Here is a 102,530-nt window from a genome sequence, read left to right on the forward strand (position 1 = left end):
GTGTGCGTGTGTGTGTGTGTCACCAGCGCCCGGTTACAGGAACATGTTAGTGGACTGAACTGCAAATGAAATTTGGATTGAATCTCAAAAACTTCTGAGCCCCGTACTGCTGTTCACTGTAAAAAAAGGGCCCAACCAGTTCTGTACATCAAATTTACAGTTAGCTCTATTAATTTGGCCGAATACAGCAGAGCAAATTAGTGGAAAAATGACATGACGAAGACAGGCTGTCTTTTGCCATCGCAGTTTCAGAGACGTGAGAACAGGGGAAATGATTTTTCCGGCACTGCCGTCACTAGTTATGCCACAAAAACAGCTCATTGCGGGACATAATGAGTTCTCTAAAAGGAACACCCTGTGTCTATTGATCCGAAGCGCCGCAGAGGAAAATGTTGATTTGCGGAGCCGACAAGCTCGCCATCAGACACGTGTCCTCTCAGACCATCATATCGGAGAAGAACAGTGTGCTGTAGAGAAAGTGGACGTTAACCACCTGCTAATTATTGGACACACACTGATGTAGCAGAAATATTGATTGGGGTGGTTTGGGTAATATTTTCCATCTCTGGCTGTTTTCCAATTTTTACAATATGGGCAGTTTTTGCAGATGACAGGTGCCGGGGTGGCAAAATGAACACCGGATACTTTGCAAATATTCATGGACAATTGCAAGAGTATTAAAAGATATGCAGGAAAGTACACTGTGAAGTGAAAGGGCCCTGAACCTCAGATTCAGGGGGCATCTAAGGTCGGATTATTTGGATTTCTGTTTGTCGGATAACATTCAGTTGTACGTCCCTTTGGAAAGAGTTGAAATGAATAAAAGTAAACATCTATTAAACCAAAGGGATGTACACAGAATATAATGATCTCATATTTTTAATCATATTGTATTTACAAACAAATGATATGCAGAGATACGGTGCCACCTGAAAGTATGATTCCAGTAGGACTGGTCATTATTCTTGAATAAAATATTCAAATAAAACTTATCGAAATGTTAAATCTTAAACTTCGAAATATATACTTTATTATGATTTACACACCTGATTTGATTTTCCGACTTGGTTTAACCAATGCAACTTGGGGTTTACTTATTTTTACACCAGCACTACTTCCGTGTTTCTATTACACACAATTTCCTCTAAAGTGACATAGGGAATTGGCCATTACACACCTTGTACGTCTGAGGAGAAAGATCAATTCTCATTAAATGACCATTTCATGGTAAAACAAAGGGACCTGAGGGGGGTCACACACTTTCAAGCAGCACTGTACACCGGAAAGAAAAACTGCTTCATTATCCGAAGAGCTTCCGAAGGAACATCAAAATGACCTATGAACGGCCGAAGTAAGGGCACCACGTTATAAATTTACTGACAGCTATGAGAAAAAAGTTGAGTCAGGCAGCCAGGTTGGGCTAGAGCCAGCAGAGGTTGAGCGTCTCACCAGAAGCGGAAGTTTAAACCGGTATCCTGGCAACCGGAAACACAGCGAGAAAAATTTCCAAAGTCCCTATTGCGCTTGTTCCGGGTTCTGCACCTAAAAGAACCGGGTAAAGGAGATTAGTTGGTCGGTAACTTCAGTATGAAGAATGGACCTTGCGGGAAAAACAGATCCAGCCTCCAAAATGTCATCTTTCAGCTATATTCCACTCAGAAGGGATGATTCAAAGGAGCAGACCTACTTCAACAGTGCTCCCAAGGTAATGTCTCTAAAGTTCGGTCAGCTGGCCAAAGTTTGACCTGAACGCTGATCCTTTTGCGCTCAGATTTCGTAAACGCCGTTAAAATTGAGCAGTATTTCAATGTTAAGTTTACAAATGGTTTTATGTTACTCACAGACTAAGAAGCTCCTGACATACGATCAGTTGTTCCGGCAAGGCGACAGCTACGATGAGATGCTGCACAGAGACGACCGTGTTCACGCCAAAGGCAGAGGACTTGCCATCCACGAGGAGGTGAAGCGTGCGTTTGCCCTGCGGTGTCGATGCTCCGCAGGTCGGCCGTCCGGCCGTCACTCGCTTGACTCAATATTAATACCCTGTGCTCACATCCAGTGTCGTTTTCCCGCTGGAGCATCACGTTGTGCCTTCGAATAAAGTGAGCGCCTCTGCGGGGCGCAAGATATTTCAAAGCTCGCATTTAGACACAAGGCACGCAACTGATTCAAGCATGTTTCGTGAAGCAAGACAATCGCTAAAGTTCTGTGATGTGAACTTCCTACACGTTTGGCCTAAATAGTTTATTAGTTAGCGGGAAAAGATTTTTATTCCCACTGTTATTTTGATATCACATGTTAGAGGGATGCATTGCATTAGGGACAGTTATAATGTGCTCAACAATCCGAAGCACCACCAGCCATGACAACACGGGCTTAAAAAAAAGGAGAAAAAAATATTTGCTGTTTGCAGGTACACAATATTTATATAACAATTATTCAATTTAGCTGATGCTTTTCTGCAAAGTGGCTTATAATATTAAAGTATTTTTGCTGACTTACACAGCTGGGTAATTTTTTTACTGGGAAAACCGAGGATAAGTACCTTGCTCAAGGGTATTGCTGCTGGAGGTGGAGCTTCCAAGTCCAAGGGAAGAAGCTTCAACCACTACACCACCTACTGGCCCTAATATAGTATTCAGAATGAGACTAGAGGACATGAAAGTCAGAATGGTGCTACTGGAGAAAGAATTGTGTTCTTATCCCGTAAATGGACCTGTACAAATCGAAAGGAGGCTTTATGTCATATTTGGTCCCTTTTACCAAGGCAGGGAGAGGAACCATGAGCCTTGTGCAAGAGGAGAGTCATCAGTATGAGAACTGATCCATGTTTCATCACATGCTGCTCTCCCTGCCAGGCCCCAGACAATCCATCTCTTTAATGGCACACACTAAGGAACTACTCGCTTACTCTTTTATTCGTGCTTTGGCAGGGTCCAGCCTGGCACAAAACCTCTTCACTGTTCCAGTGTTGGAAACGGAGTCTGAGATGAGGATAGGGCAGCTGATAGTGTAGTGGTTAATGCTGTTGTCCTTGGACCTGAGGGTTGCTGTTTGAATCCCACCTCCTGCTGTAGTACCCTTGAGCAAGGTACTTGCTCTAATTGCTTGAGTTAAAAAATATCCAGCTGTGTAAATGAATTAACAGCTGTTGATGACTTAACATTGTAAGTTGCTTTGGAAAAAGCATTAAATGGACATCATTAATGAGAATCAATAAGGAGGCCCTAAAAAAATCTGTACCCCACCTCTAACTAACCTTTCTCCCTCTCAGGAATCATCGAGACCCGTAGCCGTCTTGTCTTCCTCGGAGTATGGGAGGCGTTTCCCCTCGCTGCTTTATAAGCCAGGCTGCCAGTTTGACCGCGTTGCGACCATTGGCACGGAGTTTTTCCGGAAAAACGGGGTCTCATGGTGCTTAGACGATGGCTATGGCTCCATTGTTCCTGTCTAATGTTCTATGAGTAGCAAAGACTCTAAAACATAAAGTGTAATACACTCACGCACACAGACACACACTTTTCCAGTTTCTTATGCGATATTGCAATGTATTGTTTTGTTTAACCTATTGTAAAGGGCAGCGGTTTTTTACATTATTATACAAGCAGTGGTTTAAACCAGAGGTGTCAAAGTGAAGGGCATCCAGATGTTCATTAATGCAAACTGCAAACTGTGCAACTGACTGCAAAATGCAAAACTATGTTAAAATAGTTATAATTTAAATATTATTCTAAATCATGTTTATGCCAAGTATTTTAGCGATTAAAAATATTGTTGAAATTAAATAGTTATTAAATAAGATTCAGAACTTTAATTAATTCCCTTCTCTTTAGCAGGGTTCACAAAAAAAAAATAAAATAATCCAAAAAATAGAAAAAAGAAGCAGAAGAAAAGTGCCCTTGAATTGGAACAAACTCGAATTTAGACGAAGAATGATTTCTTGATGTATTGTTCTCTGCTAATGTGTTTCGTTTGACATGATCTGAGTTGTGTGATTCATTCAAAGGTGAGCTCCGTCAAAACAAATGGGTTATTTAGAGATCACTTGGGATGAAATAAATATTCATTTATTTATAATTAATCATTTCTTTTTGTTCTGGCAACACTGTTGAACAAATTAGCATAACCCATGTGGTGTGTGCAAGCCTTTTGAAATGGGGGGAAAGGCAGAGTGAAACATCTACACCCTGTTTCCCAGGCAACCCTGACTGACTGTGTTTTAACCCTCCTCTGCAGTATATTGACATTTACTCATTCAACTGATGCTTTTCTCCAGAGCAGCTTACAGTCTTAAGTTACTTACAATTATTGATCCATTTATACAGCTGGGTGATTCTTCTGCAATTTAGGGTGAGCACCATGCTCAAGGGTACTACAGTTGGAGGGGGGGTTCAAACCTGCGACCTTTGGGTCCAAAGGCAGTAACTCTAACCACTACGAGCTGCCGGAGGTGCGGCCCACGATATGAGAAAGTGATTGAGGGAGAAACAAGAGTCCTGCTAGCGACTCGCATCCCATCCACTGTCCTGCACCCGTGACCAGTGTGCTTCCCACACCAAAAAAGAGAGTACCTTTGGCACTGACCTGACCCGTCCCATGGAGTCCAATTCCAAACACTAAAACTTTTGTCTCAAATTCATGTTTAGTATATAGTATGTTGTAATTTTGCTTCCATTCTTAGATTTCCATGCCAGAATACGTTATTATTCAAACGGAATGTAATATATTACTGCCATACAAGCCTGTCTGTTTTGAAATTTGGAGATTTGATTTAAGTATGTACTTATGTAGCTCTATGTGGAACACATGGCTGCTTTGTGATAAAGTTTTAATTAGTGAAATGTGAGGCAGGGTTTAGATTTGTTTCGTTTTACGGATTTTTTTTAAACTACCAGAATAAAAATAAAAAGCAATTAAGTAAATATCTACAAATCAACTGATTGATCACTCAGTCAATCCATCCATTCATCCATCCATCCATCTTTTGGATTCAGCAAAATATATCATTGCAAATGTTACAATGTGGCATAACTTTACATCTGCACACCTGAAATAACAGCAGTAATGTGTTTACAACCACAAAGTCGAAAACAAAAAGGCAAAACCCAGATACGTACAAACCTTTAATGAATATGTTTTACAAAACAATGGGTGTTAAAACACAAAAACACTTTTTTCTCTTTTTGCTTTTTTCTTACAAAACTCCTTCTAACATTCTTACGTAGCCTGGATGTGCACATTCCATATTATGAGATATAGATGCTGTACCAGTTAGTAAATCTAATCCAAAATACTGTGCATCTAAGGACATGGCAGAGCTATTTACAGATGCACTGTGGTCATGATGGTCCACCTTGCAGCAGTCCAATTTTTCAAGGCATTACATTCCCTTGTGAGAGTGACCTGGTCATTTCTGTGTGGATAAAGAAAGTTTTGAGCTCCCCTTTGCCCTTCACATTGATGATCCCTCTGCAGGTGCACGTGTAGCCCAGGGTCTGCAAGACGCGACTCGTCTCCTCCGTGACCTTCAAAGTGAGATCACATGGATGGTGAGGAGACGCCCAGGATGCACGACACAAAATATATTTAGAACGTTTGGAAATACTAAAAAAAAAAATTAAATTAAAAGGTATGTTTTGCAATATTACATGACATATTTACATTTCTTCATTTAGATGATGCTCTTACATTTATTCTTCTGGATAATTTTTACTTTACGAATTCAGGGTAAGAACTTTGCTCAAGGGTACAGCAACAGGAAGCTGGATTCAAGCCTGTGACCTCTGAATTCAAAGGGAGCCGCTCTAACAACTCTGCCACCTCCTGCGTCATATCGCTGTTAAAAACAGCTTTCCCTGTATTTGATACTCGTCTCATTGTAAAGGAAACCCTTGTAAATTATCTTTACGGAGATGTGGAGGCAGGGGTGCACATCTTATCCAGCTACAACAAATTTATTCATCTACTTATTTATTCTTTCTTCTATTTCTCTTACATTCTTGTGTCTTTGCCCTTGAAGGACAGAGCCGCTATGATGCACAACAAATTTCAGGGAAATCTGAAAATAAAGTCCAGCCATATTAATCGTATCATATCATACTGTAGGTGCATGGAAATGCTTCCCAACGTTTACAAACATTGATCCCGAAGGTCCAGAATCTGAGACAGTGACCTCCTACTGTATTTCTTGGGAGAAAGAAGAGACTGTGTGAACCTGGCAACACAGTATGTACATACCTGTCATGGAAGAGGGAGGAAGAGGGAGGAGAAGTGACTGCACTCACCCACACACATGCTGTCATTCGTACTAGCTAAGGTATAGACTACTTGTTATTATCTGTTTATTTAGTTTTCCACAGTATTTGTTGACATATTTTAATGTTATTTATTTATTTATTTAAGTGACTGACTGTGGGTGGCTACCCTGTGATGGACAGGAGTCTCATTCAGGGTATACACCTCCTAACCTTGTATATAGTGATTCTGGAATAGGCTCCAGACCACCGCCACCCTGACAAGGACAAGCGGTTAATAAAAGTAGCTTGTTTTTTAAATTAAGAGAGCAAATTTATTTATTTATTAATTTATTTATAAATGTATTATTTCCTTAACATTTTCCTCATAAATATTCTTGTTCATAAAATTATTCAATCATTGCTTTATCTGTACAAGTATATAAAGTAAAACACATTGAACTGAACACTTTTGCCGGGCTTTGCACTGGCTTTTTGTGTTGCCAGCTTCTCTAAAAGCTATTGTCAATAAAAAAAAAATCCACAGCCTCCTAATAAGATGTGTGGTCTATTAAAGGCAGTGGAAAAATGCTTAAAAAGCACCGGGCGCACATTTACTCAGCCCAACGTTCTCGTGGACGGAAGTGCACAGAGGACAGCCGCAGAAGGGTACACTGGTCACCTGTATTTTTCCAAGCACCCCTGTGCTGTCCATCCTGCTGGCAACATTCACCGTGTTTCCCCAGATGTCATACTGGGGCTTCTGGGCGCCTATCACCCCGGCAATCACAGGCCCATGGTTAATGCCTGGATGGAGAAACAGATGCACATTTTGGCTCACAGCAACGATGTCAGAAATGTCCAAGAGCTCTGACATGCCTAACCCACTATTACATGTCACAAAGTGCTAGCCGTAACTTCTGCCTCTTAGCCTACTTACCGGTGTCATCTCGATGGCGTTTTGAAAGTCTCTAATGTGACAGGCCACTGACAGGTGGTGCGAGTGCTCAACCCAGTCTAGGGCATCCTTCTGCACTGACTGAAACTTCACAAGGTGGGTCCAAACACTCACCTACTCGCAGTTTGAAATCGTTGAAGGAATGTTTGTTGATGACGTCCAACTTCCCCATGAGCGCAAAGGCAAACTCCACCATTGTGCCAATATGCATGTACTGCCGGTCATGCTCCTAAAAATGGACACCAAGAGCGGAAACGTACTAATTCCACCTGTTTGTTAGTGACTCAACATGTCATTATTTACTGTCCCAGTTACTGAATCATCACTACAGGATCATTTTCAGTATTTCCTGCAGTAGGCTTGTAATATTTCAATACTGAAGAACATGTTTTTTGTTCAAATATTGCAAATTCGTCAGATGACACAGATAGAAGAGCTTCTGGACTACCAAGGCTCTGCTTGCTTTTACTCAGAGTTGGATTTGGTTGAGGGCTAGTGAAATATTCCCATCCCAAATCCAGAGAGATCTCCGCTTTCTTGACCCCCGTTTGGCTTACACAAGTTTGACACCATCCCTTCCGGCCTTCATGGTGCCCCTGCTATGTTCCGATGGCTAGTAGACAAAATCCTCTGCAAACACAGAGCTTATGATGCTGCCTATCTGAAAGACATAATCATCTTCAGCAATGACTGGCAGAGGCACCTTGTACACCTTAGGGCCATGCCAAGGTCACTGAGGTGATCCGGACTTAAAGCAAATCCAACAAAACACGCAATCCGACAAAGCAATGTCTGCTATCTTGGCTTCCCCGTAGTCAGAGATCAAGGTTGACCGCTGACAAATAAGTGCATGTGAGTGTTGTTGGTGCGGTGCATTGTTGCACCTGCGCATTTGTGTGTCTGTGTGTGGGTGTATGCTAACCTTAATCCCCTGTGTAGCATTAGATTTAAGTTTTTTCTTCGACACCTGTGTGAACGTGTGACACCATGTGGGAATTCACCATCTGAGGCTACTTTTGACCCCATCTCATGACTGATCAATAGCACTGAGATCTAGTGGGTTTGTGTCTTGTTACCTGTGAATACTCTGGCCCAGGTGTAGCGTTAAGCCCAGTCGCTGCCATGTAGGTGCTGCCTATAGTCTTTATCTTCTCCACTCCGCTGAACTTCGGCTTAGACAACAGCTGTCAGAGGGTGAATTTTTGTGGAGATGCCATATGTTTCAACCATTGAGAAACTACAGCTGGGATTCTGGAAACTTCAATATGACATCTCTGTATCATAATTTAAGTGTTGCTGAAACATACTAAATTAAGTACATTTTCAAGATTTGCTTACTTTAAATCTTTTGGTAAACAAAATTATTTTTACCTCAGTACATGAAATCTCCTGAAATCCAAAAATAATTCACTTATAACACTTGATCAAATTCAGTAAGAGAAATTTTGATGTGTTTTTATGTTAGGTTTTGATTAGGTACTCATTTACAGCACCTCGGTGGTGTTTGGGGTTTCAGAAAAAGGTGCAGAGAAAAAGACGGCTACCTCATCAAAGTCCGCAATGATTTCATTGAGCAGTCGCAGACATTCCAAGCCTTCTTTGTTGACATCTGATTCCGTGTAGAACTCTTTGAAGTCTGGTATTGAGGCGAACATCACACATACGAGGTCATATGACTGGTGGTATAAATCCTATGAGAAGAAAAATCAAAACCTGTCACTGGATGGAAAACCAACAATAGTGGCACATTAATATGTACAGTACAATCACTTTCACTGTAAAAATGGTATGGGGTGTGTTTTAGCATGAAGAAGGTTTGGTATTTAACTATCAGTACCATGATGGTTACTCTGGGTAGCTCAGTGGGTAGCACTTGTGCCACAGCGCTCCTGTATGTGCAATTGGACATGGGTTTGAATCCAGCTCAGTCTGTGAGCTGTTTGCCTGTTCCGCCCATGTTTCTGTGGGTTTCATCCAGATGCTCTGATTTCCTCCTACGGTTGAAAGGCATGTGTTTCAGGTGAACCGATTAATCTGAATTTCCCTTAGTGTTTATGCAAATGAGGTGTTTCATTGCTCTGTTATATAGATGGCTGAATAATTGTAGGGAGGTCAGTGTTGTGCATACAGGTAGTCCTTGACTCATGATGGTGTTCTGTTAGAATGAAATCGACTTAATTGTATCTTGCAAATCCCCTTTTATTGTATATCAACCATAAGGATATTTCAACATTCAATGCATGAATGCAACAAGTTTCATACAATATTCATGCTAATACTAATATAGAATTATAATAATGTAAAGTATAGTATTATAGTTTGTGCTGCACTGCTATTTTCACTTTAATTGTTCTAATGTGTTATTTATTTATATATTCTGTAATTCTGTGTCAGCTGTTTGTTGTCTGTAAATACTGGAGGCATCTGGAACCACAGCAAATACTGGTTCTGATTCTGATTAAATGTTTAAATCCGCTGGCTTTTCCATTCTGTTTTCTGCACCACCAGAAAACTCATGTTTTAGTCAGTCATTGTAAAAAAAGTAACTTGAATGGAATGACAAGCAAAGTGTTCTGTAAATAAAACAATGTTTTTGTAAATTAGGCACGATTGCTGATAGACTCACTGACGGAGTCAAGAGGAAATAGGGAGCTTTGTAGCAGCATGGCTAGCCAGTCCTATCTTACAGTAGGCGAAGCGCTCCTCCTTGGGTGTTGCCACCAATACCATCAGGCCCGAAAGAGAGTATAATACGGTCGCTGGGACAACTGATGTGAATCCAGGTGTAAATAAGTTGTGTATGTTGTAAGTTCGCGATCACCTGTATAGCACTGTCCTCACATTGCATAAAGGGATCAGCTACTGTAAATACTACATTGTAACCACTCTATTTGCTTTGGGCAAAAGCATCTGCTAAATGAATAAACATATAGTGCACAATAAATAGACTGTCATATAAAGTGGGGGCACAGCGAGTAGTGCTGCTGCCTCACAGCACCTGGGTGGTGCAAGAGGACGTGGGTTCGATCCCCACTCAGCCTGTGTGGAGTTTGCATGTTCTCCCCGTGTCTGCATAGGTTTCCTCTGGGTGCTCTGGTTTCCTCCCACAGTCCAAAGACATGCTGTTCAGGTGACAGAGAGAGTGTGTGTGTTCCACTGATGTATGGATGAGTGACCCAATGTAAGTAGTGTATCTAGCAGTGTAAATCACCTTGGTGAATAATGTGTGTGGGCTGATAACACTACATAGAATGCATTGGAAGTTTCTTTGGAGAAAAGTGTCTGCTAAATAAATAAATGTAAAGTAGTGGCCAGACAGCTTGCAGGATATACATGTACACCCCCACGCGACTCCTGCAATTCACCTCATTCTTCCAATTGCGGGCCAGGAAGTGCTCGGCCACGTGGGCAGGCAGAACATTTTCAAGCAGCACACGGTTGAGGTTCTCCATGGTCTCGATCTCCTCGCATTCCTTCTTGAACTTATTCTTCCACAGGAAGTCTAACCTACAGTAATATTCATTCTGTTACAAGAGGACACAGAAGTAAAGAAAAACAGCAGACATCTGATCACCTTTGCTGTGTAAAAGAGCAGGACATAAAAAACAACCAGCATCCCCAGTTGACCCCAGCAATCTTGAATGACTTCTCTCTTCTTTTTCCCCCACACAGAATCCATCGACCTTGTTGATACTGACAACATACATATGTTCATACAGACTATGAGCAAAATTTGCAAGTTTTTTCAGCCCAGTGAAATTCACCCAGGAAAAAGAGCCCTGAAATAAAGGACTGATTGAAAAATCAACTGCTTCTATAAATTCTTTTATTCCCACAATCAGAATAACACAACAAAGATTTTGCTGAACTCAACACGATGGTGAGAGTTAAAGGACATGCAACAAAGACATTCTGACATGAATAATGAAAAGACCACATAATTCTTTCCCTCACTGACTTAAACTGTGTCGTCAGCAGTGCTTAATTTTGCAAATCTTATGGATTTTTGAACATTTGTAAAACATAGGCCAAAGTTAAATTTGCTTTGGTGTATTGTCAGTAAAATATATTTGCTTTGTCTGAAATAAAATAATATGCCTGGAGAGCAATATTTTCGGTCATCATTGATGAGTATTTAGGTCCTTTACATGACCCATTGACTATTACATTATATTTGGCTCATAACAGTAAATCTTGTATTAAACTGTCTCACGAATGACAGGACTGACAGTTATTTACATTCGTACACTGTAATTTTCATGCATTTTCATACATTTTTATTTATCTTATCTAGAATTGTGCTGCAGTCCTCTCAGTATTACCATAAAATTGTGGAATTACTGCTACAATGGGTTATAGCTCTTGCCTGAACTTTGCAGAACTGAGATATTTCTGTATGTAAGCAGGGATTTCTTGATATTTCTATATCCATTCAACTTAGAAATCCAGTTTTTACCGAAATGTTCCAAAACCATGAGCTCCATTAATAAATCATAGAGATTTGAAGGATAGAGCATAATTAGCAACTCCCCAAAGGCCAGGGGACACCAAGGCAGGGCCTCTCTAAGGAGATCCCACTCAAAACATCTGCTCATGAAAGAGAAATACTGATGATACCCCCTGGGGCTCTACAGTATGCTTCAAATTCATATCTCCTGGCCAGTGTTTAGTGCATTAACTTTTAAGAGACACCTGTGCTGTACCTCCTGCGCCTTCGTGCAGCTTCGGATCGTTTTTCGTGCATTTGTGAAGCTGCTTTCTCAAATTCTCGAAAATGGATGTGATATAAGTACAATAATAAAGAGTGCTGGCCAACATTGGCAATGTAATATAAGCGTGGACTGTGCTGCTGGAGAACATGTGTTATTCACATACAAATTCTGGGGAAAATCCAGGCAACACTGTCACTTTTATTAATATAACTCCGCTATGCCTACTTTTCATGGTCAGCATTTATAGGATCAGTAGATTGACTTTGCTGTTAGTCAGTTTTTGAATTTAAGAAACAACAGCTTGCAGATTCTGCCTAACATGGAGAGATTTGCAGGATTAGTTGTTGGAAGGGCAGCTCACCTGTCTGGCCAGCACGAGAAGGGTAACGAAGAAAATAAAAAGAGAGACTGATCCCATAGTCTTCAAGTCTTTTAAAACTCCTGGTCTGAAACATGAGCAAAAGCAACATGAGAAAATGTGTTAGAATGTGGAATCTCCATACATGAGTAAATATTCACGTTCTCAAAAGGGCTCATGTCTTAAACAGAGTATCAGGCGTAGAAGTGGTTAATGTGCATTAAAGAAGGTGTCCTGCTACTGTCCAGTTGAAGATATTTATTCTGACATGCATGTGTTCAGCTACAGAAATAGATAAAGTGCTGTTATACGGTTAGTCCAGCTCACATTTTCTTGAGTCCATAAAAAATATCATGGGCCTCTTCCCATGTATCTTGACAGTCATAATTTCTATACTACAGGCTTTTCATATGCTGGCCCTAGAAATGCTAACATCACAGTCTGCTGCAAAATACCAGGGCTTCTCCAAATAATTCCAGAGTCTGATGTTTTACCTGCAAATTCAAACCTTGCATCTTTGTAAAACAGGATAAAACACGACATGTTTCTGTCCTTTTTCCAAATTAATTGTTGACATTAAAGAGGGCATTTAACAAATGGGGTACAGGACATATTTTCTTACTAAAGCATTTGGGGCAATTATGATTTAGTCCTGCATCAGTTTTTATTTTTTAAACTTTATTTCTTTTTCAAACTATTTTAATTTGCAGCCAGCACAACCTGAGACTATATCCATAATTAATCTGTGCCTTGTATGGATACTTACTTTTGTCAACCACTTATCCTTACGAGGCTCGCTGTGGCCTGCACCCTATCTCAGAATCAGGCTAGGAGGGGTACACCTTGGACAAGCTGCCAGTTCATTGCAGGATACTAATAATACTTAACTTTTGTTGCCCTTTGAGAACATGTCACATATCTGATCAACAGGACCAATGTGAAAGAGAAATACATTTCATAATGTGTTATTAGAATACATTTGAATATTCGGAAAAAAAAAAAGATGGACGTATTCATAATATACACTGATCCCTCAAATAAAATGGTTGAATAAAGTGAAGAGTCACTATAATGGCCTATGTAAATACTTATTGCCTACATTTATTGCGGTTGATTGCCTATAAAGAGCAATAAACCTTTCATGCACTGAGTAGGTATGAGCCCAATAGTTGGATGAGTCCAAACAAGACTGAAATTTTGGAATCTCATTCAACTTGTGTTCTGGCTGATGAGGTCCTCAAGCACCCTAGTTCAGGCTGTGCTGTGTGTGGGTTATATTGATGGATGGATGGATGGATGGATGGATGGATGGATGGATGGATGGGTGATGGATGGTGATGGACGGGTGGATGGATGGATGGACAGATGTATGGACGGTGGATGGATGGATGGATGGATGGACGGATGGATGGATGTATGGACGGTGGATGGATGGATGGATGGATGGATGGATGGATGGATGTACGGACGATGGATGGATGGATGGATGGATGGATGGATGGATGGATGGATGGATGGCAAAAAATGGCTGAAACATGAGAATTCTGTTCATTTTTGAATCCCCAGTTGATTAGTTTGTACACAGATAAAGAGTACAATTAACACTTTGGTAATCTGAACTTTCAACTTTTGAGAAGAACGTAGAACTTTCCAGCGTGAACTTGCATGTACCTTGGAAGCAGCTAGAGGAGGAATAAACGCACAGCAGAGTGAGATTGCTTCAGTTTCCAGTCTACTTTGACCATCTGCAGCTGTGTTCCTGCCCGCCTGGCTGTGTCAGATTCAGGGTCTGAGCACATTTCATTCCCTGACTGCCCAGCAGATCTCATGATTCCATACAAGAGAGCCAGAGGAAACTGAAAGAGCCTCACATCTTTCCCTGTTGGCAGCTGACAACAAGCAGGTGACTGACAGGTTGGTGGGAAATGCTTATTCAACTTCCAGCTGAGACATTCTGGCTGACATTGAATCCCTTGCGGTCCTGTGAATACCAAAGTAATGGAAATTACAGCAAAAACTTCCAGTCCTTCTCTAGGCTACAGGAATGCAGAGATGCATCCTGGGGTACTGGAGTGACGCTGTGCGGAGACTGCCATCACACCACTAAGGAGGGAGAAGAAAGGACCTCAATGAAGTCTTGCAGGACACTGAGACCTTCTCTGAGAGAACGGCCAGCTCACCTTTCCAAAAGCTGGTCCTGGTAGAGGAAGGTGTTGTAGTCTTCCAGCATGGAGGCATGTGTGTGAAGGATAATGACATGATAGCCCACCACGGCAGCCAACATAATCACCATCTTCAGCTCATAGTTGACCCTCAGGAACACGGAGCAGGAGACCAAGCCCAGGATGCAGCTGTATATGAAATACTGATGGAGGGAATGCGGATTATTTGTGTACAGGTCTCTACACACGACAGAAAGATCAATGTACAGTATAAGTTAATAATATGGCACAGCCAACAACAACAACAACAATAATAATAAAAATAAGAATAATAATAATAAACATAATAATAATAATACCTTAATGGATATACAAAGTCATCTGGTAATCCAGATACATACTGATGTCTGAAAGATTTTTCTTATATATGAACTAAATGTGTACAGTATAGTTCAAGTATACACCGTATTCGCAAATTGGGGTAAACCAATGGCATAAGAATACCGAGAAAATATCACCCCACAGAAAGCATCACAGAAAGAACAGAAAGTTGTCAAATTTTACTTATATGGTATTTTGGCAGTCTGTGCTCAACAGAAACACATATTCCATAACAGCGTGAAACAATCTGTAGTCATCCCAAGAATGGAACGGCTTATTTTGAAAATACTAGAGTCTACGGAAAAATAGCAGTGGGGGAAACTGCCAAAATTTCAGCTGATTAAAGTGCATTAATGTGTTTGCTCTCTGAAGGTCACTTCTGCATCCTCTCCACGCTGCTTTCAAAGCATGTTTCTCCGATGGGGGTGCTATCAACTGTGTCTCACCTGTATCCTCCACATCAAACCCTTGTCACTCACTGCACACTGTGAGTAAAATTCTCATTTTACCAGTACATCTCTGATGATTTTTTTTGGTCATATCACGGTCAGTGTTATGTAGGGAAGCAGCATTACGGGGAATTATCATCATTTCATTTTAATGGAATGCAGTTGAAAGCAACACAAGAAAAGAAATTCTAAGAAAAGGACGTGTATGTTCTGTTCCTGGTATTGGGAGAAAGACTTGAAGCATAAATAAAATGTGGCATTTCGACACTTGCAATTGGATGATCAGATGTGGATGAAATTCTTACTTAGAGGTCATGATTATTATATAATATATATAATATATGTATGTATATATGCACACTTCTATATCCATATATACATAAATAAATGTATATGCACACATTATGTATGTGTGTGCATATACATTTATTTATGTATATATATTTATAAATGTATATAATTATGACTCATTTTAATATCTGTTGTGGTTACAAAGAGAAAGTATACTGTATTGTGTATTACAATTTTTTCTCTGGGTTGAACTTCTAAGACTGAATCAGTCGTTAATAAGCCAGAACTTCAGAAGTTCAGAACTATGTAGACTGATCACTCACACAACAGCTTGTGGAAACACACCCTTTTTACCATGCAACAGGCTTTTAAATTCAATACAGGAGCAATTTTTGCCCGTTATTGTGGTTATGTGGTCATTTTGCTTCCATAAATGTGCTTTGCATGACCATAGCAGACACTCTGTTCCAAACACACACACTCAATGCCATATACAGTTGTGGTCAAATTTATGGGCACCCAAGCGATTTTAACCACACCTGCTAAAAGAAAAGGTGTAAAACAAGAAAAGTACTCCTGCTTTCATTAGTTTCAGTGACAGTTTGAAACAAAAAAGGAATAAGGATAAATATTTGAAAGATCAACATTTTCATGTAGGAAAAAAGGTGGAGGAAAAATTAACATGCGCACCCAAGAATCAACGGGTAGTGGCACACCTTTACAGTTCATAACCGCTTCTAAATAATTTTTGTAAGAGTCACTTAGCAGCTGCATCTTTCCTCGGGGCTTTTGGATTTACGTGTTCGATCATTATCCCACTGGAGGACTGAGACACAGATTCAGAGCACTGTGTTGGACATGGTGCTCCAAAGTGCCTTGATAATCTTCAGCTCTAATGACGCCATGCACACAATGAACGCCCCCAGGACCAGAGGCAGCAACCCCACAGCATTATGGAACCTGCACCCTGTTTAATATTATATAGGGAGGCTGTTCTTGTCTTTGAAGACCCCATTTTGTCATCTGTGAACATATGGCTGATTTGCATTTACAAACAATTCTGATTAATTTTGTTTAATCTCCGAACATATTCCCAGAAACACTGAGGCTTGTTCAAGTACATTCAGTCTGACTTATTGTTACGAGAGCAGTCTGCCTACGGTGAAACATGGTGGAGGTACTGTATGTTACATAACAAAATGTTTGTGATGCATTGTGGAATACTGTGACCCAGCTGTAGCCATGCAGCTAATGAGAATAAATGAGTGAAAAAGTACGACGTTGAACGATAAGCTAGAAATAATAATTGTTGTAACAAATATATACCGTATATTGGTGTTGCCATTGTCATATAGGAAAATACTGTTCATTCTGTTTTTGTAATTAATTTCAGGTGGTCTATTTTTGACCAAGTACTGATTTAAGAAATTATTCAAGAAATAATGTTAATTCGAAGCCCTACAACAGGGTGATGGGAGTATTTCACAATAAATTTGTTTGAATCAATGGTGTTGAAAGTTTTATCTTCTGTTCATTTTTACCCATAAAACAAATAACACAGGACTTATTATTTTACCCTCATGAAATTCCTTAACCTTCCTTGCTCTGTGAATGATTATTTAACATAATGGCTCATTACCTAAATTGAATTCAAAATTAATTTATTGTGCTTTGACCCATGAAAATTAATTAAGAGAACTTAATTTAATTGACAGCACATGTACCAGTTTTTCAAAAATACCTGTAGCGTGTAGGATTGGATGGAACTTTATTAACTGCACACAGAGCAGCTCAACATGCCAAATAAGAAAAATGGTATGTATCCTGTAAATTACAGTTAGACCAATATCCCTACTTGTTCCAAAATATTCATATTCAAAGCTTATAAAAGGCAATGCTCCTAATCACATCCAGTTAATGACCGATATGTTGGGTACATAATAGGCAAAAACAGGGTTCTGTCTCTAAACACGGCCATGTGACAGTGGGTCCCAAGCATCTCCATGGAAACCTAAGCCCATCAGCATAAACTGTACTGCTTAACCTTAAATTAAATCAGCAAACTGATGAAACCTGATGGATTGAACTTCCATGGAAGAATGGAACAAATATGTGGAATGGGTTTGGAGGTCCATGTACAGGTTTGGCGACTGCTAACATAAGACCTTCTGTGATGGTTCTTTAGCGATATTACTTTGATTTTCATTTACTTAATTATTACCACCATTTTTAAAATTTTTTTATAGGCACTCCTATTCAACAATTAATAAAACTCAGTAGTTGTGTTTTCCAGAAAGGTAAATGACACTAAAAACACGGAATTAGATCAGGTGAGGTTGCTCACTTTCAGTTACGATTAGATGTCCTGCCGTTTTCCAAGAAGAATTGAAATCCAAAAAAAACAGACATCGCACAGCAGGCTGTGGGATGAGCCCTGCAGGTTTACTCTCGCGGGGGGTACTTAACCTAAATTGCTCCTATAAATTTTCCAGCTGTGAAGTTATAAGTTACTTTGCATAAAGGTGTCAACCAAGCAACAAAGTAATAGTTGCAAAATTCATGCATAGCGCTAGCATAGAGAGAGTATGGAAAGAAATATTCAATAAGCATGCTTTTGACTTTTCATGCGGCAACCAGTGCTGTCCAGTTACACGCATTTTACTTACGGGTAGGTAGAATTTGTTCGTCTCACTGACTTGCTGGGCTTGGTCCTGGCTGTAATTAACCGTTTCATTAGAGGTGTTGGACAAAGGGGTTGCTGATGTCCCGCTGTTTTCCAAGAAGAACTGAATTCAAAAAAAAAATAAAAAAACAGAAACCAGCACATCAGCACAAGAAAAAGGTAATATAACATGAAATGAAGCAATGTGATCTCTTATTTGGCCTCTATAATACCAGTGCATGTTATGGTTCCATTTTCATTATGCAGGACTGGGTTTCTCAAATTTCTCATGTTGCTTCGTATTACAGTTAATTCTGTAGCATATTGCTCTGTGAAAGCAAATCTTAGAAAAGAGCAATCTCTCAAACCTTAAAAATCCTCAAATCCAGCATCCAGGATGGACTTTAATATAGCACTGGAAGACATTCGGCGTATAAACTAGTATATCATTTTCCGCTGATAACTTTGATGAATCCGTAAGATTGCAGCCCTTGTTATCACTGTATTCTAGACAAAAACTGGTGCACGGCACTCTGGACTTTATCTTGTGTTCCACATGAGAGATCTTCAGGGTGAGGGAAGGAAACCTGCTGGGATTTAACCACACGATCTCTCCTACTTCGTAAAATCAAACTATAATCTTTCAGTGGACACAACTAACGTGTATTAGCAAAATCTCCTTCACCCCATGTTCTCCGATTACACTCTATACTGTTACACTGAATAAATGCTAACTCACTCAAGCTGAGGTTTCTTTGAAAACCTTGGGACATTTTATGAACTCCACTTTGCCTTTCCCAACAGAGTTGACTGTGACCTAAGAAATGCCATTTAACTTTGTTATCTTACTGCTCTGGCAATGAAGGTCCTGTCCAAATCGATCCTAAATTCAGACAAGAGAACGCAAGGAGGTCCTTTTAGGTACGTATTTATGCGCACATTTATGTCAACTCCACATAGCGTGGACCCATCTGACAGGCCTCCCAGGAAGGTCTCCTTCAGAAAATTACTTTTATTAGGATGTGCTCCCAATTGCCTCTATTTGTGTCTGTCGAATCCGTCACCGGTGGGGGTTTGGCGAATCAATAATGTGAGAACTAAATGTAACATTAACTAGACCTTGCTAAGTGCAGGCCTCCCCAGATCGGTGATTTAGTTCACCGACAACAATGTGAAATCATTTGATGCTTTGGCGCCCATCTCAGGTGAAATGGGGGCCAGCCAGATAAGTTCAAAGCTCTCTGGGGGGTGCTTAGCTGTGAGGATGGACAAGTCCATGGACCCAACATTTACCATGTTGAACACAGCCATCGTTAATATGAGTGCGGTCGTTGCTAGGGTGACCGCCAGCCGCGGCCAGGGCCGGTCAGCAATGATCCTAGATGAGGTCAGCATCCATAGCAGGGAGCTTGAAGCGGCTTTGCTGCATTGCTGAGGAGATAAGAGAAGGGAAGGTGATCGTTCAGCCATTTCTAATCCTAATAAGGTGCAGCATTGCTCAAATGAGAGGAAAAGCCCCATACAGAATTTTCCAAACCCAACCTGACAGGGTTAATCTAATTAGATCAGACGAACTGAATGTTAGGAATAAGTGACTGGCTTTGATATCCCCTTGGCTTTAGACGAACAAGCACTGTTTCCAAACTTTTTAGAGGATCATCTTTTTTTAGTTGCTCTAATGATCAAAATGCATGTCAATTCAATAGCGGAACGTCAAGGGGATGGAGAATGCAGCTGTTGATCCAGCAGGAGATTCCAGCACTGACCAGCTGAGAGCAGATGTTGGTTTGTGAAAGGTTAGGCTGGAATATAGATGCTCAGGATAGTTACTGCTGGTTTGTTGGTTCAGGTTCATTAGCTGGATGCCTTGTGTATTTCTGAACTAAGGTTTCATGTGCATACGTTTCATACGCATGATTTGGATAAAAGACCTGCAGAAGTTACCCTTAGAGCTGGGGTTCACGGAAACTGTTCACGTAGCTTTTGCACATCTCCTTGTTGGTGTTCTTTCAGCCAAACAACATTTTGGGAAGTGGCGACTTCGGGGGTGAAATTCTGAGCTTCCACTGAGGATTCTGAGTGCTTTATGGGTGAAGAAAAGTTCTAAAAGCCAACACTTTGGGTTGATTTCACTGTTGTTATGGAAGCATATTAGATGTTGAGGTCTGGGGATTTACACATTATGACAACTACAAGAACCAAAATGTCGTGATTATAACAATGCAGCAAGATACTATTCTACTAATAGAATTACTACTACTACCGATACTATACTTTCTAAACTGTTATGTGTTACTGTCGATATCGTATAAATGTGATTTTAAAAAAAAAATTTACCTCAGAATAATTGCTACAACTGCATATTAAAATGACATCTTCATCTTCCTCTGCTTTTATCCGGGGCCGGGTCGCGGGGGCAGCAGTCCGAGCAGAGTACTCCAGACTTCCCTCTCCCCGCACACCTCCTCCAGTTCCTCTGGGGGAACCCCAAGGCGTTCCCAGGCCAGCCGGGAGACATAGTCTCTCCAACGTGTCCTGGGTCTGCCCCGAGGCCTCCTCCCAGTGGGACAAGCCCGGAACACCTCCCCAGGGAGGCGTCCAGGAGGCATCCGGAACAGATGCCAGAGCCACCTCAACTGGCTCCTCTCGATGCGGAGGAGCAGCGGCTCTACTCCGAGCTCCTCCCGGGTGACTGAGCTCCTCACCCTATCCCTAAGGGTGCGCCCAGCCACTCTGCGGAGGAAACTCATTTCTGCCGCTTGTATCCGCGATCTCATTCTTTCGGTCATGATCCAAAGTTCATGACCATAGGTGAGGGTAGGAACGTAGATCGACCGGTAAATTGAGAGCTTCGCCTTACGACTCAGCTCCCTCTTCACCACAACAGACCGGTACAATGACCGCATTACTGCGGACGCTGCACCGATCCGCCTGTCAACCTGCCGCTCCATTTTTCCCTCACTCGTGAACAAGACCCAAGATACTTAAACTCCTCCACTTGAGGGAGCAACTCCCCCCTAACCCGGAGGGAGCAATCCACCTTTTTCCGACTGAGAACCATGGCCTCGGATTTGGAGGTGCTGATTCTTATCCCCACCGCTTCGCACTCGGCTGCAAACCTCCCCAGTGCACGCTGCAAGTCTTGACTTGATGAAGCCAACAGGACCACATCGTCCGCAAAAAGCAGAGACGAGATCTCGCGGCCACCAAAACAGACACCCTCCGTTCCCTGGCTGCGCCTAGAAATTCTGTCCATGAAGATAATGAACAGAATCGGTGACAAAGGGCAGCCCTGGCGGAGTCCAACATGCACCGGGAACAGGTCTGACTTACTGCCGGCAATGCGAACCAAGCTCCTACTCCGGTCATACAGGGAACGAACAGCCCGTAGCAACGAGCCCCGAACCCCATAATCCCGAAATACCCCCCACAGGATGCCACGAGGGACACGGTCGAATGCCTTCTCCAGGTCCACAAAACACATATGGACTGGTTGGGCAAACTCCCACGAACCCTCCAGCACCCTAGTGAGGGTATAGAGCTGGTCCAGTGTTCCACGGCCAGGGCGAAAACCGCATTGCTCCTCCTGAATCCGAGGTTCGACTATCGGTCGGATTCTCCTTTCCAGTACCCTGACATAGACTTTCCCAGGGAGGCTAAGGAGTGTGATCCCCCTGTAGTTGGAACACAATCTCCGGTCCCCCTTCTTAAAAAGAGGGACCACCACCCCGGTCTGCCAGTCCAGAGGCACCGTTCCCGAACTCCACGCGATGCTGCAGAGGCGTGTCAGCCAAGACAGCCCCACAACATCCAGAGACTTGAGAAACTCGGGGCGGATCTCATCCACCCCCGGAGCCTTGCCACCGAGGAGTTTTTTGACTACCTCAGCAACTTCAGCCAGGGTAATGGACGAGTCCCCCTCCGAGTCCCCAGCCTCAGCTTCCTCTACGGAAGGCGTGTCGGAGGGATTGAGGAGATCTTCAAAGTACTCCTTCCACCGCCCGAGAACATCCTCAGCTGAGGTCAGCAGCGCACCACTTCCACTGTAAACAGTGTTCGTGGAACACCGCTTCCCCCCTCTGAGTCGCCGGACGGTTTGCCAGAATCTCTTTGAGGCCGACCGAAAGTCTTCCTCCATGGCCTCACCGAACTCCTCCCAAGCCCGAGTTTTTGCCGCGGCGACTGCCAGAGCCGCGCTCCGTTTGGCCCGTCGGTACCTGTCAGCTGCTTCAGGAGTCCCATGAGCCAGCCAGGCCCAATAGAACTCCTTCTTCAGCTTGACGGCATCCCTTACTTCCGGTGTCCACCACCGTGTTCGGGGATTGCCGCCGCGATAGGCGCCGGAGACCTTATGGCCGCAGCTCCGAACCGCCGCACCGACAATGGAGGAGTGGAACATAGTCCATTCGGACTCAATGTCCCCCACCTCCCTCGGGACCTGGTTGAAGCTCTGTCGGAGGTGGGAGTTGAAGACCTCTCTGACAGGAGCCTCCGCCAAACGTTCCCAACAGACCCTCACTATGCGTTTGGGCCTGCCAGGTCTGTCCAGCTTTTTCCCCTGCCATCGAATCCAACTCACCACCAGGTGGTGATCAGTTGACAGCGCAGCCCCTCTCTTCACCCGAGTGTCCAAGACATATGGCCGAAGGTCAGAAGAAACGACTACAAAGTCGATCATCGACCTCCGACCTAGGGTGTCCTGGTGCCAAGTGCACTGATGGACACCCTTATGCATGAACATGGTGTTCGTTATGGATAAACCGCGACTAGCACAGAAATCCAATAACAACTCACCGCTCGGGTTCAGATCAGGGAGGCCGTTCCTCCCAATCACGCCCCTCCAGGTATCACTGTCGCTGCCCACGTGGGCGTTAAAGTCCCCCAGTAGAACGACAGAGTCCCCAGTGGGAGCGCTTTCCAGCACGCCCTCCAGGGACTCCAAGAAGGCCGGGTACTCTACACTGCCACTAGGCGCATAAGCACAAACGACAGTGAGAGACCGTTCCCTGACTCGAAGGCGTAGGGAGACGACCCTCTCATTCACCGGGGTAGACTCCAACACATGGCGGCTGAACTGGGGGGCTATTAATAAGCCCACACCAGCCCGCCGCCTCTCACCTTGGGCAACGCCAGAATAGTGGAGAGTCCACCCTCGATCGAGTAGAGTGGTTTCAGAACCCAAGCTGTGAGTGGAAGTGAGCCCGACTATATCTAGACGGTATCTCTCAACTTCCCGCACCAGCTCAGGCTCCTTCCCCGCCAGTGAGGTGACATTCCAAGTCCCAAAAACCAGAGTTGGCGCCCGAGGTTTGGGTCGGCCGGGCACTCGGCCCCGACCACCGCCCAAATCACAATGCACCGGCCCCTTACGGTTTCTCCGGCAGGTGGTGAGCCCACCGAAGAGCGGCTCCACGTCATGGCTTCGGGCTGAGCCCGGCCAGGCCCCGTGGGCATAGACCTGGCCACCAGGCGCTCGCATGCGAGCCCCCCCCCCCAGGCCTGGCTCCAGGGTGGGGCCCCAGTGACCCCATACCGGGCGGGGTAAACGGACGCCTTGATTTTTCCTTCATAAGGGGTTTTTGAACCGCGCTTTGTCTCGTCTGTCATCCAGGACCTATCTGCCATGGGAGACCCTACCAGGGGCATGTAGCCCCAGACAACATAGCTCCTGGACTCATTCAGGCACTCAAACCCCTCCACCACGATAAGGTGGCGGTTCACGGAGGAGCATATTAAAATGATAAAATACAATAATGCACAAACATGTAATATTACTAATTTAAAAAAAAAAAAAAAAAAAAAAAAAAAAAAAAAAAATGTAATTAATTATTTTTTAAATATGTCTAGTTATTCACAAATCAGCTTGGTTTTGCAAAAGAGACGTTATCTTCAAAGAAGAAAACGTTGAATATTGCAAATTATGCATATACATACGTAGGTGCATATGGATGCTCCACTTTAACTTTAATTTACATTTATCTATCCTGACATGTCGAGAGCAGCTGTTGTAGAATTATACAACACATTATAGTAATGAACAGTTATGTACATATTGTAAAATTATGCAAACATTATGCAGTAATGTGCTTTATATGTGGATTGTGACATAAGACCCAACCTTACCACCTTCTGTGATGGTTCTTTAGTGATATTACTTTGATTTTCATTTACTTAATTATTACCACCATTTTAAAAATTTTTTTATAGGCACTCCTACACATTTCTGAACCGCTTGTCCCATTCAGGGTCACGGGGAGCCAGAGCCTAACCCAGCAACACAGGGCGTAAGGCTGGAGGGGGAGGGGACACACCCAGGACGGGACGTCAGTCCATCGCAAGGCACCCTAAGCGGGAATCAAACCCCAGACCCATGGGAGAGCAGGACCCGGCCAAGCCTGCTGCGCCACCGCGCCCCCTGTTATGACATTAGTATTGGTTTAAAAACAACATCATAATTTATCGCTTAACCGCTTTCAAAGTTGGTTGCAAGCCCATGTCCTTAACCACTCCTAGGTTCTTGGTACCTTAAAGACTTGGAAATGTCACAAATCAGAAAAGAAAGAATAAATGCATAAAAAAATAAACGAAATCCCATTATCTGTTGAAATGAGGTGCTATTTATGATGATTCTGGGAACATTCTAGGGGCAAAATGATATGAATGCAAAGCTGAAGGTAACCCATTTTTATAAGAGGGATGCCAGCTTCAAAACTGCCTAGCTGGGAATAAACATGTGACTTTTGAAAGTCAACAAGGGCCAAAAACCTTTTGGTCCAAGTGTGAGTCTTTGCAATTTTTTTTTAAACAATGTGCAATGAATGAAATTGTAACCCTCTAAGGCTCCTCATTGTCTATTCAAAAAACACACAAGTTATTATTTCTTATATTTTTTACATCAATTAATATGGATTATTTAATAAGGGCTAAAAATGTCAACAGAAGTCATGCCTCCCTTGGCAGGATAATTTTTCAGCACAAATCCCATCATCCCTGCCATCATCTGGAGAGAACAGCGGCGGGGGTGGAATGCGAGCAAGAGCCTTATCCTCTTTGCACACACTTGATTGATTTTGTTTTGATTTCCTCACATTACTTAAGATTTGCACCTTAGAAATTTTAGGAAAGGTGGATGGGCTGAAAAATATTTAGTGCGACCAGGAGGCTGCCCTGCGTGTACTTGCGCACTAAAGATAAAGAGCATTTGCCAGGCTTACGAGGCAGTTATAACACAGGTCCCCACGCACACACACCTCATGACAACATGCTGGCTGATCAACAAGGTATTAATCTTTCAGGCTTTGTCACGGTAAGACAGTTATTCACTCATATACTCAATTGTGGATTCTTAGAGCTTTCACTGTAAGTTACAGAATTGCCAACATCCCACGAACCTAAAACTCAAATATGAACCTTCATGACGGAAAGCTGGATTTTGGTGTCTGCAGAGCCCGGGCACTTTCACTGCTAAATGTGCAAAAAGAAGGGTAAGTGCCAGTTGAATTACACCGGTTGATGTGATACACTTTAAACTATTCCAGGCCTAAACCATGTGACTAATGGAGAAGCTGAAGGAAAAAAAATCTTTCTTGGGAAATGCCTAGAAATTCTACAGTTATGGTTTTGAAATGTAATTTTGAAATGTTAGCTGCAGTGTCTGTCTCACAATTATTTTTCCCTAAAATTCTTCCCTCCTTTGTAAGCCCAAAAAATTTTGTAGGGCCTAGGCACTGTGCCTGCAATCCCTCATGAGAAATCTTGCCCTGGCATGCCTTACTTGAGAAAGAAATTGATTTTGATGAGGAAGACATTAAAAATTGGAACTTTATGAAACAGTCCCATCAGGGCCCTTAGCCAACACTTAGTCAAGTATGTGTCTCTCACCATGAGGTGTCCTGCAAAGCAGGTGAGCAGGATGAGGGAGAGCAAGAAGAAGGCCATTCCAAACGACGCCCCCAGAACCGGCGTCCTAAAGGAAATGAAAAACCCGTCAGTAGCAGCAATAGATTGTAATGCCGAAAATTGACTCCAAATCTCAAACAATGTCTGATACTTCCAGAGCACACTGAAGCTGCAATAAGCTTGTCCTTTGCAAGAAATATGAGTTATAAACAGAGATCCTGGCAAGCGCTGCATGCTGAAGCACTTTTTTGCTAAACTGCATAAAAAGTACAAATAAAAACAAGGGAGATGTTCAAATACAACTTAGCAAGGCACTCAATAAAAAAAAAATCAGCCTGTGATATTCATGTAAAAAAAAAAGATCTAAATTAATCTTATTTTTTCATTTTTAAAATAACTGAAATGTATATTGCATTAAAATATTCCACTCTAAGTTAACAGGCAACAAAAGCAGTTCTTGCTTCGAAATAGTATTTTGCATAATTTTGATATACAGTTCACTGTAAATGATTTTCATGAGTACATTGTCATCTTTGCTATTTTTTATTTTTTACTTTCTGGCTTGTCAATGATGGCTATTACAGAACGTATCCAGCCTGCACATCCCTGCATAATGTACGCAACACACAACGCCATGATGTCCTCATACTCACTTTGGCAGGACTAGTATCTGGACTATAAATATACAGAAGAATATCACACACGCACAGGTGACATAGTACTTGAAGGCTGGCAGCGTCATGGCTCTGTACTGTGGAAAGAGTGTAGTTTAGTCACTTCCCATAATATGAGGGCATTTCTAAAGCTCCATTATATCATACTATTCCAACTACCAGAACCATACTTTTATTTTGTCATGTACGACCCTTTTGACGCTTTGAGCCCAGTTTATGAAAAAACACTGATTATTTCCACACTGTCAGTTTGTATTATTTCTCCTCCATGATTTCTAGTATTGCCTACCTCCTTCTCAAGTGTCTTATTATGAAAGAACAATGATATTCGCTGTATATCTTCAGACTTGAGCCATTGTCTGAAAATGGGAAAAGCTCGGTCAAGTGTCTTATAAGCCATTAGGATGAGATTTATGTAGCATCTGGCAACACTTATGAAATAAATAACATATTATTACGGTGATTACCACATACCCAGTATTACAGAGTGCAATTGTAAAGGCTTAAAAACAGCATTACAATGGACCATTTGACAGAATGACAGTTTGCAGCTTGAGATGACAATAAAAAACAGATAATATTTCGTACTTCTGAGAGTTGATACCATCAATGGTTCTAATCATCCTCTCATTCAGCTCCTCTTCAAATCTCTTCTTCTGGGATTTTGTTCTGTGGAAAGCAACAGCGTTAAGATTGGAGATCGGGGGACCGCGAAAGCATCGGTAACGCCTCTGAATGAGGATCGTTGATATCGACTGTGCCGAGATTGATGGCCGAACTGTCTTTTGGTGGAGAACGGGACGACTCATTTTTCCTGAAGGGCTGTGTTCTACACGGAGCGCTACAAACCCTCCAACACCTGTTCCCCCCACAGATGTGAAAACAGCTCCCGGGTCTAGGCCTCAGTTTGCCATCAAAAATAGAAAGCAGACCCTGGGTTACATCCTCTGCCTGCATCTCCAAAGCATCGTGGGGGACGAGCTTATCCCCCCTCACCCAGCAAGGAATAGAAGACTACCAGATACAGCTCTGAGAATAAACAACTCCAAAACGTATGCGCTTCGACTGCAGCGAGTGGATGAATGGGTTGGGTATAGAGTGAATCCTTCATTTTTTAGATGGCCAGTTTTTATTTTTGTAAAAAAAGCCATATTAAAAGTCATATTTCCAAAAAGGCTAAACAAGCCAAGGAAAACTGATAACTATGAAGATTTCTTTTGCCTAAGCGAATCAAATATTACCATTTTTCTCATATTACCATAAAAATATTATTTACTGAAAATGCATTCTTTTAGCATAATGTCAATATCTGAATATATTTAGTCGCTTCACCCACCTTTCAGAACGACTCTGGAAATGATACTGTCCCATTGGCACATCCTTAGAAATGCGAAAAATATGAACACTTAGTACATATATACACTGATTTTTTTTTGAATTACATCTTTACCAGGTAATTATTGTCGCCCTGCTGCAGGTGGAGGTGACTCAAAGGAAGAAAGTATAAAAGTTCAGTATGTTTTACACACCATGGCATGACTCAGTATGCACATGTTCAGATGCTTTTACTAAGACCTCATTCTTAAACAATCTACTGTGGTATTCTCTTCTGCTCATACAATGCAATAATCTTACTAGAAGCAGTGCAGCACTCACGGATATGAGATTACAGAATCAGGACGTCACTGTTTCAGCTGTATATTTGGTCAAGCCGTGTAAATGCGCAAACTGTTAAAGAAAACCCGCCAGGTGCTGAGCGATAGCATCATCAACAGTGTAGATAATTCTTCTGTTTGTGTTGTGCTTTCTCATTTACAGTAACAGAGTTCAGAATGTTCCCTGCTGCGGATGGGACCGTCCAGCACGCAGAACCCCTTAGGAAATGACGTGCAGGTCACGCCGATGCCGTGCTATGAGAAAGCAGCTAGCCATGCTAGCTATGCTAACTGCGCTAAACAGCTACAGGCACGCTAGGGGATTCTCACAGTGGTTTTGATCTTGCCGTTTTCCGTCGTCATGCTGTCGCGGTGTTGCAGGTGAGCAAAAGGCTTGGCGGCCCCCCATGACTCCAGGTAGCGGGTCATCCTCACAGACGCCCTCATCTTGGGTCCATCCAGAGCGGGCCGTGGGCGGCAGTGGAGCTGCGGGCTGCGCTTCTCGGCCTACGGGTCAAAATACAATCAGCTCGCTCTGCGCTGGGGTCAAAATACGCTTTTCTTCTTTGAGCTTCTTGGTATTTACAGGCCCTGTATGGGAAAAAGATGTGGGTGTGTGTTCCCATCACTGAGCCCTCGTTGTGTTCCTCTCTCTGGATTCAACCACAGACTGTGAGGCATCGCATCACCTCATGAATAATTCCCGCTCTTCCATACCTGTGTATCTCGATCAAGCTAAGTATTTAACCTTTCTACTAATGTCTAGGGTAGTGTAAGTAGGTATCTCCTTCATGTTGTTGTACTACTGCCTTCTTTTTCACGTGTCTTTGGATGCGAGCACAGGGAGAACGTGCAAACTCTGCACATCCGAATCCGGATTCAAACCTACAGCCGAGCACATAGCTCCGCTCATACCTCAGCTGCGTAAATGGATAAATTCTTGCAGGTATCCTAACAATGTAATTTGCTTCAGAGAAAAGTGTCAGCTAAACAAATAAACGTCACCCTCAACGTACTCAAAGCTTCTACCACAAATTTATGTGAGAGAAATCTGATTGTGATGTTGGTTCTGCCATGCTCTAGTTCCCTTTCTCCCAAAGTCACGTGTGAGTAAAATGAACCATTTTAAACGTCCCTCCAGACTGACATTAGGATGCCGCATAGTTAAACGCTGGCGAGGGAAGGGCATGAAGAAAAGAAATTCTCACTTTCTGACTCTGCAAATTATTTCCTCAGTGTCTTGTACCCAAGGCAATAAAATAAGATGAGATGTATGTCGAAGTACAAGTCATACAATCGTAAAAGACATGGATGACATTATGGGAAACGTAATGTCAAAAGTATGCGGTTATTCGAGATTCGTACTGCAGTAGCACCCTGGTGGGGGGTCCTTACTTTGGGGTTGACGACGAGGTAGGTGACGACCCCGTGCTCCTTTAGGTAGGGGTCTCGGCTCTGACCGTCCCCGTCCTCCACTTTGTATGCTCCGTTCAGGTGCTCGAGCGTTACGGACGAGATGTGGACTCGCCTGCAGAGGGAGGAGGAGAGTTCCTCGTATTTGTTGGCCTGTACCTTTAGATTAACAATTAATATTGTGACCTTTGTCAACTTTTACCCACTACATTTAATGTGACTCCAAAGGGTCCTAAGTAAAGATGGCATACTGTTCCAGAACAGATTATTAATACTTTGTGTGCATGTTAACTTCTTGGGTAAATATGCTGAATTACTTATCTTATACATCTTGGCCATAAGAAATTAATATTTTATTATAAATTATTAGTTAATAATGAAAATTATTTTGTATAATTATTTCATTGTTTTACCATTATTATTTATCATTAGTCATTGGTTGAATTTCATCATGGTGGGACTTTCATGTCAACAGAAGGTTAAAATATTTCTTTCTGTGCAACGTGAAGGGAGAAATATTACCCAGGTACGCCGCCCGCCTCCATATGATTGGCTAATGTAACGTCATGTGACCAAACATCATATTGCCATTTCTGAAGGCCAATGACTCCGCACAGAACGTTGCCGGAATGCACTCCAACCCTCATATTGATGTCGACACCAGTGGCATCCCGAACTTTCCTGTGGAAATCAAACCAAACATGGATTTTGAATTTGCCTTTAAGGGTAGCAACACCTAACTTCTCATGACACGAACATTTCTACCAGTACGATATGCATGATGTGAAAATGAGAAGTAGAAATGTTACTAATATTTTGTTGCTTTGCAGACAATCATGCGTCAAAACATTATCATTTTTATTTATGAGACAGCTGCAACCTGAATGTTGTCAGCTCAAGTCCTGGAAAGGACTTTGCTGTTGTAGAGAATTACTCCAGTAAAATAATTATTACTGTAATATTGTAAAAATAATTATTAATAATGTAATACTGTAAAATAATTATTACTATTACTGGAGTAATAATAATTATTTAATAATTAATAAAAATAAAAAGATAAAAATAAAATAAGAAATAACTGTTTTACTGTAGTACATTCAGGTTGCAACTCCCTAATAAAAAAACATGTAAATAATATAAACATCCATTTATTAACTGTATCACTTTTGAAAATAAATTAATTAAAAAAAGAAAACTCGTAGCTTCCAGACAACCAATGTTACCAAGGTGTTAGGAACTCTGTCAGTCTTAACATTTGATTATCCATTATCAATAACTGCTTGTGCAGCAAAAATATGTGTATGCCGATGTTTCAGATCAAAATTTTATGCATGTGAAGACAGGATAATTTGTTAACTATCATTCCTCTTTACATTTGCTTTCTTATGGTAAATTAATCATACAGCGATATGCAAATCCTGCCTTGTGTCTATTCTGCTCTTCTGTGCTATTTTTATGCGCCATACATCTCACCCCAAATTTAAATATGTATATTGCAGCTTGCACACTTAGCAGATCCCACTTTCATTGTAAATTCAGCACCGAGAAAGACCCGTCTGCTGCCAAATTTCCCGCGATTGCTTTAGTCCAACACATCAGGCTTTGTTCGCCCTCAGAAGACGGAAACATTAATGGCACACTTGCTGCATCATAATCAGGCTATTATTAGAAATTTTCTTTCTGACTTGGTGGGAGTCTCACTTGGTTCAATTAAAATTATCACAAGTGCATTAGTTTCAATCAGTTACAGACACACAGTAAGACTGCAGTGATTGCTTTGACGTGTTACAGGGATAAAAAAAAAAAAAAAATTGCAGGCCGACGAGGCAAAATTTGGTGGAGCTGAATGACACGAGACCAAAAAAAAAGGTTTTCTGTCTTTCACCCACCAGTGCTTTGTGTCCAGACAGGCCTATGTGAAGAACAGAACTGTGCGCACACACACACACACGTTGTCTGAACCACTTGTCCCATTTGGGAGTCGCGGGGAGCTGGAGCCTAACCCGGCAACACAGGGCATAAGGCTGGAGGGGGAGGGGACACACCCAGGACAGGACGCCACTCCATCGCAAAGCACCCCAAGTGGGACTCAAACCCCAGACCCACCAGAGAGCAGGACCCGGTCCAACCCACTGTGCCGCCACCACGCTCCCCCTCACAATAGTTCAGCGCGTCGAAAAGAAAGAAAGGTGGAGAAGATGGGAACACGCCACTGCGGGACACAAGAGAGCATCTAAAGGCGACAGATCAGCAGACTCACCAATGTTTCACAAAGCTGCTTTTATCAAACCCCTGTTCGTGTTCACCTGAGGGCTGATCTGAGTTCTTCATTAATGATGCTTCACTGAGCCATCGATTGCATTAACCAGACTAATTCAGCCATGTTAAACCAACCACAGCACTTCAATTTGTGTCTATGTGAGAAAGTTGCTCATTGTGCTTCAGCTCAATGTTTGGACAAAATCAGTTATTTGATCTGAAACTGAAGCAAAGCTGAAGAAACCAATCTCTTATCTTACATTTTAGAAAGGCTAAGAACAATTACATAACTGTTTGATTAAAGTACATTAAAACATACACTAAGCCGCACATTTTTTATTGTACTTTTGGAAACGATTTGTGGGAAGTGCTGAGACAGTTTACTACAGCACCATGTAGCATTTATGTAAATATAAATACATATTCTGATTATTATTTCAGATACTCGTTTAAAAAAAGAAAAAATAACGCTGCAGGCCCAATGACCCCCTCAAACTGTGGGTCGGCCACCACGAAGAGTTGAGCGTGTGAATACACATGCGTGACCCCCCAGTGCTCATCTCCAAGCTGAGGCAGTGGACAGTGGGCACCCAGGATGGGTTCTGATCTTTGCACCCTTCCCTTTAGAAAGGTATCCTACTCTGGTTGCAATCAATAATTTTACATTTAGCAGATGCTTTTCTCCAAAGCGACTTCCAATAACTCTATGTAGTGTTATGAGCCCACACACCTTATTCACCGCGGTGACTTACACTGCTAGATGCACTACTTACACTGGGTCACTCATCCAGACATCAGTGGAACACACTCTCACCCTCTGTCACTCACACACTACAGGGGAACCTCAACAGCATGTTTTTGGAGTGTACAGGAAACCCACACAGACACAGGGCAAACATGCAAACTTCACACAGACTGAGCGGGGATCGAACCCACATTCTCTCGCACCAGCCAGGTGCTGTGAGACAGCAGCACTACTCACTATGCCACCCCGTAAATAAAAGTAAAAGTAATAAGTACCCTATAAATGTTTGTGCTTTGTTTATGCACTTTTTACTTTGCTATTCTGTAAGTGCTTAAATGAATTTGTCACAATTGCCTTCAGATAGTATTTATTTGAATGATGATATAACTTGCTTTGTATTCCGTGTTATGCTATTATGCATACACACTGCCTGAAACCACTTGTCCTCAGGCAAACCGGAGCCTAACCCAGCAACACAGGGCACAAGGCTGGAGAGGGAGGAAACACACCCTGGACTGGATGCCAGTCCACTGCAAGGCACCCCAAGTAGGACTCGAACCCCAGTCCCACTTAAGAGCAGGCCCCGGTCAGGCTCGCTGTGCCACTGCACCACCTCACCCCCCTGTGATATTATAATATAGGTGTATTAGAAATTTTAATGCTTGAAATTCACATTTCAAAATATTACTAAAACACATCCAGTAAGGGAGTGCAGTGGCACAGTGGGTGCCTTGCAATGGACTGGCGTCCCCTCCTGGGTGTGTCCCCTCCCCCTCCAGCCTTGTGTCCTGTGCTGCTGGGTTGGGCTCTAGTTTGCCACAACCCCCCCTGGGCCAAGTGATTTCAAATTGTGTGTGTGTGTGTACCCATTTGGTAATTTGGACAACAGGGACCATAAGGGTGAGGATGGACAGATATTAACTACAAAATATATTCTTGTGCTAAAATATACAAAACCTAATACCAACTTTGTGGGTAAACATCAAAACGCAAAGAGAAAACCAAGGCAGCGTCAACTTCCAGTAATTCCAAATATTCTTGCATATTGATAAAGAATCATCGGCTTGCAGGCTATAGCGATGGATTCTTTTCGGCTCGTAGAGTATATGTAGAAACGCTGTTTAAATCAGGCCGGGGAGTAAGAAAGAGAAGAGCTCTACTCTCGCAGCTCCTAATGAGACTAAAGAGAAAAGGCAGCTGCAGGTAATTTGCGTGTAATTTATCAGAAGCCTCGTCCACAGCTGAGAGCTTCATCATTGCCGTTCCACGCTGTGTTTACCCTCGAATCACAGCGGGGCAAAGACAACAGGACGAGGGCCTCGGAAAGCCCCGCCGACCTCGCCGCACGTCACCGGAGCTGAGGGGAAGAGCCGGAGGGACCGCGGCAGCTTTCGCTGATGTGTGTGGTTTTGGGTGTATTTGTGGCGCGTTGCTCCTAGTTTACTTTAAATAACATGCCTTCGAACACAAGTCAGACGCCCCCCCCAGGAAAAATGATCATAGCTGTAATGAGGGAGTTTGAAAGGAGCAGGAAAGTCTATGTGCTTCCCCAAGGCTAATGTCTTTTTTATAACAGAGCACAAACATTGAGAAGTAATTGACCTATAGAGATATATGTTAAAAGTCATGCCTAAAGACATATACTCTATATAAAAAAATTAAACCCTCAACCTAAGAAAACAACTGTGCGTAAGCAAATAAAATTAATATGGATCCTAGAAATGTCGGTGGCTTGTTTATACGCTGTTATATTGTATTGCGGCTTAAAGTAACCCGAAAATCCTTTTGTTTCGTAATCTGTTCATTATTTCTTCATATTCTTTAACAGTATTTCAGTACGGGCATATTGTGAAATTTTAATGTTGACAATTGCACGTTTAGAAATATAATTAAAATGGTGATTTGGAAAAAATCAGATTTCAAATGCTCTATAAAAGTGAGAATGGACAGTAATTGGTTACAAAAAATGTTCTTGTGCTAAATTAATAGAATGATACATAGCCAAATATACAGTATGGAGAATAAACTTGCACAAAGGTGTCGAATACAGATGCTTCAACAGTGAAAAATTCTATAAATCACCAAATTATAAATCAGCACTTTACTGTCATTATCATAAGAGATATTTTTATTTTTGCCTTTCCTATTTGTTTATTTCATAATATTGCCTTTCAGATGTTTAAAAATCAGAACACAAGTTCTACATTGTATCTTTGAAAGGCATGATGGAAAATAGAGTATACACACACACATCATCTGAAGCCGCTTGTCCCATACAGGGTCGCGGGGGAGCCGGATCCCAACCCGGCAACACAGGGTGAAAAGCTGGAGGGGGAGGGAACACATCCAGGACGGGACGCCAGTCCAACACAAGGCACTCCAAGCGGGACTTGAACCCACAACCCACCGGAGAGCAGGACCCGGTCCAACCCACCGTGCCCCCCGAAAATAGAGTATTTCAGTAGAAATTGTTTGTAAATACAAGTGTCACAAAAACGAACGTGAGTGCCCTACAGCTTGCAAGTGAACCATCATAATTTGTGAAACATTATCATAATTTGGAACCGCTCTGAGGATTGCGCAACAAGACATTATTTCTGTCAAAAGCAAACGTTTCCATGCAACAGCATCAGTTAAATCGGTGAAAATCAGTGAAATCAATAAAGAGTGACAGTGAAGCACAGCGGAAAGGAAGCGAAAGGAAGAGTTTCCCACTCGGCTGCGGCAGGTCATTGTTTCTTTCCTGGGTTCAACATGCCGTTTCAGCAAGATCTGCAGAGTTTGAAAAAGATGAGCGTGTTGATACACTCACTTGATCGCTTCGCACATGTCGAGTCCCATCTTCACACAGTTCTTGGCATGGTTGGGCAGAGACTCCGGGAGGCCCGACACGCAGTAGTAGCAGTCGCCAAGGATTTTAATCCGCATGCATTCGTTCTCCTAAAATAAACGAGGCCGTGACACACCAGAGAGCGAGAGACGGAGACCCCAGCAGTAAATCGCATATAAACGATGAAAATACGAATAAAACTGATATCACCCATAGGTCTGTATGTGGCCATCGCACGCAACAAGAGTATAGCCTCCGATATTACATCTAAAATGTGCCCCACCAGGCTGTCATTTACATTTGTTCATTGAGCTTTTCTCCAAAGTACCTTACAATGTTAAGATTACAATTATTTACCCATTTATACAGCAGGGTAATTTTACTGGAGCAACTGAGGGTAAGTACCTTGCTCAAGGGTACTACAGCCAGAGGTGAGGTTCAAACCTACGACCTTTGAGTCCAAAGGCACTTGCTCCGACCACTACACCACCAGCTGTCCCTATTGCTTTTTGTTAGATCTATTATTAAATATTGTGACCATTATTCTCACGTGGGTGTAGCGCAAGCGATGAGGAGAAATTGCGAAGAACAGTGGAAATCAGGCTGAGGAAGTGTGTGCTGTGTGAGGCGCGCACTGTGCATTCCAGGTGAAATGGAGGATGAACTAGTTACGAAAAAAACATCTGGCAAGCATCCATGTCTGGGATCCCCCCCCGGAGCTCCGTGTGAGATCAGTGTGTAAAAAACTGTGATATTTTGACAAGTTTAGCTGCAAACTTCCACAACATGACTATCACAGGCATCTGACTTTACCTAAGCTAATCCAGGGAGACCCCCCTCCAACTGAACCTTTACCCCCCCTTCATCACTTATGCAACAGTGAGGTTGTGGAGGTCTGGATTATAAGAACGAAATACAGCCAAGTTGTTATTGATCGGTAAGCTTGTGTCCTTGACACACGTAACGCCAATTCAGCATCACTGCTCAACCGGCTGTCACTGGGCAATAGAGGCAACAAAGGGTTCAATAATAAAAATAATAATAATCAGCATCATCATGAGCATCATCATGAGCATCATCATCATACATACGTACCGTGTAACCTATTGTGTGTTCAACCCTTTGTAGCTTGATCGAAATGCAGCGTGTTTGAACTGTACTCCCTCTCTTATTGACTCGCTTATATGGAATTGACCTGCGAGCCGTCAGCTGCGTCGGCCCATAAACAGTAAGGTCGTCGCGGAATTGCAAAGCCCAGATAGCGCGAGCTGCGTTGGCAACCGTGTGGACGGCTGCCCTGGGAAGCGGGATCGCCGCAGCGCCGCTCGGCCCCCCGACGGATGGAGGCGCGGGAGCCGAGGAGATACGTACCTTCGCGATCTGATCGAATTTGCCGAAGAGTTCGTTGAGCATGTAGACCAGCTCCCCAGGGGAGCAGTCGCTGGCCAAGCGTGTGAATCCCACAATGTCCGCATACAGAATACTGCGAAAGGCACAACACATATGTTACCTTCATTCGTTACACCTTGCGATGCGGTCTGAACCTATTAATAAACCAAAAAAAATCTTTAATGAAATGATTAAGAAACAGTTGTACTGTGGATAGGAGAGGTTTAATGGCTTTACTCATTCTTGATCTAAATCCAGCTGTAGCCCATCTAGAGAGGGAGGTAAGTGCTGCGTATACTGTATGTTCCAGACTTGCGCAACTGCTCCACACTATCATCTGCACATGGAGCTTCACATATGTCATCGTGCTGGAGAAGTCATCGGTGGGGCTGCAGTTTCCAGCACATGTTTACATACAGGACACTGAACACACAGCAGCACAAGTTATCGCTGTAGGACTTTTGAAGACATACGTTGGATATAAAGAATACAGTTATGACCCAACGGTCCATAAAATTTGCATTCGGATTTAGTTTTTTTTTTTAAATCGTTTCTGCAGTTTGTTTACGAAACAGTCTGATGGTCCCGTCTCCCACACACCTACGTATTTCCATGGATTTGTGGAGTGAGTCATTCCAAGTTGCGTAAGTGGCCTGTGCAAAGGTGCACCCTTGAGGGCAATTGTCATGACGCAGGTTGCGAGAAAAGAGAGTATTTAGCAACGTTCACTTGCCGCTTCGTATGTTTTCTATCTGACCCCGGAGTAACGGAAGAATATATTCCACAAACAAGAGAAGAAACATCCCGCTCATGCAATGTCTTTTCATTTCAGGTCCTCAAGGTGTTTGTAGTAAGTTAGGGAGGAACCCTGGCTCTTTAATTTGCCCATCAATACCTATGAGCTACAAGGAATCTGTAACCCTACAAGCAGTATTTGGAGGGAAAACGGCCTTTGCCTACCCTCGCTATTGATTAATCAGCTTGGATTGTTTTCCAACCATCTATTTCAACTGGCTCTGCTCCACCTGCTTCCTGTTTACAGTCACCCTAAATATGTCTCCCTCCTACTGTGGGCACTCCCGCATCCGCCCCCGTAAATAGGCATAATAGAGGGCGGCATGGTGGCACAGCGCCTGGGTGGTGCGAGAGGATGTGGGTTCGATCACTGCTCAGTCTGTGTGAGTTTGCATGTTCTCCCCGTGTCTGTGTGGGTTTTCTCTGGGTGCTCTGGTTTCCTCCCACGCTCCAAAGACATGCTGTTGAGGTTCCCCCACAGTGTGCGAGTGACAGAGAGAGTGTGTGTGTGTTCCACTGATGTATGGGTGAGTGACCCGTTGTAAGTAGTGTATCTAGCAGTGTAAGTCACCGTGGTAAATAAGGTGCGTGGGCTGATAACACTACATAGAGTTCATTGGAAGCCGCGTTGGACAAAAGTGTCTGCTACGTAAGTAAATGCAATGTAAATACGGGATGATGCTACTGCTCTGTCTCTCAAAAATTATGACAAAATTAGAGCTGTTCAGATGAAAACTCGGAGCAGTGGAAGACACGATCTCACTGGATATGGATTTGACGACATTGCCCTGTTAGGTGGTCAACACAGAGGTGTGTGTGTGCCTCTGGGGCCGACCACAACCACAAGGCTACAGGAACAGCGGCTGAAGCAAAGGTGAGGTCCAAAACGTGCTGTATTTAGCAACCTGTTAATTGAAATAAGTAAGGTTGGTAGAGTAAAGAGGATGGACCCCCTTGCGAGTCCTTGGATCAGCACCCCCTGCGAAGCGCATCGAACCAAGGGAAGCAGGGCAGGTGTATATTTCAGGTGTCACAGGATGCAGGATTGCCTGGCGTTCTCCACAGAGAAAAACCCTTCGGTGTCCGCAGAGTCATACTTTACTCAGCTGATTTGGAAAAAAGGCTTTTTATCATTTTGTTCCCCGCGACTAAAATTAAGTCGAGTCTAAACATTTCCGTCTCATGGATTATTCAACAGGAGCGCAGTCGAGCGGCGAACGCCTGTTCTGGCCGTATCTCCGGTGACCGATTAGCTTCCTCGTTCACCACCGAACACCATGAGGTTTACTGCCAATGCTTGAAGCTATAAAAATTTATATTGGGCGTTTGCATAGCGTTGAAGCACAACACCATGTATTATGGAGATGCCCTGTTTAAACCTTCGGCCACCGCAGCCCCTGTGCTCTAGAAAGGTCTCACTTGACAGATCCGCGGCAGGAGCAGGAGTGACTCTGGGAAATGAAAAATCTCCACGCAAGTTTAACGAAAAAGCTATTACTGCGGTCAGATTGCCCACAAAACTATAGAGCAGAACACGAGGGAAGAGGGCGAAGTGCACGCACCTGACGTTGGTGTGCCGCTGCACATACAGGTTGTGGAAGTTGTTGGTGTTCTCCGCCTGGCCGAAGTTGGGGCCCTGCAGCCGGTGGATGATCTCGGCCTTCATCACCCTCGCAATGTGGGCTGGAAGCAGCGACAGCAGGAGCCGCTCCTGTGAATCGGGGCAAAGGAGGATGTTGGATGCACTGTCACTAACTCCTTCATGTTGAGCCCTTTGCAAGGAGCTCCGGAGCTAACGGACACACACACATTGTCTGAACCGCTTGTCCCATACAGGGTTGCGGGGAGCTGGAGCCCAACCCGGCAACACAGGGCGCGAGGCTGGAGGGGGAGGGGACACACCCAGGACAGGACACCAGTCCTTTGCAGGGCACCCCAAGCGGGATTCGAACCTCAGAGCCCCCAGAGAGCAGGACCTGGTCCAACCCACCACGCCACCACCACGCCACCCTCTGATAGACATGCCAGACCAATTTTATAATAAGGCAAAGCCAGGGATTCGCTGAGGGGTGCTGAAAGTTGGCGGCCCCAGGTTTTGCAACTAAAATCGAAAAATACGTTGCAGTCATAGAAAAAGTAATAAAAATCCTTGCCTAATATTAATGAAGAAATAGGTTTATTAGTAAACTGAAGGGGCAGTGGTGCAGTGGCGCAGTGGGTCCTGCTCTCCGGTGGGTCTGGGGTTCAAGTCCCGCTTAGGGTGCCTTGCGATGGACTGACGTGTCGTCCTGGGTGTGTCCCCTCCCCCTCCAGCCTTATGCCCTGTGTTGCTGGGTTAGGCTCCGGCTCCCCGCGACCCTGAATGCGACAAGCGCTTCAGACGACGTGTGTCTCTCTTCGGTGCTAAATACTAAAGCAAGTCATAAAAGTATTTCCTAGAAGTATTTCATAAAAGTATTTAAATAGAGAGGGGGGTGCGGTGGCGCAGTGGGTTGGACTGCAGTCCTACTCTCCGGTGGGTCTGGGGTTCAAGTCCCGCTTGGGGTGCCTTGCGGCGGACTGGCGTCCCGTCCTGGGTGTGTCCCCTTCCCCCTCCGGCCTAACGCCCTGTGTTGCCGGGTTGGCTCCGGTTCCCCGTAACCCCGTCAGGGACAAGCGGTTCTGAAAATGTGTGTGTGTGTGTGTGTATTTAAATAGAAAAAAAAAACAAATAACTAAATAAATAAAGAAATAAATAAATAAAGAAATAAATAAATAATTCATTAATAATTTTGAAATGCAGTGACCAAACTATAATAGTGTGGAACTCATTACAGGGAAAAAGGTCTCATTTCAGGAAATTATTCATGCTCTTTCATTTCTGCCAAGCGGTGAGGCTTAAAGTAACACAAATTACTCTTTTTACTGAGTCACTGGTATTCTAATACTTTTGTAATTTCTGCATTTTTTGCCACAGTACCACTGCATGAAAATGCAGGAATAGTTCTGCTTTCCAAAAACAGTTTTCAGATACAGTGATAAAAGTGATATAACAGAACAACAGCCCTTCTACAAGTGTTTTGCCAAAAACTTAGTTTTTTCTAAAACCTTTTTTAACTCTATTTATGTATGTATTTCCTTCGTTGGTGAAGATACCAGCAGACCAAATACACACAGGAAAATTCACGTAGGAAATAGTCGTAAAAACACAAACACTTTCTTAAAAAACATAGCTACAGCAATACAATATGAAGACAGAAAGGCACTAAACCTGTTGATGTTTCTCAAACTCCAGTTTGATGGGGGATTTGATGCAATTGCAGGTGTCCTGATAGGTCTGTTTGAGCGCCAGCTCCATCAGGTGTTTGTGGTAAGCCCCAGCCATATTGCCGCAGATGAAGATGATCACATTGGCCAAAATCTGGAGAGAGAATAAATAATGCAAACGATGAGTATTTTTTTCCGAAATTCAAGTGAGACAACATAGCTGTGCAATGGCACGATGCTATTTTTCTAAGCAGCAATAAGATCATCCTAAAATAATCTTTGCTTTTAAGTTTTTAAATCTGAAATTAACACCTTCATGCCTTTAGTTTCCTAACTGACACTGAAAACAAATGTCATAAATGAAAATGACCAGTTTATTAAATTACTTTCAGATGAAATTTGACTTCTCTGTGTCTCTCCAATCTGTGCTTAATTTTGTTTCTGTAATAAATAAATAAATAAAACAAATAAATTTCAAAAAATCATGATCAGAATCAATAGGCTAATACTAGGAAGTCAAGACTGATCAAAATGCTGCTAGTTAATTAAAGTATTCCATTATGTTTTCAATACTCGAAGAAAATGCTATTCAGGAAAAACATTAATGTGAAGCAACAGCTTGGCTGAGAGAGAGTCTGGGGCTTTAAAAAAAATACTTCAAAGCGAAATGCATTAAAATTGGTAGTTTGGCATGAAATAACCGAAGGGCGGTGTGAGCGGAACACAAGCATCCATTGACCGCGGTGCTGATTTAGCCCAACTAACAAGCAGTGTGACACCGTTCACGGTGGCTTTTCCGCAAACCCACATTGTCACTGTTGTGTACTCAGCAGGGAAAGAGCAGTACTTCACATTTCATTAGAGTAATTAATGGGCCGCAGTGCTTCACGGTGTCTCGCGGTGTCACTCACGGCACCACAGTGCCTCGTACATCAGCCTTTTACGGTCGAGACCAAAAAATTGGCACCCTTGCCTTTTGCAAATACAGGTGGTGCTCAAGTTACAATATATGTAAATTACGACGACGCGCACTTACAGCCGTGATCCTGCTAACCTTATTCGTTTGTTTTTGAGTTGCTCCATCTGCGGTAAGCTAACATCATCTGGCCCCTTATTTCTTATTGTCTGGGTATCCAGCGGCGACTGTGCTTTGTTTACAAAAATTATCATTTGTGATTCCCTTCAAGTTTCTTTTTATTTAAAAAAGCTAGCAAGTGAAAAAGTAAGTGTTCCGGCGGTGCCGAAGAGAGAAATTGAAAGACAACAGATTTAGAAACAAGAGTCGAAAAAAATCATAATTAAATAATCATATTATTGTACTGTATTTATATTATTATTATTCTTTATTAGTATAATTTTAACATGAATAATTTATGAAATAAGAAAAAAAACACGATAAAACCCTGTTGTACAATACAGCATTCGTGCAGGCTAATTGTTTATATATTGTTATGGTTCAAATAATATAAGGGGATTTTCAAGCTACAGCAGGATCGTCAGAACTGAAGTCGAGGCCCAGCTCATAGTTTTCTATGAAAAATAACTTTAAATTGACTATTCAAGGGCATCGATGGCTAGAGGAAGTGCTTGACTGCAGTTATTCTGACTGAAGGCTGTGCTACCGGTTATTGAGTTTGGGTGTCATTATTTTGTCAGTGCCATTTCTTTATTTTTGGATTTTATCAGGATATATGAAGTTCTGATTCAAAGATTCTGGAATATCGATGGTGAAATAAAGAATTGTGGAGGCCAAATACTTCAATGAATTAGAACTAATGTTTTGAGAAAATTATTTTGCAAAAAGTGAGAGGGTGCCAATATTTTTGACCCTCATTCCTCCTCCGCCTTTCGTTTCATCAATGATCCAGGCCATATTTTCAGGTGATGTTGCTCTACGCAAAGCAACAACAAACACTGTGCTGTCAATTAAAAGCGGTGAGTCGACCTCGTGTTTGCTTTGCTTCCACTGAAGGTATCGTTTGATTTCAGAGACTCGGCAACGAAATGCAATAAAGGCAAAATTTCCCGGCGTTGTTTGTTTTTCCACCTGCTGATTCACCCGCTGCCAGGAAACTGCAGGCTGTACAAGATACTGTAAAAAGGGGAACGGGAGCTTCGGGCTTCCAGATGAAATGAAAAGGACAAGAACTGAAGTTCTTTTGCGCTACAGATGGTCTCAAAAATCTTTTTTTTTCTGAACGACAGAACACCAGCATGTTCAACCAAAGCCAGATGTCTTCATGGGTTCAAAGTTTCCCACACAGCCCAAAATCACTGCCATCATGTTCAAGTTCCAGTTCAAGTTTCAAGTTTATTGTCATAGATTCGAGTACCATGTACATGTATCATGAAAAATCTCCCTGAATGCTTCTCCACAGACTATGGATGGAAACAATAGAAATACTGCACAAACAAAACAATGACAATGAGTAATGCAACAGCAATAGGAATAAATAATGGTAACAGTAATAACAATAATACCAGTTGACAGCCGGAGAACTCGGAACGAGAGAGTGAGAATGAGAATGCTTCAAGTGGCAGTGTAATTTAACAATACGCTTGGGTGGAGCAGTCCAACTCTAGTTACTAAAGGTGGCACATTGGTGAGTGCTGGATACTCTTACAGCAGCGGGGTAAAAGCTGTTCCTGTACCTAGCCGTGCGGGTTCGAATGCACCTGAGTCGCTTTGCAGATGGTAGGGAAGAGAAAAGTGCCCCTGCGGGGTGACTATGGTCTCTCATGATTAAAATACAGACTTAATTACTAGTACAGTCTCAACAACTATTGGTTTATAGCAGGAAATCATAATTTTCGACTGAAAGAATGTCTCTGAAGCTTAAAGAAATAGTGGGACAATTTCCAAAAAACAATAAACTGTTGCCTAAATTAAACTTAAAACAATTTTAACTTTAAAAAGATAAGCGCTATATAATTTTTTGGCTGAGAAAAAAATTTAGTTGTCCTGAGAAGAACAGGGGCCATCCAGGGTGTACCCTGCCTCACTCCCTATGTTTCCAGGATAGCCTCTGGACCACCATAACCCTGGACTAAGACAAGAAGTTACTGATCATGAACAAATGAAAGTAACTCAATAAAAACCAATACAATAAATATTCATCTTATGAAAAGAACTGGAACCAGAAATCTGTTTGCAGCTCCATTTGTTTGTAAGTCCAACCAGCAAATCAGTCAATGAAAGCTAGATAAAACCGACCATAAATTATTTACAGGCTAGGTTCTGTAAAAACCTCAGGTAAAACTAAAATGAATTTAATCACTAATATTTACGTATTCCATTGTCATTGACCCCTTGTAACATGATGTTTCTATTTTTTAATTAACATGATTCAATTTAATTAACTAGTATTCAACATTCGTCAGCATATGACCGCTTTTTGGTTTGCTTTATCATTTATACTTTTAATGAAAGCATAATAATTAAGACGTATCTCACTTTATTTACTGGGTAGGTTCTGTAAAGGTCTTGGATAGAGCTATAATTAATTTAAAAAAATAGGCTATCTAGGCCTTTAACATTTTTATTTACTTTGAACTACATTAAAAGCAAAATTCAAAATGACTAAAAATAAACATATAGTGTTTTAAATTTAATGCTGACTGTTGCTTGATTTATCCTATATACACACACAGGATTTTTTTATCTTGTTATTTACATTTATTAATTTGCTTTTCTACAAAGCAACAAACATCTCAGAGAAAACACGAGTGCATTACATCAACAGAAGGATCGTTATAACGATCGTTATTGATTCCTGATTATTGATTGTGATCAGGACCATTATTCATCTACGATATTCAACAAAACAAGACGCGAGCTTTAAAAACTGTAGAAAAGAGTTATATTTGTGCGCTCCCACATTCCTATTCTGTCTTCATGCATTTTATTATCATCTTTTTCGGAAATGCAGGTGACATTTGTACCCGCAACATATTTTTGAAAACAGAGAAATGAAGAAAGTACAATTATAAATAGCAACTGAAGAAGTAGGTGTAAATTAGATGTGAAAGTGGTAGTAAGAGTCCCTGTTCCATTTTCCTGCAGAGGCAGCAGGTACAACAGGAGTTGGAGCTGCTGCTTTTGGATCTGACTTCCAGCTCCTGTTGTACGTACCCTTGAGCAAGGTACACACACACATCATCTGAAACCGCTTGTCCCATGCAGGGTCACTGGGACCCGGGGCCTAACCCAGCAACACAGGGCATAAGGCCAGAGGGGGAGGGGACACACCCAGGACAGGATGACAGTCCATCACAAGGCACCCCAAGCAGGACTCAAACCCCAGACCCACCGGAGAGCAGGACCCGGTCCAACCCACTGCGCCACCGTGTCCCCCTTGAGCAAGGTACTTGCACTGAATTAATACAGTAAAAATTACCCAGCTGAATAAATGGTTAAATAATTGCAAATAGTTTAGCACTGTCTGTTGCTTGGGGGAAAATTCACCAACTAAATGAATGAATGCAAATAAATACATAGAGAAATGTTTGTATCTCTGAAAACGTGTAACTCCGACGCTTGTAACATGAGCACTCAGTATGCAGATGTCTGAAAAGCCAGGTCTCTCATGCTTTGGACCTGAAAGAGATGACAAACACACTCAGCTCCTAGGTTGGCTCGGTTTTTTTCAGTTCCTCATAGAACCGTGAAGACCCCTGCTCTGCAGGCTTTGTGATAATGCTCCACAGCGGAACAGTCATTGTCCCAGGAGGACTTCAGAAGTTCACAACTTCAGCAGAGTTTGATTGCACTTTTAGCCCGAAAGCGCAAAAAGTTCCTGGAGAGGCACAAAGAGAGGGCAAAGAACATCGAGCTGCACGCCGGACCACTGGGACAGAGCACTGGGCTCGGCAGCAAAGGCCCTCAGCGATGCTAGGACCAGCACTGGCCTCTGTGTTCAAAGACACGCGTGTGAATACACAAGCCCTGCCTTTGTTCCCGTGCACAAGCCACCGGCTATATTTTATATGCATCCAGTTGCCAACAGAAATTACAAATGAAATGAGTCCCCTGCAGACAGCGCTATGTAAATGAAGGCCAGTTCCAACTGTATGGAAATGAAGTCAAATAATGTACTGTACATTTCAACTGCAGACTGCTAGACTCATTTATACAGCGTACATTCATTTTGGGTTCTAACAACTTCATATTTTGGCGTATGGACGTAAAGGTGTTAGACATTTGATGTTGGCGTCCAAATATAGAAACAGTCCCGAGTTACGAACGCTGACTTACGTACAACCCCTAGTTACGAACCGCCCCCTTACTGACCAGAAGTTAATATTTTTGTCAACCTTAAGTAACAATCAAATAGAAACTTCAATTAAACTGATTATATTCAAAATTCAAGTTACATAGAATGGTTTGTAATAACAAATTGTCACTACTTTGCGACCCGCATCAAAACATTGCGCGTGTACGGCGGCTTATCGGCTCGTGGGCGGGGCACGTGAGCCCAGGTAGGACATAGACTGTCCTTCTGTTCAGTCGGACCACGTTGCTGTTAACAGTGACTTGTGTGTTACTGTATTTGGCTTAATTTTTTTTGTAACGCTAACCCTCACTCGACACAACCGCCCCTTCTGCGTTCTCAAACCTACCTCGCTTTGCTTTTCCAAGTCCTGTCCCTCATCGTTCCCCAGTCCCGTTCCATGTCTCTTTGATAATTGCCACCCGCCTTGTCCCTCGACCACGATTTTGGAATCTCGCCTCCGTTCAGTTCGCCAATCGACCGACCGTTCGCCCGACCACAAGAACAAGTCTAGTCATTTTGATTCCGAATAAACGATCCTGCACTTGGGTCCAGTCTCCTCCGTGTCCTCTGTTTATCATGACAGTAGTAACATTTATTATTTTCTCTTTCTGTCTCTCTCTATTATAAATACTGTAGTTAGAATTATTATTATGATTATTATTATTATTATTATCATTATTGCTGTATTGTTAAATTAAATATGTTTCAGTGTATCCGGAAGTGTTTCTTTAATGTTTTCATGCATAGAAAGGTACACAATATACTATATACTAAGACAAACATTTGAAAAACTTCCGTTATATACCCACCGTAACTACAGTAACTGTTCCGACTTACATCGAAATCTGACTTAAACACAGACTGAAGACACGGAACTTGTTTGTAAACCGGGGACTGCCTGCACAGCATCAATGTTTTCATTCCACCATTATCCACCATTGTGCTGCCCCATTTCAAATTATATTATATTATATTATTATGTGCCTGAATCCAGCATTGTAGCATTTTCCTACTCTGAACCTTTCTCACTCAGCGCTGCTGAATCCTTCTCACTATGATCACTATGATCCACAGTAACTTTTCATAGCGACACATTTTCCAATTGCACAGCTGGATATTTCATTTAAGAAATTGAAGGCATGTGCCTTGTTGTAATGGCTATATACAGAGGAGCATTTTCTTTTGCGACTCTACTGTTCTCATAACAGAAAGATCGAGTCTAAGACCACATTAAGGATCGACTACATTAAAGGAATATCGAGGAGGGCAGCCTAATGTGTGCGCCCTTGTGAAAATAATGCAAAGGCTGTCAAAGAGATGACGCTCAAAGAGGGACACACTGGTCGCCGTGTTGTTTTAATAAGCACTGCAGATGTCCAAGTAGCATTGTGTGTGACTCAAGGATTTTTTTTTAAATTTCAAACATTAATAAGGTTTCCACCCTATTCCAGCAGGAGAACATGACAGTGAATAAATATCAGCATCCCTGATAATGGTGATGATAAAGCCAGGTGAGACAAAGGAAGACTGTAATTACATTTTGAAATGAACAGGAAGGCCAATCTGCTTCGGCAAAGGGATTCTGAGCTTCACAAAAAGCATGAACATACTTCTCTGGGAAAAGTAAATAGTTACACTGGGACCGCGGTATGAACCGGTTCCAGATAAAACAGGTCAGTAAACTTTTACAACCATAAAAAAAAGTGACAAAATGCAGTTGCCCCGGAAACATATCATCATTAGAGTAACTCAGGTGTATTCAGTCAGGGTGCAGAATGTTACTCTGCTATTTGGTTCAGATCAGGATAATACTGCAATGCTGGATTTGGGCACATATTAATTATAATATAATATAATATAATACCTTAAAGGAAGTATAAAGCATAGCCAGATGGATTTTCTGATTATTCACAAAAAACGTGTGTCCAAAAATGCAATACTTGAAGGATTATGAAAGATTTCCTGCATTTTATTAATTTTATGTCCCTATACTGGGAAACAGCTTTGGCGGAAAAATATACATTCTAAAATCAGTCTGAAGGCCATGATTCTGGTTCATCTGGGTGAAATTAGTGTATTTATTTCCATGAGAAAGCTGACAGATTGAAACAGGTTGAAAGGGATATTGGAAAGCTGTGTGTAATCACATAATTCTGCATAATTTCTTTTGAAATGAATTCTGAATTTATAACAAAAGTCAGATTTGAATAATTCAAGGGAACTGCTTTAGGTCTTGCAAAAGCAATATGACAATAATGTCTCTGACAATAGTTTTAAAGACTCAAATGTAGTCTGCCAATAATGCTAAAAAATGAGAAAAGTTGCCTGAGATGTATCTAAGAAACAAATACTCACTTACAGTGTTAATTTTAGGAGAGGTTATTAGAATACACAACATCATTTTCATGTTGCTACATGTATGTTTCTTTCCAACTGTAATCTAGTAATTTATTGAATTAATGACTGAATACTTATCAGGGTAATAAAAGGTTATGTTTGCAACTGATTCATTTACATAGATGTCCTGATGGGCTCTAAGGATTATTTAAACAGTAGTGAATTTAATTTAATGTAGTTAATTGGAAAAATCAACTAAAAAGCATCTAAATTATTAGCAATAATTTATCATTTAAGTAGCATCTTAATTACTACCAATAATTTTACATTTTTCTCATTTATGCCACAACATTGCTTAACATAAAAATAGAAGCTCCAGATGCATTAGGGCAATGAAATTAATAGTACATCATTTAGTATTTTAGAAGAAATGCAAATATTCATGGGAAAAATTATATGAAATAAATCCAAAAATCTAGTAAAAAAGTACAGTTTGTCTTAAAATCCTCTCCGAACATGTACATTCAGGCAGGTAGTACTGTTGGTATCTACTTGAATATTTAAGCAATCATTAACCATACTGTAGCTTTATTATAGGCCTGTCAACAAAGATTTTGTTATGTAATTGAACAGATCTGTCAATACATATATCGCATTTGCATGAAAAGTATATTATAGTTGTTCAATTCTTGTCCTACATTTCTGTGATTAAATTAACAAGAGACAAAAAAAAAAAACTTCCCGTCTAAATGGTTTAGTGATATAAATGACCTTGCCATTTTCATAACCTTTCCAAAGCTGTTTATGCCAACATTTTCACCTAATAAGTTTAGCTCAGCCTATGCATGTGAAGGGGCCATTACTAAAGCGTGTTATTAAAATGCGCCGTTGCCATTTCCCTCTCTTTAAAAAAGCTGTTGTGTGTACTTGGGAGGAATGGAGCAAACCGACATGTAATTGAAGGTATAGTAGTAACGGGTAACATAGAGTCTAGGGGACAGCATTTATACAATAACCAATATTCTGGCAGTTTAACTGACTGGCTGTCCTGGCTATTGTGTTGTATGGCTTTCAGAGCAATAGCCAGTGAGTAAATTAAACAATAACCAAGCTCTCTCTCTCTCTCTCGCTCGCTCTCTCACACACAATAAAAGAAGTGGTATGTATCTGTCTCTTCCTGTCATCTTCTGCTCAAAAAACTGCAAATGTTGATCAGTTAAATTGTAGCTGTAACCTTCCACAACAACATGGCACTGTGGTCAACATTTATAGGAAGTATTTAGTTGCGGTCATTGCAGCTAAAGGTGGCACAAGCAGTTATTGACTATGAGGGGGAAATTATTGCACATTTTATTATCTTCCACTCCAAAGAGATGACATGAGGACAATATTGGTATTGCTCTCTCTCTCAGACCCCATTTGAACGCTGCCAGAACTGAAAAAAAACATTTTATAACATTTAATGTCAGAAGCTGGAAAAATACTAGAAAGAAATTGGAAAGTGAGCAATTTTTTATTTTTTTTTTAATAGAATTGTGTCATGGTTTTCAGTTTATCGGTGAAAAGGGGCATAGCTAAGCATTTCCTTGATCCAAGACCTTGCTCAAGGGCACAAACATGATTTTTTCTTAATTGTACAGAATCTGAGTGCTGAACATTTGAATTTGAAATAGAATCAAGACAAACCACTCTGTGCTTTAACTGACCTTATTAATATCCTGACAATACAGTACTCATTACTAACTAATTGTGATGGGTATACATTCTGTCTTGACTTTATATAAACCCTTATACTTGTGTTGATGCAGTAATTACACATTTTGAATCTTTCAATTGGGACAGACAGTTTATTATCTATGTTGCTGCAAAAATCCTCTTATTTTGCATGGACGTGTGTGTTCAGGCACGCGTGTGTGCAGTCTGTGGTTTCCTCCAGTTGACAATCATGACATTTGAATATTGAGGACATGCCACCTAGCATTAGAGTGTCCATTCATCACACCGTTTCTATGTCTGCAACGTCCTCAGGCTCCTGGGAGATCTTCATTAGCCAACATGAGCCCAAACCCAGGCCTGGAGCACCCTGTTGATATGCTCAGGGGGGAAATGCTCTGCTGCAATGAGGTTCCTAGCAGCTCTGCCTGCCTGCGATACTGCAGCTCTCATCCGTCATTGGAAAAATGCCCTGCTTTTCCATTATGATCATAGATATGTCAAGTTTTTCTTCTTCAAATAAGCAAAAGACCCGTAAACACAGTCTGCTTTTCCTAAGTACGAGACTTTTTTTCTCGATGTATCAGGAGCGTTAAAGAACACAAAATGATTTTTTAAATGTCAATACTTACCCGTCCTAGGTGTGTCCCATCCCCCTCTGGCCTTACGCCCTGTGTTACCGGGTAGGCTCCGGTTCCCCGCGACCCCGTATGGAACAAGCGGTTCTGAAAATGTGTGTGTGTGTGTGTCAATACTTAATAAGGCCCATATAGCTCAGAAAATTCACTTTGAATGTTTTGAGTATCCGTTGAATAGTTTTTTTTTAATTTCACAGCAAAAAAGTATGTAGTGGAAATATAATTTATAATCACGGTGGACATGTGGTGTACTGAATGCCGTCTCTCAGCATCCAAATCATGTGGTTTTGGAACCCATTCTATTATGTAAGGTGTATCCAAACTGTGATCCAGTCCTGAAAGTGACGAAACATACAGACCGAGCTCTAGTCCCAGCAGTAGACTTGTCCAGACACAAACACTCACTCCATGTGCATCACGAAAACCCAAATATAAAAATGAATTTTTTTTTCTAATCTCAGAAAATCCAATCTAAATAAAATCTGACGTGCAGAGCAATGCGACTTCCAGCAGAGTACAGGCTGGGAGAGAAGGAACTCGCCTTCACCCTTCATATTCAAAAAGCCAAGGACAAAGGTAGCAGCAATACAGGATGCCCCACAAAGAAGCTCTGTGGGCCCCTGCTGCCCATCACCTTGCCAGCCTGCGCAGCTGGAGTAGCCAGCGCAGCTGGAGTAGCCAGCTGCGCAACGAAACTCTACCTTAGATATCATCCAAAGCTCGGGTTCCTTGCATGACTGGCTCAGACAGAATCTGACTCTATGGTTTCAGAGCCTGTGGCTCTTTACAAAAGCCCTGCTTAGTAAAGTTCCCAGCATGCAATGCACCAAGTTCCCTCTTCTGTTTATTTTTTTCATTTATTTTCAGGGGTTACTATTTCAGAGATTTGATGACAGTTGTTTTTCTGTAGCTTACAAACTCTTGCTCCAAGCCAATAACTGACCAGAAAAAAAAAATGTCTATCAGCAATTAAGACCACGTGTAAAACTTCGTAATGTCAGGCGATAAATACGTACAAATACAATAAATACGTACAAATCTGTAAATGATGTAGCCAAACTATTCAAATAACACAATTAATAAAACTAAAACTAGTCTGTTTGTTTTTTGAGTTTCCCGACATGGTCTGTTTGTGCTGTTCGTACATTTCGCTCCTGCATATTCTTTTGTGCAAATGAATAAAATAAAATTAAACAAATAAAAACTTGCATGGAAAACTTTCAAAATAGGTGCAGGATTTGGTAGACAATGCTCAGATCTCCATTGTGACCGAATTTAGGAACTAAAGAAACAAAGGGAGCGATCACTTCCGGCACTGCTACAAAATAAATTTTTTTTAGAAAGTTTGCGAGAACGGTCACTCGTTTCTTTTCCGGGCCCTAAAAGTGATCGCAAGGAGGCTTCAGCTTCCTGGACAAAAGATAATGGAAGCGAGTGTAAAAATTTATCTCCGCGGTTATAAAATAGCGGGAGGGGATTAAAACTTGCTAAACGAGTCACGTCTGGCACATTCAATATCGACCTGCAGCCAAAAAACATTAACCATGTCAAGCACGCCTTGTCTCAATCGATGGAGGCTGAGTCAAGGCGGGGCACAGGGGTATGACATCCCTGCTAAAGCATGAACCTTGTTTTTGGACTTCATTAATGATGCTCGGAACGAGTCTTTCCAGCCTCGAACCCAAGTGAAACAGTGACTTTGTGTCCTCTCTCATTTGCAGGTCATGTGGTTCCACATCTGGAGCCATCTTGCCATGAAGACCTCAACGGAGAGAAGTCCAGCTCCAGCGTTAGTGCTCTTTCCTTAATTACTGTCAGTGGACCATGTCAAGCGATCACTTTTGGTTTGTGGACTCTACCGTAGTCGTAATCCATGAGGCGCGGTGACATTTTTACGATTCGTGTCCCGAGGCGTTGCGGCTTCTTGGCCGCAGCTCCGAGGACAGCATGTATAATGAGTTATCGCGGTACAAATGTACCACTGTGAAGACAGGGCACACGATGCAGCCTGGATATTCATTCATAAATACGTACGGAAAAGTAGAAACAGTGTGTATTTATAGGCAGGCCTCACCACACGGGGGGTCTCCTCTCTGCCAAAGGTGTATCGGAGTAGAATACAAATAATAGTCGAGCCAGAGGGCCGACAGCTGAACAAACAAATAGATTTTTAATTGATCATTTTTTTAGTTATTTATATTTATTTTATTTTTAATTGAAAATGAAGTAAAACTTTGCTCGCATGCATTGTACAAAAGATGCCCATCTTAATGCTGAAATACTTTTACCTGCCATCATAAGCAGTAAAGGGGCCTCATCTGAGCTCTCGTGTGGCCTGTTTCACAGTACGACGTGACTTATACATTGTTTGCGATTTGTTTAATAACTGTTTAATTTTTTTTTTTGCACATTCACAGCTTATACCACAGTTTATCATTTCAGATATTTACACAAATACGTATTTAATTAAGTAAATATCTCACCCCCCTTCTGAGGTTTGAATTTGGAACCTCTGGTCAGAAGTGATGACGTAAACTGTAAAAATACTAGAAAGCCCCCGAGTTTACCATAACCCCCAGGAGGCAAGAGTAAATGTCCACTGACCTGCCATAGCAGAGGCTCCACCTCAGTGGTGCTGGAGGCCATGCAGGCGCTGAGCACAACAGTGTGCGAGGTGGATGTCAGCACACTGGCAATGATGGCATCTCTCATGGAGAAGGGCAGCATGGTGTACACCACAAAAATTATGAACAGGAAGAAAGAGACCTGCAAGAGAATCACAGAGGACAGGCACTGGAGTTTCTCCAGGAAGGGGAACGGTCCAGTCCAAAGAAGCGCTGGGCACCTCCAACCTACAGAGCACTAGGATATCGCAGGACACTTGGAAGAACATTACTTTGAAGTCTAGCTCTGACCCTAATGCTTAACCCAGATCTCTACTGCTAACCCTAACCCTAACCCTAAACCTAACCCTAACCTTAACCCCTAACCCTAATTGTAACACCTTCTGATTAACCCCTAACACTAATCTTGACTACCTAACACTATCTCTAACCCTAACCCTTAATCGATATCCCTAACCCTAACTCCAACCCTAACCCCTAACCCCAACCCCAACCCCAAATCCCTGCCCCAAGTCCTAACCCCCAGTCATCTCCTTACTCTAAACACAACACCTAAAGCTAACCCCCTAACACTAACCCCTACCCCAGTCCTTAACCCCTATCCCTAACAATAACCCTTAAGCCCTAACCCTTACCTAGAGAAGAGCTGATATAAAATGAGACCTGGTGAGAAAACAGTTTTGAGAACATCCGGATATCACAGAACAGCTGAGAAAGGTCCAACCCAGAGAAGACTGGGGTAAAACAGGACACAGATCCCCACGTGGGAAAAGACACCGTGTGGTGCTTCAGAGAGCAAAAATTGCGACATGTAGAGGAAAAATTGATAAAGGCGGGTTTAAGTGATAATTACATTTCTGTCTTTTCGAATGATGGGCTGAAAGACGTTCTGGGTCCGTGTCTTGACAGGCTGCCAAACAATATCAGTGGAATTCTGTGCAAAGTTCTGCCCTGCTCTTTCCCACTAATGGTGCCAAAGCAGGAAGGGAGGCTCATCTGGTGCCTCGACTCCCTAAAAGAGGCCAGTGTTCCCAAAGAAAACTGCTGGAAGGTGCAAATTACCCCTCTGCAGGTTATTTTCAGGAGATGGGGAGACGACAGAGGAGGGGCGGGTGGTGGACTGGGAAACACAGCAATGCTTGTTCAAAGAGAGGTTCTGAAGGAAAAGAGACGCACGGCGAGAAATCCCAAGCGGCCAGCACGGGTTTACTTTTACTGACCGTTTGCGCAGGAAATGCTCGTGTAATGACAGGCAGCGACAGGGCATTTCGAGACACGGTAATCAGTCATCGGGAAGCAGTTAGAAATTACTCCGTTTAATTACGAGTGTAATTTAATTTTCTGAGTGATTTCTACTTTCACAGCAAAACATTTTTGCAGTGGAGGTTTCAAGGGGAAACGCATGTCTTTCACTATGAGAGGTGCAGAACTGGCAGAATTTGGTCAGATTTTGTTCACTTTAATATACACAAAATTGGGATTTTGTCTCCTGGACATTGTGTATAAGGATGGACGTGGTTGTCCTTTACAGCAGATGTATTGATTAATTAATATTATTCCAGTTTTCAGTACTTTCAGCAACATTACAAGAGTGCAGAGCGCCGCTCTAAAAATTAAATAAAATAATATCCCCTATATGGCATTTCCATATATCCCATAATATCCCCTATACGGCATTTTCATACATCCCATAATATCCCCTATATGGCATTTCCATACATACTATAGGGTATTTCTAAGCACACACACACACACACACATTTTCAGAACCCCTTGTCCCGTACGGGGTCACGGGGAACCGGAGCCTACCCAGCAACACAGGGCGTAAGGCCTGAGGGGGAAGGGGACACACCCAGGACGGGACGCCAGTCTGTCGCAAGGTACCCCAAGCGGGACTCGAACCCCAGACCCACCGGACAGCAGGACTGCGGTCCAACCCACTACGCCACTGCACCACTGCACCCCCCTTCTATTTCTAAGCAACAATGGCTAATTTCTATGGGTTAATCTTGCATCAGCTGACCGCAACACTTAAAGCACAGCAAATTCTTAAATAAATTAAAAATGCCAACTGCTAAAAATGAGTGGCATCACAGGGCAATAATTAGAATTATATTTGGAACAGTACTGCAGAGAAAGAATGAAGAGACGAAATGACGCTTTCATTCAGTGCCTCCGACGACTGATGGGCCTGTAATGCAGTGCACAACACAGGACAGCAGGTGGTGCAGTGGCTAAGGACGTGCACTTGTGATGTCAACTTTTCAGGTTCTGAGACCTGGGATGGACCCTCCTAAGATCACTGAGCCAGGTACTACATACCAAATACTGCGGTAAACTACAACGTGTATTGCCTGTATCACTGAAACAGCAAACAGGTATATTATATCACATCACTGTCCACACATCACGCCGACAACAATCCAGATTGTAAACTGAAAAACATTGAAAAAAAAAAAAAAAGAAATGACATATCATCTGAAAGCTTCTAATTACAATCTGTCTTAAAGCCCCTGTCTTGAAAAGCAATGACCATGTAAGGGTCCAATTAAATTACCTCCTGTTTTTTCTTTTTATGCGAAATTCAACTCTGAATTAACTGAATTACGTTAAAGGAGAGAATGGATACTGAAGAGAGAGAGTGAATAAAAAATGCGAGTCGTGTGAGATGATGTATTTGGAGCACTAATGCAGTTATGAAACCGACAGCCTCCACAGTGCGGTATGACCAGTAAATAATGGTCTGAGTGGTTTTACCATAGCTCATTTCACCATGTTAATATCTACTCTGCAGTGTATCACAGCTGCCTAACAGCTGGAACCTGGGGACCTGAAGCGCAGCACTGAGAATCGGCCCCAACGTGTGGCCTCTGAAACGCGTGGGCACCGTGCAAGACGGGACCATCAGCGTCAGCCCACGCTGCCAACACCAGCTTTACCCTGGTAAGGGAAAAAGGGAGCAGTGTGCTTTTCTGACCCCGGTTCTCCTGGGTACTTTCAGCACATAAAAGAAATTCCCTGTCTTTCGTGTCTTTTTTAGCTCCACGGTTCTGTACCTCCAGCAACGACCCCAACCTCATTCTGTGGTCCACAGACAGTCGGTCATTTCAGTTGAGTTCAGTGCTTTGGTCATATTCAACATACGTATTTTTAGAGAAAATTGGGAGTTATTTGCAAAAAGTGAGAGGGTGCCTATATTTTTGGACATAACTGTGACAGGTGGGCGTGGTGGAGCAGTGGGTTGGACCGGGTCCTGCTCTCCGGTGGGTCTGGGGTCCGAGTCCCGCTTGGGGTGCCTTGCAATGGAGTGGCCTCCTGTCCTGGGTGTGTCCCCTCCCTCTCCAGCCTTACGCCCTGTGTTGCTGGGTTAGGCTCCAGCTCATCGCTGCCACACTCGGGACAAGCCGTTTCAGACTCTGTGTGTGTGTGTGTGTGTGTGTTCCTTTCAGTGGCGGCACTGATGTCCCCTCTCGCCTTGTTTCAACGCACAGAGCCAAATACTGACTGAATGGCCATTTGGGCCCCCGAGTCCCTCCACTTGCGTTCGCGGCACCAAGTCCCCCGGGGGGCAAATGTTCAAAGTCGCAGTGACATCTCGGTCGAAAACAAGCGTATCTGCAGAAAGTGAATGATTTCACAAAGAATATGCAAATGAAGAAAAGCCCATTTGAGACACAGGCTCAGGGAAGGGATGATGGAAACGTTCTGTCTCGGCCAAGAAGAATGTAAAGTGTTCTAATGGTTCCTGAACCGAGAAAATAACGTAGCTCTTTACAACACAGACAAAATGTGTACGAAATACTCCGATTCATTATGAATTTTGTCTTTTCCGATAAGAGCGCCTCTGACTGATTTTTCCCTGTTCTCTGCACTTGACATGTACAGTATGCAAGAATTAAACCACAGAACAACCTCTCACGAGCATGACAGACATGCAAATGTTTATGTATTGATCTTGTGATTAGAAATTCTTGAACTATGGATAAACCTTCACGCAGCAACTTGTGTGATCCTAACTTCATTTAATGTTCTGCGTAAGAATTGTAGATTAATGGATAAATCTTTACGCAGCTACTCATGTGATGTACACCGGTTCACATGGTGGAAGGTGACAAATTAACTGCATTTACAATCACGCGTCCGCTTCCAAGTGTCTCTTTCTGTTGATGTAATGTAATCAATGCATTTTAATCTGAGATGTACGTCGCTTTGGAGAAAAGTGGCTGTAAATTTAAATACTTAAATTTAGTCATTTAGCTGATGCTTTTCTCCAAAGGGACTTACAATGTTACAATTATTTACCTTTTATACAGAGGGGTAATTTTACTGGAGCAATTTAGGGTAAAGTACCTTGCTTAAGGGTACCACAGCTAGAGGTAAGACTTGAACCTGCAACCTTTGGGTGCAATGACAGCAGCACTAACCACTACCCTACCAGCCAATGCCTAAATAAAGAAATCTTCATATAATGTACAGTGTATATATATATATAACAGGGATATGCATGTTAAAAACATAGAGATATATGTGTGCATATATACACACACATATGAATGAAACAACACTTTGAATTCCAATTATTAAAGATTAACAGCAATATCAGTTTAATTGCTGAATTTTAATGGTTAACGGTAATTTCTCATTTTTTCTTTGATTTTATAATCGTGATACACGAGTTCGGTTTTCTGAGATACGCAGATCACGTTTCGAGCCAAGGAGAATCCTGGACACCTGCTGCGTAATCAGCGTTTCAGTACTGTGCGCTGTGAGTAGTCGCTGAGAAAAGGCCACCGCGGAAAGCGGAGGCCCGCCAAGGCCCACGGGGAGGTCCGAGCAGACGCCTGCCCCGGGCCTGTTGTCCTAGCTGAGAGATACCCCGAGTGCCCTTCAGAGGAGCGTAACGAACCTCATTCCGCTCTGCTGGGATGCATGTAGTAAACAGGAAGAGGTGGTGAGAACCTGTGGCTGACCCAGCGTACAGCCTGCAAGCGCATCCACCTTCCCTGTCTCCACGAATAGCAGCGTAAGAAATGGATAAGTGCCTGGCGACGTGACCGGCAACAACAGCACGAAATTGGCTTTTGACTCCTGCGTAACCCTGGAGACGTGCGGCACGAAAGCAAATCTCCCCGTGCGTTCCCAGTGTTCGAACCGCCGACTCGGAGCCCGCGGCGCGCTCCGACAAAACGTCACGTCTCATCGCATCGCGTCGCATCAGATCTGTGCCCCGGTAACAGTTTACAGCTGCAGAGATTTTCTGTCTTTCATGTGGCCTGATGCTTCCATCAATAACTTAACAACATTAAACAAAGAAACAAGTAAATATTATGCAAATAATGTAAATCATTTGGGGTAGGCAACAGGGTGGAACAATCTGCTTGCCTTGAAAAGGTCTGCATCAGTAATCCAGAAAACCATATTAATACATAACTTCACCCAACAAAATTTGGAAAACATTAAAGCAAATAACAATTAACTGTGATTGTTATATTTACTTTACCTCTCTCATTGTTATTATTATTATTATTGTTATTGTTGTTGTTGTTGTTGTTGTCAATAATAATAATAATAATAATAATAATAATAATAATAATAATAATAATAATAATATTCTTTTGTACATTTGAGACTGTGTTTTTCTTATTACAGCTGCATAGGAGCATGGCAGCTCTAAGAAAAAGGAAGGGCATTACAGTGCATTGCTAATCTGCAGTGAACACATGGTGCTGCTAGACCCTCCTAGGGCTGAGAGGACCCCATGGGAAAAGGAACAGAGGTGACCAGAACTGAAGAATGCTGAATAATGGATGACTGATGTACAGCAGCGGAGCGGCCGCAGTGGTGAGCGTTCGGGGAGAGACGCAGAAAAGGGCCGCTAACAATAGGTGGAGCAGGAGCCAAAGAACAGGTCTGTCACATGCTAAAATAAAAATAATAATAATAATAATAATACACACACACATTTTCAGAACCACTTGTCCCATACGGGGTCGAGGGGAGCCAGAGCCTATCCGGTAACACAGGGCGTAAGGCCGGAGGGGGAAGGGGACACACCCAGGACGGGACGCCAGTCCGCCGCAAGGCACCCCAAGCGGGACTTGAACCCCAGACCCACCGGAGAGCAGGACTGTGGTCCAACCCACTGCGCCACCGCACCCCCCGTAATAATAATAATAATAATAATAATAATAATAATAATAAAATTATTATTATTATTATTATTATTTGTAAATGAACAAGTGTTTGCAATTTGTGTTTCCTAAAGCTGAGAAATAAAATCGTACTCGTACTGTATGTCTGTAAATGCATGCCGAATCACATAAAATAACTGCCCCAGTGCTGCAGAATAATTTTGACTCCATTAATGTTTCACTGGTTTTGGCTCCAGTACAGGGAGTAAAGGAATCTAATTGTTTATTTAATTAATCATCTGTGAAAGAGGTTCCAGTGTTTCATAGCTCTGAAAGTGACAACCTCATCAAAGTTGCTGGCAAAATTATTTGGAAGAAATAATTGAATAACTGGACACAAAATGCACACAGAGATTTTTTTTTTGTTCTGCATATCATCATCAGGATGAAACATATTAATCTCAGCTTTTGATTAGGTCCTCAGATGGACTCACTTAATGACTCTTCTAAGATCCATGCCAGGGTCTGGGTTGAATACCTCACCATTTTTTTCTCGATTTTAAATCAGCACACTTTTTTTACAACAAACACGAGATGCAAACAAAACAAGTGAATGAAAGAGGTAGGAGCCCCTTGCTTTACGTGACAGGCTCACCTTACCTGGTCCCAAGGGCAGATGATGCCTCCAAAAAACATGAAGAGGTAACCCATGGCAACCAAGCAGCCCCAGATCACCAAGGAGAACACACGCAAGAGCTTCTTGAACACAGACTCGATGCAGACCAGGACAAAAATTGTGAGAAAAATGGCTAGAGCGGTGGGGACGGTGATCAAGAAGGCCACGTGGTCTTCTATGTCCTGTAGAGAGGAAAGAAGAAGGAGGTCACATGGACAACTCAGACCATTGCTCAGTGTGTGCAGGATGCAGTGTGCTGGGATGTTGGTGAGTTTCACACGCCCATCCAGAGAGAGAAAATTTCAATGACACATTGAAAGCATATGAAAGGGTGTCAGGAAGGTGTCTGGCTGGGTCCTCACACCCCCAGAATAGATGCAGGCATGTGAAAGCCTGAACATTCTTAGATATTCCTGCTCTAGACGAAGGTTTTCCCACCATTTGCTACTGTTCTTTGCAGCTACAATCCAAGCCCAGACTCTACGCTCTTTCTTGCACTTCAGAACTTACAGCAAGACCTGCCAAAGCGTCCTCCTGCATCCCGCAAGTTCGACACTCTCGTTACGGCCTGAAGGACTGTCAATGGATCTGATCCCTGATACCTACAAGGTCTGATCATTTGCTACACCCCAAGCGGACCCCTACTCTCCTCCACCTTTGGCCGCTTGGTGGTCCCACACCCAAGACGTCCAAGATCAAAAACCTGAAGGTTCTCAGTTCGGGGTCCGATGAGGAGGAATGATCTCCCTCTCTCACTCAGTACCCCTGAATCCCTCTCAGCTCCGAAGGCCTCAAAACACGTCTTTTTTCAACCCACTTCCCTCTGGATCTCCCATCTGCTAAGTACTCTACATTATCTGTAATATAAGGCTACTCATGTAATGCAGGGCTGGCAAAAATGGCAGTACTGGTCTTATCGGCTGAACTTTTAGAATCACGTGTCTGGATCCGTATCTGTATAGTTGATGTTTTACATGTTTGCGTTGCAGTGAATTGAGATGCAGATTATGGTGCTTACTAATTAGAAATGATACATGTAGTAGGACATTTGCAGCATCATGGAAAATCCTTGGGACTTTGGAACAGATGTGGTTTTTGAATGAATTTCTGAAGAAAAAAAACTGCACTTCCAACCATAGAAAACCGTAACATCTGAGATTTTTGCACAAATGGGAAAAATATTGATCAGTTTTGCGTTGCCCACATCTATTGCTACGAGTCTAAGCTCAGAAAAGGGCGTTATCGTGTGCTCGTCTACTGCTCAGAACTTGCGAGACCGAGAAAATCACTTGCTTGTAACGCTTTCCAAATTTCCAAGAGCTCTCGTCAACAAAAATATCAAAATAGACGCTCATTTGTTCCAATCTGGCTGCTTGACATCTGAAAATTACCGAACAGCAATGTTATGAAAACGTTTTGGGTTTCGAGCAGCAATGCGGCGTCTTTCTCGACGCTTGACGCTTAATGGTGCACATGAGCGTATGACTGTAAGGCCCAAACCATAAATCGATATTACCAACATAAATTACCTCTCATAACCTATGCAAAGCATACAGGGATTTTAGAAGGTGATTTGGGAGAAAGGGGAGCAGCTTGGGCTCTGCATAAACAACGCGGAACGTTGCCACATATTCATCCGCTGGCATGCCGCTCCCTGTACGGAAAACCGCGGAACGATTGTTAAATAATACTGAAAATATTAGACACGGAGGGCAGACGCATCTGGATGTGAGATGAACTAGTCCAATAAATGAGCTCCCTTTGAAGAAACGCTCTTTTACCGTATTCCGTATAAGACCGGTACGGGAATTCTTCCAGGGTGGCGGTTGGGTTCAATTTGCAATATCCACACTAGAAGCACTCGCACGGTTATTGGTGGATAAATAAATGAATACGTTCATGAATAATGCATGGAAATGTGCTGGCATGGCCGGCCGTGCTGTAGTAGCACAGTGCAGAGGAGAAGACGGATAAGAGCGTCTAATTAGATATCTGCATCGCTCTCTTTTGAGAGATGATCAGCATTTGCGCTCTAAGATTAGATTTTGCTGTTATGACATCACTGCCTGTGATGTCAGACAGATTGTGTTTATCCCTGTGGGCTCGAAAAGGATGCTGGGAAATCGGCTGGGATCGGTGCTACATGCGGTCCTGTTTCGGGGAAAGCGCTCTCCCTGATTGGCCCGAGCGTGGCCTGTTGGGGGTGCGCTCTGCAGGTGCGATGCACCTCCAAATGTTGCCTTGCCTGTCATTTCCCATTTTGCCCGCATCCTTTGTTGAGTTTCCACGTCAACGAGCACGTTCTCGACACAAGGCAAACGCACCGACCGGCTGAATGACACCCATTTCGAAATTTTTGCCAAATTTTCCCGCAAACAATCGATTCGGTTGCGAATATCGTCTCGATTCGCTTTTTCTCCTCGCTTGCTTTTTTAATCACGTGTGAAATTATTTTAAAACGGCCACCGCTCTGCCTTTGTTCCATTTGTTGGATGCAGGGAAACAGGACGTGCTGAAAGACCCGCTCGTAACTCATGCTAAAAAAAAGTGTTAACCTTCCACGGATGTGAGAGAAAGAGCTCAGCCTGAGTCAGCCTCCCGGTTGTGCTTGGTGAAGCCGCGGGTGGGGTTTGGGGGATGTGCCGAGCTGTAGAACGGCAAGGCGGACGTGCGCCGGCCTGATCCTTGATTAAACTCGCACATCGCGGCGGCAGCCTCCCACCACCCGAATCCACAAACCGAGATGCGAAGCTCTGTTTCGTACCATTTATTCTGTGACCTCCTCACAAAACTGTACGGTACGAACAGGACTCGAATGCGGGTATCCAAGGATTAGTCAAAAAGAGTCCGCAATTTTAAAATCCTGGTCGAAGGTAAACTATTGCGGCACTTTTTGACTTACCCTCATTTTTGTAGTAATACGTTTCATAATACTTATGCGTACTGCATATATTTAAGTGTAATCAAATGTATCAGTGTAAACATACATTCTCATATATATGCATATATATATATAAGAATGCATGTTTACATTGATACATAGACCTCAACGTGTATATATGTGTATATAAGTATATATGTGTATATTTATATATGTATACGAGGGGGTGCGGTGGCGCAGTGGGTTGAACCACAGTCCTGCTCTCCGGTGGGTCTGGGGTTCGAGTCCCGCTTGGGGTGCCTTGTGATGGACTGGCGTCCCGTCCTGGGTGTGTCCCCTCCCCCTCTGGCCTTACGCCCTGTGTTACCGGGTAGGCTCCGGTTCCCCGTGACCCTGTATGGGACAAGCGGTTCTGAAAATGTGTGTGTGTGTGTGTGTGTGTATATATGTATATACATACACACACAATCATATAATCTAAATCACAGGCACTTATGTGCAACACGATGCATTTTTTGCAGGCATTCCCTACGGGTGCATATTCTGCTTCTGCATCTTGCAACTTCGTATCTGAGTGCAGATCATATGCAGCTGCTTGTGCGATGAACGTCGGCGCATATGGTGAAGGAAACAAACGAACTGTTCTTAAGAATCACACGTGTGCAACTACGTCTCTCTTTCTCCTAATGTAATGCACACATCGCATTTTCCATGAGATGTACGCCGCTTTGCAGAAAAGCGTCTGCCGAACGAATGCACGTAAATGTAAACGCAGATCACACAGTGCGTATGTATCACATGTCTGTATATCTATGCGTGCGTACGTACAGTACATTTACAGCACATGTACCTCGGACACGCAGACACACTGGACGCCGCCGCTGTGTTCTGCAGCGAAGCGGCACGGCTCGGCGCGGACGTAGCAGGGAGGCAAGAGCTCATTAAAGAGTTTGCAGAATTACTTTTGAGAAAACAAATAGCCTGCAGAATCCCCCATTATTCCAGATTAGAAAGGAGGAGCGCTGCTGTCTCTTGGTTCTCTCTCCCAATAATCAAACAGGTTCTCGCCCTTCCAAGCACCCCCACCTTAATTACCACCTTAATTACTCCTCTGCGGGATTCTTTACGTACAAGTTACACGTCACCCTCGACTCACAGACCGCTCTCTAACGCGGGCCGCTCGTAAATACGTAATGGCAAGCTGGAGTTGAGCGGGGCGCTTGTCTTCAGGTGCGCGGCCAACCGGGAGCGCGGGTCGCGAGGCGCAGCTCTGTGAGCTAAATGCAGCCCGCCGTGGGGGGTCCGCTTACGGCGCTACGGAGGCCGGCCTGTCGCTGCTCCTCATCGCCGACGCTGCGCGGAACCAAATGTGCTTGGAGGGAATCGCTGTGCCATGTGTGGGTAAATAAGGGAAATGTGATTGACAGGTTGGGAAGGCAGCACCTGACTCCTGCCAAACAGCTCTGATTTAAATAATAAGTGTTGGGTCTTCGGCAGAACAGTTGTCCCTGTGGACGGTGGAACTCCGGTGTAAGAGCGCAGATCAGTGTCGGTAATGAAAGTACCAGTATGTCACAGATGGACTGTATAATGGCATAGTCTCCTTTCCATATATGTGTGTGTGTGTGTTCATACAGTAAGTAATATTTTAAACGATTGCTGGCACTGTGGCTGATGTCTCAAGAGGAAAAGAGCTTAGTTTAGGATTTATTACTGACAAGTTAATACTTTTCACAGACGTGATTTAGTCACTATTAATTTAGGTTATTTTCTTGACTTTCCAATATATTCACGTTTTTTAATCACTATTTTTTAATTGACTCAGCCCCCTAGATGCCTTTTAAATCAATACAACCCGAAGGTATTCATTTAGTCTGGTACTATTCTTTTTTTTCTGAAGGAAGACAGGAAAATTCTGAAAACCAGGGCAAAAAAATCAAAGGTTCAAGAGAAATAAGAACAATAACTCAACATCTAGTACGTTTAGAGGGATTTCATAAATATTTGTAACTTAACTAAATTTATGGCACAAGACACCCATTGTAAAACTTACTCAGTATAACTAGGTTTACATTTAAAATCTGAAGAAATTATTGGCACACTTTGGTGTGTGCTCCAGTTTCCAAATATATAAATACATATATTTAGAATGAAATAAAAATTTAAACTCTTTTCTTTAAGTTAGGCACTTTGTATGCAATCATTGCAATCAATTTTTTACTGCTTTGGTTAAATAAACAAGCCGGGATTAAAGTCCTGTTTCAGTTGTTTGCTGATCTCTGTTGCCAATAACAGCATCACATTGTAATTTGATTTCTGCATGAGTTCAGGTGATCCTTCTTTCCGTGATACATATGGACACATACAAAAGACACTAACCCCAGTCCTACCCCTACCTCTAAACCTAGACCCAACCCCAATCCGACCACTACTACCACACCTAGCCCCAACCCTAACCCTAACCCTATTGCTAATTTTAACCCTAAAGCTATCTCTAGCTGTCTTCAATCTGACTTCTACCTCTACCACCAACCCTAACCCTAACCCTACCCTACCCTTCCCTTCCCTTCACCCCAACCATAATCGTAACTCTAACCCTACCCTACCTTTCCCTTCCCTTCACCCCAACCACAACCCCAACCATAATCGTAACTCTAACCCTAACCTTACCCTACCCTTCTTTTCCCTTCACCTGAACTCCAACCACAACCCCAACTCTAACCCTATGCCCCAACCCTAACCCTAACCCTACCCTTCACCCCACCCACAACCCCAATCATAACCCTAACCCTCAGCCCTATCCCCAACCCCCAGCCCCCTGCTCTGTGCTCCCTGGATGAAGGGGATCTACCTCCACCACCTCTCCTGCAGAGAGAGAAATCCTTCCCTGCCCCTGCCAGTGCCCCCACCTTCGACTGGTGCCCTCGGCTGTGTTGCTCACCAGCCCCGAGGCGAAGAAGACGGCCAGCAGCGCCAGGCAGGCTCCCATGACGATGAGCAGCAGGAAGACGATGAGCGGGTGTTGTTGGCTCAGGCAGTAGTACGACTCGTACAACCAGTCAGGAGACTTGGCCTCAGTGGCTGTGCCTGCCTCCGGCCCCTCCAGCAGGTAGCGCCGTCGTCGCATGGCCTCCCGCCACACGGAGCCTGCCGCACGGCCCTCCTCCGCCCCGTGCGGCTCGGTCAGACGCGGCCCCTCGTGCGCGAACAGGACGGCTGGTGCTGCGGGGCGCAGCATCGCCCAGACAGCATGTTGGACTGGGACGGAGTGAGCAAGTCTGGGAAACGGAGAGCGAGTGTCGGCGGGAGGGAGAGGAGTGAAAGCTGAGAGCGAGTGAGTGGACGAGCAAGGGAGAGAGAGAGCGAGAGGATGAGGGAGAAAGTGACTGGGAGGCAAGCAGGGTGGCAGAGAGCAAGGGAGAGAGAGGCAGGAAGGGGGGGGGAAGTTTACTACAGCTGAACCAACACGCAACGCTTAGCAAAATATACTTGTTCAGGTGCTGCTGGTTCGAGCTGAATGGGAGCCTTTGTCACTGCTCATCTTGAGCAGCGAGGCCCAGACGAAGGGTGAGATCTCCATTCACTCAGCATGGCCTGGGATGCTGAGCGCTTGTGTGTGTGTGTATGTGCAGCTTGGGCTTCCCACAGAGTCGCCTGAACAAGGACCGATTCTGTGTCCTGAGATTATTTTCTTTCTCTAGCCCAGTTGCAGCCAATGCGACCAAGTCCAGCTTCTCCTCTGAGTTTTTTCCCTTGTTTGTTTCGCTGTCTTTCACACCGAAAAGAAAACAATCCCACTTCCAAGAAGCTGAAAAACTCAGCCCGAAACCACCTTTCCTGTTGCACTTCTGCACTTTTCCTGTGATTCAGAACAATCCAAATATAGCAGAATAGCCTCGGGCCCAAAGAATAGCCTCTGCCCCTGCACAACAGTCACAGAAGAGTCATAAACAGTCAAAAAAAGAAAAAAATAAAGACAAAAGAAAAAAAATATTTTAGAAACATATAAATTAGTAATAAATATGTAAGATAACCGCTGAACATAGATACAGAAACTAAAAAAGAATTTTCCTTGGAAATTTTAACGTTGAATACCTATATAAACCCTCTATAAGATCTGGATTCATTAAAAGGCACTTGCTATCCAGCATGAAACATGAACAAATTTTGGCAGGGTGTTGTAAAAATATTATCATGTACCTTGCATCTCTTTAATTTCAAAGCTGATTTGAAGAAATGATTAAAGAAAACATATTTTTCAAAATAGATATTGTGAGCAGCCTGTTAGATAAGCTACCAGCCCTAAAAAATCCGCGCAGCTTCATCACGACACAAAAAGCAGACGTGACATACATCTAATTCACTGAGAGACAAAACACACAATTTGTTTTTCTTTTTTTAAAAAAAATCTCAACGTAAAATAGATTAATCTTTCAACATTGGCTTGAGATAGTGCACTACTGATATGAGAAACTAATTTTAATTAAGATAAGGATCATATTAATATCCTCTGAGAGACAGGCAGCATTAATTATTTACCAGAACACATGAAGAACTGTGTCCGTCTTTTCTTGTACACAATACCAGACACTGTTTGAATTTTGCTTTTTACTAATGTGAAACTGAATTTTCTAAAGAAAGGATTTAAAAACGTATCTAAAAGCTCAAAAGTAACTTTGGCGATAGATGTAAAGTTCCCTTTTATATGGACAAAAAATTTTTCCATATCAGCGGAATTCATGCAGCCATTTGTGTTGAAATTATAACGCAGAAAATGATGTTCAGACACAAATGGAAACTTTCAAAGTACAAAATGAAAGGACACACCTGTTTAATAGTTGGAGGAGCTGCGTTATGAATGGAAGGATCTATGAATAGAATATGTGAAATAATGTGCCGGAATAAAGAAATTGTAAATGATTTGACTGAGGGGTATTTTTAAATTCCACATGTAAATTTAAAAAAAAAAAAAAAAAAAAAAAAAATCAAAGCCGCTGGTGTGTCATCCGAATTGGTTGGACTGCCTGAGAAGACAACCGCTTGTGTCCGGCCGGCACTCACTGCTGTGGAAAGGGATGTCATTCATGAACGACGGGACGTGGAGCGTGGCGAGTTCACGCATCTGTAACGACAAACGCGCCGATTAGCGCGTCACACCCGTTTCGAATGCCGCGACTTCCGTGCGCCTTCGCAGCGCCGTTCTGTTTGCGCAGATATTGTCTACTGTGTTGCCATGGAGACCCGGAGCGGTCGGACGTAGGCCTCACGTGAGCGCTATCCGGTGCTGAGAGCAAACATAGCGGCACAACATGCATCAATGTAACGCTCGTTTGCAGGCGGACGACCGTCCCAGTGACAACTTGTCCAATATTCATAGAAACAGCAAAAACTGTTCACACAAAAAATCAAATCATCAGTTATGCTAAGTGCACAGCCACTTGTTAAGGCTCTACATTTCTGCTGCGGGTGCCTCCAGAAATATTATACAAAAGTACTCCTTATAATTACAGTCATCCCAGCTGGGCGAAGGGAAGCGGAGTTTGCTCTGCATGAGTTCCTCCGCCTGAGGTGAGATCTTTCTCGCTTTCGTTCCGCTCAAGTCCCAGTAATGAGAACCTCAGAGACCCAGACCAAGTCTCCCTGGCTGGAGGCGCTCAGCATCATAATTGAGGCTGTTGACCTACTGGAGGGGAGACACAGGCAAATGGGCGCATGGATTGTGGAGGCGCAGCTCCTTGCTCTAACCCCTCACCGGGTCTCCGGTCGCATTGGGTCACGTCCCTTCTCGTATTTGGCCGCCCTTCCTTCACGCGCACCCGCGATGGTGTGTACTAGCCAATATAAGAAGAAAAGGGTGTGAAGGTGTGTAGTAAGAGGTCAGGCTGACCTGTGGATTCGACGCTTTTGTTTCGGGTGTGCAGGAGGTCCTCTTCTTACAACGGGATTCTGTTCTAATGACCTCATTGCAAATCAACTTCATCGTTAGTCAAAAATGATACCGTTTTATATGAACCGTACGGGAATATAAACTATTAACACACATTAATGCTATATTGCGTGATAGGGCTTTGTTATATTTTTTTTCACTAATTTCACACAGCATTAATATTAGAATAGTACTAATGTGGAATAATAAGAAACGTAATGTATAGTAATAACAACATGAAAATAAAGCACAGGTAATTATGAATACTGTATTTAATACTGTGAAGCGAACAATGTACCGTAAACTGTGAAATTAACAATAAACGCTTAATTTTTCCCTTGCTAGGTATTTTGAATAAAAAGTAGCAAGAAGCGTCAGAAACAAAAAGTTGAATAAACAAAACGCAATTGCTGCCGGACACCCAAACACCGATGGAGACCGAAAAAAATCACAGATGTGGAGCTGATGGTACCGTACAGCAGATGGAGGGCTTGTCCTTAGATGTTACGACCAAATATCAGGATGCAAAAATAATATAATTAGGTTGATGGGACGGCCGTCGTTAGTTCGGATCGTCACAAGTTGCGTATGTTGCAGCTCGATTATCAGTTCTATGGACTCGAGCTGCTTCAAACACATGTTGCTAATGAAATTACACCCGTGGTTTTACCTGGTCACTGACATTTATTTGCTTTTTACAAGTTGCGATATGGTTGTGCAGTGAAAAGAAAGAAATAGACGGCTGGACAAGACTGATGTATAAAATCTTTGAATACATATTATTTGGTGACTATATCAGTGAGGCTCCAGCCCTGCAGGCCTAACAGATGTAGTACGAGCTGGGGGTCTTCTGCCATTTTCAGCATGCACGACATCTGCTGTGAGAAGCAGCTTGATTTCGTTATCGACACGACTCTGAAGCAACCCAGCTCAATGCACGAAAAACCGACTGCGTGAAACCAACACGGCTTTCCGGAGACCTTTAAGTTAACGCGTGCCCCATTATTTTTCAGATTTCAAGTGATCCGGCCTGGAACCGCTCATAAATCCTCTGAAAATAAAGAGGGAGACTTTGAATCTCTCTGAGCAGATACTTTCAACGTGAAATATGATTTATCCTCATACTTCAGTTTTAGATGCGTTCCCAAGATCACCCAAGAGTATGCATCTTCTCCTCTGGGTATCCAAATAACCCTCTTCCATCAAGGGTCACCACTATACTGTCAAGACAGTCATCAAGAGCAGCGTATTTGGAGCACTTCCAGTTTAAAATCAGTGCAAAAAGATATAGAAACAGGCAACACGTACCAGTGATAATAGATACAGTGGTGGACAAAGAGAAACAAATTCCGAAAAAAGCCAGAAGCAGCAGAGGAAGAGGAAACAAAACTCCTAAGGCCACGACAGGAGAAAAACATCTCCAGGTGTCCAAGGCCAACTGGTTAGTCATACCACTAAGACATGTTAATGTTACACGACATGGGAAAAGTATTTTAGTCCTGGGGAAACGGTTCCGAGAGTGGTTGGTTAGTCATCCGGACACCCCCCACTTGGTCTGCAGGTCGTTGTCAGAGGGCCTCCTGTTCTCAGCCCGGCAAAGTTTGGCTTGGGAGCGGGGAAAAAAGATAAACATAAACAGCGAGTGCTTTTTATTCAGCAGTTCTTTATACACGAGATGGTTAGTCGTTGGGTCCTCTTTTAAACAAACGAACATTAAAAAAATGATGGAATGGTTTTTTTCGACATAAGGTTCATGCCGTGGGGGGTGTGGTGGCGCAGCGGGTTTGGCTGGGTCCCGCTCTCTGGTGGCTAGGGTTCAAGTCCCGCTTAGGGTGCCTTGTGATGGACTGGCGTCCTGTCCTGGGTGTGTCCTGTCCCCCTCCAGCCTTGTGCCCTGTGTTGCCAGGTTAGACTCCAGGTTGCTGTGACCACACTTGGGACAAGTAGCTTTAGGCTGTGTGTGTGTGTTCATGCAGGCTAATGCTGTTTGCACTGTAACTAAAAGAACATCTTATTACTATAAATGTTTATGTTGTATTGGCATTGTCACAATTACTATTAATACAGTAATACAGTATAGTAACAATATCGTACAGCACCGTTTGGTAACGTTCGCGGCCCCCGACCATCCAGCATACGATACCAGTAGTACTCCGGAAGTATTTGCACATATTGTCCAATGGATCAGTTACCCGAAATGATCTCGAGAGCGGTCATCAGACATACAGAACCCACCGTATATGGCTACCGCATATACTGATGTGATCAAGCAACCTTTCGGTCACCAGTCCTTGCTACTCACTGTTGCTTTTTGTACTCTGCAGCGGTTTGTCCCTGCACAAGGACATCTCAGGGTGTGCAGATAATAAAGGACAAAACAACATGACAACCTCAATTCAGCTGACCCATATCTGGTATTTGAATGCAGAAACTTCCTCTAAATGAATGCATTATGAATGAACGGGAGCATATTTTAATGAAACGTTGATCCCTTTTAAAAGTCACCGTAAAATTGGGAGATTACAGTTCGACAGAAAAGCATTTCTTGCTGATTTTATGGCTTTCATTTACTAAACGGAGGAATGGAGGGGTCCTAAAAGGAAATGGCAACTCTGATCCCAGAGAGGAAACAAATTGCTTTGTGTCGCACGGACTTATCGTTAATGCTGCAGAGTCACTGTCCATTTCTCAGGCGAGATTGAGAACGTCCCCTCTTGAGACTCCATCTCGTCCAGGATTCGCCCTTCAGCCCTCTCATATTGCGCGAGGTGAATGCGCCGCATTCGGATGCTTTGCGTTTATTGACTGTTGCCAACAACGATTAGTTCTTCCTCTTTTTCAAACCAAGTAATTATTTGCTCTTTCATATAAAAGCATAGATATACATGTTATACACACGCAACGTCATGTATCATGAGTCACGTCAGTCACTCTGTAGAAATAATGAGCTGCTTTTATAAGCTAGATGAAGAATTGATTGAGTGCATGCTCCTTCTACGGGTTAGTTGTCAATGAGGTGATTCCACTTGTCAATTTTCATTTTTCTGGAAAAGCGAGGAGAGCCAGCATCTTTGGTAAACCTCTCTCGGAAATGTCAGTCTATCGCGAAAGAGTAGTGAGAAGCAGTCGAAGGAGCAGGTCAAACTTCGGTTCATTCCATCCCTCAAACTGAGGAGCTGTCAAAGCTCCTGCGTCCCTGCTGATGGCTCCAGCGACTGGCCGTTACAGCAGCTCGGGGGTGCAATTCAAAGCGTCTGGCGAGAAGCTCACCGTGGGTCATCCGCATGTCGCGAGACATCCTATCCAGACCGTCAGTGGGCCCGGGAGGAATGAAAGACCTGCAAAGAATGAAAAAGTCGTCCTTTAAACTCCTTAGCCGGTGTGGTGTACTGTCCTTATTCGGTGTCCTATTTCCCCCCTAAATGGGGAAAAATATGTAAAGTGCCAATTCAACAACAGGTGCTACTGGCAGAATGAGGACATTGTTGATAAATGGCCTCATTTGTTCAAACTTTTTCTGTCGTCTTCACATTTTTTCGCGACGTCTTCTGAAGAAAAGGACTTCATCCAGGAACCGCCTATTTAAACGAACGAAGACCTAGATGTTGCCGGATGGCGTTCAGTATGAAGGTCCTCACAAATAAAGCTATGGCGAAGGGTTTTTCTAGCCATTCTTAATAGAGTCGGGATTACACGGGACCAGGAAACGGCACAATTTCCACAAAATGAAGCAACGAACAAGAAAATAACGTAAAAAAAATAGAAACAAGAATACGAAAGTCGCCTTCCGCAACGTATCGCTGTTTGGCCATATGTAACAAGAGCAACTATTTTTGACAAATGTTCGCAGTGGCTCATAATAAAAATGTATTTCTTTGGCTTCGTTTTCTATCCTCTTTGAAACAGACTTCAGTGGCTCCATGGCAACCGGTCAGCCCCATGCCAACCTTCGGTGTGGGAAAAACCGGGAAAGAAAAATCCTGTATTTGTCGCCTCCTTTCACGGTTATAACTCACTGTGTGACAGTTGACAAATTTGCAGTGCGGTGACAGCGAATGGAAATCTTAAATAATAATCACATCGGAATAGGACATGTATATGCTGGAATGAAAAGGCTCGCTTGTATTTTCAGGAGAGCATCCAATTATCTTGAGGAGGACATGTCTCGGGTTAGCGTTCAACGCATATTTCGCGATGTCGTCTAAGGGACGCGTGCGTGGAACGGCGAGCAAGATTTTTACAGCGCTGCTGCCACGCTGTGGCTCTGAGGCAACAGCACTCACGGAAGGACAGGGCCCCGCCGACGCTGTTCGGTCGCTCTCTTTCACTTAGTACAGCTGGTCCTTCACTTACGAAAGCGCAATTTACGAAAACAACCACAACCTTGTATCATTTTCGAGTCCCAAGGACGAGCGCTCCGTGTGCAGTACGATACCACCAGTACCGCATCTGTGATTTTCTGGGTCTTCGTCAGCGTTCGGGTGTCCAGCAGCGACTGTGTTTTGCTCACAAAGCTTTTCGCTTGTGATTTCATTCAAGTTGCTTTTCAGTTACAAAGGCTAACAAGCAAAAAAGTGAGTCTTCTTGGGGTACCAAAAAGAAAACGGTAGCACAGTGAGTAGCGGTGCTGTCTCGCAGCGCCTGGGTGGTGTGAGAGGATGTGGGTTTGATCCCCGCTCAGTCTGTGTGGAGTTTGCATGTTCTCCCCATGTCTGCGTGGGTTTCCTCTAATTGCTCTGGTTTCCTCCCACAGTCCAAAGACATGCTGTTCAGGTTCACCCATAGTGTGTGAGTGACAGAAAGTGTGTTCCACTGATGTATGCACGAGTGACCCATTGTAAGTAGGGTATCTAACAGTGTAAGTCACCGTGGTGAATAAGGTGTGGGCTGATAACACTACATAGAGTACATTGGAAGTTGCTTTGGAGAAAAGTGTCTGCTAAATAAATGTAAAAAGAGAACAGATCTACCAATGATATTGGAAAATAACAGTGTGGCATGAAAAAGTGATAAAGTACTATACGTTTCCAAAATTATTCAATATTAGCATTATTTTAACACGCATTGCTTTTATTTTGACATTAAATAAATCAGCCTACATCAATGATATACAAACGCACCAATAGTGGGAAAAATGATAAAGCGTATTATACTAAGAAACATTCATGAATGTTATTTGTTTACATATCCTTCTTTTTCAGGTAATACGGCGTAAGGGAGATTACAGTTTACTACAAAATCGGCTTACGACGGGGTACAAGGAACAATCCCATCGTAAGTTGAGAACCACCTGTATAATGCTTCTTGCTCTGTAAATTCGATTCTTATCTTGATCCACTGATCCATTTATCTTCTTAAATTGAGCGACACAGTAAAAAGTTTGACTGTGTCAAAGGAAAAAGGATATCCTCATTTTAGCGGAAACTTAATGTGTCATTGTGACCCAACACTCTAGCAAACTGAAGGCAAAGGAGAGGAAATAAACCAGCCTATAATGCATCATGCAAATGCACCATGTAATGCATTAGTGGTAATACTTGGCTACATTTGTTATTCAAAGCTATTCAAGTTAGAAATAGATTTAAAAAGACGTTCAAAACAAGTGGGATCAACGCAAAGTCCCGACATACATAAATATCCATCTTCTTTTTTGTCGAACCACAGTATTTTGCATAGCTGATGTGGTAAGACTTGGCTCAGGAAAATAACAAGCTCTCAGAATTGAGAAACCTGCAATAACAAAAATAATCATTACAATAATGACAAATGTGGATACTTTTTGACTAATTCTCATAGTAATAACAATGAGAGTAAATTGTTTTGTTCATTTACGCAAAACTCAATTCCGCATGACATGGGCAAGTGCATGTCGGCAATGGGGGGAAGAATGTGTCCCCGGGACAAATTTTCACGAAACACAACCACGGTACATTACTGTATTTCAGCTGTTGGTACTTGATTAAATTACACTTTGCAGCAAGAAGATTATTCCCAAAATTAAACTACTCATTTCAAAACGAAATACATATAAACCCATGCTGATTACTCCAGTAATTTTCTTTACAAATAAAATGTTTTGCGGAATACATTTCATTATCTTTAATCTTCAATAAAATTAATTCCAACAAAAGCACTGCCCTCAGCAGTGAGACATGGGCACCTGTACCATGTTATACAATTTGGCAGGGTAGTCAAACGAGAAATTTAACTTAAAAAAACACTTTATATGAAGGACATGCTTATAAACACATTCATAAAGTCAGCTTCGCACTTTTATGAGCAACACGTGAAGGAACAGCAGCACCAGCAGACGGCTGCGTAACACATTTCCTTTAGTGTGGATCATTTGTTTGCTGTAATAATGATTAAACTGCCTGTCATTTTTGACTAAATATGCGGCTGCCTCCTTCCGAGTCGTGTTTTTCCAAGGTGATAAATCATCCAAACTTAAATAAAGAGTTTAAACAGTGTTTTTGGGACAGGACTACCAGCCTAGTTGAGTCATCTTCAAAGATAAGGTCGTCATTCTCTTAATGTTGCTTCTTTTACTAGAGCAGAAGCTTCTCCCAACCTGACAGCTTGAGTTGTTATATTGAAAATTTTCCATTTACATTTTCCATCAGATCTTTGGTTAGTCTGCTGACAGACATATTACACAAACACCACTCTGCGCCTATAGATAAATGTATATTTTTAAATCGGCTTGACCTTGAAACTCAAACAGAAAAACAAGCACATGCACTTGCCTTCCATTCTCTGTTGTCAGTGTGCATTTGCATTTGCATTTTCCTAAAATACAACAGCGCTGACCATCGCAGTTGCCAACGCCGGCCCCAGTGTGGGAGAGGGGCAGCAGGATCACTGCAAGGAAGGAGCGTTGCATAAATAATCCAATGCAGACAAGCATCTTGGAGGGGGGGTTGAATTAAAGAGTGTATTTCGCAAGAACGTACTGAAGAGATGGACGACAAATAAATGAGATCTCTTCCCCACCACCAGCGACCATCACGACCACCACATCCGCCAGCAGCCTTCCCGAGAGAGCCGCCAACGGTCACCGTAGCAGACCATGCAAAGGGCATGGAGGTGCGGGTGCCCGGGGGGTGACTCCACTGGTAATGCAGAAGGCAGAGGTGTGTGCCTGAGGGGGCGGGGGGTGAAACAATAAATATGCAGACACGGATCGTTCAGAAGGAGCGGGAAGAGGATACAATGTTAGGGAGAGTTCATCTATTGATTAGTGTATTTATAACTCATCTGATAATAAATGGAACTGAAAATTGTTATTTTCACCACGAGGAGAGAGAAGCCAGTAACACTTTTTTTTTGAAGGAGGACACAAGTCTATTCATAAGCACTATATGACAGATATGTATATTAAAACAAGAAGTCCTGCTCTCCGGTGGGTCTGGGGTTCGAGTCCTGCTTGGGGTGCCTTGCGATGGACTGGCGTCCCGTCCTAGGTGTGTCCCCTCCCCCTCCGGCCTTGCGCCCTGTGTTGCTGGGTCAGGCTCCAGTTTGCTGTGACCCCCTTTGGGACAAGTGGTTTCAGACAAGGTGTGTGTAAGTCAAATTTACATAAGTGGAGGGATGTCTATATGGACATAAGGGACAGTACATGGCATTGGAGTGTAGTGGGTAACCCTGGTTTCTCACAGTTCCTGAGTGCCTGTTTGAGCTTAGCTCTGAACCCAGCTCAGGGTGAAAAGAATTTGTTATCTTTATGTTTTCAATCCAAAGACACATGTGGGAGAAGGCGATGATGAACTGCTTCTGTGCTCTCCGTTTTCACGATAACCACAAGCTGAACTTGATGTGACAGCACTTAGCCCTACCCAAGGAGCGGAAGGGTTGTGCACCCATAACCAAAGGGTTGCTGTTTTGAATCAGGCTCCTGATACCTCTGTAGCGCTCCACGAGGAATGCCCACCTGTACAACCAACTTAACCAGCCTTCATATCATAGCTCACCTCCCCATAACCAACTGGTTCTGTTTCATTTGTACTCTGTTGTCACAGATCAATTCTAAGCAAGTTTCTTAGAGATATGCATACATCTTTTGGGTTCACCTGTTGTCCTGATTCTACGCTTACTTCAAAATCAATTCATGAAATTCCTGCAACGACTGGATTTAAATAACGAATTTGAAAAACTTCCAAAAGTGCTTTATTTTCTGAGAAAAAACTTTTGCAAATTATAAAAATGATCCAGCGAGGCTAGAACAGACAGAGTGAAAGCTGAGGTCTGCTGTACTACCAAATTTGGAATTCTGCCGGAGCCCGTGGCACTGTGATTCCGGAATAGCCTATTCCTTAGTGTAGAGAGCTGCTTTCTGGTGGTGTTCCATATCCTCATGAAAAATGGAAGTGCGCACATCCTTACCTTACCTGCAGAACAGATATTCATGACATAAATCTGGTACTTACATCCCAAACTGTGAGTATACAAGCGATAAAAGCAAGGCTTTTTTGAGCACTTACACTCCTCCTGATGACTAGGTAGTTTTCCACAGAATACTGGCATTTCACGCTTCTGCGACTCTGAAAAAAAGAGCACAAAAAAGGTTTCTTCCTCCATTCTACCATCACTTCTGCTGCCCATGAATGATTTAGGTTGTCAGTAAAAAGTGACATGCCAAAAATTCCGAAGCATCAAGGAAAGGATGATAAAAGTGACAAATACATTTGTTTTCCTTTACAAGGATACTTTGGTAAAATGAAAAAGGTATGATGCCAGAAATTATTCTGAAAAATATAGTTAGTAACAATGTACTTAAGCACAAGTAACAGAGCAGATGTAACTCCTTCTGTCTCACTTCTGATAACTATATTGACTATTATTGCTAATATTTTTTTGTTGGGGGATACCTGGTCACCCTACCTATTTGTTACACCACAGTTGTATAGCTATTAATATTGTAATTATTACAATGATTCCATCTTTCAATTTAATTATCTTACCTTTTGCTCCATCTTGGCATTCTGTGATCTCAGCAAGTTCACCAAACTCATCCAGGGGTATTTCAATGAGCTTCACACATAGTACATATTTAAAAGACAAGTGATCAGTCAAAAAGGAAGGGACATTTAACCCGAAGATTCAAAATCTGCACTGCTGATTTTTGACAGGCTGTAAAACTGAAAAATGGTACACTTTCAAATTAAAAAAAAAATTTAGGAAAAAAAATTGGACAATTTTAAGATGTGACTAAAGACGCTTGACTCATTCACCTCAGCTGAATCATCAGCATATTCAATATTCAACATCTTCTTTCTGGAGGTGGACATGACCACCGACCCCTCAGGAAACTGCACCGTGCAGCTGTGCAGATGTGGAACGATACCTTTCTTCCTGCCTGGACAGCATGTGTCCACAGATTCTCTAAGAATACTTGCGTTCAAATTGCTGTTGTGATCAAGGATAAGCTGCTCGTATTCCATTTTCTTCTGAGGATCTGCAGAAGATGTTGAACTGCTTTGGCTTGTGGATGGTGCTCTTGGCTTAAACCATCAGACGACCTAGTGGCTTCCGATTCTGTGATCAAGGTCAGCAAAGTCGGTACACTGGGTTCCTCATGTTGCATTCCAAATGCAAATTTTTGAAAATACTAACATTTATCTAAACAACATTGTATACATTCATAACTATATATATTTACATTTAACTATATTACATAGTATACATATACACAACCATAGCACATAGCATTCACTGCATGTTGCTTTGGAGAAAAGTTTCTGCTAAATAAATAAATGTTAATATAACAATGAATAAGTTATTCTTTCTAAATAGCATTTTCCTCTCTTTAGGCATTCTGAACCTGGGGTCCGCAGATCAGTTTTAAGGGATTTGGAGCAGAATTTCTTTGAAAATAACAACAAGCAAATGAGAATTAAAGAAATGAGGGATTACAATTTATAACATGATTCTTTGTGATAGTAAAGTTTCAGTGAAATAAATTCAATTAAGATTCAGTTAAATACTATTAAACATTATCTATGCATCTATGGTTCTATGCATATCCATGGATTTTACATGCAAATTTTGCATGGAAAGCGAAAAAGGAGGGAAATGCTAAGAGGGCCAAGGCTGATACTTACCACACATCTAGATACCCACAAAGATCAACAGCACAAGTTTATGGACCGTGACGAATATTGGAGTCATCTGATAATGACTTTATAAAATAACAACAAAAGATTTGCACTAAAAATTTCAAGTCTGACACACACACACACACACATTTTCAGAACCGCTTGTCCCATACGGGGTCACGGGGAACCGGAGTCTACCCGGTAACACAGGGCGTAAGGCCGGAGGGGGAGGGGACACACCCAGGACGGGACGCCAGTCCGCCGCAAGGCACCCCAAGCGGGACTCGAACCCCAGACCCACTGGAGAGTAGGACCTGGTCCAACCCACCGCGCCCCCGCGCCCCCCTCAAGTCTGACATTCATTTAATAATCAAACTAATCCTCCTCAGCTACCAGTCTTGTCTTATTTTCTTCATTTATCTATTTCCTAGCATTTCGGTTTGTTGCGGAGCCAATGCAAGCTGTATTTCAAGGACCAGCTGACATCTGTGAAATGTGCTCAGACATTCAGTGTACAAGTGTAGTACTGCCTTAGTTCAATTTGCCTCCTCGGTGTTTACAGCTCCTATCTGATTTTACTGGTTGTAGGAGGATCAATAATAAGAAAACATACATTGCACATTTATGGGATTAATCGATCACGAAATAGCATTTAATAAGAGTTTGTGGAGCCAATATAATTTTATTTTAAGTCTTTTAGAATTAGGTTTACTTACCTACATACCTTGAAGTTAAGGAAAATATTTTGAATAATGTAAATATTAATAAGGTCATAAAAATGTTAAATAACCTTAAATATTATAACTATATTTAACTTTTATAGAACTAAAGATAGAAACTAATAGGGGCCAGAAGATGACCAACATGTTCACGTGAACAAAAGTAGTAAAAAATAAGCTGTATTGTATTTATTATAGCTTTATCAGAGGTTTTGCAGAACATAACCAGCAAATAAATTGAGGGACATGGATATTATTAATATTTTATTATTGTTATCAAAGTGACTTTGGATTTGTGAACAAATCAGGTTTACTGGCTTCTTCATTTCATCTCGTTAGTTTTGAAAACTGAAATAGAATAGAAGTGACACCCGATCTTATCATTTAAAGTGAGTATCATTATCAATGTTACAACAATGTTACTTAGTGGCTTAAATATTTAGTACCTACAGTATATTAAAGGCACAGAAAGCAACACACCTTGCTGGTAATCCGTGGTTGACCGAAACCGATGAAATTCTTGAATATATTGGCAGTAAATGATCTTGTTACAAGTTATAAATTGTCATTACTACATTTAAAAACATTAAAACGTATTGCATAGTAATTTGTATCTCTTGTTCAGAAGATAGATAGGTTCTTGTTAAGAAGACATCTGACCGTGTAAGGGACGTTGCAAAAAACATATGTTTATGGCTACCATAGCAACTAGTGAAAGTCCAGCAAGTAATGAAAACAATACTTAAGTAAAAGTACTGCTACTATAAGGAATACATAAACATAGCTCTTCAAATATAACCCCGATTGACCCTTTCCAGGCACATGTTGCATATTAGCATCATATGGTAATAATTTTTCCAACTGCGAGTATTAATTTGGCCCTGAGAGGGTTAAAAGTGAAAAATATAGATAGCTCGACACTACTCAGATACCAAGTTACTTAGATTCAGAGCCTGCTTTTCACATTGTCTGAACAACAAGCACCATCATCACCTTAAGTACACATTTTTAACTCTTGAAAACTATTTCTAATAAATAAAATCTGCCATTTTTGGCAGTAATGATAGCATATAAATGGTTCGTCTGATGAGCACACTGATCCTCGCGGGAAGACTTTCAGTGGTCTTGTCTGTACAGTCAGTCCAGCTGATACGTAAATTATCTAGGTGGCTCACGGTTTAGTATATTATTTGTATTACAAATTTTCAAGCTACTCTTTTGGGAAGAGAACAGCTTTTTACTGTTATTAACTATTTTCACCTACTTTCTAAAACAAAGAAAAGGAGAAAGTTGGCATTGTAGTGGCTAGAGCTGTTGCCTTTGGCTCCAGAAGTTGCAGGTTCAAGTCCCATCTCCATCTGTAGTTTCCTTAAGCAAGGTACTTACCCTGAATTACTCCAGTAAAGCCACCCAGCTGTATAAATGGGGACATAACTGTAGGTATCTTAACACTGTAAGTTGCTTCAGAGAAAAGTGTTAACAAATGTAAAGTGGAGGTCTGTTGTGGAGCAAAAGTGACTTGTGTCCTCTCATCCAGCCATTGGTTGATGCTGCACCTGACCAAGAAATACCACTGTGGAAATAGATTATTTGAAGACCCTTCACACTCTGTTTACAACAAGATGAGGAACTCTGCATGTGCCTATGTGAGTCAATCAACATTTGGCATTAAACTGAGATTTGCGGGGTGAACGTGTTTTTATTTCTAGTCATCTGAATTAAATTTTAACAGCTCAAGGCTACCAATGTTGAAAAGCCTTAAAAGCCATTCTCCTTCATTATTTTAGTTACATTTCAGACTTTGACAGAACTTAACCTGTGAACAAATTGTGGAATGTCTGTATGATTAAGTTTCATTCATTGTGTAGGTAGTAAAGTAAGCTGAAAGTAGCCAGAAGCTGATAAATATCGAACGTGTTTATGAGATTAACTGGTTGGCACTGAGTAGGAGTTTGTACAGGTGACAGATTTTTTTCCAGTACTTTTAAATGAGGTTTAATTTTAATGTAGTTTAAACTTCATGAGGGGCGCGCGGTGGTGCAGTGGCTTGGACCAGGTCCTGCTCTCGGGTGGGTCTGGGGTTCGAGTCCCGCTTGGGATGCCTTACAATGGGCTGGCGTCCTGTCCTGGGTGTGTCCCCTCCCCCTCCAGCCTTACGCCCTGTGTTGCTGGGTAGGTGCCGGTTCCCCGTGACCCCGTATGGGACAAGCGGTTCAGAAAGTGTGTGTGTGTGTGTGTGTGTGTGTGTAAACTTCATGAAAGTGAAAAAAAAATTAAAGGCATACACTCCCAGCACTCTATGCTTCCACTGCATTTCCCCCGGGATCAATAAACTGTGTGTGTGTCTATCTTCCTTCTTTGGATCTTGTAAGGAGGGGTCAACATAAGCAACCCTCATTAAATACCTGCTGAGGTTCCTGTTTTCAGCAGACCACTCAGCCCTTTGTTACACTTTGACTTCCACACATGTAATGGCACATAAAAGTTATGCTAGCCAGGGAACAGATTTTCATCAGACATGGTTTTTGTGGAATTATGGGTTATATAGCCTTGGATGAATGGACATTTCACACTGCAATACATGCCTGGATTAATGGCCTGTTTTTCTGGCCTGAGATGAATTATCACCAGGGTCCAAAGAAAATCTGCTTCTCTGATGGAAAAAAAGTAGGTAGGTAAATTAATAATGGCATACTTCTGGAAAACAAGAACAATCGCTCGGGCTTGTGACAGGAAAAAGAATGCTTTTTCATGCCGAACCCTAACGGACAAAGAGATGGCGCTGCCAGGTACCAAACCATAAAGCAGGTGAAGTGACACGGTCATACTCTGTAAACGTATGAATCGTGGGCAAGTTGATTCTAGCCAAATTTTAGAACTTCCTTGACACCAGCTTATTTTTTATACCAAAATAATTACTTAATAAAATTACTTAAGGGATGTAGAAGAAAGGTTTAGTCAAAAGCAGCACATTTTATTATGAGTGTCAGCCCTCTTACGTAGCAGAAAAACCTATGTGATGCACAGAGCTGTAGACGAGAAGCAGTATATTATGTTAAGATAGCTATTGCTCAGCTTTTCGCATTTTCCTATAAATAAAATGAACGTTAAGCTACCGTTTTAACGGCACGATGTTCAAAAAGGCAAATTTGACAAGAACTCCATATCGTAAGGGCTTGTAAATTCTTGATAAATTTGTTTATTGCCAGCTCACCCATTAATGACTCTAAGCACAGCATACAGAGCCTATGAACTTTTTAGACCCGACAATCGAGGGGAAACAACAAAAAAAGAAAAAATAAGAGGAAAAAAAGTTTAAACAAGTAAAACTTCAAATTGCACTCCATAAACATAATTCCAAAATTTCTAGGCATTTCCTAAAACAAAATGCTTCTTTCTTCAGCTTCCCTATCAATCAAGTTTTATGCTAGAAAGCTTAAAGTGTTTCGTATCAAATGACGTAACTCAAGTAGCCGATACCCCTCTTTTTGCACATTCCGGAGTGAAAGTACCCAGGGCTACGAACCCCAAAATCCAGCCCTATTGATGTCCATATTTTACTAAGAAAATTTTCCGACTTAAAAGCAATTCCTAACTGCATGATGATAATTTACTCATATAGCTACTGCCCAATAAGCAGCAAACTAACCTCAGAACAAGCCTGTTACTGGTGCCTTAGGAAAAATGTGTCTTTGTTTGCCATGCCCTCCCTTTATCTTTAACAGTATTATTGTCCGAGTAGGTTTGCGGTCCAGTCCCTGTGCGGATATTTTCTTTTCTGGACATCCTCCGGTACCACAGTAACGGCAGTAAACAGTGTACCCAGGGTCCGATTTTGAAATCAAGATAAACACTGAGCATTGTAGCAGTGGGAATATGCATTGTGTTCAGCCTGAGAGCATGGTCATGTTTGCTTTTATTAAAAATGACGACAAAACTCAATTCGGTCCCTGAACACCCCACCTGCCATTTCACATGAAATGTTAATGCATGGACAAATTCTTCACTATGGCTATCAACCAGGATCAGAAAATTAAAATCTGACTGCAGGTGACTTTTCTTAAACAGGGAATTTAACTGAGCCCATTGTAGGGCTGAGAGATGAAGCTGGAAAAATGCCTGGAGGAACATTGATAAAACTTGCTTTTTAATTACATGTGTGGCACAATGGCACAGCAAGTAGCACTGCTGTCTCACAGTGCCCGGCTAATGCGAGAGGACGTGGGTTTGATCCCTGCTCAGTCTGTGTGGAGTTTGCGTGTTCTCTGTATGTAAGTAGTGTATCTAGCAGTGTACGTCTTTGGGTGCTCTGGTTTCCTCCCACAGTCCAAAGACATGCTGTTCAGGTTCCCCCATAGTGTGTGAGTGACAGAGTGTGTTCCACTGATATATGGATGAGTAGCCCAGTGTAAGTCACCATGGTGAATAAGGTGTGTGGGCTGATGACACTACATCGAGTTCATTGGAAGTTGCTTTGGATAAAAGTGAGATAAATGTAATTATGAAACCATTTATTTTCAACTGCTAACAACTGAGCAGCACACCTCCAGCACATCACCGACTGATTCAGACAGAAGCCCATCTGTATCAGACCTTCACGTAGTCAGCCATGCAAACCCATCACCTTTATCAGTCTGTTCTCCCGTGCTGAAACGGGACAGAGACACAATCGGATCGGTACCCAAATTATTTTAAATCCATAGATAGTCAGCGCCACTAAATAGCCCCGTGTGTGTGAGGGGCTTACTTCCCCCGTCTCATGCGCTCTCTGAATGGTCTCATTGCCCTGCTGCTTTAAGGCTAATACAAAACATATGGATAGATGGATGGATGCAAAAAGCAGAAGTGTCCTCTAAGAAGGGGCTTTAATAAGGTGGACCTCCTAGGGGAAGCTTTCATCAGCAGTGACATGGCTCTTAATGCACATAGCAACCACCACATCATTTGCTTCCAATACTGTATATGTGATTCAGGCACTAATGGCTGCAAAACAACCTATGATCTGGAGCACAGGCTCAGCGGTGCCCATTAAAGCTCATCTGTCCAGACGAGTCTGTAGTACTTAGTACGGCTTGAGTAACACGAAAAGAATTCATAACGTACGTATTCTGTGCAAATTAAAATGACCACTGAATTAGAGAAGTTTCCTAAATTAGATTGGTTTTAGGGAGGCTGCAGCCAAAACACCCTAATCCTACAGCATCTGATGAAGGAGATGGAAATTACTCGGGGCAGCTGTGAAATTTAAAATGAATATTTAAAGAAAAAGTGCCAAGAATAAGTTTTATAAATCAAATTTTACAGAATACCTTTAAAATAGCATTAATTCTGAAGCTCAGACATATTTTGGGCAACAATTTTGTGGGTTCACATCATATACCCTGCTGTTTGCACTCCCCCTTATTGCATCTGCAGCCAACACTAGAAGTGCCAATAAAGAGCAACGCTCATGACCCTCGATCACAGCAAAGGCCAGCAATCTCTCTCTCTCTCACACACACACACACACACACACACACACCATAACCCTTACCGCAGTAATCCACAGTGAGCAGGTGTCCGATAAGCATTCGGTTACGACTTTGAGGTGAGGGATTACCTGAAACCATGGTTTACAGCTTTTTTTTTTTTTTTAAAAACATAAATCACATCCAAAGGAGTGAAAACATCACCTACCCTAGGCACACAACGCCTGTGTTACAAGGTATACAGTGAAATTCCTTCCTGCCAAAGGCAACAAGGAGTGGTGACAGCAACAGAAGCAGAGAACCACCCTGATCCAGAGAATGAAAGCCACACAGGAGAAAATCTTAAGACGTTTATTTAAAAAATAATAGAAAAACCTTCACATAAAAAATATTGATCAAAAAGGAAAGATACAGTACTTCCTTCCGACATCGCCGATTTCGACAAGCTCCGTTAGCGTAGTGACCGTTCTGCGTTTGACCTTTGACTAATACTTTGCGACCACTCTGCCTGCTGGATCCAAGATGGAAAGAGCCGAACCAGAAGCCTGTTGAGGCGTCAAAATGAGTTGCATGGTGACCGTTACCTAGTCGAACCCTGTTAGGAAGACCACAACACCACATTCACACCTTTTCCTTTATTCTTGCGAGAACAGGATTAAGACTGGGGGGGCTGAACCTCCTTACAACCACATCATCTTTTGCTTAATACACCTCTGAAAAGGTTACTGGTTCCAAGCGAACAAGTGGAAAAACATCGGATCCTGCAGGTTAGTTAAAGTTCACCCAACACAGGCCCGGGTTTGGGTCAAACCAGCGTTGACGACTGGCTCTGAAAAACAAACCCATACTGCACAAACAAGTCATAACAAGACCGCGCACGAACCTTCGAGGCTGTGTGTTAGGACGTGCCTTACGCTGGACAGGACAGCAGCGAGAGGATGACGAGTCTCACGCTGATCTTCGAAAACCTTGCAAAACACCCCATCCTGTCAGAAGGGTTCCTCCTTAACGGAGGTTTCCTGGATCTCCACGTCTAGATTAAAACGACGGCGTTCGGACTCATATGGCACTAGTCAGAAAATGCCAAGTTAGCTGCTGAGACGGTGTTGCTTTTAAAATTCAGGGTTATCATATATGCGTTATGTCAAAATGGTAAACAGTGGCTATCGAAAGAAACGGAAAAATCTCACTTGCATAGTAATACCTGTACGCACCTGTCTGTTTCGGAGTAACGTCGATACAGGTAGAGTGCCGTATTCCTGCTGCATAACAATGCAATACTGAAATGAAAGAACCATCAGGCAATGTATAAAATAACGGAAGTACTCTAATAAATTTGGATTTAAACATATTGCTCTTAACAGAACGAATGCATATAGTTCCACAGATTCCTGAATGGAATCAAAATAATTCCCTTTCTCCAAAGTGTGTTTAACCAGGTGTCTGTGGAGTAAAGCGGTGTTCGGTGTACCTTGAATTACCATGGGTTACTTAAATTGCACTGATTCAGAAATCTCTCAATTTGCTGAATCTCCCCTGTGACAACTCACACCCCCTCCCTCCACCCTTTTCAGCAACAGGAAAATGACATGAGACATTACTACTCTGAACTGAGGACCTCAGCGGCCAGGGAGGGAATCCCAAAGAACGGAGGGAAAAGAGGCAGAGGGAGCCACCCTGTACAGGAATCTGCTAGAAGACTTAAAACGAGCATATCCGAGAAGTCCAACCGAAAACACTAAGTGGACTTTCATCGCTTGCTCAAGCAGTTGACAAGTACAGTTTTGTGCATACTAGACAAACTGTTAGCAAAAAGGGTTAAAAACCAGTTACGCCTCAGTCGGGGCTTTGTGTAAAAGCAAGTTTGGAGACACCATGTACCGAGTCAACGGTTCTTTAGCGATTGCGCCACCCTCTGGGGAAAAGGCAGCACGTTTGTGTCCTGCAGACCCCAGGTGGGGTTTGGTTCTCCACAATTGCCCCTCCATTCTCCTGCGGCTCTAGAATATACGTTTCTCTCGACACCCAAAAACATAGCTTGCTTTAAAACACACTTGCAAAGAATGCAAGGACTTGTAAACTTTAAAGAAATGGGGGGGGGGGGGGGGGAGGGAGAAAAAAAAAAAGTTAAATATGTGGGGGAAAATGTATATATTGCACAAAGTGTTTTCCTTTTGTACAGTTGAGTATTTGAATTCAGTGACAGCTCTGGCCAAAAAAGGAAAAAAAAAAAAAAAGCCGCTGTCCAGTGCTTCTTAGTAATGGTTGGCTGACTACCTATAGAGGAGGAAGTGGGGACCCTAAGCAGTCACCGAAATCTCCCAGAACACTGGATTCAAACGTTCCAGCTTGATAAGCGTATTGGCAAGAGGCCAACACACATTTTTAAAATACCATCCAAACAAGAGCACTGAACGACAAATTTCCAGATTTTCCTGGACCACCAAACAAGGAGCATGCAAAAGATTCTGCTGCAGCAGAGCGCCACCTATGGGCCTCATCCTTAAAACGCTGGTCGTTTCTCGGTCGAGCGCTCTTCCTCTGGAGAGGATGGTGGGGGGATGAAAAAACAAAAAAAAACTGGGGGACTCGCTCAGCACAGCGACTATCTGCTGACGCTGACCGGTAAACTCTCCCGTGTGTGCTTCCTCCGACGCCAGGTACTTCTGTACTGCAAGTTACCACGATTGGCTGGCATGGGGGTGTGCGCCATGGAGGGGTTGTACATTCCCTTTATGGAGCACTTTGGCCCATTGTGAATCTGAAGAGGGAGAATCAGGAAATAAGAATGTAAAATCCATACAAATTGACAGCATCCAATGAATTGAAAAATACAGTAATTATAAAGTGTAGAATTATAAATATTGTAGTTAACTGTACAGTATTCTCTAATACCTGCTAGCCATTTCAAATAACTTAAGGATCAAATGGAAATTTGTTAATATGCATAAAAATATTAACATATGCAAATGCAATGTATTATATCACTTTCTAAAATGTTTTCCCTAATTTCACACATTACTCAAGTTACATGAACAATACTAAATATATGGTACGAAGACAAATTACAGGTAATTCATTAATACTGTTGATAGTGTACAAACTTGGACAAGGAATAATGAACACACTTCTCTACAAGCAATCCGACATAAAAAGCTACTTCAAGGGAATCGCGAAATAAAGTTTAGTAAACAAAACGCAGTCGCTGCTGGACACCGAAACACTGACCGAGACCCAAACACTAAGAACCAACAGCATCATACAGCAGATGGAGCATGGTGCAACCAACCAAATTACAGGACTCAAATAAAACCATAAGGCCAATGGGACAGCCATTGCAAGTCGGGCGCTCACAAGTCGTATATGTCGTAACTCAAGAACCAAATCGGTACTACGGGATCTTCTGGCGGCAGAAACATGAACAAGCTGCAGTTTTCTCTTCTGTCCTGAACTTGCACATACCTTTGCTTGCAGGTGTGGGTTGGACAGAGGGCTGGTAGATGAAGGGGGCATTGCAGGAGGTGGTATCTGTATGAACGGTGGTGGCCCATCCACACAAACTGCTCTGACAGCCACAGAATGGGAGGTAACGCTTCCTGGCACGTTCACGCGAGACTGTGGAGGAGGGACAATTGACACTGGTTCACCGGTGAACACCAGGGAGTGATCGATCCCAACCCCATGCAGTTTAATAGCGGTATGAAACCGAATCACCGTTCACGTGAACTTCATCCATTTCGAGATTCATAATCACAAGGTGCTGCCAAAATCAGTTAAGAGCAAATCCTGGATTAGCAAGAGGATCACAGAGTTCAACCACGTATCAAGACACGAAGGATGTCAAGTTCACAAGATCAGAACATCTGAACTCTGTCTGCTTCTCCAAGATCTTGTCAGGTACCGGAGATCCGCATTTTGGCTCAGTATGAATTTTTAAAGAATGTTTATTATTCGGTACCCCTGAGTTTTAATGACAGGCTGGAAATACCAGCATAAGCATTTAGCATTTCTGTCCACTCAAAATCTTGAGTATTCCTCCTTTTGTTGCAAAATAATTTAAACAGCACAGCTGAATATTTCTATACTACATCACTGCCCAATTTCACTGTCAATTTACCACATAGTTGTGTCTACGATCAGGGGTTAAAGTACTGAGTAGAGCTCTGCCTGAGAAATTGAAGCAGAAAGTACTTCTGTTAGAGAGAAAAAGTGGAATCCAGAAACGTGAGGCTGTGGCACAAAAGTAAGGAAAGCTGAAAAAGACTAGATATACTATGAAAGTGCCCTGGGGTTACACTCCTGGCTGGTGCGTACCTGGGACCCTGTGGGCATTATCAAGGTTCCGCTGAAGTTTGGCTTCCCGTTGGTTGTTTGTGCTGCAGGTGACAAGGTGGCTGGTGAAAGTGTTTGGTACGAGTACGTTGGGATACTTGGGGCCATACAGGAAGTGGAATCTGAGTCCTGACAAAAATAAAGATAGATTTTACTAGGCTTAATTATAAAAGCAGCCCTGCATGTATTAAGGAACAATGATCAACCCCATTGCTACATCCTGTTATCAGGGTCAGTTGAGGTCTTAAAACCTGCTGCTGTCAGTGAGAATGAGCTGATCAACAGGAGCACTCAGATTGTTTTCCTCAAGTCTCCGCTGCTCTTACTTAGCCCTTTCCCCTCAGAGCTCAGCAGTGCCGTGTTCTTGTCAGTAAAAAAATAATTCTGAGCTCCACAAGCCCCAGTTCAAAATGTCAAGTGGGACGTTTGACGTCCAGCTCTCCGCACTTCTCGTCTTTAACCAACTGCCAATTTCTCACCTGCTTGTGATTATTCGGCAAGGCACAGGGACCGAGTTCTACATTCGAGATCAAAATAATTCAGCTGCTGAACAAATCAAGGTTAACCATACAGAATGTGTTTGCACTCAATATACTTGTTAATGGTGCCAAACCACCAGGTTCATGCCTGTCAGCAAAAACTGTGCCATTTACATTAGTTTAGCAGTTGCTTTTGTCCAAAAAGCAATGTAGAGCGATTAATATTTAACTGACACCTTTACCCAAGGTGACTTGCACTGATAGCAGTGATAAAATTACAGTAAACGCCCCACAATCCTTTACACATCTGTACAGCAGAGCACGGTAAAACACACACAGTACATACTAATCAAGCTTACAAAATGCCAATAGCATGAATGCATCTCTCCAATAACGTGCTGCTGATGCAATGCATTCACACCTCGGTCTGCAAAAGGTGTGCCATGATGCAAAAACTTTCGGTTTGGTGACCTTGAGCTAATTTTCATTTTGGGACCACTGTAAAGATAACCCAGGACAATTTGGGACAGTGAAAGTAATTCAGAGGAGAGCTTACAATATCACTTCCTGAGAGTGAGGAGACTGATGAAGCAGAGGAGTGCTGCTGGGGGCTGGAGATAGACATGGGCGAGTCGATGCTCTGCGGAGAGGCAGAGTCACGCTGCTCCTCTATGGGGAGGCCCATCAGCCTGTTGGGAGCCGCCTGATCGGCGACTTCCTTGGGAGCTGCAACTGGGAGCTGAACTGGGCCTGCAGGTACAACACACACATTGTAATACCGGGACAGGATCCCGAAGGTGTAAGGTGTCAAATCCATATACTTCAGTAGACAGTGACAAAACACAACTTTCACTATGTGTATATATTCACAAAGAATCAAATTTTGCTTTTGTCACAACAGGAATTTAAGAGAACCCCTTCAGAAAACCCTGTTACTTCCCTGTACAGATTTTCAGTGCGTTTCATTATTCCATTCTGCGCGTGTGTATTTTTGCTCCCTGTACAGGTGTTGTCTTTCATTGGTTGCCATTCCTGTCGATCATTTTCGGTCAAAAATTCCCCCCATATATTACATGAGCCATAAGGACATGTGAACAATTTTAAAAGGACAAATGGTGTTTGTAAAATAGGGTTTGTGGTCCCCCCCACCAATCTGATGTGACAAAATACCATTATAATACTTTCATGCTTTTTGTTTCTAGATCTCTTAGCACCACCACACTGACTTTTCCCCACTTGTTAGGCATTTTAAATAAAAATTAACTTGAACAGAATCGCAACGTAAATGAGCTACAAATATGGCTAAATAAAACAGTCGCTGATAGATACATTGACTAAGTAAATATAGCGCCTTGGAGAAGAGCAGCCAGCCGACTATCATAAGGCAGATGGCAGGGCCGGCATTAGACACTACGAGCAAATACAGACTCAAAAAATACAGCAAGGAGGATGTTGGAAGTGGGTGTTGCTGAAGTCAATCATGAGCACCATCTGTGTGTCAAATTTAAATTGAAAATCCACTCATATGTATAATTTGCACACATTATAATAGCAGGTTGTGCCCACACTCAATTTTGGCCTCACCTGGACCATCACTTCCAGGCACCGTGAACCTGAGGTGGTTAATCGTGTGTAACCCTGCCAAATCAGGTCACTCACCGCAGCTCTCCGTCCGTGCGAAGCGTCTTCCGCCCCACTTCTTGATGATCCACTCTCTGTAGTTTATCACCTCCTGGGTCACCTTGATGATGCGACCCAACGTGCTGCGAGAAGACACGCACAAGGCCTTTAGCTGGATGCGCCACAAGGTACGAAAAAAGATGAGATGATTGTCAACGCAGATGAAGGACCTTTCCACAGGAGACTGTTCACTTTGACTCTTGGAAAGCTGGCAGCAGCGCTCCACATATGCAATTGTTTACCAACTGAGAATTACAGCCAAAACCAGAAACTTCTAGTCAGGCCTGGTCACGTGTGCTACTGAACTGCCAAGTTTGTCCCATGAGGTGCGCATCCCACCTGTCACTGTCTTTGTTGGGGTATGAGCGGGCAAGGGGGGAAACCGCGTGGCCCAGCACAATGTAGGCGTAGTCAAAAACCTGCTTCACTTGCATGGCACCATAAGAACTTCTGCCAACATCATTGCCTAGAAAACAAGGCAGGGGGAATAAAACATTGACATTTACTGAAAACAGCTGTATAACAACATAAAACAGCCATACATACGCTATGTGCAACTACTTTAGAGGAATCCCCTAAAGTGGGGGTTTAAAACCACACTTCTCAAAAACTGTGCCCACGGTTATTATAGAAGATCAGGAGATTTACAGGAACCGTTGCATTTTCTGCCAAAACAGCAAACTTGACAGTGCATGTCAGATTCTGTCCCTCTTTAGAAGCTCCTTGTAGCGTTAAACGATGGGGGTCGAGAGATCGTTTCTACACGTACATTCATTCATTTAGTAGATGTTTTTCTCTAAAGTGACAGAGCTGAGTAGATGAAAATGCATTTCACTAGCAGATGGAGAGCCAGATACAGACACGCAATCTCAAAGCAGTCAGTCCAAGAACATTGACACCTGGTGTAATGAGCAGATGTTCATTTACATATGGATTGTTATCTGATCACCACCTGTGCTTCCACACAGTACTAAAATGTGTCCTCAATGACACATTCCTCTCCACCTTGATTACCTGCATACGACAGCTGAAGCAAGCAAACAAATTGTGGACACTGAAAGCCCAATGGAAACGCCGGTAACCTGTCTCATAAATGCAGTCAGGCGTTCTCTGAGTAACTGACTGCACCTGGCAAAAGTGGATCCTCAATGCACAGCATTGATGGCCTGTAGCCACTGGTCATGGCCTTCATGATTTCTTCTTTGGCTATGTAGGCGCCGCCGTTCTTGATCCGAATCCCCGTTTTCATGTAATTAAAATGTCGCCCGTAGAGCTCAAAGAACTCAATGAGCAGGATGCCGAGGTTGACGTTGGCGTTTCTGGCATCAATTCTTGGGTGCAGCTGAAAAGCGTGTGGACACAAGGAAAGACGGCAGCGCAAACACATTATAACAGTCAGTCATCTAGGGAAACGAGCCCATTCCTGTAAATTGCTCCAGCAGCAAACAAGACAGACATTACCTTGACCTTTATTCATGTATCTGAAGCTTTTCTCCAAAGTGACTTACAATGCCAAACTACTTAATGATTTACCCTTTTATTTATACAGCTGGGTGATTTTTACTGCATCAATTTAGAGCAAGTACACAATCAAGGGTACTACAGCCTTTTTCCTTTTAATTTTAATCTTATTTTGATTCTCTAAAGCACTTTGAGCTTTAAAAAAAAAAAAAAAAAAAAAAAGGGGTAATTTGTCACTCCGAGTACATCATGGATATATGATAGGCACATCTCAAAAATAGCCACATCCACATAGTCAAAGGGGTGAAACCCAGATAGGCCTCACCTGCAAAAAGCTGATGACCATCAGAATGAGACTGTATGAGCTGATGCCGCCCGTGAAGACTTCATTCAGGTCCCTCTGAAGGAGGAACTGCTTCAGCACGAAGATCAGGTAAGGCAGCACGGAGTACCTCTGATGCAACAATGACAAAAGTTAGGGTTGTTGCCGAGGGCAACCGACCGCAGAGGCTGCATCTGGAACCTTGACAAGAGAGGCAGTTGCAGGAGTCACTGAGTACAAACTGTAAGCATTCTCCCAATTTATTAAGCTACCGACTTAAATGTTTAACAGTCAAAGAAAAAGAAAATTAGTTCATTTTAAGAGGAAAGCAGGTGCTGCAAATAATAAATAGCCCATTTCAGTTTGAATCATTCCAGCGCAATGTTTTAAACAAGCCACCATAATCCCTCAAAACGTAAAATATTTTCCATTTAAACTGTAATTTTTAAAATACATACTCACTTTCAGATAATCCTTTATAAAACGAGCAGCTTTCACACCTGTCTCCACATTGAAGCTTATGTCAACTTTGACCTCAGTCTCCTGGTCAGTAAGCTTTATTATGGGTACCTGAAGTGGGACAGATTACACTGATCAAAACTCAGATTTCACACAATAATCTGTTTACATATAACGTAGTCAAGTGTAAAAAGTATCTGCAACAAATTCAACTCAAATGATTACCCATTCAAATTAATACAGATTGTAGATATTTTTTGACTTGCCCTCATAAATAAAGCAGATGTAATGTTACTGGGGTAATAAAAATGGACTTCACCACAGGACCGAGGCCTGACATGGTGGACTCACCGTTGCTTTGTCCAGCACTTTGATCGAGTATGGCATGGCTACGTTCTGCTTCCTCAGGGCCTGCTCCAGCTGCTGCAACGGGGATCGCTCCCACTTCCCAAAGACGACGAGGTCGATGTCGCTGCCACGAGGGAAGAAACTGCTCATTAACAAATGACTGTCTGCCTTCAAGGCAACATTCTCAGGGAAAATCGGTACAGGGGGTCCTCAACTTACGATGGCTGGCCCAACCTTATTTAACTTTCAAGTCCCAATGTCTGGGTGTAACATCTAAGGATGAGCACTCCATCTTCTGTACAGTACTATCAGCACCACATCATTTTCATTTAAAACAGTTAGCAAGGGGAAAAACTGACGGTGCATTTATGTATACCATACAATATTAACTAACGTATTCACAAATAACTGTCTGTATGGTATTTGCATTATTATTCTACCAAGGTCATTCAAAAAAGGACCTGTAACAATCTGGCCAGACCTAATAATGAGGACACTTTTTGACTAACCCTTGTATGTTAGTATTTAAGAAGAATATGTGTGAAATTGATTGGGGGGGGGGGGGGGGGGGAAGCCCAATTTCATAACAGAATCCATGCATGTGTATTGTTTATATATCCTTATGGTTCATATAACAGCATAAGGGGTTTTTCGACCAATGACCTCATTGTAAATGGGGGACCTCCCGCATTTCTTTTTCGTTCCATAAAAAAACTTTGCTTTTTGTTACCTTGTTGGAAGATAAAGTCCTGTGCTGAAGCTGCCAAATATCTGGACCTGAAAATTTTGGAGAGAGGGAGCATTAAACCTTTCAATACATACAGCGCACGTCACGTAAGTGGAATTTAAGCGTTTTCTCAGCGTGGCTCCAGAGAGCCGATTCCAAAAAGCAGCAAAGCACCTGGTTACGGTACAGCTAAGGCAGAGTGCTCTCGTGACCCCATACCGCAGGCACCTTACAGAAGCACGGGTCTTGAACTTACATCGGCAGTCGGCCACAGCTCCTTAATGACCGCCTCTATCCTGTTCACCACCTCTCTGCGCATCGCTGCTTCTTCGGGCCGCGGGGACATGAAGCGGTAGAAGTCCACGATCTCCTCGTGAAGTCTGACAGAAGAGCAAGGGTGTCAAGTCACACCAACGGCACCTTGGATGTTTTTCAAAAGCAACACGAAGGCAAACATCAAATCGACTCCATACGATACGGGACGACCGAGTCTTTAGATATAGATGCATTTACCCATCAGTCAAAATTATCTTCAAAGCTGTCCTTTTCCATAACTGCCACGACTTATGACCGCACAAACCATCTTACATCAGTCATTTAAGACAGACACTTTTCTCCAAAGGGACTCACAATGTTAATCTACTTACAATTATTATTCACCCATACAACTGGGTAATTTTACTGTATCAATTCAGGGTAAGTACTTTGCTCAAGGGTACAACTGGAGGTGGGATTCAAACTTCTGATCTTTGGCTCCAAAGACGACAGCGTACTGAAGTTACCAGAGCCACCAAAACACTACGAGGCTGACGTACCGCGGCAAATGGAGCTGTACTGTAATAAGGATACTCAAGCCACGCCCACTAGACGCGACAGCCAATGGCGTGCACCGGGCGCGTCCCGCAGAATCCGTCAGGTAGGCCGACTAGTGCAGCGACGGTTTGAACCACTTACCGCCCACGGTTATTAGAGAGGACACACGAGACATGCTAAAGAGAAGTCCGCCTTGCAGCTGCACGGTTTTATCCAAACGAACGCCCCCCCCTCCCCTCCCTGGCCGCAGGACTCGGCGGGACCCCTAACCATGGCAGCAACACGTAGCACGGGACCGAGCGCCGTTTTTGTAAAAGAGAAGGTAGCGTAGCGACTCAGTTAGGCACTAATTCGCGCTGGCGCGCGACGTACTCCAGAGCGCACGGGTGGGCGGGCGCGCGCGCACACCCCCCACACAGACAGACAGAGAGACGGACACACTGACTGACCCGTTCACGCCGGGGTTGTATTTCCTCGTCTTCCAGGGTGTCCCGGCGGAGCTCACGCAGTTGCCGTTGCTCCAGTTGGATAGCAGGTAGTTGATGCCGTACGTGCTCGCCTTGTTGTCGCTCCTCCTCCGGCCCGGATGGTGCAGCTCGTGGCTCCCGGCGGCGGCGGCGGGCTGCGCCTGCGGGTGGTGATGGCGCTTGCCGTAGTAGCTCTGCTGGGCATGATGATGCAGGAGCGTCACGGTGGGCTCCTGGCGGTGCTGATGATGGTGGTGCTGCGGCTGCTGCTGCTGCTGGCTCACGCCGTACACGCTTTCCTGGTAGGCGAACAGCAGCTTGGCACCTCCGGCGTTCTGGTTCAGGTTGGCGACGGCGACGCCGCTCCGCCCCGTCCCCGGCGACGAGCAGCCGAAGAAGGGCGGGCTCTCGGCTCCCGATTCCACCGAGGAGGAGGACGACGATGACACGGAGCCGGACTTGAGGAGCCGTCGCCCTGCTTCTCCCGGACACGCCTTCGGTGCGTTAGAGGACGAGGAGCAGGTGGTGGTGGAGGTGGAGGCGGCGGCGGCGAGGGGGTGCGGCGCGACTGTGCTGCTCGCCGGGTTGCGATGGCTGCTGCCCCCGATGCCTCTGCTCTGCGCCGCGGCCGCGACACTCCTGAAGGCGCTCGAGTCCAGCGCCGGAGAGTTGACACAGATGTGGTGGTGGTGGTGGTGATGATGATGATGGTGATGGTGGTGGTGCAGGTGATGAGTGCTGCTCGTCCTCACTTCCTGAGAGGTCTCCCACACATGCATCCATAAGGCATTAGCAGGTCCTTTCTGTTCGGGCTGAATCCAAGCGACCCTCGGATCCATTCAACTCGTCTCTAATTAGTCACTGCGAATCGAGTTGCCAGTTAAAATGTACTTGCTTGGGGGGGGGCTGATCGGTCCGCAAGTAATCCCGTCTTAAAAATATACATATGCATAAATAAAGGTAAGTGCTAAAAAGCCCGAACCGTAGAGTGGGGAGCGCTGTTATTTAGCCTGCACACAAGCTAGCAGGAGTGCTAGCCGAAAACTGTTAGACAGCACGGCGATCCAATATGGCGCACGCTTCTGAGCCCGAAGCCGTTGTGCGCATGCTCGGTGGGTTTTAAACTCTAGGCCCGAACACACCCCTCTCCCACAGGCCGAGCGCCGCGGCACCTCATTGGCTGACGGGGAGGCGACACGAGCCTTCGAAAAACAAACGTGTTCATTTCAAATTAAGTAGAAAAAAAGGAAATCAGCATACAGTGATTTTCAGGGTAAGTCTGCATGGTACACCGACAAAAAAGTTTTTTTCCAGCCCTGCAAGATAAAATAGTGCATGTGATTGAGGGTTCTTTCCCAATCTAGTTATGCTTTGGTAATTTATAACAAATCAGTACTCGTGATACTTGTAATATCAAGTGGGTGGGTGGTGCGAGAGGACGTGGGTTCGATTCCCGCTCAGTCTGTGTGGAGTTTGCATGTTCTCCCTGTGTCTCTGTGGGTTTCCTCTGCATGCTCTGGTTTCCTCCCACATTCAAAGACATGCTGTTCAGGTTCCCCCATAGTGTGTGAGTGACAGAGAGAGCGTGTTCCACTATGTATGGATGAGTGACCCAGTGTAAGTAGTGTATCTGGCAGTGCAAGTCACCTTGAATAAGGCGTGTGGGCTGATAACACTACATAGTATCTCCATTGGAAGTCACTTTGGAGAAAAGCGTCTGCTAAATGAATACATGTAAATGTAATATACTGTAGGCTACTTGTAATATACATGGGGGGCAGTTAGGGATGTGGACTTGCAGCCGAAATGCAACAGGTTTGAGACTCACTTGATGCATTATGAACGATAATGTTGAATAAGTGACACATTTGTGTGTTTTTCCCCCCTTTTATAATTTAAATTTATTAAACGTCATATATTTTGATTGTTTAAAAATAATCCCTTAAATCGCCTACTAAATGTGTCAGTAATGTGTACATGTGAGCACACATGACCCTTATCTCAATGACCTCCAATGGGCCGCATCCCACTGCCATAAATCCTTCACATTGAATTACCCAGACAAGGTCAGGAGGGCAGTGGAATACACCATTTCACTTCTCACTGCATGAAAACAACGGTTCACTGGCCGGGAAGTCCCCCGATCATCTCCAGATCCATCTCCGTGACTCCTCTGTGCATCTGGAGCAGGGTGTCCAACCTTTTTCAGCCAAGAGTCGTAATCACTGCTGCGAACTGGTATTGATGTGAGGACTGACAGCACGTGTAAAAAATCACAGTAAGCAACATGCTGAATCCAAAATGTCCAAAATGAAAAATTATTTATTCTGTTCTATTTCACTTAGGTGTGGAATGTGTTAAAGTATGTACCTAACTAACTGTATTATGTGATTCAACAGCATTCATAGTATTGCTGGTGAGTATTGTCTATCCATAACTAATTTTGCACATGTTCTTGCAGGCTCAGGCCACGTTCTGTATGTATACCACAGACCTGGAGTTCAGAGTTCACCGAGGTCAGTACTTGAATATGCTGTACATTTTTACATTTTCTACCATTGCAATGGACTGGCATCCCTTCCAGGGTGTTCCCTTCCTAGACTGGCACCTTCTTCTTCCAGTATAGGCTCAACACCACTTTATCCCTGCCCTAGGATAAGCCGTTTTGGACAGTAAGTAATATTTCCATTTTCAAAGATAGTAAGAGGTGACAGTAAGAAAGTGGTGTGGCAGAAGTGCACTTCTCAAGCTAACTTACGGAGTGACACTATTAGGGACCATGTGTGCATCAAGAATAATAGCATACATGTGCAAAATAATTATTCATTTATATTAGCAAATTAGTCATTTTGGCAATGCATTTGCATTCCTTTGCCCATCTCAAATGGTTTCTTTTTAAGCAGTTTTGTACCTTCTATGTTTTTTGCTATTCTTTTTATTTTATGAAACTGAGATGGCTTACAAATGAAACTGAAATAGTTCTAAAGAAGAATTTTATCATTCATTGGTTTCTTTCAAAGTGCAGGACCTTTATTTAAAAAAAAATTATTTAAACTGTGGACCTTTATTTCTTCAAAAGTGAATTAACTGATTTCTTCATCTAAACCGTAAGCCGCTGCTGAATTATTTTCCAGTGACAAGCAATCATAGAATTGCAGAAGGACAGTGTTCACTTCTGGTCATGTATAATGCAGCCTCGTTGGGAATGAATCCATTATGGGTTCATCCGTGTAACGACCCTTTAATCACAGGAGGTCTGTCTGCTTCATTACCCCCAAATGAGTATAATGAGTCCTCCTGTGTGCAACAGCATAGAACTTCAGCCAACTTGGGATGTGTGTAAGAAGAGGGATAGAGGAACGCAATGATTATAAACTTGAGTTATTACTCTGACAAAAAATTACGTTTCAGTAACAAATGTAAACCGCTCGTGATTGACAGTGAGATTGCAAAACGTGGACAATATAATAGGTCATTTTGCCGTAGCCTGCAAAACTAAGGAGGTGTTAGATGCAGCGCATCTGCTCAGAGGTAGCTTGCTTTGAAGGGATGGGGGAAAGGAAGATGACAATAACACTCGTGTTCTCAAACCCCTAAAATGTTTTCTGCAATAACTTGGTTTGGTGCCAACAGTGTCAACAACGATCTCTTTTGGATGTAATATGGTTAACTAGTGAGTCTTTTTTTTCCATTCCTGGGGGCTTACGGCTGAAATGACCTTATCGAACACTGCAGATGGGTTAGTCACTGCCCCACACACAAACACACACACACACACACACACACACACGTGCCCATCAGAAAGTCATGTGCCGACAGGCTGTTCCATGTTTGCAGCTCAGACACACGTCGAGGGGATCCTGCTGGCGCACGTCAGAGACACATTTATTCCAGCTCCACATTTCAGACTGCTGACGTTTTTCATGTCGAAATAGACTTTTTAATCATTTCCAGCAGCAGAGGTGGGTAACCCATTGTTCATTTAGTAATGTGCTAAACTCAGTTTTGGTGGAACAAATTACATTATAAATATTTTGGAAAAATATCTGAATTTCTGCACGAGTATGTCATTGTGTGATTGTTAATTGCATTATTTCTATGCAGTGGTGATTCACAGTGAAAATATGTTTGGCATTGTGTATATATTTGAATTTCAATGTTTCAAAATAAATGTTTTTCTTAAATAAGTGTTGCCACATCTGTGTTTGAGTGTCTACAAAAGTACCAAGAAAAAAGTTTTTGTCCACTTCTTGATTTACAGCACCATAGTTCATAGATTTTATGTTATTTTCCTTGGAATCAATAAACTACATTAATATTCCAAACAGCAGGTGGCGTAGTAGTTAGAGCACCCTTTGGGCTTTGAGGTTGCAGGTTCAAATCCAGTCTCTTAACTGTAGTACCCTTAAACAAGGTACTTACTCTTGAGTTGTTTCAGTAAAAATTACCCAACTGTATAAATGGGTAAATAATTGTCTTAATACTGTAAGTCACTTTGGAGAAAAGTGTCAGTTAATTTAATAAATGAACAATGAAAGCAAAGGACTGACGCAGAGATGCACGAGAGATCACAGATACACACATTAAATGTCCTGTTTCATACACGTTGAAAACAAATTAGAATTTAAGTGGGGCCCTCCCAAGGATGGGAATGTAACCAGTAGCAGGTTAGCTCAGTACCACTGAAGGACAGCCACTGTCCACCGGCTGAGTCGAAGCAGGCCGACTGGGAAGTGCCCAGAGATATATGGAGGGGAAGAGTAATTAGACCTGACACTTTATTTCCCAGCCCAGTCACGTCTCCACGCACCTCTCCCCATTCCAGTCTGACATGATTTAATCTGATGAATACTTGGTTTATGTCCTTGAGTGTGGGTGCAGAGGTGGGGGTAGGGAAGAGCACTATTACCCTGCCTGCCACCGCCTTGAGGGAATCCTTTAAGGATGATCTCTATCTGTCTGACACGTCACCACAAAAAATACCATGTATCCTCTGAACGCCGCGGTAAATCCCGTGCCGTCCCTACACAATGCATCGCAATCTGCACACGACCAGCTTTTCTCCCTGAAGATCCCAGTAATATTGAAACCCCCAAACTGCTTTTTCCTTTTGAAGATGGATTGATTAATTCCATGTGAAAAAATGTGAAAAGTAAGCAGAAATCGTTGACGAGGACAAGCCGCTCTAATCTCCTGAGAAATGTGGACAGGAGGCCCATGACCAAAAAAAAAAAAAAAAAAAAACTTTAGGTGCTTTAAAATGGTGATATTACCAATCAGCAATTTATATAGTAATTTATCCCACTTCCTTCAAGTACACAAAAGATGGTTTGCTGACAAGCTGCGGATCCAAAGAAACATTTGGTTGGAAGCACAAAGTATTTATACTATTTAGTTAGATGGGTAATTTCACTAAACATGCTGACAACAGTGAGCATTAGTTTTCTTCATATGTTTACAAAAGTTATCTAGGTAACTAAGCGACTCCGCATTTGTGGAGTAAAAAACATCTGCATTTCAGATTATTTAAAATATAAATTTTCTGACATTTATTCAAGGTGATCGATCTACAACTCTGCAATGATTTATCCTTTTTTACCCTGAAGAAGAGTAAATACCTGGCTCCGAGGTTGGATTTACACTATTGACCTTTAGATTGCAAGGCAAAGACCTTTGACCTTCAGAACACCACCACCTGCTAGCCTCATATAAGCATGTATCAGCAAGATGGTAAATCTGAACATTGGTTGTCAATTTAGAAACACAACTGAGACCAGAATTTAGTAACTTGATCTGTTCATAAATCCAACCACTGTATCACACGACACAGATGTCCCTCGATTTACTGTAG

The 102,530-nt window shown here is 42.8% G+C and overlaps 3 protein-coding genes across 5 annotated transcripts; 1 reads left to right on the forward strand and 2 right to left on the reverse strand.

Annotated features, from left to right (window-relative positions):
- The first annotated feature begins 1,602 nt into the window (after window positions 1–1,602).
- cfap90 (cilia and flagella associated protein 90) lies at window positions 1,603–3,454 on the forward strand. Its single transcript, XM_018727157.2, has 3 exons — window positions 1,603–1,705; window positions 1,844–1,960; window positions 3,275–3,454. Exons 1-3 carry the CDS (start codon window positions 1,631–1,633, stop codon window positions 3,452–3,454), a joined length of 372 nt encoding a protein of 123 aa, XP_018582673.2. The 5' UTR covers window positions 1,603–1,630.
- A 1,656-nt stretch (window positions 3,455–5,110) lies between these two features.
- adcy2b (adenylate cyclase 2b (brain)) lies at window positions 5,111–66,682 on the reverse strand. Of its 3 annotated transcripts, XM_018727041.2 has the most exons (25): window positions 66,326–66,682; window positions 60,488–60,685; window positions 53,677–53,838; window positions 41,116–41,265; window positions 39,428–39,576; window positions 37,053–37,164; window positions 35,664–35,791; window positions 30,370–30,528; window positions 29,830–29,962; window positions 28,765–28,941; window positions 28,116–28,159; window positions 27,368–27,448; window positions 27,069–27,138; window positions 26,759–26,856; window positions 26,088–26,172; window positions 19,500–19,637; window positions 18,211–18,330; window positions 14,442–14,626; window positions 12,265–12,349; window positions 10,557–10,715; window positions 8,736–8,882; window positions 8,268–8,375; window positions 7,306–7,420; window positions 6,916–7,040; window positions 5,111–5,525 (listed from the first exon to the last, which is right to left on the reverse strand). In XM_018727041.2, exons 1-25 carry the CDS (start codon window positions 66,620–66,622, stop codon window positions 5,373–5,375), a joined length of 3,378 nt encoding a protein of 1,125 aa, XP_018582557.2. In that variant the 5' UTR covers window positions 66,623–66,682; the 3' UTR covers window positions 5,111–5,372. The 3 variants fall into 3 exon arrangements, with proteins under 3 accessions (XP_018582557.2, XP_029104317.1, XP_018582558.2); XM_029248484.1 differs by lacking the exon at window positions 53,677–53,838; XM_018727042.2 differs by lacking the exons at window positions 5,111–5,525; window positions 6,916–7,040; window positions 7,306–7,420; window positions 8,268–8,375 and having other exon boundaries at window positions 8,761–8,882; window positions 10,557–10,693.
- A 21,030-nt stretch (window positions 66,683–87,712) lies between these two features.
- tent4a (terminal nucleotidyltransferase 4A) lies at window positions 87,713–97,990 on the reverse strand. The gene is made up of 13 exons (XM_018727101.2): window positions 96,662–97,990; window positions 95,656–95,779; window positions 95,403–95,449; window positions 94,676–94,796; window positions 94,328–94,435; window positions 93,869–93,997; window positions 93,211–93,424; window positions 92,422–92,548; window positions 92,062–92,165; window positions 90,959–91,152; window positions 89,906–90,052; window positions 89,054–89,206; window positions 87,713–88,352 (listed from the first exon to the last, which is right to left on the reverse strand). The coding sequence occupies exons 1-13, from the start codon at window positions 97,516–97,518 to the stop codon at window positions 88,197–88,199; spliced, it is 2,481 nt and encodes an 826-aa protein (XP_018582617.2). The 5' UTR covers window positions 97,519–97,990; the 3' UTR covers window positions 87,713–88,196.
- Window positions 97,991–102,530: the final 4,540 nt, after the last annotated feature.

The sequence above is a fragment of the Scleropages formosus genome, chromosome 23 (assembly GCF_900964775.1).
Source record: "Scleropages formosus chromosome 23, fSclFor1.1, whole genome shotgun sequence".
NCBI classification, from domain to species: domain Eukaryota; kingdom Metazoa; phylum Chordata; class Actinopteri; order Osteoglossiformes; family Osteoglossidae; genus Scleropages; species Scleropages formosus.

Bases quoted from the DNA above. Each gene is read 5' to 3' on its own strand.
- tent4a (XM_018727101.2), bottom strand. From the start codon at position 97,518: ATGGATCCGAGGGTCGCTTGGATTCAGCCCGAACAGAAAGGACCTGCT. The intron at 93,425-93,868 runs GTGAGGCCTATC...CACGCTTTTCAG, and splicing joins TGGTCATCAGCTTTTTGCAG to CTGCACCCAAGAATTGATGC. The intron at 90,053-90,958 runs GTAAGCTCTCCT...TATTTTTGTCAG, and splicing joins CACTCTCAGGAAGTGATATT to GACTCAGATTCCACTTCCTG.
- cfap90 (XM_018727157.2), top strand. From the start codon at position 1,631: ATGTCATCTTTCAGCTATATTCCACTCAGAAGGGATGATTCAAAGGAG. The intron at 1,706-1,843 runs GTAATGTCTCTA...TGTTACTCACAG, and splicing joins ACTTCAACAGTGCTCCCAAG to ACTAAGAAGCTCCTGACATA. The intron at 1,961-3,274 runs GTGAAGCGTGCG...TCTCCCTCTCAG, and splicing joins GACTTGCCATCCACGAGGAG to GAATCATCGAGACCCGTAGC.
- adcy2b (XM_018727041.2), bottom strand. From the start codon at position 66,622: ATGCTGCGCCCCGCAGCACCAGCCGTCCTGTTCGCGCACGAGGGGCCG. The intron at 39,577-41,115 runs GTTTAGTGCCTT...CCCGATTCACAG, and splicing joins AGTTTGAGAAACATCAACAG to GAGCGGCTCCTGCTGTCGCT. The intron at 37,165-39,427 runs GTGCGTGCACTT...TGCCTTTCGCAG, and splicing joins CAGCGGCACACCAACGTCAG to TATTCTGTATGCGGACATTG.